The following is a 118,497-nucleotide window of genomic DNA, read 5'->3' on the forward strand; positions in this document are numbered from 1 at the left end:
GAGCAGGATCTGCTTATCCTTCCGGAGCACCTGAAATCACCCCAAGATTTTGGTGGGGTTCGTGTTACTTCTTAGGTTTTCTATGTTGTGTCTTCTATACTATTATTTGTCTGTTGGTCTTTTTATTTTTAGCCAAGGCGTTGTCAGTTCATTTTCTATCTATGAGATTGACTCTCCCTCTGGTATCTTCCGTCTCTCTTTCACGGCAGACATCTTATGGCCGATGGATACCCCAGCATAACCTGAAATGTCTGTCCACCTTAACGGGACTGTATATTTGAAGTCGTATTTTTCAATAATCATGACAAAATCAAAGTCAAATCTAGCAAGCTCTATGATGTAATATCTTCTAATTGGTGTTTTCTCGTGAGATAAGTTTTTGTCTTATGAATTTTCTGAACAATTATCAGACACATAAATCATATATCATTATGAAAAGGAAGTGTGACTGGTTGGGCTTCGGATGAAGTAAAAAGAAATGTATGAACTTTACTAGTAATTCTAAATTAATAAAAAAAAATAAATCCTTTATTAAGTTGGTATCACTAACGCGCGCTTTTTAATGAGATATTTATATTTCCCTACATATAGAACTTATGGGACAAAAAAAAACGTTATTCGTAATTCCCGGCTTGCTACTAGTTTCAAAAAAGTTTTCTCTTTATGTATTCTGATTGAGTGACATTTTTCTCGGAAAACACAATAAACAAAGTGTTGCATTTTCATAAAGCGTGCATTTGATGTCGACCCAAAGTAAACTTGACCTTAGCTAGATTTTTCTATCCTTTATGAGGTTCCCTTTGAACATAAGCTCGCAAGTATGCAAAGTAGTAATACACCATTCAGTTGCCTTTATTTGATAAGGTACGGGTTACTCGGAAATGCAGAAAATGCTTGTGTTATTTTCATTTTCAAGCGCTTTAAGTCTAAGAGGGTATCATCAGCACCGTACTCAATGCTTCGGTATTGACATGATTTATATATTCAAACAGATTTTTCTTTAAAAACGAAGGTTCCAACTCCCTCATGCAAAGTTGATTTTAGATGAATTTGGCTATATTCCTAATTCTCTTTCCTCACTTATTCAATTTGTTATACATCATCTTCTCTCATTGTTTTAAAATTGAACTATTTATAATTTGGGTTTTAGTTCAAAATGCAATTTAACTAGTTGTCACTGGACGTTGACAGGTTAACAGTTCTCCCCTGACTGACTTCAATTTCGGACCATAAAGCGATAAAAAAAACACTATCGGTTTTAAGTAAAGAGTTTTTAATATACCATCGTCCCAAATATGAGTAGACTCGTCAGACTGGTTAGCAGTAAATACTTAATCAGTCAACTGTAGAAGGTCATATACTATTTTTTGTAGATGCAACCTTGACATACAAGACCGGGCATTCACAGGTACAAAACAAGTAATAGCTTTTAAAGGCCAATTCAATGTGTATCCATTTGTTCCTACAGACGTAAATTATAATCTTTTTAAAAATAACCTGTACTTGAACTTGTTCACTTTATTATTAACTGAATGTTTGTTGGTTTAATTCGTATACACGTTTCATTTCGATGGTTGTCACAAAAGAAGTTTAATCTTCATCGACAGTTGATTACAATAGATTACCGGATGAAATTGTTATGTCATTATATAATATTTTTGCGTTGTTATCTCTTTTGAACATCATTTGTTTTCATTTGTAAAAAAACGAACTATTCGACTATGGTAGTGAACTTCACATAATATGAAACAGAACGATATGGTAAAAAGTAGGTCTTATATTTCTTAAACTGTGCTGCTAAATCAACTTAAAATACTGCACTTTACATGTATATCAAATCCATCTTTTAAAACATGTGTAGTGTAAAGTAAAACAGTAAGGTTAAAAAAGTATGTATCTTAAAGAATGGAGGTTATCCCAATTAAGTCTGTGCGAGAAATATCAAAATATGGACAAAACTGACTGTGTTTCGATTTATACTTATAAATATCAACTAGAACACACCCGCGAAATCGCGGGCATTTAGAGCGTGGTTGAAATGGTCAATCCTGAAATTTCGATCTTAAAACACCCGTTCCCGACGTCCCGAAAAGGTCCTGCTTCATTTATTACTGTAAAAAAAGTGTATTTTCTTTTTACATTCAATTCTCAGTTAAATAATCATTCCACAGCGGTTATTGATATATTATACAGACACTCTCTATTTAATAAACTCTGTGACCGCCGATGATAGTAAACTGGAAAATGATATCAGGCAGAAAATACACTTTATTCCTAGTATATGTATTTGTTTCAAAGTATACAGTAAACGCAAGCCGGAGGTCTAATCTGAATTAAAATTTCGTCCAATGACGTATATCAGACAGAAAATACACTTTATTCGTAGTATATGTATGATAAAAGTATACAGAAAACGCAAACCGAAGTCCATTCTGGCTAAAAATTTCGTCCAATGACGGAAACATATCCGGACGCCTTTTTTCTCGTTTTTCTCCCAAAATAACTCAATCTGGATAATCATATGAATGGATGACAAATGCGATTATGCACTGTACATATAGGACACAGAGTCATGAAGATTAATTTATTGTGGAAAGAAGAGAAGCGACACCCAAAATGAGGTCTTCTCGTTTAATAGTATAGATGTTTAAATGTTTGATGTGTTAAAATTAAAATAGTGAAAAGATAACGAAAATATATTCTTTTAGACATATTTAGTTGGTGGAAAAACATAGGTTCCGCATGTTTACAAAATCCAATGTAGAAATACTTTAAAGAAAAGAATTTCCCTTTTCTGTTTCTTTCTGTGCATCTGTGATTTGTGTTTTTCTTTAATTTCTTTAATAAATTTACTTATGTTCCCTTATTTTAATTGATTATTGTTTCAGATAAGGTTGGTACATATTAAAACGTTTAAACCCGCTGCATATGTCTTCACCTGTCCTATTTCAGGAATCTGATGTTTAGTAGTTGTCATTTTTTGATGTGGTTCATATAAGTATTTCTCGTTCCTCGTTTTTTATATAGATAAGACCGTTGGTTTTCCCGTTTCTATGGTTTTACAATTGTAATTTTTTGGGCTTGCTGCATGTTCGGTGTGAATCAATGCTTCGTACTAAATACCGCAGTTTGACCTAAAATGGTTTACTTTTACAGATTGTGACTTGGATGAAGAGTTGTCTCATTGGCACTCATACCACATGTTTTTTTTATATCGATGTTCATTTTTATACAATCTTATAACTGTGATTACGTACTAAAAATGTAAATTAGCAAAATTATCCTTTACTCTGGAAAATAAGGATAGAGGGGCATAACATATAAACTAAAGTTCTTTCATGCTCAATGATGACTTCTAATTTATATATGTTTGTTCTGATTGGTTGCTGACTGATATACTTACATCTTCTTTCATTCAACTGTCAACGTTGTCAAATGATGTTTTATCAATAGAATATGTAAGTCGTCCAATTCAATATTCGTAGTAGAGGAGCAAGCTACTTGCACAACTATGTGACAGGGTCGAGTAAAACATTTCCCATTGTAAACTTTCCATTTCTTTGTAGCAACAGTGTCACCCAGCTTTGGGTGGGGTTAGTGTTGCTTAGTCTTTAGTTTTATATGTTGAGTCGTCTGCACTTTTATATGTCTGCTTGTCTTTTTATTTTTTGAGCATGGCGTTGTCGGTTTGTTTTTTATCTGTGAGTTTGTTTGTCCCTCTGGTATCTTTCGCCACTCTTTTCTCTCTCTGTCACAAATAGCTACATCAGTAACTTCAAAAGATAACTATATAAATATTTGATATAGATATTTTATTATTATATACCCTGTTTTATACGTTTAATAGGCTTACATTGGTTACACAGTTGCTATATTAATACCTTGACTAACAAATTCCTTAGATATAAACTTTGTTTAAAGTATATTTTCAAAAGCATAAAATTAACCAAATACTAAAGCATTGGTACAATTTGTTTGTCAACATAATGTTAAACAGTCCAAATGGTATCCGCTATGCCATCTATAAATAGTGCATGTTGAAGTCCATCTGTTCCCGGTAACCATAGTGACGAGTAAGTATGTTTCCCGCTATTTACTTATCTTTGGTATGACGACATACTAAAACAGGTACATGGGAATGATGAACAACAAAGTCACTAACACTTCCGAGTAGTGTTCTTCGGAGTTTACCCATTCCACGAGTTCCAGTAACAATAAATGTTGCGTCATGCTTCTGGGCAAACTCGCAAATGGCATGACCGGGTTTTTCTGCCGATTCTACAACAAATTCAGCTTCAACCTAAAACAAAATTGATTATTATTCATAATTCATATGGTGTATATTGTCAATGTGCAACAAGTACTTGTTGGAATTATTTGTCAAACAGTAGTCCATGAACTCGCAATGTCTTCTTATAAACATCAGAGTGAAGTTAACATATTTTTGTTAAAAGTCGGCTACCTCTATTCAATACTGATATGTTTTCACCCTTACGGAGAAATCATAACGCAACAAATTGTGGTCACGCACCGAACTCGTGTGATACTTTGGTGAATTGAAAATGGAAATGGTAAGCATGGAATATGCTGATTGTTAAAATCGTTTATGCTGAGACCATTCTTGTCTGATGGGTTATTTCAATTATGTTCAACTGCATTTCCCTAGTCGGATAATGCTTTCACGTTTTGGATTTTTATGTTGATGTGACTAAAACGTTTGTAAAGGGTGTCGAATATCCAATATATTGGCCTGAAACATCACATAAAACGTAATTTTTGGAAATATGTTACTGAGTAAATGACATTGCTTTGAATTAACACAACTTCATAATTTAAGGCATACGTTAAGCATACGATGCTTGCAACTTATTAAATCTGTATTGATTGCTCCTTATTGATAAAAACTATTTTCGTTCGATAGTACTGTAATTAGTTTTTGAATAATTTAGTACCAAGACTTTTCTGGATTAAAGCAGATTTACTTTGTTTTGCATATTTTGCATCGTATATTATACATTTCAGTGACATGTTGATAATAGTAAACTACTTGTAATATGTAGGATCCTGTAAACGTTTACATAACATACTATGTGTACATACATTATCTGCATTGGCTTTGGATATAAATTTGGCCTTTAACTCAGAAGTTTTTGCATCAGCCTCTCTTTGACATTCTAGAACTCTTCCGGGACCTATTGAAGATAATTAAAGTGTAGGTAAAAATAAACATTCGATGAATCAATTTATACCAGTGTTACTTACAGCTATATATATTTTCGTCACTTTCAAATACATGTTTAAGAAGAACAAGACAATAATAGATAGTCAAGCATAAACCCGGTTCTTGACAAATGTAATTTATGAAGCTTATCTTTGTTTTCGGATGGGTATATTTTTAATTAAATTCTCTATATATTTATCACACTTTCATGCTATATATAAAGTTCCTCTGTTTGAATTACATATTTCTCTTGCTTATACATTTAACAGTTCATTGTACCTCTTCTTCTATATTTTGGAACTGTACAGTACTTAAATCTTTTTAGAGGAACCTGTATAAATTCAACAAACAATTATAACTGATCTCTGGAAATGTTTTATCATAACTACCCCTGCTAGTAAAATGTTTTATGATCTTTTATCATGTTTATTAAGATCCACATGACATTCAAATGCAGCCAACTCTTAAAACCCTTTATAATAACCCCAGATAGTCGTATTGTCGGTTATAAACGTCACTACCAATTAAAATGGATGTCTCATATGTTTTGTTTTGAATATGCCTTTACTTACTCATTGTAGTTGCGTTAATGTAACTTTCAGGGCTGTGCAGAAAAAGAACTTTGTTTCCGGCTTGGTGGAAGTTCTGGACATACCCTGAAAATGGTAGGAAAAAAATATATACAGATAACTATCCTCTAATATACAGTGAATTAATGAATTATTATAAATTTCCCTTCTTCCTCTCTCAACAAGAATCCCCCCGTTTGAAACAGTCCAAAACTAAAATAAACCGTTTCTTCTTATATTTTCAACGCGTTCAACTTCTTAACTTTATTTTTCATGGACTAAATTGTGTTTGGTAGACAAACATACAAGTAAAAAGTATAATTCGTGAAAAAAAAACCTAGCAGTAATATTAGATCTTTTTCTGCATGTTCAAACTGTGGTCAATGTTGCATCAGTGCACGTGATTTCATCTTCTCTACAGATCATCACGAGGAGATACAATCGTATAAGTATCCTCAATATCACTCTAGAGGTTACCTTATCCTCTTCATAAATAACACAATAAGAATATCATTCTTACAAAGTATTCAATTTATAAAAACCCAGGTAAGAGAATCATATATACTGCCCTGTTTTGTTATAATAATACAAAAGTGCGACCCTTGATAAACAGTACCATATCAAGGTAAGCATAATACAAGTACCACAATGACAATTAAAATTTAAGATCCTTCACCATGGTAAACGCAAATTGAAAGAGCGAAGACCGTCTTCTTTTCATTATCTCTGCTTTAATAAAGTTTACAAGGAAGGTTTACGAATGATTGTAAAGTAATTTTCCCCCACCCTGAACGAAATTAGACCGTCTCCTCCATTTCCTCGGTGGTACCTTTACCACATAGAAGTACTTAAGGTAGTTTCATAAAAAAAAAACATTACCACCACCACCATAAAAAGTAAACTATAAAATTTTCTTTTAAACAATATAAATCCTATACATATTCGCTCATTTTATTTATTTGTATTTTTGATTCCAAGTTTTGAGACCGCAATATTTCATGCGTGTGCGGCATTGAAAATATTTAAATCACAATCAACATATTATAGAGATACTATACATGTACCAATTACAATCCTACAGGCTCATACAGAATTCTGCGAAGACATTCTTATCGACCTGTCTTTATTTGACAAGCTAATAATTGAAATCATCTGGATTATTCTAAGTGGTCTATGTTTACAACGAACGACTAAACGACTGGGATTATATCTGACAATGAATACGAGAATGACATCAAGTGACAGCTTAATCACGTGTTCATCACGTTCTGAATACTGTCTGGAATGCCAGACTAGCTCCAGTTTGATGCGGGATAGACTGCTTCATAATCATTTTGTGGTAACGAGAAATTATGTACTCTTATGTATAAAAAAGTAAAAAAATATGAATAGCAAATTGCTAGTATTTAGTGCTTATTGTAACCTTTTTAAAAGCTAGAACCTAATCATTCGAAATCTAGATTTGTATAAGTACGCAGATACATTTAGGAATATATGATCCCTAAATAATTTCTCAAAATATAAACAATATACAACTAGTGCTAACTTAAACAACACCTCCAAGGGATCTAACAGTAAAGTGTAGCTTATAAAACGATTTTTATATTTTAATTCAAATCAATTAAATTGAAAAAGTAGGCGTATAATTTATAAGATTTGTAATGTGGCAATACTCAATCTCTGTCAAGTAGTACTATATATTTTAACTTTATACAATCGTATTTATTATGACAAGCTGGTATTCAATTTATTTAATGCTTGTGACAATATATCAACAACTCTCTTGGTTTTCTAGTTTGTAGCTTCTCTTGATCTGTTGAACAATACTATTATCGGACATTACGACGGTATTTTTAAATTTCTTTTCCCCATATTTAGTAGTCTCGTACATTTGTTGTATTCGATATATAAATAGTTTGCTGTATAAGAATCTAGATAGATCTCTAATGACATACAAGGTGGAAAGTTGGGGTGAGGTCTTGAACTTTTGTCGATTGCCGAATAATGAGTTATTGTACTGTGTTGGGATTGGATCTTTCGTTAAATAATAGCAATTAAAAAGCTGTTTCTTAGCTTATGTTTACCAATTTCATTTCAAGAATTTTGTGTCTTGAATAAATGTACTTTGTCATTCCTTCATAGGACAGGTTTGAAACGCAAACCCATTGTTAGAAAATTTTGAACCGGTCTTTGAAAAACACAACAAACTAGAGTTTAACTTTAATGTCGTGAACATAACATATTTGCCATTAGTCGGGTTAACGTGCTTGACTGCTCAAATATTTCAAGTTTTTAAGATATATACTAAGTATAAATAAAATGCACTGTTGATCTTCAATTCGTATGCACAACGATGTTTTTCAAAATCTAAAGACCGACCTAGGATATATTTTAAATACGCTTTTATATTGAAATTATTTTATGTAAGATTTCAGTTTGGGTTAAGGAACAATGCGCGTCTAATTCAACCAAGTGAAATAAATACCAGAATATTCTAAATGATTTCTGAACCACAAAACTTCAAAACGCATTTTATCCAGAAGTATATACCATTATGATTTTTTTTGCACGAACTATTTTAAAAGTAAACGTGCAGTTAATATGTTTCTAGAGGTATAGTTTAAGCAGCTTCAACTTCACATTTAAAATATAAAATCAGAACCATCTATATATATATATGTTCGATATAAACTACAGCCTGAGTGTATTTATCTTCTAACTAAGTGCTCAATATAGGCAATATGTTGATAAATCAAAACTTTCACTTTGAAACGATCCAATTTATATTTATAAATCTCAACAAAAGTTTGGTTATTTTTTTCAGAAAGTCTCATTCAACCTTACACAAGTTTTTTTTTACAGAATTAAGACCAACATACATGTCATGTAAAGATTGGACAGTGATAAGGAGACCTTGAAATAATGGGTAGAAAAGTGGGAATAAGTAATAAAAGACTGATGCCCCCTCCTCCCTCCCAATCAACACCACTACCCAGAGAGGGAAGTTTAACTTCTTGAACTGAGTAAGGAACGGAAGAATAAAACCAGATGCTCCGCAGGGCGTAGCTTTATACGACCGCAGAGGTTGAACCCTGAACGGTTGGGGCAAGTATGGACACAACATTCAAACTGGATTCAGCTCTAAATTTGGATTGTGATTAAATAGTTGACACAGCATAGGTTTCTGACACAGAATGAATGTGTTCAAATGAACTTAAAATTTTTGTTTTCTCTTAGAGCAATTCACTATGCTGTTGAATATTAATCCTCTCAAAAAAATGTTTGAAGAAATTTTCTTTTTATTTATGAAATTTCAAATGAGAAAAATTGAACCCAATTTTTTTAATCACATCCCCCTTTCCCTTATTCCAAAACTAATCTCAATTAAAATTTCTAATGGAGTTTGCAACAATAACTTCTCATTTAAATACATCATAAAATATTAAAATGTAAAACAACTGCTTGTTATCACTGAATGGTAAAGATTATTTTAATTTATCAGTTGGTAGTAAAAGTGAACATACATTGTATATTGTATATAACAAAGATTTAAGTTGATTCTGGACAAAGAAAGATAACTCCAATAAAAAAAATTCTTGCTATTGCACAATATTGTGCAATTAGATATTTCTTGCTTACTATTCTGGACAAAGAAAGATAACTCTAATTAAAAACAAAATTTACTATTTCACAATATTGTGCAATTAGATATATTTCTTGCCATTGTGCAATACTTTGCAATTGAAAAGACTTGCTATTGCACAATACTTAATATAATAATTTTAGATCCTGATTTGGACCAACTTGAAAACTGGGCCCATTATCAAAAATCTAAGTACATGTTTGGTTTCAGCATATCAAAGAACCCCAAGATTTCAATTTTTGTTTAAAATCAAACTAAGTTTAATTTTGGACCCTTTGGACTTTAATGTAGACCAATTTGAAAACAGGACCAAAAATGAAGAATCTACATACACGGTTAGATTTGGCATATCAAAGAACCCCATTTATTCAATTTTTGATGAAATCAAACAAAGTTTAATTTTGGACCCCGATTTGGACCAACTTGAAAACTGGGCCAATAATCAAGAATCTAAGTACATTTTTAGATTCAGAATATCAAAGAACCCAACCAATTCATTTTTTTGTCAAAATCAAACTAAGTTTAATTTTGGACCCTTTGGACCTTAATGTAGACCAATATGAAAACGAGACCAAAAATGAAGAATCTACATATACAGTTAGATTCGGCATATCAAAGAACCCAAATTATTCAATTTTGATGAAATCAAACAAAGTTTAATTTTGGACCCTTTGGGCCCCTTATTCCTAAACTGTTGGGACCAAAACTCCCAAAATCAATACCAACCTTCCTTTTGTGGTCATAAACATTGTGTTTAAATTTCATTGATTTCTATTTACTTAAACTAAAGTTATTGTGCGAAAACCAAGAATAATGCTTATTTGGGCCCTTTTTTGGCCCCTAATTCCTAAACTGTTGAAACCAAAACTCCCCAAAACAATCACAACCTTTCTTATGTGGTCATAAACCTTGTGTCAAAATTTCATAGATTTTTATTAACATTAACTATAGTTATAGTGCGAAAACCAAGAAAATGCTTATTTGGGCCCTTTTTGACCCCTTATTCCTAAAATGTTGGAACCAAAACTCCTAAAATCGATACCAACCTTCCTTTTGTGGACATGAACCTTGTGTTAAAATTTCATAGAATTCTATTCATTTTTACTAAAGTTAGAGTGCGAAAACTAAAAGTATTCGGACGACGACGACGACGACGACGACGACGCCAACGTGATAGCAATATATACGACGAAAATTTTTTCAAATTTTGCGGTCGTATAAAAAGAGATACCCACCACCTCTCGTACAAGAAAAAGTCCAATGTTATGGTAAAGCTTTAGAAATGATCCGACCATATTGGCAAGCAAACTTATTTTTTTTATATATTATTTCCTGTACGGTACTGGTAGAAAAATGATTTGACAATTATAATCATTACTCGATGACCGCTAAAATATTACATTAATTTTGATTCAAAACACGAAACGGGTCAGGATTATTTAAGACAAGAGGAATGAAGGTGAAACGTGATAATGCATGAAGGCTTCATACATGTGGTCATAATGATAGATATTTATATAAGCCTTGTGTACATGTGACGTGTAGAATTAATAATAAACAATGTACTACAAATATACACTTTGTACCGTCCACACATACAATTTACAAAACAAAAACGTGTATACAACACATAAACATACATATAGCATAGTTTGTTTTAAATAGAAATTCAAAATAAAGTCAATAATTCCAATAAAAAACCCAAATAATATGCTAAATTTAGTGCAGAAAAGAGGATGAGGGTCCATGATACGGAAACTGCGAGTTGATACCGGCATTGATTTTTATGTGTATCTAACCACAAATCAACATGTGTCGGGCAAAAAATGGGGGGAATCTTAGTGAAAAGTGAAGGAGAGCTCATCTCGTACCAGTATCCCTTGTCATTGTTCCTCAGAAAATAGCATAATTGTACAAATATGCGTATTAAGTATGTCAATGGCTACTCTATACCTGGTCGATATTAAACATTCCATAAATAATTCGCGTAACTTCACGATAAACGTGAACATGTTACATATGACTTTTAGCCAAACAATATTTGTCATACTCACAGTTATATGCATCCTCAGCATACTGACTTCCATCTAAACATATAACAACTTTCGCCATGTTAACTATAGTTGTTGACTGATAATATATTAATAACTGACCCAAATCTGTACTACGTTTTATTTCCACACTTCGACAATCACTAACAAAAATTTCCACTCGGTTATCGTCTTTCAAATAAGATTTAAAAATTTTGCGAAAAAAATACTAATTTTGGGTTAAAATGTTTGTATACACAAGTTTACTGTGGAGAAAAATCAATGCGTAAATTATTATCATATTATATATCGTAATCTGATATCGATCAGAAAATGTTAACCTCTAGAAAAAGCTGCATGATCTGTTGAAACATACTAAAATAATAAAAAATTCAATCAACATTAATTTAAAAAAAAAAGTCTTGTTTCCGTATGGTAGGCCAATGTTGTGTTACTTGTTTCGTTTTGCGTCCATTTACTAGCTGGGACAAAAAGTATTTTTTTACCTCGCATAATATACATGTAGTTATGCATTATTTTTTTATGTAACTTGCATAAACAGATTCAAACTGGATGTTTCACGATTTACATTTAACCATACAAATATGATATTCTTCCCCATTTAAGTATTGTAATATATACCTATTGTATACAATTGTGCTATGCAACTGCGTAGATATGTATTATATAACGAATAAAACAATAAAAAGGACATTGAAATATAGGTCACCATATGACCCTCAAACATATAAATGCCAACATCGTAAGGCAAGTTATAAAAGACAACAGTTAATGGTCAGTATATAAGACATTCAACTATAAATGATAAGTACTAGTACAAAAACTTCCATTAAGTTTGACATCCTATTTAAAATATCATTCATATTATGGATACAACGATATGTAGGAATTTACATAGATTATATAGTTACCTGACCCATGTAAGAATCTCTTTAGTTTTAATTGGCATTTCAGCTATCCAGAAAAAAGTGTCCTTTGAGCTGTCGAATTATGTGTTTTATAATTTTTCCACAGATACTTTGTTAAAATATTTCAGCATATTTAATTTAAAGAAAAAATGGATTTGGTCCATACTCTTATCTTTTGGAGAAGAAAACAGAAACTCTAGTTCCAAAAGAACCGGTTACATTAAATAATGCATGCTATTACTTAGACTTGACGCAAGTGTGTACTGAAATAACACTTCTGTAATATGTGGGTTAATGAACACAAAGCTTTCTTTTGTGCAGTTAATACGTGAATACATACAAGTTGCATAATCGATGAAGGAATCGAATGATGTATGTTTTCTTTAATTGAAAATGGATTTTTTACGATTTCGAGAGAGAATCTTGCCGCTTCAGGTCTGGAGGCGATTTACATGTTTTCCAAATGAATTCCGCTCTGTTGACGTTACATGGCCTCAACAAGTCCAAAGTAAATTGTTCGGAGACGTAATAAAATGCACCAGTCAGCAATGATAAATTATGGATAGCCTTAACTTTTTTTTTATTTGGAACGATTTGAAATTTAAACTGTTGACATGGCGCCAGTCCTTGTCAAGGCGAGAAAGCTTAATATTGTACAACATATTGTTCGAACATTAAATGTTTTAAATTTATACCTAATAGTACAGTATTAAAGCTTATACTTGAATTATTTGTATCTAAAACATGTAGAAATGGAATATCTTAAAAATGTGTAAGGTATGAATAAAGGGAAATACGAGATAAACTGAGTCTAGCAACACAACAAAGCAATGTCACCAAAGTAGATCTACGATATCAGGCCCGTAGCCAGGAATTTCCAAAAGAGGGCGGGGGAGGTATTTGGTTTCAGGAACTTGACTTAAACAGTCCTTATTTGAAAAGAACGTTGCTTATTTGGTTTCAACGGAGGGTTCGTCCGACCCTACCCCCCCCCCCCCCCCTTGGCTACGGGTATATATATATATACAATGTTGTTCATGCGTTAACATGGGACCATTCTAAACAAATTGTATCGGTTTACCAAATGCTGACATCAACTCGAAACTATAAACAATAGTGATATTCGATTAAGGGTGTCCTTAACCAATCACTTGTAAAAACATTGAGAAGGCAAAACAATAGTTAATAAGTAAATGTCAGGGGTGTTGTTAATATTCATGAAACATTTTTTTATAGACATATACCTCATTCTATTGCAAATCCATTGAGCTTTTCTAAAGAGAAAAATAATAGAGCACTTAGCTACATTTTGATTATTGGCTATCACATTCCCAAATTGGTTGTTTATTTTGATATACTATAGGCGATGTTATTCTTAGGCTGGGTTAATCAATTGTTCGAACGTTTAAACTAATTATTTGTAACGCCCTTTGTATTGAACAGTATTGCTCATTTTTTTACCTTTTTAATTATGCATAGTGTTACAGATAAGGGTGAAGGTTGGTACCTATTATAACGTTTAAACCCACTGCAATTGTGTGCAGCTATTCTAAGTCAGGAATCTGATCTTAAGCAGTTTTCGTTTGTTGATGTGGTTCATTAGTGTTTCTCGTTCCTCGTTTTTTATATAGATTAGATCGTTGGTTTTCCCCGTTTGAATGGTTTTACATTAGCTATTTTGGGGGCCCTGTATAGATTGCTGTTCGATGTGATCCACGGTTCCGTGTTGAAGACCGTACTTTTACCTTCAATGGATATAGGAAGTTGTGGTGTGAGTGACAATGAGACTACTCTCCATTCAAATAACAATTTAAAAAGTAAACCATTATAGGTTAAAGTACGGCCTTCAACACGGAACCTTGGCTCACACCGAACAACAAGCTATAAAGGGCCCCAAAATTACTAGTGTAAAACCATTCAAACGGGAAAACCAACGGTCTAATCTATTATTTTACCTTCAATGGTTTACTTTTATAAATTGTGACTTGGATGGAGAGTTGTCTCATTGGCACTCTTACCACATCTTCTTTTATCTATATATACAAAAATGAAGTAAATGTTTAAATGAGCTGATACTTGAATTACAAAAGCATTGTCTTATCATACGTCTTGTCTTTTCTTGTTAAACAATAATGACAAGGCTAAATGTATATCTTCTCGTTTACAAGTGTTTATAATCCCTTTATAATAAATGAGTATTACGACTCAACATAAAACTTTGAATTTGAACTTGCAATTGTATAAGTATGACAATGCCTAGGATGTCTTAAAGATGACTATCTCAGAATCATGAAACTGGTAAAATTTAAAATAAAAAAAAAATAAAAAAAATTGTAATTAAATGTTATATAAAAAAGAAGATGTGGTATGATTGCGAATTTGAACTTGCAATTGTATAAGTATGACAATGCCTAGGATGTCTTAAAGATGACTATCTCAGAATCATGAAACTGGTAAAATTTAAAATAAAAAAAAAATAAAAAAATTGTAATTAAATGTTATATAAAAAAGAAGATGTGGTATGATTGCCAAAGAGACAACTATCCACAAAAGACCAAAATGACACAAACATTAACAAATATAGGTTACCGTATTTTTGCATTTATACATGCTGATCATTATGAAATGCAACCAAGCTCACGACATGTGTATTTTTTACGACTTGTGCCAAGGACAGAGCATAATGTTACAAAAGTATAATCTGCTCTTGTCCTATATGTAATATTTAGGATAGTGAATATTAATGGAAAGTTCGCATGATACAGTCATTTTGACATCCGACATTAATTCAGTATATCCTATAGGAAATGAGCATATCAATCAATTTTAAGACTATTTATGATTCAGGAAAGTGAACTGTTATCATTTGATTTATAAGCAATAAGCCAATAACTGGTATGATCTTTATTTCGTTTGTGTGTGAACGCCATCAATTACTTTTCTTTCTCTTTTTAATTATAAAGCAATAATAATTGTAGATGTCACAAAAATAAGGAGTCAAATGATTAAATTTGAATTTGCATTTGTAATTTTGTTTGAAAGAGTAACTGATCTGTTTTAATGCCTTATATTTGTAAACAGTGAAACAAATACCATATTTCAAATCCATTGGTTTACCGCCGAATGTAATAAATATGATAAAAGCCATATCAATTTTCCAAGACATTCCGACAAAGTTATCGTCAAGAGATTTATCATGCTTTATTTTCATGTATTCAATGAAATCGTTGACTCATATACACTCAACCATTATTTATTTCCTAGATTACCAAACGAAGAGCACATGTCATCAGCAAAAAAATGTAAATGTTATAAAGTTTATTACATCATTGAAGAGTAAATTTGTAGTAGGCGACCCAAGACAATTAGCTTTTGCTCGGCGTAATGTAAAGATTACATCATGTAGTGATAAAATAACGTAAAAAAATAGACCTTGAATAATACTTCGTTTTGGTATCTATATGTCCCATCTCCGTCGCTATTCCCGTGTCTGTAGTGACGTTTTTAGATTTCAATGAACGCAATCATATACTACTGCATGGTGTATTATCTACATAACCACAAATTACGTAAATCTTAAATAAGTTCTTATATAGATCAAAGGTTTGGCTGTACCTGTAGAAAACGTATTATGTTTTTTTTGGTGTCCTTTGTAACTGGTAGTTCGTTATGTTACACTACTATTACCGGCTCGGATGGTATACCAGCAAATGTGTTTAACTCCACCACATACTGTTTGTGCCTGTCCCTAATAAATTCCTGTAATTCAGCTCTTGTCTTAAGTCAGGACGTTATAACTGTTTTACATTTGTCCTTTTGGGGCCTTTACAGCTGATTATGCGATATGGATTTTGTTCATTGTTGTAGGGCATACGATGACCTAAATTTTGAACGTCTACATCATTTTATCTCTGTTGGAGAGTTGCTTCATTGTCGATCACAATTATTCTTACAGCGGATGACCATGAGGGCATTCTGGTGTTTTGCTATCATCTAGAGTTCTATTACGTTATATTTTTTTGGCGGGTTTTTAACCGATCTATAAACATGGTGAATACGTAGACATCATCAAGTGCAAATTAAAATTCCTTATCTCTTGTTATAAATTCATTTCTTCAATGAATACTTATCAAATACTTTAAAAAAAAAAAAGATGAATTAACAATAATAAAAAGTGTTGTTATATGTATATTTAATAAGTAAAAATCATTAACATCTATGCACATGCATGCGGAAGAATACCTCAAGAACGTTTGCAATCGCAAGGAACGATAGCTCTGCATGGATGATTAACTTTTTTTTGCGGGAAATGCGAATGCCTACTCAAATCTATTCTATTAGAAAAATCCCATAATTACAGAAGAGTGACGTATCCACCATGCACTTGCACTGCACTTTTATTAATTTAGTAATAGAATTCAAATGATATACAAATACATGAAAATTATATATACTATATACATGTAAATGTTACAAATAGATATTTTAAAATATAATGTTTAACAATAAACCAGAGTATACTGATTTGTATCACTACAATATAATATTCATTACGGTGAGAATGAATTCCCTGTCATGTTAATTTATCATCCACGCACGAATTAGTCACAGAAAAAAATATATCTGTTCATTAATCTCACTTTCAGGTATAGAGATGTCATTTTTTTTTCTCTGAGACAAGGTGCTTGTCGGACCATCCACAAAAACTTGCGGTCATCAGATGTTCAGTACTTCAGCATTTTAATTATATTTTATATGGATATAGTGTTCAACGATTGTTACAAAATTATAAAAGGGATCTCTAGTATGGTGACCATGATGTTAAAATTATAAACTTTTCTTTATCTGACTCTGATAGCTTAATATTTTAAATTAAAGAATTGATAGGTCAACGTCAACGAGACAACAACCCTACATCACAAGTTCACAACAACAGAAACAATTATAAAGTATGGAAATGAATAGACAGCTAATAAAATAGAGTCAATGTCATATAGATGAAATTGTCTGAATTTTAGTAATTTGTCTAGAATAGAAAAGCAAGAAGATATTAGATCTAACTATATAAATCCTTGGAATAATGTTTACATCACGAAATTAATTTCCAAATACTTATTTTGTCGATTTCGAGCTCACCCAAAGTTCACTTAAATTATTGACAAACTAATTTATATGGAACCCAGACAAAGTTTAGTCGTCAAATATACCGAGGATTTATTCAATATTGAGTTGCATTGATTTGTTTAACGTTGTTTATTTTATCAAATATTCATAATTAAGATGTGGCAGACAGTTTTAAGTAATACAAAGTCTATTTTTTTCACTACACTTTCAAAATGATTTCCAGGTGAAATCTTTAAATTGCGTTTTAAGGTTCCACTAAAGTCAAAATATAGGACACTTCATAAACATCTAAACTTTGCCTGTATTTTTCAACCTATAATGAATAAAGTCATAAACTTTGAGAACATATGTTCATTTAAACATACTTTACATATACACACTGTGTAAATTGTAAATAAACTTGAAATTGTTATGTTGTGGCCAAACCGGTTCTTGGTGTCAACACTAAATTTTCAAAAAAATCTGCAGGCCTGCAAGACGACTAAATTTGCTTAAAATTGGTATGGAGGAATACTGTTACATGTAATGCAGGGCAACCTCATGCTGATTTGTCACATACATATGTTTTAATGGCATATTTTTCCAATTTCTGTATTGTACCTTCGATATTCGTTCACTTAGATACATGAAATTAACTGAAACTCGAAAATCAATACATTTTATGACTTTAGTGGAACCTTAAGCCCGTTAGTTAACTCCTTAGCCACTTTATACCATATGAAATAGTAATATCGTTGTTCATTAATATCTATAGTTTAATTCAATACCAGCTATTAGATAACATATTTTTTTCTATTTTTCTAACAGTACATACTGTTCGAGGAGTATCTGTGCCCGCTGTTCACACCATGTTGGTAAAAAGAAAACCAACTAGTTATTTCTAAAATCGTACTTATATATTGAACATCCATTATTAAAAAATTATTCTATGATGAAATAAATGATAACCATCATAGAATCAAATAAATACTGAGGATTCAGATTTTCTGTTGATCCAAACATGAAAAAAATAACAGCAACGGAAAAAAAAGCTGGTCCTTTATGATTGATAATAATGGATTTCATGTTTGTTGTCTATCAATTCCAGATAAACTAACCCCATCAGACATTATTCGTGATGATATATAATATAGGTCTTGATTGAATCTTTGAATTTTGACAAAATTGTCTCTGAGGACAAAATGTTACAATGACAAAAACACGTGTTAAGTCGTACGTGTTATTAAAACTGTTTATAGAAACAATTGTATCAAAATATTATGAAATTGTGCTAGACTTGTTGATATTTGTCTACTAGATAAGATATAATACGAAAATAAATAACGGAAGGAGTAAAAGCACACGTTTTCCTTCCCTCCTTAAATTCCTATAAATATAGATTGAAAAATCCTATCTTAATTAAGCAACAAGTTCTCAGTTTAGCCCTCACCAAATAACCTATCACACTTCAGAGTACGACAGATGAGGAAAGCTTATATCAGCTATTGCTTTAATAATAATTGCGACGGTGGCTTAGTGTATTTGTTTAACATTGATTTAAAAAGATGTGGTACGAGTGCCAATGAGACAACTCTCCAACCAAGTAACAATTTGTAAAAGTGGTTCATTATAGGTTAAAGTACGGTTCTCTGTTCAACACGGAGCATTGGCTTACACAGAAACAGCAAACTTAAAAAGGCTAAACAAATTACAAGTTTAAAACTTGTCAAACAGGAAAACCAGAGGTCTAATCCATATATAAAAACGAGAAAGAGAAATACGTATGGACCAAATCAACAAACGACAATCAATGAACATCAGGTTATTGACTTGGGAAAGGTACAAACAAATGCAGCAGGTTTGAACGTTTTTTACAGGTGTCAACCTTCACCCTAACCTGATATAGTGATGCAATGTAACACTACAACATAGAAAGACACATTATTTAATATAAATTGAAATGGCTTAACTCAATACTAATTGATAAAATATTGAATCTGAATCTGTAATGTGATACTACAACACAGAAAGACACGTTATAAATATCAATTAAAATGGCTTAACTCAATTCTCAATTTGAGTTAATTTTATTTACCATTCAGTGTCACAAACAGGGCCAAAGAAATCGAATTAGTAAACCTCTCCACCGAATTCTTCGTTTTATCAATGATTTTACTTGTTTTAAGTTGAACGTAGAAGATATATGCATTGTATATTGTTGTACTCGAACATGATGATAGATGAGAAGCTTTGTATAAGTAAACACAACTTAACACAAGTTTAATGGCTTATTTTTATTTCAAAGGTTCCATAATTCTATTATTTTGTTTCAATGTGTATATGTACTACATTATAAACATGCTGTAACAATTAGTGAAAATGGTTTCTGGTTCTTTTGAAAGTTTCTAATCTGTAAACTTCAAAAATAGTATGTATAATTCAACAACTTGTAGTAAGTCAAACACTTAAAAATATCTTCTTCATATAAGTTTGCAAATCAGTTTGCTTTTTACTCTATATTGTTTCGTTTATCGGATTCTTATCTTTGTAATTCTTGAAATGAAAATTTCTCCTGTAATTGCGGCGAAAGATATGTCCATCAAATTGTTTGAAAAAGGTTTGATTACTTTCTTTTATATTATTTTTTTCCATCTTTTATTAACAGGGCTACACAAACGCCGTTTCGATACTAAAAAGTAAAATAACAAACACAAATCAATCAATTAATCAAGTTCTGTAAATTATTGGTTGAAATAAGTTTTTGGTAAATAAGAAACATGAAAATTTGCATAATAATCCATCTTGCATGTCCAAAGCCTTTATATACTGAAATATGGAAATGACAAAGGTAAACTGGTTATTAAAACCCATAACCTAAATGTTATACTGTTCAACATTGATTGATTTATTGCATTGCTGGGACTGTTAAAGCATAAAACATTTTACATGCATGTTTATAACCAACAACCAAATAAATACTACCTTGGTGTGCACGACATATCTTAATGGTAAATTAAGCTCGAAGTTTGAGAAGCAAAACCTTCAAAGATATAAAACAACAAAGGCATGAAAGTAAGAAGTTTCTAGCCAGAACAATCAACGGCCGTTAAATTAACCTGTTAAAACTGAACAAAAATTAGATGAAAGATATTGAGCCGAATTGTATAAATTTAAACATGAAATGACATTATTAGGTTTTTTGTCAATTTCCTTATAACTACTGGAATGTATTTGTAGTGGTATAAATTGTACGGTATCTGATCAGTATTTTCCAGAAAATTACATAACATTGGGACACATCAGTGGTTAAAGCAGTTGTAACAATCAGATTTATAACAGACTTCATCGCAGGAAATCCATTTTATTTGATTAACTTCACGTAACATAGACATATCAATACATAATCTGTCATGAATTCATAATGCGATAGATGACTTATTTCCTAAAATAGCATGGAAATATAAGGAAGTAAGAATCTGAAATATCTATGTAAAACGTGGCACTGGATAGTCTAACTGTGGACTGTATTATGTGCCTGTAATTTCCATGGCATTTGTCATTTGCTTTTTAGAATTTACATTGTTTTCTTCCATAAGTAGTTATACGAGAATAAAAATAATACTACTTAGCCGTCCTAAAACGAACTGTTAATCTACAAACTACAATAATGTTAATTTCAATATTGACTGTCTCTCCGACTTTTTTTTCAAAACCGTGAACAAAGAACGAAAAACATATGACCTACTGTTAAATTGGTTTACCCAAATGAAAAAATTGTACCTATGATTACGAAACATCTATTATAGCTTATTGGGATCCTTAGTATACTACGAAGATAGCTTTTTATATTCATATGTTCACACTGCTGCCTAGATAAAACATGTATATGAAGTGACTGTAATGTCAAAGATACACTTTTAAAATAACATAAAAGTACATTATAGCAAGTAATCAATATTTGATTATACAAAATAATTTGTAATTGACTTTCATTATGATTGAATTGTTGTTTGTTTTATTTGATTGTGACCATCAAAATTATGTAATGTTGTCATTTCTATTCCTTCGAGACTATTTGTAATCATATAATCGTGCAAATAAGAAAAGGGTATGCGATATGGAAATATTTTTGCTGAATAATTACATGGAGTAACCATTAATTAGATTAATAGCAGATGATGTAAAGTAAATGAATAATCCCATGAAAATTATCATCTAGCTGTATGTGACGTTTGTCTCTAAACGATGCCATGTGATTGTATGGAGGACATGTACATCGTTTGAACCTGTCAAGTCGTACGTAAATTTACGAATAGCGAATGGAAGTTTCGAAAAAAACACATGAGACTGACTAGCCAATCAAATTGACGATTTTTGCATCATACTCCGCAGTGTGCACGTGGTAAATGTACGAGGAATATATCTTTTTTTCTCTATGTATATACTAGTAGCCATATTTCCTAGCCAAGGGTTCCGATCCAATCCCCTCTCTTTATACAAAAAACATAATCTAAAATGTCACTTTTACTCTCATCTGAAAATGCAATTTTCATATTTTCAAAATACACAAGGTTTATATAATGGAGCTTTATTTGTTTTTAAGTATCCATATGATTTATGGTTTTGACGCCATTATTTTGAGTAAGACAATTATTGTTAACGCTTTCCTGTTAGTGATAATTGGTCTTTAAACGTTTCCACAATGTTATAATACAACAATTCAGATCGTTATTTTTTTTAAAAGTTCGATGTAAATCAGTAAATATGTAGTGTAACAACTGTTTATTACTTTATATAATATTATTATCTCATTTCGGTGTTGCGTTTTGTTATTCATCCTTGTTCTGAACAAAAACCATTCTTTCGCAATTTCAGAGACAGACTATACTTATATGAGTGCAACTATCATGATTCAAAGGTACCGGTAAAAGCTGTAGACATATAAGTACAGATTGCATGAATTTTATAGCGGGATCTCATGATATCATAAAGTCAAATATGTAGACAGTTAGTTTTATACTCCCAATGCCGTAAGATGATAAGTCGTAAACAACATTATATCCCGTCGGTCGACTATTCGATACGGACAGTATGAAACCATGTAACAATATATTAAGCGTTACACCTTTTCCTCCAATATCCATAACTTGCATAATCAAAGTTGCCATTTTGATTGTTAATATGTTTATGAAACACGTTTCTGGGGTGGAATTGCCTGATGAGAAGCTATATAAGGTAACTTTGTCTAACATATCAGACAGTTGTAGCGGGAATATCTGCTTTCCAAATACTGAAACATCAGTTACTATTCCTTATGGTCGTCTGATCTGTAAATTGATTGATTGTACTTTATTTCCGGTAGTGAAATTTTGACTCTGTGAATATATTTACTTGGTGGATGATGCGTGAATAGCAGTTGCTGTTTATCCGGTTACGCTGCTTTTTGGGTTCATACACTTCCCATACTTTATTTTTTACCTTGATAAATGTACTTGATCGTAATTATATTGATGGGTATCTAGCAATGTTGTTCAAAAAATCTTTCAAATGACACTGAAAGTAACTTTTATCAACAGGAAACTATTGGTTTTTTTTTCTTTCGTACTTAAGAATCAAACGACCAATCATATTTTAACTGATGGAATAAAAGCTTTCGTGTGTTATCGGGAATGGTTGATGTTGATCTAAAGTAGCCATTTTTCTTCACTGTTTTGACGATTTGTTAGATTCAATGTGGTGAAAGCGTTCATGTGGTACTAACATCTTAGAATTTTAGGATTTCGTGTAATGATGGCTTTAAATGGCACACGAACTAACTTTTTATTATAACTTGATGTAGTATTTTTTCTTCTTTTATTTCGACTTTTTAATTTAAATATCATTAATGTAATTCGGATTTTTAATTAAAATAATTTGAATGACAAATTCAAATCGATTTGATATTAATTTGAAGTCCCCTGCACTATTTTTCAGATAATTCTTGAAAGGTCATAGTCGGTATTGTAAAGATATATACGTTTCCTGTCTGAATAAACGGACAGTTTCATTTATTCATGATTGAAATTTAAAAGAAAAATTTAAATCGTTTATTCAAAACGACAGATTCATACAAAACTTCATGGAAAAAAGAAAGAATTACGGAAATAAATTTGGCCTTACAAACAAAACCAATCTTATGTATGTTGTAATATGCCGCATGAGGTAATAATAGATCTTTGTTATTTTTATATACGATTTGATCCATTCTTATATATCATTATATTTGCAAATTTGTAATCAAACAAATCTCATAGAAACTATACAACAAGAACATGTCTTCAGACGGTGTCTTACTTTAGAGAATACTCCTTAGTGTTGATATTTTCATCGAGACTCTTCACATGGTGTCTTACCCTAGAGACTACTCCAAAGTGATGATACTTTCATCAAGACTCCCATGATAAATATATATAGAAACTTTGTAAGCATCTACATTGATTTTCTTTAGTGTGTCTACGTGAAGCTAATTTCTAGTAGACATTTCACAATATAATTACACATATTTTATATAAAAACCCAGAGATATGTGTTGCTTGTCAATGAGACAACTATCAACTAAAACAAACGACTTGAATAGCTAGTTATTAAATATTTAATAGTAGGCATAAATTTAAACATGCTAACATTAGACCTTTATCAATATGCAAAAACGTCATAAAAGTAAGCTATGTATTGACATTATTACAACTTTAACAATGAGCAAAGATCTGTTCCGGAAAGTAAACTTATCTAAAGTGGAGATTAAGACAAGCTTGAAGGCGTCAGATTAAATATTTTGTTTCCTCTTCTAGGTTGGTCCGTTTGTTAATGACCTACAGAAATGAATTTTGGTCGGTAGTTTTTTTTAAACAGATTTATAACCATTCTTCCCATAAGCATGTAAATGCATTATGGAAACCAAATACCGTTGTTTCTTTTCTAACAACTGTATAACATAATTTTCCAATGTCCGTTAATGTGCCTTCCTTGCGAGTCATTATTATCAGGGAATACAACAGTTTGTCAAGACAATACAAACTTCCTATAAATTGTTAAAGATAAGGCGCCAATCTAAAATCCTTCTGCATGGTATTAAGACAGAATGACATTATCAAACGTTGTTTATTCAGTTCTGTAAATCTGAGAATAAAGTAAGATAATAAATTCCAATTCAGTTTGGTTGCATAACATTTATCTCTTTGTTGTATATGACTGTATATTCTCAAAATCATGAGTGTGCAAACAATGATTCCGAAGTCTGTATGTTCACGACTTATTTGCGACACTTATATTTACTACCTTTAAGGTATAGAACCACTAATTCGGCCCCGGTCGGAAAGAACAGTTCCTACGTAAAACTGTATATAGTTATCAAAAGTACCAGGACTATAATTTATACGCTTGTATCTTTGTCAATATGGGAAATATTTGAGTAGTTTTGCTATCAAATGAAAGCTTGGGAACTTAAGTCACTGTAGAATCCTGGTTGAAAGTTTCTTTTGAATAATAAAAAAATTTAAAATTATAATAGGAAGTACCTGTTTTTGTATTATCAAACTTCCGGGAACATGTATGCTCTAACATGAAATTAAAGGTATGTTAATAAAGTTATAACACGATATGACTGTCTCTTTATTTGAAATTGAGACAACGTAGCCATTCAGCTTAAAATTGCAGAATTTAGCAAAGAAAGCAATGGGGCTATGAATTAGTGGTTTTATACCTCTTGTTTACATTTTTTACATTGAGTAAATGTAAGTAGACAAGGGACGTCATCATTACTATAAAAACTAATGACGTCAATAAGATCTATCGACTGTTCTAGCAGGATAATATGATTAACAGCATGTTTTGTCAAGAAAGGTTCCTCAGTGACTTGACAATTTAGTTCTACTCGAGTTTAAATACATTAAAGACGCCAACTTAATCATAGAATGTACAAGAACATATTTAATTTTTATTTCTAGATGACAGATTAGATCCCAATATCAAATATATCTTGCAAATGCTTTCACTGGTAATAACAAATTTTCCAATAACAATATACCACATTAATATAGCTGAGAATGTTATCGAATGACTGTTTGGTGTCTATGACACTTCCAAGAAAAGAACTGCAACTTAGTAAAGACCGTATTACATTAAGATATTAAAACTATATAAATTGGTTTTGGTACTTTACTTTTATGGAACTAATACAAAATAAGACGATAAAGCTTTTCTATTTTAAACGCTTATAGATTACGCTTTGATTTAGTAGTTAAACGTGCTATGAAAAGTTCGTAGTTCGGTCCAGAGATTACATTACAAGTTTTATATGGTACTTTCCACATTGTGCAATTATTCGGGAACAAAACAATTACAGAAAGAACTTATGAGTTGAAGGGAAAGAAAAAGAAAGATTTTTCCAGTTATGTGTGTACACTAGACGCACACTTTGTCCGGAAAAGACTCATCAGTGGAACTCGAATCAACAAAGTTAAAAAGCTAAAATGAGTACGAATTTGAGGAACAGAGAGAATATAAAATTCCGAAACATTTTGCCAAGGATGAATAACTAATATATAATTTACGTCATTGGTTTTGAGAACGCAGCTAAGCTATTCTTGGGATAAAAATCATGTGATTTTCTTGTTTTCATGTACACCTCATTTCCATATTTTCAAAGAAAAAATAAACACACAAACTAAAATCAGAAGATAAACCTGACCTCGTGATATTTATTGTCGCATGTTTCACCCCTCGAGAGTGATACATATTGTTTACTCATTTCTATGATAAAGTTATATAATTTGAGCTTCATAATAATAGTGCTCTTATATAGAATGTATAATGAACAAAACAACATCTTTGTTTGTAACAGTTTTTCATTAAGTTATGAATGTCCCTTTGTCGATGTATTCGACTGGCATAAAATGTTAATATCAATAAAGTAACTGGGATCTCTTTGATCAAGCAAATCTAAAAGATTAAAACACACCATGCTTCAACAATAATGTTAAGTGCTTGTGGTCAAACACAGTTACGTCAAGATCAGAATAATAATGATTTACACATTCTAATAATCGTTTGAGAAATGAACTGACTGTAATTACGTCATCCACATTGCGTTTTACTTATAAAATTCTTTCAGCAGACAGTTTAGTTTGAAACATGTCAATTTTCAATTTTTTTGTGTAATTTGACTCAACAAAACGCAATAGTAAGTAAGCAAAATTGGAAAGAACTGATACAAAATACAACATGCACTTTTATTACTCAAATTGTACATTTACAAAATTTATAGTCACGAATCACACTAAACCACAAAGTTCAACTCACATAACTCTTTAACAGGAAAAAAACATCACATCGAGTTCAAAAAAGAAAAAAAACCGTGTTTAATTTTAAACAAACCTCAGTTGTTATTGGTGATATATATTCCCTTCAAAAATAAATTTGATTAAATCTTTGATGAACTGTTTTCTAAAATAAAAAAGATAAAACTCAACAATTGTCGTCGGCCTTAATCATTGGTATCAATATTGTATTAAACTTCAAACGAACTCTTACGGTAAAATCTAAGGATAAATATTCTTCCGAAAATTACAGAAAATATTAAATGTAAATTATTTCCACAAACGCTTATTACACAAAAAGTTATATTTAAAGCAAACATTGTTAGAAAACTAAATGCATAAACAGGAGATAACCTTATATTTAGGCAAAATATAATTCCCCTATATCACAATCAAGCTTTTGGAAACTGCTGTAAACTTTGCACATGCTCTTAGAAATGGCGCAACAATGGCAAAACATAACCAATAAACGCAGAGGATAAGCAAACGAATATAATACTGCTGTCCATAATAGGTTATTACATTCTTATTTATTCTAGTTGAGAAACTTTATTTAATTTTATAAAGTCTAATGCTTTCGTATATTTTTTACCAATAAATTATTGACATACCAAAAATATACACGGAAACTCAAAAATTGGTAATATGGGGTGATACCGTGAGAGTTGTTTTGGTGAGTAGGCAATTTGATAGCAGGGTGCATAAGTACGCAGCCACGTCTGGTTAGTACGAACACATTATAATCAATGCCTTCGTGCGGAAAGAAAACTACGCTCTGTACATATTAAAAAATCAATTGCAACAACTCCTTTATTTCTCCTTGTTGCCTGTAGCTTGGCAAAATGTCACGGTCGAATTCCTACCTCCTAGGACCTAAATTGTTGTTTGTTTATATGTTCTCACCATGGACACACATGCAATATTGGCACTTGACGTAGAGTAACACAAATCAATCAATTTATCAAGTTCTGTAAACATACATTTGAATAAGTTTTCGGCATATAATTAGAAATTAGAAAGTTTCCAAACCATAACCTTAATGTGATGCTGTTTCACAAAACTGATCGATTTATTGCATTTTTGGACTGTTTCAGTATAACATATTACATGTATATAACCAACAAAAAACCTCAAAATTTAGAAGCAAAACATTTCAAAAACATAAATCAATGTAGACATGCAACGAAGAAATTTCTAGCCAGAACAATCGACGTAGTTTAACTGGTCGTTGAATTAACCTTTAAAACAAAACAAAATGAGATGAACGATATTGAGTCAATTAGTATGATGCTATACATAGCATGACGAAATGACATTATTAGTTTTTTTCCCATTTCCTTACTGATATGTATTTGTAGTTGTTTGAAATTGTGCGGTATCTGATCAGTATTTTCCTAAAAATTACATAACATTTGGACACAGCATTGATTAAAGCAGTTGTAACAATCAGATTTATAACAGACTTCATCGCAGGAAATCAATATTATTTGATTAACTACACGTAACATAGACATATCTATACATAATCTGTCATGATTTCATAATACGACAGATGAATTATTTCCAAAAATAACACGGAAATGTAAGTACTGGTCGACTAAGTAAGTATATAAGTTCTTATAGGCAACGTGGGACCTGATAATCTAACTGTGAACTATATTTATTATTACTTTGAAAGTCCTTGGTTTTTGTCATTTATTTTTAGAATTATTTTCTCCAAATAAATATTTATACGAGTATAAAAATAAAATTTATTTGATATTATAACTTAGTCCTACTACTTCGAACTGTTCACCTACAAAACTACAATCACGTTAATTTCAAAATTGAGAAGATTTTGTCTGTCTTTCCGTTGAAAACCATGAACAGTGAACGAAAAACGAAAAAATTAAAATGACATACATCAACAAACGACAACCAATTGAATTAATATATCATTGGCTTTCTTGTCCTTGGGGGGAGGGGGTGTTGAGCTTTCTAGATAAGAGTAGACACATAAATGCGCTGGATGCTGGAACAGGAAAACGAAACATCTATAATAGCTTATTGTGATCCTTTGTAGACCATGAAGATGGCATTTTATATTAATATATGTTATCACTGCTGTCTAAAGAAAATGGCATTTTATATTGACATGTTCTCACTGTTATCTGAAGAAAATGGCATTTTTATATTGACATGTTCTCACTGTTGTGTAAAGAAAACATGTATATGAAGTGACTTTAATGTCAAAGATGCGTTCTATAGATACACATTTAAAATAACATGAACGTACTTTATATCAACATGATCAAGTAATCAATATTTGATTATACAAGATAATTTTTAACTGACTTTTATTATGATTGATTTGTCGTTTGTTTTATTTAATTGTAAACATCAAAATTATGTAATGTTGTCATTTCTATTCCTTCGAGACTATTTGTAACTATATAATTACGCATATTTCAGTTCATTGATGTACTTATCTATAAAATTTCCGTTCTAAATCGTGCAAGTAAGAAAAAAAGGTATGCGGTATGGATGGCCAATTTTTTCCTGAATAGTTACACGGAGTTACCATTATTTAGATTTATATCAGCTGATGTAAACTAAATTAATCCCATGAAATTTATCATCTTTTCGTGACGTTTGTCTTCAAACGATGCCTTGTGATTTGTATGGAGGACATGTACATCGTTGGAACCTACTAAGTCATACGTGAATTAAAGAGTAACGAATGGATGTTTTGTAAAACCGTTTCATGATGCTGATCAAATTGACGATTTTTTTGTATCACACTCCGCATTGTGCACGTGATACGAGGAATACATCTTTATTCTATATGTAGATACCCATATTCGCTAGCTAAGGGTTACGATCCAATCCCCTAGCTGCTTCGTACAAAAATCAAAATATAAAATATTACTTTTACTCTCATAAGAAAAAGCAATTTACATATTATCGAAATACACAAAGTTTATATGATGGAGCTTTATTTGTTTTTTAAGTATCCATGTGATTTTTTGTTTTGACGCCGTTACTTTGAGTTAGACAATCATTGTTAACGCTTTCCTGTTTGTGATTATTAGCCATTAAACGTTTCAACAATGTTAAATTTCTAAGTCTGAGTCGACATTTCTGATGCAGATATTTTTATCCTCTGCTATATGAAACAACAATTCAGATATCGGTTTTTTTTTTTATTTCGATGTAAATCAGTAAATATGTAACGTATAAACTGTCTATATAATATTAATATCTCATTGATATGTTGCGTTTTGTTATTCATCCTTTCACACATTAGGAGACAGACTACTTATGTTAGTATAACTATTATAATTAAAAGTTACCCGTAAAAGCTGTATTACAGATTGTATGATATTTTATAACGGGATCTCATGATATCATGAAATCTAACATTTAGACAATTAGGTTGATACTCCCACTGTCGTAAGATGGTATCAGTCTTAAACACATTATATTTCATTGGTCGACTGTTTAAGACATTATGGAACCATTTAACCCTATATTTAGCGTTACTCCTTTTCCTTTAATATCCATAATCCAAGTTGCCATTTTGATTGTTAAGATGTCTATGAAACCCGTTTCATGGGTGATTGCCTGCCAAGCAGCTATATAAAGTAACTTTGTCTAACGTATTAGACAGAAGCAGCGGGAATATCTGTTTTCAAAGTCATGTAATATCTGTTACTATCTCTAGTAGTCATCTTAGCTGTAAATTGACTGATTGTACTCTATTCCTGATTGTGAAATATTGCATGGAAATGCGTGGGGTGGTAAAACGTCTTTTTTTACTCACTTCTTCCTTTCAATATTGGTCAATTGCAAAGCAAAAAGAGTACACTAAAAAAAAGGGGGAATATCAATTTTACATTTAAAAAAACAACCTCAAAAGAACCATTAACATTAAGTTGTACGCTTACGTGCTATGTTAAAGTTTTTAAAATTTCAAATACTAATAAACTGTCCCAATATTGATTTTAAAGATACATGAAACGCGTCTGCTGTAATTAGAAAGAAATATAATATTTTAAAGCAAATAAAAAATATCATATGTTTTACTGTATTTTCCACGGTCACTACAACCTTATGTACCATAATCGAATAATGTGTCACTCGTATCATACTATTGGTATTAATGAGCAGCAAGTACTCTATTTCATTCTTACTTAACCTAAATATTTGAAATCAATGCGTTTATCTTCATCAAATTAGTTGTTAACGGCAGATTGCAGGAATCATGCAACTGTGATTACATAACAGTAGTCGAGTTAAATGTGATATCTAGTTTCCATAATCTAATCACCATTCCTTAATGAAAACTAATACTAAATTACGTTTAAAAATTACTTTATTCACCGAGCATGCTTTGATAATTGAACGCAACAGAGCACATATTGAACAAATCACTTCAACAGTTAAATGAGTAAAGAAATTACCAAACATCTACCGCTGATGGTCGAATATAATGTGTCCCGAGGGTGTCATAGCCAATGACTAAATACTGTGGACTGGCATGCTTGAAATCACACAGTTTGTATATAAGTTTTCTAGTTGATGAAATCTTAATCTTCGGTCTCAACTCCTTTGTGAAAAGTATATCTACAAAGCTTTGATAATGCTGGTTACACCCTTTTGAATATTTTATTTTAATTAATACGGACTCGTCTGACTGTTCTGATTATTCCGTTGATTATTCTATTTTCATCACTATGGATGTTCTGTTTACACTCTTATGACCGTTCTATTTATTATTTTGATTGTTATTTTTACAACATTTTTGACTGTTCTGTTTATTGTTTTGATTGTTCTGTTTACATCATTTTTGATGTGCTGTTTAGACTCTTTTGAATGTTCTGTTTCCACTCATGTTCTGTTTACAATATTTTCAGTTTTCTGTTATTCCTCTATGATGTTCTGTTTAGACTCTTCTGACTGTTATGTTTAGACCCTTTTGAATCTTGTGAACTTTAACGTTTTATGTCTTGCTTTTCAAGCTTTAGTGTCGAGTGTATGCTACGAAGGTGATTCCAGTAAAACGTATCATATCTCTGTGTTTTCTATACAGTTGTGCTGCACGACTAGAACTTAACTTTATATTTGATTGATAGTCCGCATTCGTGACAATTTTAGATTCCATATGTTGTTTATTTAATCAAGGCTACAAATGAAAGTAACGTTTTGAATAAACCGGAAATAGATGTACTTGATCGTAATTATATTGATGGGTATCTAGCAATGTTGTTAAAAAAATCTTTCAAATGACACTGAAAGTAACTTATATCAACAGGAAGTAATTGTTAAAAAAAAATCAAACGACCAATAAGATTTAACTGATGGAATAAAAGCTATCGTGTGGTACCGGGAAGGATTTGATGTTGATCTGAAATAGCCATTTTGCTTTATTGTGTGGACGATTTTTTAGATTCAATGTTGCAAATGCTTTTATGACTGTGATACTAAACTCTTAAACTTTTTAGATCTAATGTTCTGGTAGCTTTAAATGGCGCACGAATAAACTATTTTTTGATAACTGGAAGTACCCACTTTACCTTTGATAAGTTAATTATTCTGACTATGTTGAACATCAATAATGAAATTCGACTTTTTGTTTAAAGTAATTTGGTTTTTTTTGTATTGAAAATCATCTTAACAATACAAACTTTAGTCATGTCTTCTATTTCATTTTATTTGCATATGTGTAATCAAACATATCTTCCAGAAACGATACAACAAAATAAATGTCTTCAGACAGTGTCTCACCCTAGAGACTACTCAAAAGTGATGGTACTCTCATCGAGACTACCATGATAGATTTGTATCGAAACTGTGTTGTCTACGTAAGCTAATTTCTAGTAGACATTTGTCAAAAGAAAAACAAAAAATCTATATCAAAATCAAGAAATGTGTATTTGCTTGTCAATTAGACAACTATCCACTAAAACAAACGAGTTGAAAAGCTAGTCATTTTATATTTAACAATGGGCCCAAATTTAAACGTTTTAACGTTACACCTTTAACAATGAGCTAAAACGTCAAGAAAGTAAGCTATGTATTGACACCATTAGACTATTAACAATTAGCAAAGATCCGTTTCAGAAAATAAACTATATTTTTACATCAAAATGGTAAACAATGACTTTCGGTCTTATTTCAATCAATATCTAATATAAGAACAAGAACTGATGCAACTGATATCCAAAACAGAGACCAATACAAAAAATGTTGCTCTTGCCAGGACAAATTAACTTTTCAATGGGAGTATGAAACGGTATGGCAGCTCAGGCCCGTAGCCAGGAATTTCCCAGGGGGGATCGTTGGACTCACAAACTCGACTTAAACAATCACAATTCGAACAGAACATTGACTTTAACAGTGCTTATTTGTTTTCAAGGGGGGGTCGTCCGAACCCCCCGAACCCCCCTGGCTACGGGTATGCTGGCTTTATGAGAGATAACCCCTTTGTATAGTATATGAGAAATCATACATGTAGGTTACATGTTGTCATTTATAAAGATACTTGATACATGTATGTAAAACTGAGAACGGAAATGGGGAATATATAAAAGACACAACAACCAGACCAATTATACCAGCCGAAGGCCTCCAATGTATCTTCGACACAGAGAGAAATCCCGCAACGGAGGCGGGTTTCAGATCAACCCTAAATAAAATGTGTACTAGGTCTGTGAGTGTAGACCTCATACTAATCTCCAAAATATAAAAAAAGAACTAAAATTTAAAAAAAACCAGAGACTCCCTTCTTATGACAGGCTCAAACATGGGTTTGTATAACATGTTTTGTGAGATGTGTAAATGAAGAAAAGAAACGCAACCTAAGGTCGAGATTCAGACAAGCTTGAAGACGTCAGATTTATTTTTTGTTTTCTAAGTGGGTCCGTTTGTCAATGACTTACAGTTATGAATTTCGGTCGGTATTTATTTTTATAGAAAAGTCTGTGTTAACATTCTTCCCTCATCAATGTCAATGCATTATGGAAACCTTGTAAAATAGTTCTTTGTTTGTTTAAAACAATTGTAAAGCTTGCTTTCACAATAATTGTTCGTTGCCTTCAATACGAGTCATTTCATTCGATTCGATAGTTATTATCAGGGAATCGCACTTTGGCAAGACCATACCAACTTCCTATAAATTGTGTAAGATAAGGCGCCAATCTAAAATCCTTGTTCATGGTATTAAGTCAGAATGACATTATCAAACGTTATTTATTCAGTTCTGTAAATCTGAGAATAAAGTAAGATAATAAATTCCAATTCAGTCTGGTTGCATAACATTTATTCCTTTGTTAAATGACAGTATATTGTTTTAAAAAAAAATGTACAAGTCCTGATTCTGCAGATGTGGGTATTTGCCCGACTTATCTGTGACCCTAAAGTGTACTACCATTAAAACGAAAACGGAATTAAGAGAGTGAGAGATTAAGTTTAAAAAAAATTTAGAATGACAACTGTTTTCTTTTTTACACTTTTGTTTTAATTGTGAACGCATGTGCGTTCGATTCAGAGAAGTCATAAACAACCCAAAACACGGTTGTTTTAAGTGTGAACGCATGTGCGTTCGATTCAGAGAAGTCACCAACAACCAAAAACACGTTTGTTTTAAGTGTGAACGCGTGTGCGTTCGATTCATAAAAGTCATCGACAACTAAAAACACGTTTGTTTTAAGTGTGAACGCATGTGCGTTCGATTCAGAGAATTCATCGACAACTAGAAATACTTCTTAAGTCAATAAGATCTATCAGCATCATGTCTTGTCAAGAATGTTTCCTCAGTGACTTAACAATTTAGTTCTACTCGAGTTTAAATACATTTAAGACGCCAACTTAATCACAGAGTATACATAGTTATTTAGTTTTTATTTCTAGATGACAGACTAGTTCTTCAATTTTGCATTATCAAATATACGTGTATCTAGACAAATGTTTTTACTGGTAATATCAAATCCTCCAATAATAATATACCACTTGTACATGTTGTAATAGCCGAGAATATTATCGAATAACTGTTTTGTGTCTATAACGCCTCGAAGAAAAGAACTGCAATTTAATAAAGACAGTATTACATTAAGATTTTAAAACGATAGATAAATTGGTTTTGGTACTTTATTCTTATGGAACTAATATAAAATAACACGATACAGCTTTTCTATTTGAAACCTTTATAGATGACGCTTTGATTAAGTAGTAAATGTGCTATGGCTATGAGTGAAATGTTCGTAGTTCAGTTTTAGGATTGCATTATAAGTTTTACATGGTACTTATAACATAAAGCAATAATATCCTTACGTTAAGAACTTATGAGTGTTGAGTTTGAAATTATAGAGGAAAGCATAAGAAAGATTTGTCCCCGTTATGTGTGTGCAGCCGACGCACATTTTGTCTAGAGAAAAGACTCATCAGTGGCACTGGAATCAAAAAAGTTAAAAAGCCCAAAAGAGGACGAATTTGAGAAGCAGAGACGATATGAAATTACAAAACGTTTTGTCTTGGACGTTTGACTTACATATAATGTACGTCCTTGGTTTTGCATAATGCAGATAAGCTATTTCTGGGTTAAAAATCTTGTGTTTTTTTCTTTTTTTTTACATTCACCTCATTTCCTTCTTCCCAAAGAAAAAAAATACACTCAAACTTATATCAGAAAAAAGACCAGATATCGTGATAATCATAGTCGCATTTTTCACCACACAAGAGTCATGGATATTGTTTACTTATTTCTATGATAAAGTTAATTGATATGAGCTTTGAAATAATTTTCTCTTACATAGAATGTACGATGAACAAAATAACATCTTTGTAAGTAACAGTTTTTCATTAAGTAATGAATGTCCGTTGGTCCATATATACGACTGGGAACATAATATTAATAAAGTAACTTGAACTCACTTTGATCAATCAAATATAAAAGATTGAAACAAACCAGGCTTCAACTATAATGCTGAGTGATTGTGGTTATATGTGTAGTCAAACAAGTATAGTTACGTCAAGAACAAAATTATAATGATTCCATATACTAAAAGTCTCGTGAGAAATGAACTGACTGTTATTACGTCATTCACATTGCGTTTTACTTATCAAGTTCTTTCAGTTATCAGTTTATAGTTTGAAACATGTCAATTTTTAATTAATTTGTGTTATTTGACTCAAAAAAATACAAAAGTAAGAACGCACTTTTGAAAGTACTGATACCGTATACCGCATGCACTTTTATTACTAAAATTGTTTGGTAGTGTAAAACATAATAGTTAGAGATTTTGACAGGTTTCATTGCGTGAAATACTTAGGTTTTTTTTTGTCACCTATACCCAAGAGGTTTCACTACAGAAACAATTGGAAAGTATTAAAAGCTGTTTTTAGTTTATAGAACCTGTCTCTACAAAAACAACTCTGCCTCCCAGTCAAGCTTATTACGGTATTTGGTGAAATTGCGCGTCTGGTATGATCAATGTTATCAGGCTTGAAATTTTTATGAGTTTTTTAGAGTAAATTCTACAAAAAGTACATTCACGAATCACGCTAAACCACAAAGTTCAACTCACCTAACTAATTTATAGGAAATGGAACCTCATATCGAATCGAAAAAAGAAAAAAAAATGTTTAATTTTACAATAAACCTCAATTATTATTGGTGATAAATTTTCCCTTCAACACTAAATTGGATTAAATCTTGATGAAATGTTTTCTAAATACAAAATACAACTCAACAACTATCATCGAACTTGATTATTGGTAGCATTTGTGCTTTACACTTCAAACAAACTCTTACGGTAAACTTTAAGAATACATTTTCTTCCAAAGATTACTAAAAATATTAAATGTAAATTATTTCCACAAACGCTTATTTAGCAATAAATTGTATTGAAAGCAAATATTGTTAGAAACCTAACTTATTTGAAATAACGATATCAAAGTTTGGTAAAAGATAGAAATCACTGGAAAAAGTCTAAAACATTACATGGTGACACGTTGGATGCTGGAACAGGATAACGAAGCTTCTTTAGCTTATTGTGATCCTTAGTAGATTAGGAAATTTGCATTTTCTATATGGATTTGCACACTGCTGTCTAAGAAGTCTAAGAAAACATGTATTTGAAGTGACATTTATGTCAAAGATATGTTCCACAGATACACTTTTGAAATAACATGAAAGTACATCATATCAAGTCATCAATATTTGATTAAACAAGATAGTTTTTAATTGACTTTTATTGTGAGTGATTTGTCGTATGTTTCATTTAATGCAACCATCAAAATTATGTAATGTTTTCATTCCTATTCCTTCGAGACTATCTGTAAATATATAATTACGCATAATTCAGTTCATTTATGTACTTTTAAATCAAATTTCCGATCCAAATCGTGCAATTTGGAGGAAAAGGTATGCGGTTTGGAAATATTGTTTGCCGAGTAGCCATTACTTAGATTAATATCAGCTGATGTAAAGTAAAAGAATAATTACAAGAAAATTGTCTTCTTTACGTGATGTTTGTCTCTTAACGATGCCTTGTGATTTGTATGGAGGAAATTATATAGTAGCAGTTTGGTCGACAAAATTCATACAGCCGATCACAAGTGTAGCAATGCCCTATGTTGCAGTCGTCAGTATTTATTAAAACTTATAAACGCTATATTTCAGTTACAGAAGCAGCCATTGTTGACAGCATTTCAACCTTTAATACTAGTACGTCTTTAAATCATCAACTTATAATTTACCTTAAATAAGTTTGGTTTCAGTTGGAGCAGGATCTCGCTCAAATACATAAGAACTGATTTTGGGGGATAATATCCCGTCTTTCGTAAAGCTTGAAGTCATGTAAATATTATTCGGTATCAAAAGCAGTGATATATTAGGAATCCCCTTTTTAAAATTTGATATAGTTGCTTGATGTTACCACTATATTCTATTTATACATTTTGTAGTTACAAATATCAGACAAGTTGCCCTCGATGTCATCCTCAGATAAACGTGACAAAAAGACTGCTCTGACTATGATTTGATCATTGTCTGAACAGAATTTCAGAGTAGAATATTATTCATAATGGATGTTAGATGATTGTAAAATCTCACACTATAGGCAAAGCAAGGGAAAATAGTGGAAAAAAAGTTATTCAAAAAGGATGACGTCATTTTTCAAAACATTTCGTCAAATCTAAGATGCAATGTTACTTTAATCTGTTTGACCTTTAATAGAGTCAACACAATCTAAAATATCACTCATACTCTCATCAGAAAATGTAATTTTCATATCTTTGAAATACACAAAGATTATATAATGGAGCTTTATTTGTTTTTAAGTACCCATTTATGGTATTGACGACATTACTTTAAGTATGACAATTATTGTGAATGCTTTTTTGTTTGTGATTATTAAAAATTAAGCGTTGCAAGAATGTTAAGTTTGTAACCCTGAGTCGACCAACTTCGATGCAGATATTTTATATATTCTTTGATATAACATTTCAGAAAAGAGTATTTCTTTAATTCAATGTAAATGTAAATGTGTATAGTGACAACTATCTCTATCCTATTAATATCTTATATCGGTGTTGCGTTTTGTTATTCATCATTCTTTCACACATTAGGAATCAAACTACTTATGTAAGTATATCTTTTATGATCCAAAAGTAGACATTAAAGCCGTACTACAGATTGCATGATATTTTATGTCGGGCTATCATACATTTAGACATTTGATTTTATACTCCCAATGCCGTAAGATGCTATCAGTCTTAAACACATTATATTCCGTCGGTCGACTTTACGATAAGGACATCATGTAATCATTTAACACTACACTTTTGCCTCCAATATCAATAATCAAAGTTGCCATTTTGATTGTTAAGATGTCTATGAAACACGTTTCCTGGGTGACATTGCCTGCCAAGCAGCTATATAAGGTAACTTTGTCTAATATATCAAACAGAAGTATTGGGAATATCTGCTTTCCAAGTCTTGTAATATCTGTAACTATCTCTAATACTTGTCTGATCTGTAAATTAACTGATTACATATTCTATGCCCGATTGTGAATCATTGACTCGGTGCTTGTATTCGCATAGCACAGCAGGTGCCGATTTCCGGTTAAGCTTCTTTAGGAATTCATGCACCTCCCGTAATTTGTGTTGTTGTTTGTTAACTTGACTAATATCTTCTAAATGTGAATATGAGATGTGAACATCGAAAAACTACTGATGCCTTTAATTTATTAGTGACAATACTACTTTTATAAATGTATATATGGTCTACACTCCAAAGAAAGAGCATCGCACCAAAACAAAAAACGGAATAAAGAGACATCTATATACCAACCTTATTATCATCTTCATTAGACAAGTATTAAGGTATAATAGCCGACAATATATACAAGTTGAGAAACAGATACTACAAAAGATATGCAGTCATCAGCACTATTCTAGGAATATTTTGAAAAAAAATATGTTTTACAGCTACTTTCAAAATTTCTGGCTAGACAGTCACATTGAAATGGTCAAACGAGTTTTGATTACCCACTTCTTAGGCCGTGTTCACACCGAACGCCGTGTAGAGTAAACATGTTTACAATTAGATTAGTGTAGTGTACACTGGTTTCACATTACATTTGTTCACATCTATACATCCTGTTAAGCTACCTGTACATAAGATTTGTTCCCACTTGTAAACTAAATGTCATTTGAATGTTCATTACGTAGAACTGAATTCAAAATTTTTAGACAACTTTTCTAGCGGTAAGGGAACAACCATTTGATTTCAAAAGGGGGGTGGGGTGGGAATGGAAATATTCCGATCCCCAATTTGATAAAAAAAAATGGTCATACAGATAATAAAAAAAATATTCTAAATCAAGAGTTTCCCCATACATTAAAGTGTTAAATATTGAAAAAAAAGTATTGGATCACCAGCATCGAAAAAAAGGAATAAAAGCGTACGAGCGAAAACAAATCTGACTTACATAAAAAAAAAAAAAAAAAAAATCCCCCTTTTTTTTTAAAGTTAAGTGGTTGCTACTTAATGAAATCCATTTTTATAATTTGCAGTAGTTTGAATAAATTAGAGATGTTTCGATTACGCATTAGAAAACGTTAGCTATAGCAGGGTGCTTTCAGCCGAAAAAAAAGATTGAGATATTAGGGATCACTACCTTTTTATCTTTTCTGTTAGTTTCAAATGGTATTTCTTCTCCAAGGAGTATTTGGTAAAGGAATAGGGTAACGTTTTTTTTTATTCATTTTAAGTGTAACTAAACGGATCTGAGATACTAGACAAACATATCATTTACCTCACACTTTTTAGTCATGCATTTATGCATGAATCGTTGTTTGAGTAAAGACCATTGGCGAATATTTTTGTGTATGTCAAGTCGATTCGGGAAGACCTTTTCAAAAAAATTAGGCAGCAACTATTTACTTCATTTTTTGTGGAGGGGGAGCGGAGGTAGGGGGCGTGAGCTATTAATTTTATTCGGGACAAATTTTGGTGACAAGTCGAAATCAATTTAAGCATTATATATAGTGGCAGCTGAGGGTGAAACAAACAAAAAAAATTTCAGGGCCAAAAACTTGAATTATTTTTTTGTTTCCAATACAAAATTCATAGCTCACCACCCCACCCCCTTGCCTTTATGTTTTATACTTAACTATAAATCCCCCCCCCCCCGAAAATCAATTGGTTGCTGCCTTATGGGTTCGGAAATGATGCTGCTTTGAGTCTTGATCAGAGGTTAATAAAGTATGTTATTTTTTTTTAACAAAAAAAATCTGTAAAATTTAGACAACAATTTCAAAAAGAACTATACTAATAACTATCAAAAATATCAATTTAACTCAAAAATAGTTTCCTTCTTAAATATATACACGGTAAAACTAATGTCCTAAATGCCTAGTTTTGTGTACACTTAACCTACACAAGGCCTACATTGACTATCGACTGTGTGTAAATAAAACATGATTTAAACTACATGTAAACATTGAGTTTTATCAATGGGAACGCAATTGTGTTTAGTTTACGTGTGAGTTACACTAACACAACACCGAATTTAGGTCAATGTGAACACGGCCTTACTTTCAATATATGTCAATTGAAAAGCAAACGTACATAAGAGTAGGCTAAAACAAAGTGGGGATTTAAGTTTTACATATGAAAAAACAATAGGACCATTAACATTACCCTTAGTTATGTATTTGCGTGCTTTATTTTTATAATATATCAAGATTCCAATCATTAAAAAATTGTCCCAAAACATAGTTAACGAATAAATGAATAGTGTATCCGATTGGCAGCATTTAAATGAAATGCCCAGTCTGCTATTTGAAAGAGATATTATTTTATCGCAAATAAAAAAATAACATTTTTTGTCTGTATTTCCCAGAGTCAGTGAGAAATTTGTGTACCATAATAAAAAATTGCGATAATCGTATAATAATTTTGGTATTTTATGAGCAGCATGTACTCTATTTCATTTTTTACAAAACCTCAATGTTTAAAATCAATGCTTTTATCTTCATCAAATTAGTTGTTTACCGCAGATTGCAGGATTCATGCAACTGTGATTACATAACAGTAGTCGAGTTAAATGTAATATCTAGTTTCTATTATCTAATCACCATTTTTTTTATTAAAAATTCTAAATTACGTGTAAAAATTACTTTATACACCCAGCATGCTTTGATCATTGAACGCAGCAGAGTACATATTAAACAAATCACTCCAACAGTTAAAAGAGTAAAGAAATTATCAAAACTCTACCGCTGATGGTCGACTATAATGTGTCTCGATGGTATCATAGCCAATGGTTAAGTACTGTGGCCTTACATGCTTTAATTGCAACGGTGAGTCTATAAGTTTCTAGATCGTCGGTCGCAACTCTATCTAAGAAGCTTTTAACCAATTTTGTGAGACCATTTTGACTTTTCTGTTTACATCCTTTTTGATTTTCTGTTTCAATTAGACTCGTTTGACTGTTCTGTTTACATTCTTTTCTATGTTCTGTTTAGACTCTTTTGACTGTTTTGTCTACATTCCTAATGAATGTTCTATTTAGACTTTTTGGTTTTTTTTTTCGTCCTTTCTGATATTCTGTTTATACTCTTCTGGCTAGTTTGGTAAGACAATTTTTAATCTTGTGCACTTTTACTTTTGAAATTTTGTATTTCAAACTTTTTGTGTCGAGTGTACGTAACTAAGATTTATTTTTATGTAAAACGGAATCGTATCTTTGTTTTCTAAAATTGTACTGCAAGCTGAACTTGTAAATGTACTTCTTAGTAATTATATTGATGGGTATCTAGCAATGTTGGTAAAACATCTTACAAATGACACTGAAAGTAACTTATATAAACAGGAAGAAGTTGTTTTATTTTTTTATTTTATACAAAAAAATATAAACGACCAATTAGTTTTTAACTGATGGAATAAAAGCTATCGTGTGTTACAGGAATGAGTTGATGTTAATCTGAAGTAGCCATTTCTTCATTATTTTGACGATTTTTTTCAGATTCAATGTTGTGAAAGCGTGTATTTGGTACAAAAACATAAAGGTTTAAGGATTAAGTGTAGTGACAGCTTAAAATGGCACACGAACGAACTATTTATTTTAACTAGAAGTAGCTATTAGCTCTTTTATCTTTGATAATTTTATTTCGACTATTTTGAATATCATTAATGAAATTCGGCTTTTTCTTTAGAATAATATTTTTTTGTATTGAAAATCATCTTGACGATACAAACTGTCTTCAAGTCTTATATTTCATTATATTTGCAAATTGATAATCAAACATATCTTCCAGTCACGATACAACAAATAAATATCTTCAGACGGTGTCTTACCCTAGAGAATACTCCTAAGTGATGATATTTTCATCAAGACTCCCATGATAAATATGTTTCGAAACTTTGTTGTCTACGTAAGTTAATTTCTAGTAGACGTTTGTCAATAGAAATGCAAATATTCTATAACAAAATCAGAAAATTTGTGTTTGCTTGTCAATGGGACAAATATCCACTAAAGCAAACGACTTCAACAGCCAGTCATGAGATATTTAAAAGTAGAAACAAACATGCTAACATTAGACCTTTAACACTATGCAAAAACGTCATGAAAGCAAGCTGTGTAATGACATTATTAGAACTTTAACAATAAGCAAAGACGTGTTCTAGAAAGTAAACTTTAATTTGCCTTTAGAAAACAAAATGTTAAACATTGACTTTCGGTCTTATTTTAGTCAATATATCACATAAGACCAAGAACTGATGTAACTGATATCTAAACAGAAACCAATCAAAAATAAATGTTGATCTTGCCAGGACAAATTATTTTTTTCAATGGGAATATGTAATGGTATGGCTTTATTGGAGATGGTACTTTATATAGTATATGAGGTATCATAGTCTGCATGTTGTCAAGTATAAAGATCGTTGATATTGGCCTAGCCTATGTAAAATTAAGAATGAAAATGGGAAATGTGTCAAAGAGACAACAACCCGATATAAGATAACAATTGGAAGGCCACCAACGGGTCTTTGACACAGCGAGAACATATCAGCCCGGAAGCGGGCTTCAGTTCACTCTAAAATAAAAATGTGTACTAGATCCTTGAATATGGACGTCGTAATAATCTCCAAAACATTATATAAAAAGATGCTCCTGACTTGTGACAGGCGCAAAAATACGGCGGGGTTAAAAATGTTTTGCGAGATGTGTATATGAAGAAAAGAAACGCGAACTAAAGTGGAAATTCAGACAAGCTTGGAGGCGTCAGATTTTTTTGTTTTTTGTTTGCTGTACTGAGTTGGTCCGTTTCGTGTGTTAATGACCTATAGAAATGAATTTCGGTCGGTATTTTTTTCCAATAGGGATGTTTAACCATTTTACCAAATGAATGTCAATGCATTATGGAAACCAAAATATCTTTTATCTAACAACTGTATAGCATTATTTTCTAATGTTTTTTTATTTGTTGCCTTCATTGCGAGTCATTATTAACAGTTTGTCAAGACAATACCAACTTCCTATAAATTGTTAAAGATAAGGCGCCAATCTAAAATCCTTTTTCGTGGTATGAAGGAAGTATGACATTATCAAATGTTATTTATTTAGTTCTGCAAATCTGAGAATAAAGTCCGATAATAAATTCCATAAAGTTTGGTTGCATAACATTTATCTCTTTGTTGAATGACAGTAGATTCTTTCAAAAGAAGTATGCAAGCTTAAATTCCTAAGATGTCTGTATTTGCGCGACTTATCTGTGACACAAAAATATACTACCTTTAGGAGAGTGAGATCAATTATATTTTTCTCTCCTTTTTCACTATTTATTAGAGTTAACGTAAGTTGATTCAGAGAAGTCATCAACTACTAGAAATAATAATGACTTCAATAACATCTAGTAACTGGTCTAGCAGGATAATGATTAACAACATGTCTTGTCAAAAATGTTCTTCCTTTTTATATTTTCTCCCTGACTTGAAAATTTACTTCATCTTTAGTTTATATACATTAAAGACATTAACTTTATCATATAATGAACATGTTAAATTTTTATTTCTAGGTGACTGATTAGTTCTACAATTTTGCACTATCAAATATATCTTGAAAATTCTTTTACTGGTAATAACAAATTCTCCGATAACAATATGCCACTTTTAAATAGCAGAGAATGTTATCGAATAATTGTTTTGTGTCTTTAACTCTTCGAAGAAAAGACTGCAACTTAATAAAGACATTAAGATATCAAAAAGATATAGATTGGTTTTGATACTTTACTTTTATGGAACTAATAAAAAATAAGACGATAAAGCTTTTCTATTTGAAACGTTTATAGATGGCGCTTTGATTTAGTACAGTCCTTGGATGGTGTAAACTTCCCACTAACACCATACACCATAACACCATACACCATACACCATACACCATTATACCATACACCTTGTACCATTACACCATACACGTTACACCTTTGCACCATACACCTTACACCATACACCATACACCATTACCCATTATATCTACACGATCCGAATTACCCATAATTCAATTAAATTTCCAATATTGTGATTATTATTATTGTTTATGTATACAATTTGAAAAAACTAAATAAAAAGAACTTCGTTTTCAAGTAATGAAATGTCGTACACCATCATTTACACCATTCCCGATCACACGTTACACAATCACACCATTCCTCTTACACCATTACACCATTCCCCTTACACCATAAACCATAGCACCATACACCTTACACCATTGCACCATACACCTTACACCATTACACCATACACGTTTTTTTGGGAAGTTTACACCATCCGAGGGCTGTAGTTAACGTGCTATGGCTGAGTAGAAATACGTAGTTCGGTCCAGAGATTGCATTTAACGTTTTATATGGTACTTTCCACATGGAGCAATTATTCGGAAACAAAAACATACGGTAAGAACTTATGAGTTTAGAGTTTGAAATTGTACAGGAAAGCATGAACAAGTTTTTTTCCCGTTATGTGTGTACAGCAGACGAACATTTTTTTTCTAGAAAAGACTCATCAGTGGCACTTGACTCAAAAAAGTTAAAAGCCAAAAAGAGTAAGAATTTGAGGAACAGAGAAGATCCAAAATTCCGAAGCGTTTTGCCAAGTACGTATAACTAACATAAAATATACGTCCTGGTTTTTGCAAAATGCAGCTAAGATTCCTAGGATAAAAAATCATGTGATTTTCTTGTTTTTACATTTATCTCATTTCCATCTTCCCACAAGAAAAAAATAACACACAAACAAAAATCAGAGACAAAAAACACCTGACCTCGTGATATTTATAGTCGTATGTTTCACCACACAAGAGTCATTAATTTTGTTTACTCATTTCTATGATAAAAACGTTATAATAAAAGTGATCTTACATAGAATTTACGATAAACAAAACATTCTCTCTTTATTAGTATCCGTTTTTCATTAAGTAATGAACGTCCATTGCCCAAATCATATGTACAAGTGACTGGGAACAATGTTGATATTAATAAAGTAACATGGACTCGCTTTGATCAATCAAAAAAAGATTGAAGCAACATGCTTCAACTATAATGTTGAGTGATTGTGGTTATGCATAGGCAAACAAGCATAGTGGCATCAAGATCAGAATCATACTGATGTGTATAATCTTTTGAGAAATGAACTGACTGTAATTACGTCATCCATATTGCTTTTTACTTATAAGTTCTTTCAGCAGTCAATGTAGTTTGACAGGTGTCATTTTTCAATTAACTTGTCTTTTTTGACTCAACAAAACACAATAGTTAGTAAGCACTATGAAAAGTACTTATACTAAATACAGCATTTACTTGTATTATCTAAAGTGTTTGGTAGTTTGAAATGTTGCAGTTACAGGTTTTGACAGGTCTTATTACGTGAAATATATTTTTTTTTGTAACAAATACCATTGACAGGTTTCATTAAAGAAACAATTGGAAAGTCTTAAAAGCTATTTCTGGTTTACGGGATTTTTACGGAATCGGCTTCTACAAAAACTCTGCTTCTCATATAAGCCATAAACGGTATTAGCATGAAAACGCGCGTCTGATGTGACAATTTATAAGGCTTGAACCTTATGAGTTTTAACGTATGAATCATGAATCACACTTAACCACAAAGTTCAACTCAAATAACTCATTTATAGGAAATGAAATGTCGCATCGAGTACAAAAGAGAATAAAACAGTGTTTAATTTTACAATAAACCTCAATTGTTATTGGTGATAAATTTTCCCTTCAACAATAAATTAAAATAAATCTTTGATGACAAGTTTTCTCAAATAAAAATACTCTCCAAACGTGATCTGACTTAATTATTGGATCATTATTACATTAAAATTAGAATGAACTCTCACAGTAATCTCTCAGGATGATTCTTTTTGACAAAGATTACTGAAAATTAAAAAAAAATGTAAATTATTTGCACAAACGCTTTTAAAGCAAAAGGTGGTATTGAAAGCAAATATTGTGAGAAAACTAAATGCCTAAACAAAAGATACCATTATATATCAAGGCAAAAAATAATTCCTCCTTAGAATAATCAAGTTTTTGTAAAGTGCTGTCATCTTTGTGCATATTCTCAGAAATGGCAACACAAACCCAAGAGACCCAAAAGATAAGAAGATGAATATTTTACAACCACATAAGTCACATAACGAGATGTCATACACGAAGAAAAAGAAGGGAATTGGTGCTACAAAAAGTAGAGAAATCCGTGGTCTGTGTGACAATACATCCAATAACGACCGACCATAAGATATAATCGAACATTGTCCTTTCTAGAGTCCCGGCAAGGAAAACAAACTTTAAAACATCTTTCGCTGATAGCATAATTATTGGATAGCTTTTAAAACAGAATTACAGATTCGTGAAAATTTTAAAATAAGACAGATGTTCCGACATTTGAAGAAAGGGAAAACTGCAAGTTTATTGCAACAGAACAAACGATATCCATAAAAATGCAAATAAAACACGAATTTCAAATGCTATCCAAAATTATCACAAACTATAGAGTGAACATTCAATCATCATAGTACAGAAAACGTGGTCTAGAACACCAATAAAACCAATTGAACTATTTTACAATCGTCGTACAACAGAGAATAATTGGGAGAATACCTGTAAATCAATCAGGAAAATGTCTGAGTCATACGGAAATATATTCAAATAGACTTCTCGGCGAACTGTAAGGAGACCCATACTAAGGTAGGAAGGAGGCCCATACTAAGATGGGAGGAAACGATGTTTATTTGGAAAATTACCTGAGATCACCTCTAGTTTTTGATGGGGTTCGTGTTGTTTATTTGTTAGTTTTTTATGTTGTGTCATATGTACTATTGTTTGTTTGTCTTTTTCAATTTAAGCCATGGCGTTGTCAGTTTGTTTTAGATTCATGAGTTTGACTGTCCCTTTGGTATCTTTCGTCCCTCTTTTAAATACGCAGCCCCGAAATTGGAACGTTGAATTATACGCATCGAGAACGTATGTCTAGTGTTATGATATCATGCAGTTATAAAAACAGCGTAGCAACTCTTTGAGGGGACCAGTATGTGGCAAGTTTCCGGTTTCAATCTAACATACTCTGTTTTTTACGAGGCAGTTTAGACATTATAGCCCGTCATCATGGTCAACCAAATTTGACTTTATATGTTTTAGTTCTCCATGAAAAATTAGTTGACACTATTTTTAAGAAAAAAATAGTTTAATTACACAATATTGTGATTTCATGTAATATATCCTTATCAAAATGATGATTTTTGTTTTATACATATAAAAACCTGATGAATTTAAGATGATGTATAAAGCTAAAAATCCCAATGGTTAAGGTAATGTGAATGTGATGTAAATGAATTGTTTTTATATTGTAATAATGATTAGTAAGAAATGATCTTCTGAACCCTGACAAATCACGATAAATATTATCTTCCTTACTATAGCGATGGAGCTGTATCATACAATAATAAATGCGTCAGTGAACAAAACAATGGCATTAATCACAGTAAAACATACATTTACCACGTAAAATCAATTTCATTTCCGCTGATTACCCACACGCAATCCTATAACGAAAGCTGTATCAATGCGCAATCGGTTATAAATTATAATTTGATACTATAACAACCAAAAAGCAGTTTAGATTTGTTGAAATTTCATGTATATGGAATGATAACTGCAATTGCTATGGTTTGATTGATTTTAAGGCCATAAACTCTTCAATGCCGTCTAGTCAAAAAGGCAAATATAAATTGATTGCATATACTAGTACATCAATTGCACATGTACTTTTGTATTATTACGTTTTTGCTACTCAAATGTATAATTGAAGTAACAATAGTTAAAATACTTTTATGCTTCAACAAAGACTGCATTAAAAACTGCTGCTAAGCACGTCAAGATTCCCACTTTGTATTAGCCACAAGTAGTATAATATAAAATTTAACCATGCCAATTTCGTTATATATATGCCTGAAGTAAATGCTGTACAAATGGTTCTTCTGACCTATGTTCTTACAACTGGTAAAAACTCGTTATCAATACTGCAACAAAAGTCTTAGATCGGCTACGTTCCTTTTAAAGTAAGTATCCCACTATTGACAGTTATAGTTGTCTAATACAAATTATTTAACCAAATCTGAGTTTTGCCATTCTTTATTGAAATAAGGTGTGACAATATCTACTTCGGTCTTTACAATTCCTTTAAGTCATAACACTTACATCGGATTCACAAATTTGTGATGAAACGAAATGTTTAAAGCCATTAAATGATTGTTTGATAATATACAATGCACAAAACAAACTATCCAGGCTACCAACACAACATATACAGCATAACATAGAAAGGAACAAAGCACAAAACAAACTATCCAGGCTACCAACACAACCTATACAGCATAACATAGAAAGGAACAAGGAACAAAACAAACTATTCATGACAACATGATATTGTTCAATGCACATGCATACTTTTAAATTAATAATTTCTGTTAAATTTGTTCTCGAGTCAGGACGATTTTCAGATGTACAAATTGTAATCAACTCTCTTTTGCTGAAGAACTTTTATTGGTAGAGGATTTTTCAAGGAAACACTCATGCCAAAAGTAACATTATATTAGTTTTTTTATAGTTACATCCAGGAGTAAGTGTCCACTCATGATCATTACTTAACCGGTCATAATCAGTACGATGTGTCTTTTGTCTTTTCGCTGCATTAAAATATGTCGATTGGGTATTTGATGCCATAATCATCTTATTTTGACAGTTAGTTACTATGTTGTGCTCTACACTGATACAGGTTAAGCAAGTTCTGGGATATTGTATTAAGCTAATACATGTAAATGAAGGAAATATTTGTTTTGAGGCAACACATATTAAAAGCTTCAGCTTAATATTGACATATCGTTATGATATGATTTATTACTCAAGAGAGATCATAGTGATTCTACAATTATCAGAGTCAACCGCCCGAGTAAAATATTATATAAATTAATGATTGGTTATATCAAATACAATCAAATCTGACAGCATAGCTTAAAATCACATTCATAGTTGATTTATGTAGTTGACGGATTAGAACTCATTGTATACACTTAAAAGTAGTCAATGGAAATACGACATTTCGTAGTGGTCTTTTCTTATAACCTTTTTTTTACATTTAGTCTATGGAAGGAACATCCTGACTTTAACAGTACTTATAGAAACATAACAAAAAGAAACTTTAGGGCTGGCTATTTTTAGTTTATAAAATATGAAGGGTATAGTAATAGTAAGAGGGACATTCTGACTGTAACAGTGCTTATTGAAAAATGACAAAAAAAACTTTAGGACAGGCTATTTTTAGCTTATAAAATAGGGAGGGTATGGTAGGAGAAAACACACATCTTCTTTTATTTGGCCTGAGTGTCCCTTCCTTAATTTTTAGTTTTCTACTCCTTATTCGTATTCCTTGTCTTGGTTAAAGAGATGACGATTATAAAACCTTGAATTACTTAAGGTAGTACCAAACATTTTCGCTCGTTCAATGATTGTAAAATTTTTGACAAAATATTTTCTTTGCCCCTTTGACAAAAATATAAGAATTTACCTAAAAAACTTGAATCACACACTTTAGCGGAACAAATTATTGAACATGTAGCAGTTTGATGCAAAAACACTTAAATTTTATTCATTGCGTGACTCAATAGTTTCTAACAATAGAACGCGATGAAAACGTTCAGCTGACTTTCACAGAGTTATCTCCCTGCAGTGTAATATACCAACTAAAACCTTCCATTTATTTGAACAGAGACTACTATATAGTAATATATAGTAGTCTCAAATTTGAGATAAAGTGTAAAATGATTATGAGGTTATTTCATATCTGTAATAGATATCATATATAATCTGTTAAATATTAGAAATGATGTGCAAGGCTATATAAACAAACGAGTCAGGTAACGTCCTGTTAGTATTCATGTATTTTTTTAAAGGACATTTCTATCTATTATTTGGTAAAATAATTCAATTCCTGTCACGTGACATACGTACTTGAACGTGTTCATATTTTCATATTAGCAGGAATATCATGAAAAACATGCACGTAAGTATATGTATGTAAGTATTAGATTTGACAAAAAAAAATGAAAAGTTCCCTAGGAAATTCAATGAGTTAAGTCATTTACAGGTCTCTATATACGGGCACAAACATGCAGGAAGTAATTTAGTGTTATATATATACATTACATTTATTTGTAGGATCCTTTACTATAAATAATTTAGCTGATCTGTAAGAATAACATCTGCATGCCTTATATATCATGTACTATAGTACGGCGCTATATTAAAACTGACGTGGAAATGTAACACCCGACCACCGAAAACTTATTTTTTATGAAGCCCAGTTGGTCGTGTGGTCTAGCGCTACGGTTACAGTGCAGGCGATTTGATGTCACGGTATCTCAGTAGCATGGGTTCGAATCCCGGCGAGGGAAGAACCAGATCTAACATTGTTGGGTTGATGTTTAGACGAGTTGTATATATATATATATATATATATATAAGTACGTCTGAGTCAATGACAACTCTACAACAGATGTATCCATCGGATCACCAGCAATGATGATGATACATGACTGTGTACATTATGTATATACAACTCGTCTAAACATCAACCCAACAATGTTAGATCTGTAAATTTGCTTTCACAAATTTTTGGCTCTTCCCTCGCCAGGATTTGAACCCATGTTACTGTGATATCGTGACACCAAATCGCCTACACTGTATCCGATGCGCTAGACCACTCGACCACCTTGGCTTCCCAATAATAAAGCTTTCGGTGGCTGAGTGTTACCTATATATATATATATATATAAGGTAACATATGGCCACCGAAAGCTCTTTTTTGAGAGCCCAGGTGGTCGTGTGGTCTAGCGGGACGGCTGCAGTGCAGGCGATTTGGTGTCACGATATCACAGTAGCATGGGTTCGAATCCCGGCGAGGGAAGAACCAAAAATTTGCGAAAGCAAATTTACAGATCTAACATTGTTGGGTTGATGTTTAGACGAGTTGTATATACATTATGTACACAGCCATGTATCAATATCATTGGTGGCGATCCGATGGATACATCTGTTGTAGGGTTGTCACTGACTCAGACGTACTTATGAATATAATTATTTTCTGTGACTGTATCTTACATTAATTTGTAGGATCCTTTACTATAGATAATTTAGCTGATCTGTAACAATAACATCTTCATGCCTTATATATCATGTACTGTAGTACGCCGCTAGATTAAAACTGACGTGGAAAGGTAACATATGGCCACCGAAAGCTCTTTTTTGAGAGCCCAGGTGGTCGTGTGGTCTAGCGGGACGGCTGCAGTGCAGGCGATTTGGTGTCACGATATCACAGTAGCATGGGTTCGAATCCCGGCGAGGGAAGAACCAAAAATTTGCGAAAGCAAATTTACAGATCTAACATTGTTGATGTTTAGACGAGTTGTATATAATATATATATATAGTGAGAGAGGGATAGTTAATATAGTATAAAATATTTAATTTTGCGCAACATGCGTGCAAAATAAAATTGTTATATATCAATTATGAAACATGACACAACGCACTATATTGTCATGATTGTATTATCTCCATTATTTTCATATTAGAAAAGGAAACAAGCCAAAAACTTACTGCATCGATCGTCAGAAAAAATAATAAAATGTGGCCTGGTGTCATGGAATCTTACAAAAAAACTTTTTATAACGTTTCTTTAATTTAGACAGCTGACGATAACAACTTAAAAAAACGGAATCTAACGATGTTTATAAAGTTCAATACTTGGCAGTTAGCTATATCATCAAAAGGAATTTCAAAAAGACCAATCCTATCCACCTATGTTCAATTGTGCATGAATGAATTTGAACCTTAGTTCCGATTTAATCATATATATGACCAGGTATGTCAAAAATTATGTCAATGCTGAAGAACTGACTCCTGAGCCTATTTATTCTCATTTCAAGAGAATTGCTTTAATTACAAGTACTTGTACTATTTTCATTCTTTTTCATTCAGAGATGGAATTAAGCAGAAAAGAAAATGTCAGGAAGTACAATGAAGTTTTTGCTGCTGTCTTGGAATCTGACATTGAAATTCTTAAGTCAATTGTTGAAGAAGAGGGTGTGTCTGTATTAGAGAAGAAGACAAAAGAAGGTTGGACAACGTTGCATGTTGCAGTCATATTTTCAAAAGATTGTGTTGTTAATTTTCTCCTTGACCATGGTTGTAATGTTCATGTACAAGACACAGATTTAAAAACACCACTTCACTGGGCAGCTTTTAATAATGTGCCGTACAAAATTTTCGAAAAAATAGTGCATGTGGCTTCAAAAACGAAAGGTGCGTTAGACACAAACGACGCTCTTAGAAGAACACCTCTACATTATGTATGCATGAATAATGCAGCTTGCAACGAAGAAGAAATTATCTCTAATTTTTCTATTGAAATAGTAAAAAAAGTGCACTTATTGCTAAGTTTCGTCGGTGATATCGATTCAATGGACAATGAAGGTAATACTTCTTTGCATCTATTTTGTTCTAACATCCACAATTGTGTACAATCGCAGATTGTAGATCATAATTTGATTCCAGAGGAACTGAAAGAATATAAATCAAAATCTTTATGTGGTTTTATCACAGAAATATTCATAAACAAAAAGGCAAATATTTTCTTGCCAAACGAATATAAAATTACTCCTTTTCATCTGGCTTGTAAATTTCTCTGCGTTGAAACGATAAATGTAATGTTATATCAACATTCTCTTCCGACTTCATTGATGGACATATGTGATACACCTCCGATGTCAATGGTGTTCAGTCATGCACCATGTACATGTAAATCTCTTCCAAACAAAAGGCAGCAGTCAGACTGGTCCTACCTCTCTGATCACAAGTCACGATTTGAAGACAGTCTGCGCCCTGTCTTAAAACATATGAAAATTTATATAAATAATGCCAAACGTGTGACTGGTTCAACAGCCCTGCATCTCGCAGTTTCGGATTTAAAGTGTTCATCTAACGTTGTAAAGGGTTTATTGGAATATGCTAACGCAAATGTCAATGCAAGAAATTTTTTTGGTAAAACTCCAGTACATTGTTTGATAAAAGGAGACATTAGTGCATCTGGTCAGATAAAGAATGTAATGCAAACAAACTGGCAAAATAAAATAGCTTTGTTGTTCAAGCATGGTGCTCACATCGACTGTCAAGATATTTTCGGATTTTCTCCTTTACACTATGCTGCATTGTATTGTGACGTAGATTTTCTAACGTGTCTTATCGAAAACAATGCTAATGTGTCTATGCGTAACAAACACGGAGCTACACCGTTCCATCTTCTTGCTATTAATACGAGAAAAGAATTAGACCCAGATCTAAACGATTTCTGTACTGCACTTGACATACTATTGAAAGCTGGTTCTAACATCAATGGTCAAGATTCGTACGGCTCGTCGGCACTACATTACGCAGTATATGGCGGCAACACAACAATTGCGTTAATTTTTTTGGAAAAAGGAATAGATGATGGTTTAAAAGATGTCGAAGGAATGACTGCTTCAGATCTCTGTTTTATTGTTAATCGTGTTGAATTCAAAAACTTCTTAGTTGAGGGAGTTAAACTTTTTGACGATAAACTAGACATGTTTTTAGAAACCGTTCATATCAATGATGTGTCAAAGTGGTTATCTTGTAACATTTCAAAAATTACACTTAGTGATGAAGAAATCCTTCATTTACTGCATCCTTCTCAAAATAGCTCTTTATCAAACAAGGTCTCAGACAACATTGTTTTAAGACAACTTCTTGATCTCATGAAGTCAGTGTTTACTGAGGTGGAACGTCGTGACAACAGATTTAAAGTTTCGATAGAGCTTTCAGGGAGCACTAGAGAGGGTACGAAAGTTGACGCACCCGACGAGTTCGATATTCTGTGTTTCTTTGATAATTTCGAAAATCTTTGCGATGTTGAAGAAATCCAGGAATTATACTGTGTACAATGTAGACGAAAAGAAGATGAACAAAATCAATCATATAATGAGTTCTTTAACGAAAACGGTCTCTTGATGGGTAATCGAATTGCCAAAAAATTCTACCTTCATTTAAAAGAATGTCTTGGAATACCATCTGTTTGGAAATGTGCTCCTGGATTATCAGAAGATACTGTTGGCTTTGAATTCCCCTCCGCAGAAGACTTTCCGAGTATTCTTTGTCTACATTTCTTATATACTGATGCAAAGCGTAAAGAGATGCCATTAAGCTGCGATATCGTACCCGTAATACGTCAGAGACATTGGTGGCCATCTTTTGCAAAACAAGACGGAAGATTAAACACAGTGAATATAATGGAAAATGGTTGTATGATTATGTGTAGACCTAACAAACAGACTATGCTTTCTGGTGAAGTTGTCACATTCCTTACTCGTTTTACAGTGTCAGTTTACTTGGCGGAACTCTGCATAATTCAATCTCTTCCCAAAGCCGTGGTAGATGCCTACAAATTGGCAAAGATTCTCCTAAAACAGAAACACTTATATCCTCCATTAACGGAAATTACTCAGCAAGGTATGTGAACTAATTTGTTGAAAGATTATGTCATTATTGTCTAAATAAGATACTATTTTTAGTTATCGTCTAAGTGCATGACACTTTGTATGAGTTATGAAAATTATATTTCAAAGTTCAAAATCTGCTAAGAATAATTCACATTGATAAGGTGTTTTTTTTATTATTGTATGTATTTTGACATTTCGATTATTGGTCATTACAAAACATAAAAAATTTAACATATATAACATTGTTGCTGACGTTAAATCGTGTTACATTGTATATTATTTTCAAAACGGACTGCTTGTTTACATATTATTCGAATAAACTAAAACGCTAATACATTTTTTTATATATATAAATAGAAATAATCAGTAACGAGGAGCAGGGAATGGACATTTTCTTGTCAGCCTTTCATCCAATGATGGGAGTGTTCAGCAAAAGAAATATGATAACCAGCTATGAATTAAAAAATGCTTTGTTTTATGAGCTCGATTTGGAACCTAATATAAAGATTACGGATTGTCTGGATATCAAGACGACCAAAGAATGGGCTGTGAGAATTTTCAAGCGTGTTCATAGTTTCATATCGAATGGTTGTTTCACACCCTACTTCATGCGAACATTATCCATCAGTTCATCAACATGTGAAAATTCTTTGAAAAATATTGAGTGTATGTTTTGTAAAATGATTATAACCATATTGGAAGGTAGTTTGAAAGAAATTGAATGATACTGTGAATGTTAAAAGTAATCACGTGAGAGGTACGTTAATGGCCAAAAGAAAATAATTCGGATAAGGAAGAGGGTTACTATGTTCAAAAGCACCTATGTGGCTCGTTAAATTCGAAAGGAAAAAAAACGGAAAACATTACTGCCAAATAGATATTAGACATTATTCTGTCAGATTTCAGTTTTGATATATTCTATTTGAATTATGCGCTAATATAGTTTCTTCAGATTATTACAAAATTATCAAAAACTTCTTAAATAATCCTCAGTTTAAGATGTTGAAATGTTCCCCCTATTTTGGTTCTTAAGGTGGTATGGGAGTCTAAAATAAAAATGATAGAATTTGTTCATACTTTGCCAAAATGTAGTATGTATTGATACATTTTCAAAAATATTATAAAAATGATAGGTCACCGCGCATTTTCTCAAGCAACAGGTTGTGACAAAATGACAGATTTTGTATGGATTATACAGGAAAAAACACAATTTTGTGAATAGAAACTAAACAAAATGATAGAATTGTAAAATAAATTGGGAAAAGATAGCTTTCAGACAATGCTTTGAGAATATCAAAAGAAAAGATAGGGTCACCGTACGTTTTTTCCAACTAAAAGACAAAAAAGGAAAATTCCATGAATAGTCCTTCAGAAAATGCACTGTATTAGAGTTATCTCCCCTAAAAATGCCAATTTGAAAATATTTAAAAACAACCAAAAATAATCAACGCTTGTAACAATATTAATATTTATAAGTTATGTACTTTTAAACTTGGTTCTTTTAAATGAGAATTCACATTAAATATCGACATTCCGCATCAAATTTTGCTAACTTGATAGAAAATACGGACCTAAGATTCTCTGTTTTTTACAATCCAAGATGGCGAAGACACCCATACCACCTTAAAGGTTCTACGCCTAATTCATGTACGTCCGTCACAAAACATGTTTCGTATTTGATAATATCGCAAACCCGTATTGGTAGTTTATGCAGTATTTGTCTATTTATCGTTCTCCTAACATCAAATGATGAATTGTATTCATTTAACTGTTTTATTACTTCAATATCGTACTTCTGGACTATATGTCATTTCCTTCACAGTAAAGTTAATTTTAATTGACTTTATATTGCACACCAGACATTGGTCTGCATATATGCTGATGATGAAACATTTGATTCATGTAATGTCTTTAAAGTCTTACGATATATAATAAACACGATTGCTATCAATAACTAGTGCATGTGTCATTGATTAGTATTTTTTTCTTGGTGTTGCTACATTTTATTCGTTTGGTTTCTTTAAAAGAGGGACGAAAGATACCAAAGGGACAGTCAAACTCATAAATCTAAAACAAACTGACAACGCCATGGCTAAAAATGAAAAGGACAAACAGAAAAACAATAGTACACATGACACAACATAGAAAACTAAAGAATGAACAACACGAACCCCACCAAAAACTAGAGGTGATCTCATATGCTCCGGAAGGGTAAGCAGATCCTGCTCCACATGTGGCACCCGTCGTGTTGCTTATGTAATTACAAATCTGGTAAATAGTCTAATTCGGTAGGTCACATTCATGAAAGGGAAGGAGATTGTAGTTACGACGTAAATTTACGAAGGGATGATTTCAACTTCACCATTTGAAACTCTTGGTTTAATAGCTTCCTTGTGAGCAGTAACCCTCTATCAAGAAAATTATGATAGGAAATGCAAGCACGGGAATATCGTATCAATTGGGAGATATATACCCCGTTTGCAGGTGCTACTGGAATGTTGCTACTTAGAAATGGAAAGTTTACAATTGGAAAGCTGAAATCATCTCTTTTGTCGTAAAGTTTTGTTTTCAACCGACCCTCATTGTCAATTTCTAGTTGTAAGTAAAGATATGAAGCCGACATAACTGTATCTGTAGTATCCTTTATCTCCAGTTCGATGGGATAGCTGCGTTCCACACAGTCACCAAATTTTGAATTGTTTAGTGAAAGAACATCATCTATATAGCGGAAAGTAGAGTTAAAGGATATTGCTAACTTTTTATCTTTCTTCCTAAGAAGTTCCTGCATGAAGTCAGCCTCATAATAATAAAGAAACAAGTCGGCAAGTAGAGGGGAAAATTTTGTACCCATTGGAATGCCGACAGTCTGTTGAAAAACACGTCCTCCGAACGTAACAAATATGTTGTCAATCAAGAAATCAAGCATCTTTATAATATCAGTTGCAGAGAATTTTTTGTTTGGATCAGAGTGATTCTTTACAAAGAAGCATTTATCCCTCCCTAAGACAAGATACTTGTATCTACGTTGACCATTCTTTTTTATAAAGCAAAGTAATACCAACTCTTTCAATTTGTCTTTTAGTTTGGAATGCGGAATACTTGTGTAAAGAGTAGAAAAGTCAAATGTTTTGATACTGTTACAAGATGAAAGAGAGTTAGATTGTATGTACTTATAACCTGCTCTTGATTGTAGCCTTATTCAAGAAACACGTAACTTGAACACTTAAATCAATATCATGCGATATAATTTTATTCATGGTTACCATTTATTGCGTTTCATTCATTTTATGCATGCAAAATTAAATTGAAAGATTGGAAAGAATTCTTGTCGGTTAAACATTCTACTTTTCTCGATACTGAGGATCGCTAGAATTGCAAACACAACTTTAAATGATTATTTTTTGTGTTGTGAAAGCTTCAACTGTATTTGAACTTAATTCTCTCTGATAGCTATACGCATGCAAATGAAGGCGTTATTCGAAATAAACTCATTATAGAAACCAGGATTTGAGTTTTATATTAACGCCAGACTCGCGTTTCGTCTCAATGAAACTCGAATCAAAAAATGTTAAAAAGGCAAAATTAAGTACGAGTTTGAAGAGCATTGAGGACCAAATATTCCTAGTTTTGCCAAATACAGCTAAGGTAATCTTTTCCTGAGGTAATAAAGCCTTTGTATTTAAAAATATTAAATGTTTTGTTAACAGTTAATTCATAATTATGAACATATGAATGCTAACTCAAGTCAACACAGTAGTGCTACTGGGCTGATGATACCTTCGGGGAATTAAAACTCTACCAGCAGTGGCATCGACCCAGTAGTTGTAAAGCAACACATCATAAAGCCCAGGATTTAAATTTTAATGCGAAACACTGTTATGTGATGTTTCTCTTGTCTCCGTATTCATGTATTCGATATCAGATTAGGAATAACAGTCATATTGATGATACATCCATCTAGTTTACTATCTAATTATTAGATGACTTTTTTGTTGGTATTATTGCATGTTAAATACACTTGTTACTATGGATGTAAAGCTTTGCTACGCTATATCCTGGTAATATTACCATCATCACTTACATGAATACTAATTGTCTATTGCGTTATTTCGATTCGTCACTTTTATTCCAGATATCCTGGTCAATAACACTTTCTGTCATGTTTTATTGAATAGAGACATGTGATAGTGTGAACGGAACATGCTTTCTTATGGAAACATATTCTTGTTTATTTGTGAAAACCTCATTATTTAAAAAAAAAATGTTTTATTAATAATGGAAAGGAATATATATTGTGTATTCATTCATATCACAAAATCCCTTCGCACACATGACAAAGTAAAAAAATAGCAGATTTTTTTTCTGCTTAGAATTAATGTGTTCATTATTCTAGTTGTACAAACAATCCAGTGTAAATACAATACAATTATTTTGATGCATTCAATCGACTGATTAAATATTAAACTCAGAAAGACAAATTATATAACAATATAAAAATAAGAAGATATAACAAAGATTCTTTTATCTTAAATTACGTTTTTGAAATATGAAATAAAGATATCTAGAGGGTAAATATATTAAAGATCTCTTTGAAGTGTTGCATGAAATGCTGTTTATGGTCTGTTTTCTGTGCTATGTAATTATTATGTTCTGTTCTACAGTCACTCGTTTCATTAGTCAAATGTCAAAGATAAAATTTCACATTAAAGTCAAATTGCAGAATCCTTTTGTGCTTTTCGTGATTTGAATTCCACCAAGAACTGCATATCTTCTTTCGTGTATTCATCAAATGCAGCACAAAAGTTAAATTTTCTATGACGATATCTTATTGCTAGATCCAGATAGGTTTCAATATATCACATGTTTTAAACGACTGTGCTTTATTTTGTAGTGAACGGATTTGGGGTTTTCTTCCTACTCACGTCTGTAGAAATAAACAAGCAGATTGTGAACAGTTTCGTTTATATATATGCAAAGCTCTGATTCCTTTCACGAATTTGACTATACTTTTTGGACCTTTTGGATTCTAGCTCTTCATCTTTTATATAAGCTTTGGATTTCAAATATTTTGGCCACGAGCATCACTGAAGAGACATGTTTTGTCGAAATGCGCATCTGATGCAACAAAATTGGTACCGTTGATTTTTTTAATACAGATGATTTTTTTTTTTCATAACGGAAATTGCTTAATCGGAATAAATAATCTTAGTACTACCTTGTACAGCTTTAACAGGGATTATGGTAGCGTATTTGTCTCGGGTGTAAGAGATCGTAGGTTTGAACCCGGACGGGACAAACTAATGACTTAAACAGATATTTGCTGATTCTCTGCTAAACAAGTGTGATTAAAGACTGGTCGGGTCAAAGTCAGAATAATATGTCCGGGAAGGGTTGCATATCGTGCTGCAGAATGCTGTATTGTGAACTAGCGAGTTAAATATTCGGCTCGCCGTGTTAGTCTTGAACGAAGCAGTGGTAATATTCATATTACCTTTATGTGTGTTTCGTCCTGAATAGGCAATTGATTTGCCAGTGGATGTTAAACATTCATCTTATCACACCATTATCCACAATATATCAGCCCTCAACCCATCTTAACTATTGTGATATTTATGGGAGTCCCAATGTTATACCAGTACAAGTACTCATATCGGAAATGTCTTTTTATTTATTATATGGTACTTAGCCCTGAATGACTTCGAGCAATTATTATTAACTACTAAAAGACATGCATAACTTGAACCTAAAGCGCTTTACTCCCACTTCTGTTCTGCTACTGAACATTATCTTTTCTTATTAACTATAGTACCCTAACAATGTATTGATTCTTCCATTAGTTTTATGGTTTCGTTATTTAATATTGTAACAAGCCGCTGTTCTATAACATATAATCGATGTAATAAAGTGGAGGGAGAATTTGTTTTGTTACAAATGGACATTTACCCAAACAATGTCTTTGGGCTTTTTTTTCAAACTTAAAGCATACTTCATTATCTTGGAAGTAATATTGCTAAATTCAAATCCCTAATGAACAACAAAGGAAGAGCTAACATGAGAATATGAATAACTACTCCAATCAACTCGTAATCAACGTTTAAAAAACGATTTTCTTAAGTGACTGACACTGTTTTCTCTAAGACTTTTTAAAAGTATTAAAGATGATAAATAGGTTTCATGAACAAAAATTTTCATCCATCAAATAATCATGAAGTCATGGTACTGTAGCATCAATTCAAACCAGTTTTACATATTTCAAAGCATTGGTTATATAATATTCAATGCAAATCGAGTGCAGTATATTAAAATACGAGGTTCAAACGCAACAAATCTCTTATGTAATTTCACCAATTGAAACATATAGTTTAAGTAGTTGTTCTGTTAAGACAAAAAGTAATGAAAGTAAAAATATTAAAAAAATTTAAAAAAAAATCATTCAATAGTATCGGTCTTACAGAACACAAAACTACAGCTACAGCTACAGCTCACTGACACATTTTCTCAGTTGATGAAGGCAATGTTGGTGTTCTTTATCTGTCTATAACGAAATAACGCCTTCCTTTTCTCCATTAACTCTAAGGCGATTTCAAACAGCAAACCTCACAAATAGTAAAACACGATATAGTTTGTTATCATAAGCTTAATGTATTCTTGTAAACCATTGTAGTTACAACTGTATACAGAAGAATATTGTACAATGTGCATTGTACTTTAGTTTAATTCCTGATATAGTAATTATATCTAAGTGTTTTTTTCAACCAATGTAAACATTTCTATGTTTGATTTCTTCTTTTTAACTGGCAATTGAATTGGAAAATTAATAAAATAAAATTCATATATAGTATTCTATTCAAGAATGTTCATACATTTCTAGTTTTCTTAATCGATACGATGTGCATGCGACTTTTAATGCTATTATTTCAAAGTTTAAAGCAGATACAGATAAACGCTGAGAGTACAAATAGATGAAGTCGCATGAGTTCTAATTAAACCAAGATCAAGTGTGTTGACAGAGTTGTAAGGCATGTTAACTAATACTTCATGTTCTTAATGTCTCATTAATCCGTGCCATTCTGATTGAAACACTAACAAATTATGTGTCCATGATCCAGGGAAAACGAAGCATGAACACAGGATTTTCACTTTAATCAGATTGTATTCTCTTGACAAATATTGTAAAATAAACATTTTGGAAGATATCATAACATCATAATGCACATTGGAGTCATCGGGCTCATGTCATAAGGCACACGAGTCAACATAATTTTAGCGTGAATTCCTTCCTCATTTTATAGTCCTATTGTAGTTTTGGGCCATATTGAAGGAATCCGGAGCTCCGAAACATTTCTTAAAGGGGCTAATAGGTGGGCCGCCCTAGAGGCTAACGATAAAATTTAAATGGAGCACAGACCACTGTTATCCCAATCTAATTAGGATTAAATCTTTTAATTGCTCCCGTTCTAATATGTCGAGCATCAAGGACGGGAGTACTAATGATTTAAGGATTCAATTTTAATTAGATTGATGTTATCCCCAAGTAGCTCATATCACTTAAACCTTCAGTTTTGATTCGATATCTATTTTTAGCAGATTTTTCGTAGTTATCTATTTTAAAGAACATTTCTTTTTCCATCGAAATTCGTTTTAGAAATAACAATATTGTATTAACTTATATGTTTTATTTGCGTCAAAAACATTAAAATATTACTCTTTTGAATGTGTTGTCTTTACAGAGATCATTTATTATTTGCATGCCTCCCAAAGGAAATAGTTTCTAACGATTTTTGTCTTATTACTTATATTTTAGATGTTACGTAACCGTATAGATCGAATATATTGCAGGATGGAGAGTGAAATCGAAAACAATATGATAAAAGAATACGAAAAAATAACAAAACAAAACATACATACATACCTAATCCATGCTTTTATTGACCTCTTAACAGCAAAATGCAAATGAAATTATCGTAAATAATACTGAAATGTTTATAAATGACGAGTAGCTTTTTCTCCTAAGATTATTTTGTAAAATGAGTCGATCAATAATTTACAGAAAAAACATATCATATAGGCTTTTTTTAATTTTTCAACCTGGATGGGTTTATCCACATGCATCTCAGCATCAAACATAAATGTTAATACTAAGATTAATGCATCCTGAAACTCCTGCAACTCCATTATAAGAAAGCCATTGCAGCAAATTCATATTCTCAGCCTTAAGATAAGAACCAATGAACGTGCGATCATGTTCTAATTTTCCAACAAGTAAACTTGATTGTAACCTGTTACTTTCTGTCTATGTTTATATATGTTGCTTGTGATTTAAAGTATATAACAAACCGCGATAGGATTGAAAGGAGCAATATTCAAGGTTTTGTTATCATTCAAATATGCTCCTTCCAATATGAGTGAAAATATAAGAAATAAGAGAGTTTAGAATAAATCAAACAATCTAAATGATGTATATGTTACAGTAAATAGGTGAAATTAGGAATTACATGTAATTACTAAAATTTAGGAATTACAGGTAATCCCCGATGCACTTAGTTAATACAAGTAATTCCTGAAACGGCCCAGTTATTACCAGTAATAACTAATTTTAAAAATAATTTTTACACCTATTTACTGACTGCTAAAACAATGTTGTATTATGGTCAGTTGATCAAAAGTTATGGTAATACTAACTAAAAGATCAGTTAGTACAGTACAGTAAAATTTTGAATGGTTGATTTCTTTAAAAAGATATCTTGAATAAATATAGACTTTCAAATGTTTGGTTAAATCAGAGTAACTTTAGTTTTAATCCAAAATGGTTCAAGTTGAGCATTATACAGATAATTTTTTACCAATTTCAGCAGACATGGAAATCAGAAATGGAAAATTCTCCTAAAGCATTATGTTTTGATTTTTCAAAGAAAACTTTGAATTTTAAGAATATTTAGACTAACTACCTTATACAGATAAGATAAATAAAGGCAACAGTAGTATACCGCTGTTCAAAACTCATAAATCCATGGACAAAAAACAAAATCGGGGTAACAAACTAAAACCGAGGGAAACGCATTAAATATAAAAGGAGAACAACGACACAACACCGAAACGCAACACACACAGAAACTGACCAAGCATCAGACAAAACACCACGACAATAACAAATATAACATGAAAAACAAATACATGAATTTGGGAAAGACAAGTACCGTGCCACGTCTTATCTTAATATCTCTAAAATAAGAGAAAACACAAACGACTCAACGTTTAAATGCAACACACACAGAAACGAACAATAATATAACAATGGCCATCTTCCTGACTTGGTACAGGACACTTTTGGAGGGGAATAAAAGTGGTGGGTTGAACCTGGTTTTGTGGCATGCCAAACCTCGCACTTTAATGGCAAAGTTAAATATAACATTGAAATGACAACACAATTTTACAGGACTACAATACAAATAAATAGGAGAACATATTAGACAGAGAAAAACATGATTCATAGATAACAAAAAGCATCAGGTTTAGATAACGTTATATAGGTTAAGAACTGGAATGAACTGTTATGTGCATTAGCTTCGAGATATGAAAAAAAAATAAAGATATTTTTTGTTGTTGTTAAATCATTGATAAAAATGATATAGTGAAATTAGAATTCACTGTTAGCAGCCAATCTGGTTATATTTTGTTAAAATAGCAGAGAAACAAGATTGATGAGTTGTGCACTTGCGACCTAATGGAATACGTATTCATGTGACCTTTAATTCAAGGGAGACTCGTCCCTAATCCTTCCTGTTCGAACAAGAACAGCCCTGTATTCAAATTATTTTTTTACCAGCAACTGTACGTTCATGGAATCTCCTCCCTGAGAATACTAAGACCAGTATTTCGGTGGGGGCATTCAGGAATTGTGTCCAGTCTCGGGCGATTAAACCTCCAAATTATTTTTACATTGGTAAGCGATTAGGTCAAATTTATCACTCAAGACTTCGTATGCAATGCAGTTCTCTAAATCATCATCTTTTTGTTTATGTGGTGCTATAGAAACGACAGCGCACTACTTGTTGCACTGCCCCCGTTTTCACATTATGCGTGAACAGCATTTTTATAACATCAATATAATACATTTTTTGTCGGAAGAAATCTTGCTACAGGGTTCAACAGACTTCAGCTACGAGCAAAACATTGAAATATTCTTGGCAGTTCAAACATTTATACTCAGTAGCAAAAGATTTGTCATATAATAGCACACATCTTGTTCAACAAGTAATACTTATATCTAAAATAATTGTGTCCGTTCAGAAACATACACTTTATTATTGAATTTTTTATGTATATATTTTTTTTTCCTTTTTGTGTGTGTCACAAACCTTATTATATGTTTTTTTCTTCTTTCCATCGTGTGTAACATTGTTATTTTTTATAACATTTTACTCCTTGAGTATTAAAATATGAAATGTTCTTATTAGTAAACGGATTAATATAAGGTAAGAGCTTGTTTTTGGATCCTATTAATTATTTCAATTGTATCATTATGTAAATGCCTATGTAAGTACCTGAATATAATTAATAAAATATGTTAACACTAAGGGAGAGATCCGTTTGCGCCAAAAATGCGTCCTTTTGCGCCACAACTTTTTTTCTCAAATGCTACGTTTGCGCCATATGTTTTAAAATTAGAGGGTATCATTTGCGCCAAAAATCAAACATACGATTGCGCCAGTTAAAAAAAATACTTCCTTACTCCTTTCAACCTCTAGCTGGAGATGGGTTATCGATGTTTTAAGCTATTAAAGTTGTAAGGGTTTTGCAGAACAAATAGTCTCGCCTACTTTTGCTGTTAATCGCAGGTTCAACAAAATGAGGAAAAATATTAAAATTTTCCTCTAGATACTATCTTTTGACTAGTACTGTAAGAAGCTTCTGTCAAAATTGGGGGAAAATCCAAATTATGAAAATCAATTTTAGATAGATATCATTGTCTTGCATGCATATATTTACAGAGTTTCAAAACCTATATAAAACAACCATTTACCAGTTTCAATTCACAAACACTCAAGAGTATTCACTTTTGATGTGCCTTATATTCCCACATCCTTAAGTAAGCTCCCTTAAAATCCCTATCCCTTTACTTACTTATTTGGTATCTTGAATTGTGTTTTAAATTTTAAAACAAAAACATCAAGTTAGTAAATAGCTGTAAAAATGACAAAAAAACTCAGTGATTACCAGTAATCATTGAAACAACTAGTAAATACATGTAATTACTAAATTGGCTAGTAATTACAAGAACTTACTGAAACGTTTAGTAATTACGTGTAATTTCTAATTTCACCTATTTACTGTAACATATATACTGAATGTTTCCCTGGTTTTTATAATACCGTTGTTACGTGTTTCACATCCATCTCGTATTTTTTTCTTCTTCAATCAACTAATTGTATACAACGTTCCGTTACATTCTATGCTTATGTTACTTATTACATTTAACTAATTGCAGCATGGAATGAAAGCCTGTCAGTAAATTATGTAAAAGAACTGGCAGAACAAGTACGACATAAATGGTTTATTGATAATTATGTAATTTTGGCGGTTTTTATGCACATATCAAATTGACCTTATAAATAATTGACGCCTTACTGATATTAAGAAAACAAAATGTTTTCATTCTAAAAAAAATAACTATTATTTTAGTGAAGAAAATACAAATTAAAACTCTGCGATGTTAAAAAAACATGAAGTTTTGTCAGATAAGGATTTTTCCTCGTAGGAAATATTGATATCTTAACAGAACTGATAGTTTCTATTTCCTAATCAATTCTTGTTTTGTCCAAGAATATTTTAGATGCATAACACTACAAGAACTGATATTTATTTCACAATTGTAGAAAATCTTGATATTTCTTATCGATTTAAAACTTGATATTCTTATGCAAGTCATTGTCCTAACATGTTTCTTTTGTATCATAACAATCAAAGGCGGTCAATGTTTGGACAAGTGGAATAAAATAATTATACTTACAGGTAAAAGCCCACATAGAATTCTCACTATTGTCAACAGCCATGACAACAATTCGTTGACCTGATTCCTCTTCCATCTCTGCCATCGTTCAGATTTGTTTGTCTCTCTTTCTTAAATCCTTAAAATAAATATGATATTGTATCTGCACCTCCGACTCGAGAATGAATACGTTAATAGATCATCAAAGATACTAAATATTTTCACGACAATTGTGTCCTTAAAATTGCTAATTTCACAAATCGATGGCTATTAATTTCATAACCTGGCAGCGAAGGTGTATAATTGAAACAACTTTTCTGACAGACGATTCCAATCTCTCCGGAGGCATCTACAGAGATCAATACGACACGAGAGGTTCCAATAGTAAGACTCGATGAAATTCTTTTAGAATTAACTTCAGTTTCCATCCATAACGTAATAATGAAGTATTGACTTTACGGATCACCAATGCTTGCAAGCTATTGGTCAGGAGAATGGTTCGTCTAAGCTTTGACAAAAAGGTGTACTTAGTACCATAATTGCAGAATAAGTCGTCGCGAAATTCTATAATGAGTTTCAATCTATATTATATAATGGTAAAACAGTGCAGCATATTACATTGATAAACTGCTTTCAATCAGTGTACAAATTGCAGTAATAAAAAAGATTAAAAAAAATACAGTTTGATTTAAATAGTAAACGACTTTTTATGGTACAGGACATGTTTATAAAAATTGTAGGTTGAACCTGGTTTTGTGGCTAGCCAAACCTCGTGCTTTTATTGCAATGTTAGATATGGCTAATGTTATATTAAAAATAATCTTTTCATTGATATGTTCAAAGTGTACTATTGGTATTGTGATTTTTAAATAGTTTGTTGGGTACAATGTTTTGCTTACAATTATGATATAGTGATGCAAATTGACTTTGATATGCATATATATCTGATCAAACAAGAAACTGAAAATGCACGTGCAAGGTGTTTTCACTTTAGATATTTTTCAACAGTATTTTTTTCATCATTTTACAAATATTATACAGATGTATCTGTAAAAGTAGCTTGGCATTGTAAAATATCTGATTTTCGTTATGATTTAAAAGGAGTTCCTGATCAATTTGACAGATTCTCTTGTAAAAAGATATTTCTCAGAATGTTACAGCAGTGAAATAAAGGCAACATCGGTAAACTGGTGTTCGAAATACATAAATCGAGAGAATGAGAGAAACAAATCTGGGTTACAATCTTAAACCGAGAGGAAAACATCAATTATAAGAGGAAATAAAGGCAACAGTAGTATACCGCTGTTCGGAAACAACGAAAAAACAGAAACACTAAAGTGTAACAAAAAACCTAACGACAATGTAACACACACAGAAACGAACTGTAAGATAACAATTGCCCTTTCTTGACTTGGTACAGGACATGTTTATAAAAATTGTAGGTTGAACCTGGTTTTGTGGCTAGCCAAACCTCGTGCTTTTATTGCAATGTTAGATATGGCTAATGTTATATTATAGTTCTTTTCTGTGTATGTTACATTTTAATATTGTGTTTCTGTTGTGTCGTATTTCTCCTCTTATATTTGATACGTTTCCCTCAGTTTTAGTTTGTAACCCGGATTTAATTTTTTTTATCAATCGATTTGTGAATTCGAACAGTGGTTTAATACTGTTGGCTTTATATAACACTAAAAGGACAACATTGCATGATAGGACTACAGAACAAATAAATGCAAGAACATTCAGGACAGACAAATACACAAATAAACAATACAACGTTAACAATACGACAATAAATTTCGACATACTTTTAGTTATCAAAGGTACCATGATGAACCTTAATACACCAGACGCCCGTTTTATCGACATAAGACTCATCAGTGACGCTCATATCAAATTAGTCAGAAAGCCAAACAAGTATAAATAAACTCATAATCACTGAACTAGTATATATTTGTTTAGGGGCCAGCTGAAGGACGCCTCCGGGTGCGGGAATTTCTCGCTACATTGAAGACCTGTTGGTGACCTTCTGCTGTTGTTTTTTTATTTGGTCGGGTTGTTGTCTCTTTGACACATTCCCCATTTCCATTCTCAATTTTATCATCATAGATACCAGGACTAAATTTAGTATATAAGTTAAATAGCATTTATGACCAAAAATTCCAGTAAAACAAAAGTGGAACAGGCCAAATTAAGAACATAGTTGAAGAGTATTAAGGACTCAAAATTCAGAACGGTTAGCCACATATAGCTTTTATAATGTATTCCTGTTTAGAACATTCTAAGTATTTCGAAAAATTTAAAGTATTGTACCATCTATACATTTATATATACGAATAAGAAATAACGGTTGCACTTTAATTGAAAAATTCAAACCACTGCAGAACTTATAAACACTATTAAAACATACAAACACAAAATAACTGTCAATTCCAAAATTGTTACAGACACATCCCACTTGAAGTGATAATAAACCTCATCAAAGATTCGAAGTTTATAGGTTGCTACAAATTGGTTTACAATTTGATGTACGCCAGGTGTTAAGTTTAAAAAACTAGTGAATCCAAATAACTGGTTCATTAATCAAACAAGAAATAAGGTATCAAAATAATTATATTTATAAACATCTTTATGTTAAATCAATGTAAAAACCACGAATAGGCAAAAAACAATTACAAACAGGAAGCTAACGACACGACCCTCACAAAGTAACGGATGGACTTACGTATTTCGGCAGCGTTTAATGGTCTAAGCAGGTCCTTGCTCGTGCAAGTACATATTCGATAATAAAGCTCATTAGGTAATCGAAGGGAACAGAATTGTGGTCACAAAAAGTGGAACAAATCCGATGTGATTATGATGTCTGAAAAAAACCGTACACCTTAACTAAGTCAGGAATATGACAGTTCTATCCATTATTCGTTTGATGTGTTTGAGCTTTTGTTTTTTTGCCATTTTATTAGGGAATTTCCATTTTAAATATTCCTCTGAGTTCAGTATTTTTGTTATTTTACTTTTTTCGTAAGTATATTCTTTGTTAATTAAAGGGAATAAAAGTTTATTGTTCGCTTTACCCTTTATGTCCTTTTTATCAAAGAGCTTCTAACTTTTCTATGTTTTTATACATTTTTAGCTTTCAAGTATAAAGGTTTGAGTGTCCTGATGAAGGTTAATTCAGAAAAGCGTTTCAGACTTATGAAATTATTAATGTTTTGTCTTTATTGTTTTATTTATCAAGAAAAGGGCTTCAGACACGGAAATTACAAATCCTTTCCATAGATACAAAAAAGGTGAAGAAACACTCTAGAGAGACATTTGGAGATACCAGAGGGACATTTTGATAAGGTCTAGCACTGAAGGGCTCGTTGGCAATTTTTAAAGAGCGGCCCTAGGTACGTCGAAAGAGCATCCTGTTCTATTAAGGCATGCTTCACGAGGCCTTCTTGTAAAAAAAAAAATAACATATTTACAGATCTGACAACAACTCTGTTAACCAAAGATGTAAATTATGTCGCTAGTGGATTCAGACATAGATACATCGTATCGGTTAAACAATTTGTGATGGTGAGAGTCAAACTTATGAAGTGTCAATTAAGGTAGTCTCTGTTTAAGCAGTCTTTTTGTGATGAGCATACTTAAATATACACCAGCAAAATTACTGTGCCATATCTTTTGATTAAATCATAGTTTATAAGTTATTTTTGAAATTAAAAAAATATAACATATCTTGTAAGATATCAGTCGAAACAAACTAGATAAGTTTGGAAATAAAAGGTGGCTTATAACTTTTTACTTATTTTGTATATTATTCATTATTTGACTCTGTAAACAATATCTTGATAAAATTCTCTATATATCTATACTTAGCGCAGAATCAGAGATATACAGAATAATGGCTCATACAATATACATTTTTTTCTGGTATTTCGAATAGACAGAAAAATATTACTGTAATTTCTTATAATTAAACCATGAATTCCCTTTTAAATCGGAGTACACCATGAAAAAACGTTATGTTATTATGTACATGAGCTGATAAACAAAAAAGGTCAGCAAATCAGAAGACACGATACATCCAAAATTATAACTTTACGTTCCACTACATGTTTGCTCTAACCGAAATTGAGTTACTTTTATATATATATAGAAGATTTCATAGTTCTTAAAAGTCTGCATGAGATCATAATGGAACCTTGGAGAACGCATCTTTTAAATCGAAATTGAGATAAAGGATACAATTATTACAGTATTGTTAATGGTAATCCTCTTTAAATAAATGAAGAATTAAATTAATTCTGTCTCATGTATTGACTTATATCTAGAAATAAAGAATGGAGGTCGGTTGGATACAACGCTTTACGATAGTAGAGATGATTTGCAGCTTCCTAATTGTGAACATTCCTTTTCTACGTAGCAACATTTCCACAGCGCGTGTATATGGAGTATACATCCTCTAGTTAATACGATATACTAGGGCTTATTTTTACGGTTATGATTTCTTGATAGAGGATTGCTGCTTACAGAGTATCAATTTGTGAAGTTGAAATCATCCCTTCGTAAATTTTACGGACTTTATCCCGACTATGTTGACTGATATGGAATACCGTTTTTCACAGACAACGACTGATACGTCCCTATTATCGTATTAAAATGCCGATCCTTATTTACCTGAATGTGACTTACTGAATAAGACGTATCACAAAAGAAAGAGGAAATGTGTACCATTATGGGGCAGATGAGATAACCCCCGATTTCGGAAGGTTCCCGTTCTTTAGTTTCTATGTTGTGTTTTGTGTACTGTAGTTTGTTTTCTACTTTTTGGTTTGCCGTCTTATAGGTTAGAATGTCACTTTATTATCTGCTGCATCTCTTCTACGTAACAAAATTGACGTCAAGCGTCGTTTGAGAAATAATATATACCGAAAAAAGAGACAATTGCGATTCTCAGTTTGTTAACTTCCCATTTCTATGTAACATCATTCTAGTTGATATGTTCCCACTATTTGTGTTTCTTTTTTTATCTCGATAAAAGTTAGATGCTTGAAAGTTAGTTATCGAGTTGATTGCATCTCTTTAAAAGTTTCAAGTATCCTCTACTTGTAGTGACATTTACGTCCAATTTTCATCAGGCGTAATATCATTGAATGCAACTTTTTAATTTAAGATATCAGTGTTTTGAGAGGAAAAAACATATCGAAGCAGGGGGAAAAGTTCCATTTACGAAGTACCAAGCTCCTGTCTGTTTACTGTTTTGAGATATCTATGTTCTCATAAAGTGGCAGACATAACATTTTATTAAGTTAACTTAGTTTTAATCCTGATAGCGAGTACTTCGGCACTGACATGAAAATAAAGATAATGTTTAATTGAAATTTGATGTTAAAAATTGGAAATCATTTAAAATTGCGTACAACATATACTTCCTTGCTTGGATATAGAAATGTTGTTGGTCTTTTCGAGTTTATTAATTTCTTCAATTACTAAATTAGATTTTAGATCTTCAAATATGCTGTCCTCGAGCATCACTGAAGAGATTATGATTGTTAAAATGTGCGTCTTTTGCAATAAAGTGGTAACGTTTATTTTATTATTGTCATAATTAAGCCTTGTATCTTTGGTGATTATGATTGTCGAAATACGCGCCTGTTGCAGTAAAATTGGAACTGTTTATTTATTATTGTTATAATTAAGCCTCATAATTAAACTCATCATAGATACCAGGATCAAATCAAGTTCATGTTGAAAAGTACATTTCCTATGTGTTCGACAAAATAGAAAAAAAATGTGATTATTTGTAATCAAACAAGTAAAGCTATTTTGAAAGTGGGAATATTTTTTTCCAGCTGCATGTCTGCTGTTGAACTGTCCTTCAAACAAAAACAAATTTTAATATAAAATATAAAATTCCAATTGGAAAATATAACAGTTTGAATTTCATTGGAGTTAAGTATTTTTGTGATTGTACTTTTTAAATTCTTCTATTGGTTTATATGCAAACATAACTAACATATTTTGTATTTGTGGGTGCATCTTAAATGATCAGGACACAGTTTCTTAAATATTCTACAAGAAAGACTGTTTATTAAGAAATTGAAAAAATCGAACTTAATCTAAAAACAATAAATATTAATTAAATGAAGCAACAAGTATATAATTCCTACCATCGGTTAAGGTGATTTATCAACAACCGCTTTATATGGTGTGAACACTTCAATAAATGACTTCAAATAGAACAATTATAAAAAGAAAATTAATGAGTGTTATTCAGACGACAGCCGATGAAAATCATAGACAGTATTACATGGATGATATAACGGATCATCAATCTTTTGTTTTATATCATTTATAAGTAAATTCACTGAAGAAATAACAACGAATTGTCCTTGCAAAAATTTTGTTTGATTTGATTGACCTCGATATGTATATCGAAATTGTTTCAAAATATACGAATAATGCACCGAGAATCTGCATTTCGACTAGACATTGCCGGTGGAGATTTAATAATCAGGGATATATACATTCCAGTAGTCAGCATTTCAATTTGTCGAGTTGATCCGCCTTGATACATTACTCGAACGATAAAGACCTAATCCTGAGGCTTCTTAAGGAGAATGAATATAAACCTGAAGTATCATTCAGCTTCGTGACATTTCCCTTTATAGATGATAACCTATTATGTAATACGTAAAGTTGAACAGTAAAAGTCGATTGAGACTTTTATTTCAAAAATGAGACGAACAGAATACAAAACGCAACATAGAAAACAATCGACCGAACGTCTTCATCCCTACCACAATCCAGCGATAATCCCAGGTTCTTCTGAAGAAAATGCAGCTCCACACGATCCGCTCATCTTGATTCACCTACAGCAATAAATAAATGTATCCTTAATCTTATCTATAGATATTGCATCTAATATTTGTTGTGATTGCAATGGAAGATATTATGACTTTGAAAACATTTCAATCGGATGATTTAATGAACAACAATATTTTTTTGGATAAGAGCATGAATCGACTAGAAATTTCAGCAGTTGGAATTCGAATTCTACGTTGTTACCATGACTAATAATTTAATAAAGAATGCATCAATCAACTTTAATATTGCACATAAAAATGTGTATAAAAAGCCTATGGTATTTACTGATATTCTGAATATAAATAGTATAGCGATATTAAACTAATAGGATAGAAAATTTATAAAAAAAAGATGTAAATTACATCTCAATGCCAAGCATCTGAACATGATGGAATCAAACTATTTTCGATATATAAAGGCAACAGTAGTATACCGCTGTTCAAAACTCATAAATCCATGGACAAAAAACAGAATCGGGGTAACAAACTAAAACCGAGGGAAACACATTAAATATAATAGGAGAACAACGACACAACACCGAAACGCAACACACACATAAACGGACCAAGCATCAGACAAATTCCCACGAGAATAACAACTATAACATCTAAACCAAATACATGAATTTGGGATAAACAAGTACCGTGCCACGTCTTATCTCAATATCTCAAAAACAAGAGAAAACAAACGACACAACATTCAAATGCAACACACACAGAAACGAATCTGTCCTATTGTATTCTTGTGACAATTTTCAAAACAGTAAAACACTGAAAACGTCCAACAACAATATGATAACTGAAACATACAAATGTAAGAGAACAATATGTTTGAAATAAACACCAAATAGTTAGAAGTGCTTGTGGAATCAATATAAATGAATTATCGTAACTTTAACTTGTGTTCGAAGATGTAAAGCGACTGTATGAATTAATCAAAATAAGAAAAAGATATTACTATGCTTGTCATATTTTGTAATTTCGTCGTGAAACCTAACGATAAAAGGACACCAATCATTTTCACGAGGAATGACATTTATAGCCATGGCGTTGTCAGTTTATTTTTTTTCTTCTTAGAGTTGGAATGTCCGTCTGGTATTTTCGCTTGTTTCAACTTTTTAATTATAAGTGTTAAATGTTGTGTATAAAATGTCCTATCGAGAAGTAGTGTGTTGTCGAATTTTAATAAATTAAAGGTTGAAAATTACAAACGCTACCGAATTTTCATAGTATATATCTTTATCTCCAGACAAAAAAAACCTTCTCCAACAGGGTTATGAGGAAGAAAGTCCGAAATCAACATAACATCAGTATTAAGGACAGCATGAGGGTTTTATTGACCAACACAAACTCATAAGTTGTTGTGGTCTTAGATCTTTAGATACCATTTAAATCGTCTGATCTTAAATCGACCGATCATGACTTATTCTATATTATGTGACATTTTGACTGAATGTGAGTTTATTCATAGGGGCGTCTGGAGCATTTATATAATCTGATTTGAATTCAGATATTTAGTAATAAGATTGCTCTATATTTTAGTTATATTGCCATTTATTGCGTAAAAAGTAAAATCACAAAAATGGCAAAATCAAAAGCTTAAACACATCAAACGATTTGATAACAACTGTCATAATCCTGACTTGGTAAAGGCATTTTCTTAGATTTGATTTTCTCGCTCTTGTTATTTTTATCTTGATTTGTATCTATAGAAAGGATTTGCGAGATTTAAGCATCGGTAAACTACTTTTGTCTCGAATCTATAGGAGGATATCAACAGCTAAAAGTTTTTCTAATGACTACCACAAGAAGAAAGATTTGTTATAACTTTCAGGTACGTGATATTCATAGTGAAAAGGAAACTGATTATAAAGATTGGTGAATGATGCATTCTATTTCATCTCATTTTCACATTTTCAGTTTTGAACCTGAATCGTACTAAACTCCTTATGTTGGTTGACAAATTGTTTAAACATGTAAACGGAACATGACATTTGACATGAACAAAGTTACATGACATTTGAACATGAACATAACATCTCGTTTATAAATTTTGAAATTAAATAGAAACTAAGGTTTCAACTCCATCAGGCAAAGTTGGCTTTAGATGAATTTGGCTATTAGTTTTAGGTATTTTTGCATACAGCGCCTCAATGGTTTCGATACTTCTACATCTTTGGATTTCCGATGTTTGGCTTTGAGCGTTCCTGATGAAGGTAAATCCAGAAAAGCAATTCGGACGCAAGTTATTATAAAACGTGTTGTTTTCCATTTTTTAATCATTAAGCCTATTTTTCGAGGTGGCGAAATTTAGAGAAAGGGATCATTATTCGAAAGAAATATCTGAAATCACTTATTTCAAACTTAACCATACTCTTCTATATCACTAACAATATGTACTTTATATATCATCAGCTTCTTTTAATCAATGCATCCTTCTGAGAGAAAAAAAAGCTTCTAAGTTGCATTTATTAACTGCATTGACGGATTAGTTGATGAATTAACAAAAAAGAGGGTTCATATCATTATTACAAAGAACATATAAATTTCTTAAATTTATTGTTGTTGACAGATGATATGTGTTTCCTTAGATAAGTAATATAGCTAAAGTTGATCTGTTTCATTCTTTGCGAATAAAAAAAATGTGCTTTTGGCGAATTTTGTGTTTGATGGTTGCATTGATTGCGGGGTTTTACATCCATTTACTTCTATTATCGGGACTAAATGGATTTTTTTAGTATAGGGAGCAATGTTCACTGGTTAAAAGGGCTCTTATCAGATCAGTGATGTTCATTCGCCAATTATTAAATTTTTCAAGGTTAATGAATGCTGAAGTGTGCATTTGTTGCACTCCACACAATCGAAAAGTGATTGTTGTATGCGTCAAAAGTTCAGGCGGCCGGGTCAGCCGGGATAAGCGATAAAGTGTGTTAGAGTCATAAGAAAACAATCAATAATAAACAAACTAATTACTTAATACCAGATTGTCTTGAAATAACGGTGCTACTGGTAAAAGGAAATTATATAAAACTCAAAGAGTTTTGCAACTTTACTGACACAAATATTCACTGGTAAAATAAAATAATCAAATTCATTCTACCCAAAATAAAAACCTTTTTCTCGTATATATTTCATCACTATCGGCTAATACTAGTAGTTTTTTCTTGTAAAAGTAGCATCGTTCTTTTCCAAGCTTATAATATGACATTTTACCTTTATAAATAATGATAATATGTGTTTGATTCAAAAATGCTATGCTAGAAATGTTTATTTGTAATGTATTCATTTTAAACTGTGAGTTTTTCTCATCATTTGGTGTCCGTCGTCCGGCGTCGTCCGTCGTTGTCCGTCGTCGGCGTAAACATTTTGAACTTCTTCTAGAGAACCACTGAATGGAATGGAACCAAAGATGGCATAGTTGTTCTTTATGAGTTGCTGACCACGTGTTGTTAGTTTGTAGCCAATCTATCATCCAAGAAGGCCACAAGCGGGGGACTTAGTTTAACATAGGACCCGATTGAAAGTGCATGGAAATGACTTCTTTTTGAAAACCACTGAATGGAATGAAACCAAACACGGCATTAATGTTCCTTATGAAGTCTTGACTAAGTGCTGTTACTTTGTATCCAATACATCATCCAAGATGGCCGCCAGCTGGGGACTTAGTTTAACATAGGACCCTATAGGAAATGCATACAAATGACTTCTTTTAGAGAACCACTAAATGGAATAAAACCTAACATAGCATGAATGTTCCTTATGCAGTGCTGACCAAGTGTTGTTACTTTGTAGCCGATTCATTATCCAAGATGGCCACCAGCGGGGAACTTAGTTTGACATAGGACCCTTTGGGAAATACATTTAAATGTCTTCTTTTAGAGAACCACTGAATGAAATAAATTCAACATCGCATGAATGTTCCTAATGAGATGCTTACCAAGTGTTGTTACTTTGTCGACAATCCAACGTCCAAGATGGTCGCCAGTGGGGAGACTTAAATTAACATAGGACCATATGGGGAATACATACAAATTTCTTCTTTTAGAGAACCACTGAATGGAATGAAACCAAACATAGCATGAACGTTCCTGATGAGATGCTGATCAAGTGTTGTTACTTTGTAGCCGATCATCATCCAAGATGGCTGCCAGCGAGGGGATTAGTTTAACATAAGACCCTATGGGAAATGAATGATACTCATATATAGTCATTTTTTTTTAATTTACTGTTTGCAAAACTATGCATTATTCTTGATAATAATGACGTTTTTGTCCCATGCGGATAACCCTGGCCGTATTGGTCACGACTTTTTGGAACTTTTGGTCCTCGACTATCTTCAACTTTGTACTTGTTTTAGCGTATACCTTTTTTTAACATTTTGGTGGCTATTATTCGTTTGTTTCTCTATCCTATATTTTCTCCCAATTATTTATTGTAGCCCTGTCGTGTTATGTTGTCATTTTGATGTTATAATTCACATTTTCATTAAACCGGGAGGTTTGGCATGCAACAAAACCAGGTTCAACCAACCATTTTTTTATAAAATACCCTGTACCAGGAAATGGCCATTGTAACATTATAGTTCATTTCTGTGTGTGTTACATTTTGGTGTTGTGTGTCAGTTGTGTCGTTTTTCTCTCATATTTGATACGTTTCCCTCAGTTTTAGTTTGTAACCCGGATTTGTATTTTCTCTGTCGATTTATGAATTTCGAACAGCGGTATACTACTGTTGCCTTTATTTACGGAATTTTACAGAATGAATCTTCCATGAAAGGGAAGCCTCTATGGAATTTTGTTAGCCAGCTTGAAGCAGTTATGACCGATAAAACTTGATTACAGATGCTTGTATATACTTTACTACTACTTAGCGCACTGGCATAATGACAAAACTACCTAATTCTACATATTATAAAACTAAAAAGAAATAAAGATCATAATTGCATTAACAAAAAAGATAAACAAACTGAATAGTGGTTATCACACATGCATATTATACTTTTAAACAAAGCAAGTGGGGGAAAAAGAGTGAAATTAGCAATCTTTAACTACATGTACTTAAATTCAATAAGTTCACTTTCTTTTAATATATGAATGAAGCTTTTAATCTCATTGTATTTGAATTGTGTTTTGAGTTGTTTTGACTCTCTGTTTTGTGGAAAATATTGGCAATGTTAAGTTACTGTATTCCAAGTATTAAGCGCTTAAAAGAAAGTGATATATTTCATGTATGTTATTTAGATTTGGTTTCTTTCCCGAGAACTTCTGTGCAACCAATTGACAATTTCAGCTTTTCTTCGTCGTTCGGCTTTCTTGTCAACTTTTGTCAATTGATTCATTTTACCTTTCTAAACACTTCGGCAGTGAGAAACAGTGCTTGAAAGCAACAGTTTAGTAAATACATTCACAACTTGTCATTGCTAATGCATCAATATAAACACAGTGTCAAAACAACGCCTAATACAAATAAGAAGCAGAATAATTGACTTATTAAATGAATTATATAGAAAAATATCTTATATGTGGATAGAGTCAGTGTGATATAAATCACCTGAAGTGTATCACGGTTAAAAATCAATAATACTGCTTAACCAGTAGTACGTTTTAACATAGACAAAAAAATTGCTTTAAGTTATGAAAAATAGTCGATGTCTGCATATTCAGAGTGTTTTTTAATATTTTAAAATAGCATTAAGGTTCATAAATTAAAAACAAAAGACATTCTTATGAGAAAAAAAATGTGGGCCAGCAACCAAACGACAAAATAACGATATAGATACTACTTGGGTCAGTATCCCTAAGGCGCCTCAAAATGCGAAACTCAAAAGTTGTGTGTAAAGACAAAAATGCGTCAAGATGAAATGCATTTCATAACTTACGCAGTTTTGTTAAGAATGCATAATCTATGCAATATTTGCACATATAACTAACATTGTCAAAATGCAACAAAATTATCCTCAATATGGTATATATTCATTCTTTCTTAATGGCCATTAAACTATATTTAGCAGTATTTTTTTTAATTCAAGCATCACTGATATGAGTCTTTTGCGAACGAAACATGCGTATGGCATAAAAGCTTTAAGTCTGGTATCATTAATGGGTTATTTCAAAATTGGTAGTGCAAATATGAAAGAAGCCTTTCAATGATTAACTTTCCTAGAGGATTTACTCATCTGTTATGTCCAGATTAACAGTATTGATACTAACTAAAATGCACTCAAAGTTGCAGATTTACATCCTTTGAAAACGGATATTGCCCTGTGGTTTATGTTGTTAAAGTTAATGAAAATTCCCATTCACAATGAGATGTTTTGTCTAAATATATACTTAACGATATTGAATAGACATAAGTCGAGCCACCAAAATCTGCAAATGGGTGTTCATTAAACTGGTGATTTCAAAATGAAATGATATTTTGTGAAGTGGTGCAGTAATTCATTTTAAAATTGATCTCTATATCTGACAAATACAGTTAATCTAAGCCGCTGCGATAAGATGTGTTTAGACATATATCGTTGCTTGTATTGTATCATGTAGGCACCTTCATTCATCATTTTTTGAAGGGAGCATTTTCATTCAACTAACTATGTTTTGATTACATTAAAAGAAAAGTCGTTTATTCTTTATGTCGTATATATGTTGGTGCCTACATCTTATTGGAAACAAATCCTTCTTTTTTCACTTTCATTCGGAAAAAAAATATATTTTGTTTATAGAAATTTAGATTCAAACGATGGGACCCTTCTAAATGATTAAGGATAGCTTCGGAAAAAATAGAACGAAACATGCAAGACCTGTAATTAATCTGCTAACATGTAAATCGCTTTTAAGATAATCTGCATTTGAATTTAAAGATATTAATTCCAAAGTAAACAAAAGAAAGAAAACATAATTGTATAAAGCCCTTATACATTATTTATGCGAGCAATAAATTAACACAAATTGCTTATACTGTTTTTTTACTGAATGTTCTGTTAACTTACACAATACGTGTGGCAATACTGAGGCACCTGCTACCAGGCGAATGTTACCTACGGCGACTGCTAGTCAACTTAACTGTCAGACCGACACATTGATATTATATTGCTACTCGACATATGTTTCTGGAACCCCCTTCATATTAAAAGTACATAACAGAAACCAACACTGTTAATCGCATGCGAGCATTATAACTTAAGGCGTTAATATTCAGTCATTTTAAATGACATCCATGTATTCAGTAGGAAAAAAAGAAGACTTCTCTCACTGTATTACACATAATTTCTTATTTCTTCAAGGTTATATGTATGATATTGGAAGCCTTTAAACATTATTTATATACCATTAAATGTTTTAGATTAGAAACACAAATATGTGTTATAAAATGTCCATGAAGAATTCACAAAAGGTTGAAAGACACGTTTCTATCGTTTATTTGATAAAAAAAATATTACACATTCTAGCTTTCCCCTCATGTTAATCTTTTTGGAAGAAAATTTGATTATCACGAATGTAATACACACTAAATAAAGATTTATTGTTTATAGCGTTTCACGAATGATGATGAACTAACACAAAAAGAGTAACCAACACATTTGTTATTGTTTTTTTCATACCAGATCAATGCGTTAAAGTTATGGTGTTGGTAGAATTATTAGGAATATTACATCATACTGCATATGGTAATTACTTGAAGCTCGGATTTCACTACCAGACAGAGAATAATAAGCATGAAGTAGGTAGCAGTAAACAAGAATTTTCAAAAAATATCAAATTACATGTGACTAGTATCTTGATGTAACGGGGTTCTACAAAGTTCTCCCCAACTCGAAAAATTGCACTAGTGAGTCATTTGTCGGAACAAGATTTCAAAACCGTAACTGCTGACAACCATTAGAAATTCGTTCAATCCCACTGTGTTTTCATGTAATTATGTGTTCACATAAATAGACTATAGAACAATGATACAGGTTGTTTATGTGACATTGAAAACATTTTACGATGTTGTCAAGGATTTCTTTTGAACGTAAATTCTATAAATTTGGACAGATAAGATGGAATTAAGATTACTCATTATATTCTAATCAGTATGCAAGTCACACAAAATTGCAACAAAACACGAAAATGATATCCTCAACAAATAAATATCTTTTATTTATATAGTTTAATGGACGATGACGAATGATCACATAAAAGTAACTCATGCGTTAACATTATGGAGTTATGGGGTTAGTATTGGGGCGTCTCATCATACTGCTTTTTGTTATTAGTTGTAAAGCAGATTTCAGGACCAAACAGATAATAACTAGCATGAAGAAACCGTTAAAAAGATTTTTCAGAAAATATCAAATTACATGTTTTTCCCCATTTTTTTTTTATCAAAATGTACTTGTGAGTCAATTGTCAGCACAAGATTTCCAAGTCATAGACTACTGACAACCAGGGTGAATTCGATCAATCGCACTTTGTTTTCACATCATTTTATTTCAATGAAAATAGGCTATATAACAAATTGAATGTGGTTTATGTTACTCTGAAAACATGTTCCGATGCTGTAAAGGATTTCTTTTGAGATTAAATTCAATAACATTAGACAAATAAGCTGTAGATAAGATTTCCAGAGTTTCTAACAATTTTCCAATTAGTATGCATATCAAACACAATTGTAACAAAACATGGAACTGAATTAACAATGCTGAATACGTTTGACGCTGTATATATCACTACATGTATATCAATTACAGATTCAGTTTCTTCATAGTTTTTAATCTTTCAAATCTTTGTTTCAGGCTGAAATAAAGTAAATGGTTGCATTTTCATTTGGTCGGATAACATTTCTGAATGTGGTTTTGTTTTACAGATTGTTCCTACTTTTGTTCTTACTTCCTAAGATTTAAAGCAAGTTTTTATTTATGCTTTCCAACAATTTAACAAAAATTTAAAAAAATGAAATTTCAATTTTATTTTTTTTTATTTTCTTTATCTTCTAGGTTTTCGAGAACGAGAAACAAATCTTAAGTATCAACTTTTAAAAGAGTTTTGTGTTGTCTTGTCTGCATTATTAATCAAGGAAGATGAAACAAAGATATTCCTTTTCCGGCGACGTAGTAGTCGTCGCCGTCGTGGGCGTTAACAATTGTTAAGTTTTCAGCTCAAGTTAGTTTGAAAAGAACCATTGTGATAGATCAATGGTATTTTCTATAAATTATTTAATATCAGTTCATACCAGTTTAACGAATTTTTCGAGGTCCTGTCAAATAGCTCAATGATCATAGACCTTCAATTAAGAAGCAATGTTCTAAGTTAAGTTTTCTGCTTGATTTGGTTTCATACGAACTAAAAATACTATGTTTTCAGATAAGTTCATTTCCATAAAAATACCCTAGTTTGAAATTTATTAAGTTAACACAGAATAATACGAGTGTACTAAGTTACAAGTTGATGCCACCACAATGGCATGGTTAACTGCTTTCAACCGAAACTTAACACTCTTAAACCAGAACTAAGACCTGCCTTCAAAACCGTGAACATACTTAAAACTAAAACTCTAAACTAATACGTGACGAATGCATGGTCGAACAGGGAAAAGGACACACAGGTCGAAAACAATTATGCCTACCTACAACAGTTTTAAAACATTCGATAATTATTTACAAAAAAAAGCTTAATTTGGTATTGACATGAATAAAGGCAACAGTTGTATGCCGCTGTTCGAAAGTCATAAATCGATTGAGAACTTACAAATCTGGTTTACAAACTAAATCTGAGGGAAACACATAAAATATAAGAGGAAAACAGTAAAACAACAGAAACACTAAAGTGCAACAAAAAACCAAACGACCATTTTCCTGACTTGGCAATGTTTAATACAACTCTTCAATGACGACATTGCATGACGGGACTACGATACAAATAAATGGAAAAACATTCAGGACAGAAAATAAACAAATAACAATACAATAGAACATTACGACATGATGATAGTTATCAAAGGTACCAGACTTATAATTTAATATGCAAAACACGCGTTTTATCTACATCAAACTCGTCAGTGAAACTCAGTTCAAAGTAGTCAGAAAGCCAAACAATTATTAAGTTAAAAAGCATTGATGACCCAAAATTCTAAAAAGTTGTGCCAATTACGGCTCAGGTTATCTATGCCTGGGATAAGAAAACTAGTATTTAGAATAATTTTTTAAACTCAACAATTAACTTATTTAGGATATCAGTCTTAAAGATACCCCAGACGCACGTTTCGTTTTCTAAGGACTCCCTAGTCACGCTTGAGTAAAACAAAAGTTCAAAGGGCTAAATCAAGAACGAAGATTAAGAGTATTAAGGACCTAAAATTCAGAACGGTTAGCCACATACAGCTAAAATAATGTATTCTAGATTAAAAATTCTAAGTATTTCGAAAAATTTAGTGTATTGTATTATCTATACATTAATATTTAAGAATAAGAAATAACGGTTGCACTTAAATTGAAAGATCATTGGAGAACTTCAAAACACAATAAAAACATACGAACACAAAATGACTGTCAATTTAAAAATAGTTAAAGACACATTCAACTTGAAGTGATAATAAAACTCATCAAAGATACGAAGTTTATAGGTTGCTACAAATTGGTTTACAATTTGATGTACGCCAGGTGTTAAGTTAACAAAACTAGAAAATCGACTGATTCATTAATCATAGGAAAAAAAAGAAATTTATCAAAATAATAATATTTATCAACATCTTAATGCTTAGGAAAAGTGTAAATCGATGAATAAACAAACAACAACCACAAACAAGTCACGGGATAACTTACGTATTCCGGCAGGGTCAGCAGTACCTATTTCATATGTGACAAGGGTATGCCATTGCTGGTGGAGATTTATTTCCCCGAGGGTAGCACAAGCCCAGTAATCAGCACTTATTGTGCTGACATGGATTGTCATTGATATGGTTATATTCATAAATTTACTGTTTACAAATTTTTGATTTTTTTGAAAAAACTAATGTTTTTCTACCTCAGGCATAGATTACCTTAGTTGTATTTGGCTAAACTTTTAAGAATGTTGGTCCTCAATGCTCTCCAACTTCGTACTTTATTTGGCCTTTTACACTTTTTTGGATTCGAGCGTCACTGATGAGTCTTTTGTAGACGAAACGCGCGTCTGGCGTATATACTAAATTTGGTCCTGGTATCTATGATGAGTTTATTTACTGCTCATGCAAGTATATATAGTGGAACATATCCGTTGATAATGGTGATCGAAAAACACGTCTTAAAGAATGACGTCAATTTTAACCCATTGGAACATTAGTGTAATACCATTTAATTTCCCGAGGGTATCACCAGCTAAGAAGTCGGCATGTCTGTGCTGACATTTAGTATCATTGATATGGTCATAATAAAAGATTAACTGTTTACAAAACTTTTAAATTTTGAAAAACTAAGGCTTTTCTACCTCAGGTATAGTTACCTGAGTTGTATTTGGCTGTTTTAAAGTTGGATATCAATCAGCAATGCCTTCGATATCTGGATTTAAGTGACCAATATGAAATATTATTGTCAAATATGTCATATATGACCACACATATAATCCACTCAACCTCAATCACGTCCAACTGTCATCGATCGAAATTTCATTGAATGTGACTTTTATTAAGATGACATGTACTTAAACACCAGTACTACGAAAAATCACATACCAAGGAAGGAAAACAAACTTCGATTTACAAAGTATCAGGTTTTGTATGACTACTGATTGAACTATCTATGTTCTTGTATAGACATAAGTTCACTTAAATGTTATTCCAGGAAGCAAGAACTTCGGTATTGACATAAAAATAAAAAATAATATTTGACGTTAAAAACTAGGAAATCATATAAAATTATGAACAACATATCCTTCCTTGTCTGGATATAGAAATGGTGTTGGTCTTTTTAGGTTTAATAATTTCTTCAATTGTTTAATAAGAAATTCGGATTTTCATATATGCTGGCCACGAGCATCACTGACGAGATTATGGTTGTCGAAATACACATCATTTGCAATAAAATTGGTACCGTTTATTTCATTATTGTTATAATTAAGCCTTGTACCTTTGAGGAGTTCAAGTTTTCCAGAATTTTATTACAGAAAATAAATCCTTCGTCAGATTATACAACTAGTTCTATTTATTTAGGCAGCTATAACAACGAACGTAAGTTCATGTTAATAGTTATCAAAGGTATGAGGATTATAATTTAATACGATAGACGCGCGTTTTGTCTACATAAGACTCGTCAGTGACACTCAGATCAAAATAGTTTTAAATCCAAACAATTACAAAGTTGAAGTGCATTGAAGACCAAAAATTCTAAAAACGATTGTGCAAATACGGATAAGGTAATACATGCCTGGGATAAGAAAATCCTTAGTTTGTTTTTTTTAATTCAAAAACCCAAAATTTCTTTGTGTAATAGAGTATTATAGAATAACATGCGGTTAATTGTAAATAAAACGTTTTTAATTTTCCTTCAAGTTCATGCAGTATTTATGGGGATAAAACTTTTTTCAATATTTCTGTTGTGGTATATACAAACATAAATAACATATTCGGTATGTGTAGATGTATCTTTTATGTTTTAATTTGTAAAATCAACCGAACATAAAACATTCATCAATATAATACAAAGGCAATGGCTATTCGTCCGGACAAATAGTCAAACATGTCTATTCATCCGGCAAGCCGGACAAATAGCAATTTTAACGTTTTTTTGCTATTTTTTTGCTGTGAAGTTTGATTAAAGTAACTTAAAGCTCCTCATATGATTATGCACGATTCTTCAATTAAAATGTTTCGGCGATTTGTAATTCATAGTAAATTAGAAAAAAAGGTAGGCACGTGTAACCTGTCCCAAAAAGTAGGATTGTGTGTTCGAAAAGATTTTGTTAGAAAAAAATGTACATTAGATACAACAGAAAAAAGGGGGGATACCCCAACCCTGTATAGTGTCTTTTTCCCAGTTCAGTCCTATCAGTATGTTCATAGGTCTCCGTTATAGTATGATTTGAAAATAATGCATCAAGCAAGTTTGATATAGTATTTTTTTCCGAATGCATTTTGCCTCCATAAAGTAAATAGGGGGAATCACTCCTATAGACATTTGTTTAAATCAATCACATTATCTCTGGTTTTCTCAATGACATCTTTAAATATAAATCACGATCTCCAATTCTCACAACGTCCATTGCATACGCGCGTGTGTTATCCGACACCGCGTGTGTTATCCGACACCTCATCCGGGACACTTTCCGCGTCACATGACACTTTTATTGATATTGAAGATTTGCGCATCCGCAGACGGATGGCCGGACGAATAGAGATTTTTATCTCTAACAAGCACAACAATATTTGCGACCCATTTTGAAGTATCAACCTGTAAATTGATAATTTTTATAATTATTTATTCGAGGAAAAGCCTCTGGACCACTGGACTGCATTTCATTCTGAAAATATGCGTACGGTCAACGCTTTTACAACCCTATGCAGTTACAAAGAGAAGTATTCAATACTTATAATTACATTTTAGCTAGGATCGTGAAAACACTATTTCTATCAAGTTTTAATTTAATTCACCTGTGCACTATTGTGGGACCTCGTGTCATCACAAATGATAAATTTCACTGTGTAATGAATGTCAATTTCAGAAGGACGCGAGATTGATCTTAGCCAATCAAAACAACGTAATATAATGAAACATACATGCAATGTAATTATATATCCAGTCAACCAGAGTTGTCTAATTGGCACTCATACCAGATCTTCCTTTATCTATCTATAAATAGCATAAAAATGCGTACCTTACCAAACACAGCAAACTTGCATCGATATATGTACAACTTCGATAAATTTAAAAATTATCAGGACACAATTTCTGAAATGTTCTTTTAGAAAGAAATTGAGGAAATCGAACGTAATCTTAAAACAATAAATATTAATTAAATGAGACAACAAGTATAATATTCCTACAATCGGTTAAGGTGATTTATCGACATCCGCTTTATATGTTGTGAACACTTCAATAAATGACTTCAAATAGAACAATTTTAGAAAGAAAATTAATGTGTTATTCAGACAACAGCTGATGTTAAACATAGACAGTTTAACATGGAAGTTTTCATGGAACATCAATCTTTCAATTCATATCATCAGTAAGGTAATTCACCAAAGAAATAAGAACGAACTGTCTCGAGTAAATTTACTTCTTTGGCTTGATTGGCCACAGTTACGAGTAATGCACTTAGAATTTGTGAAAAAGATACTTGATCTAATTTGCCACTGCTGGTTGAGGTTTACTCTCAAATTATCACAAGCCAAGTAGTCAGTGCCTAAGTTTGTAGATTTCAGCCGACTTGCTCCATTATTCGGACGAGACATACCTTATTCCGAGGCTTCTATAGAAGAATTAATAGAAACCTGTAGTATCCTTCAGCTTCGTGACATTGTGCTTGATAGATAATACCCTCTTACCAAATAGTAGGTTTGCTTCAAATCTAGACTTAAATAAACAAATTGACAGTGAGAGTCGATGGAGAAAATAATTTTACGACAAGAGATGATTTCAATCTTATCATTGTTAAACACAATTATATGTGTAACAGCAACTTCACATATGGTTTATGAAGGTTTTAAACGTTTTTAAATGTTTGAAACGATTAAAAAGAGTCAAATTAGGGTAACAAACAAAAGTTGAAAAAGGTGAATGAGTGTTGACGTTTGTATTTGTTGCACTTCAGTGTTAATTTTGTTCCTTTGTTTCCTCTTATGACTGATGTGTTTCCTTTGGTTTTACTTTTTTATTTAGTAACCAGGAATTGCTATCTCTCAAATGATTTATGACTTTTGAACACTGATATACAACTGTTGCCTATATTTAATGTTATAATTGAATACGAGGGGAATAACTGATATATTAGAGTCATTAAGAAACAATCAAATAACAAACAAACTAGATCTTGAAATGACGGTGCTACAAGTAAAAGTCAAAGAGTTTTACAACTTTAATGACAAAAATATACACTGGTAAAATAAAATTATTTATATTGCACTCATTATTTTTGAGTAGTCAAAATGCGTTGACTGTATATTTCTATGTCGTATACAGCCATTGACCCGATATCTCTTTTTCTCATGAATAGTTAAATAGAAGTTGCCGAAATTATATTTAATTATTCGTACGCCCTATTCAACCCGTTCTTGTTTCCAATGTATACAATGATGAGTGGAACGACTCAAACTTGTTTCTTTTACAATTTTTGGAAAAACATATTACACTTGTTAATATTTGTTTGTTTGCAACCTATAAATCAGCTTATTGTTGATATTTTAGTCCATACTTAAACGAATTTGTTCACAACCGATTGCGGATTTTAAACAGGTAATGTATATATCATTGTGTTGTATATTTCTCCGCTGCATGTTATGGGGCGTTTTAAAAGGGCGACTGTTCCCAATATCTAAATCAAATAAATAACATTAACACATTGAAATACAATTAAAAAAGGTTTTTTTTCATTGCAGCATAAAGACAATAATAGTGCATTGACTTGGCATATCAACGATATAAGGACTCGGCCTGAAACGGGAAAATAGCTCGACAGAGACTTGCATTTCCCCGTTTCTAAGCCCCATCCTTATATCGTTGATATGTTAAGTCAATGCACTATTATTTGCTATTAATTAGTTCTACCCAAAAAAAAGACAGTCGGTCTTTTTCTCTTATATATCTCATCACTATCGGTTAATATTAGTAGTTTTTTTTCTTGTTTCTGTAGTATCGTTCTTTTGCAAGCCAAAAATATGACATTATACCTATATATTATAAGACTCTATATAAGTTTGATTCAAAAACTGCTATGCTAGAAATGTTTATTCTTTTGATATTCGTCAGCAAGTAGAAAAACTCATCTGTGAACAACTTATTTAAAGGAGAATTTTTTATTTTGAATTTTCGTTTTGTTTGACGGAGATGTTCCTTTGTTATCATTTTACGGTGGTTATCTATCACAACTCGTTTGCTATGCCCGTGTCTGTTGTGACGTTTTGGAATTTAATGAACGTGATAGTTGTTTTACTGGTTAATTATCAAGTCAGGGATAACGAAACCACAAATAACTAAAAGCTTTTACTAAAATCTTCCACAGTTGAAAGATTTGATTTTGGAGTTTTGTTAAACTTATTTCAGACGGGAAAGCACATTTTCAGTTTATGTTGTCTACCAAGCCCGGAAATTTAGACACGATCTGGGTAAACGTATCGATTCTTTGAATAACATTATTTCAAAAGGTTCCCAATTCAAACCGGGGACGTCTGTACACTAAATTCATTAGCCGTGTGATGTGAACTGATTTATATTTAAGTTTTATATGCATGATTGTTTTATCAGTTGTTATCGGCTCGAAATAGCTGTCAGTAATTCCGAGTATTCTCAGAATTTCACTCAGTGTCTTTTGTGGATGTATAAGTATCATCAATGTCTACTCTGGGTTTTTTTGTTTTTTTTTATGTTTTTTTATTTCTGTTAATGAAATGAGAAATCCTAATTTGTAAAAAATCACTCTGAATCTGTTACAAAAAATCTGAAACTGACATTTAAAAGTTTCTTGAAATCTTGATTGACATATATTGTCATGTTTGGATGACGTGTTTTTCAATAATCTGCATTCCCATAGGCACTGTGTCCCTCTTATTGTCAACTTTGTTGCTTTATTCGTGTGAGACTGACTGCATACAGCAACTTATTAGAAGGAAAAGAAGAAGTTAGCAGTATCCTCAACTTTACTTTACGCTACATACATACATAAACGATGTCATTTCAATAAATAATTCAAAATTTGGTGACTATGTTGAACGCATCTATCCCACCCATCTTGAGACAAAGGAAACATCTGATACAGCTTTCGTCTCTCTTTTAAACCTTTTTTTCCAAATCAAAATGAACGTTACAAACGATGTTGCATTAGAATGTTTCCCATTCGTCATATCTGAGACTTTTCATAGTTGACTATGCGGGCTCTGTTCATTATCGAAGACCGTAGGGTGACCTGTATTTGTTGACATCTGTGATATTTGGTCTCTTGTGGAGAGTTGTCTCATTGACATTCTTACCACATGTTCTTATTTTTATATGACCCATAGTTTTGAATAGGATATCTTTAAGGAATTTTACAGGATGAATCTTAAATGAAAGGGAAGCCTTTATGGATTTCTGTTAGCCAACTTGAAGCAGTTGTAACCGATAAAACTTAAAGAATACAGATGCGTGTATACACTTTACTACTACTTAGCGCGCTGGCATAATGACAAATCTTCCAACTTCTACATATTATAAAACTAATAAAAAAAAATCATAATTGCATTAACAAAAAATATAAACAAACTTAACAGTGGTTATCACACATGTATACTATAGTTTTAAACTAATCAAGTGGGAGAAAAACCGGAGCGATTAGCAATCTTTAACCACTTGAATTCACTACGTTTACTTAAATTTGGTATTTGAATGAAGCTACCATAACATTACATGTCAATGGTGTTTTGAGTAGATTTAACTCTCTTTTTGTGCTAAAGTATTGGGAATGTTAAGTTAATATGAATGTACTATAATTATTATAACCGTTAAAAAAGAAAGTAATATATTTCATTAATGTTGTTAAGACTTGTTTTCTGTCCGGAGAACCTGTGAGCAACCAAGTGACAATTTCAGCTTTTCTTCGTCGTTTGGTTTTCTTGTCAACTTTTTGTTGATTGATTCATTTTACTTTTATCAACACTTCGACAGTGAGAAAAACAATGTGAAAGCAATATTTTCGTAAATACATTCACAACTTGTCATTACAAATACATCAATATAAACACAGTGTCAAAACAACACTTATATAAATAAGAAGCAGAATAATTGACTTATTAAATGAATTATAATAGAAAAAATCGTATGTGTGGATAACGGCAGTGTGATATGAATCACCCGAAGTCTATCATTGTGAAAAATCAATAATATTGCCTAACAGTAGTACTTAACATAGAAAAAATGAGAATCAAGTAATAAAAATTATAGTCGATGTTTAAAAATTAAAAATGATTTTATTTCAAAATAGTATTTAGGCTCAAAAATGAAAAAAAACCATTCATATGGAAATGGAAGGTGTGAACATAAATCCATGAGACATCAACCTAGTGACAAATGAACGGTATAAATACCACCTACAGGTCAAAATACAGTCTTCAATAACAGATATAGCTCAATACTATATAAAGACCAAAATGAATCAAGAAGAAATGCATTTCATAACTGAAGCAGTTAAGTTGAGAATGCACAATCTATGCAATATTTGCATATATATAATTAACATTTTAAATAAAGGCAACAGTAGTATACTGCTATTCGAAATTCATAAATCGATTGAGAAAAAAACAAATCATGGTTACAAATTTAAACCAAAGGAAGTGCATAAAAAAATAAGAGGAAAAATACGACACAAAAGAATAACAACATTAAAATGTAACACACACAGACACGAACTATAATGTAAAAATGCAACAGAATTATCCTAAATATTGTTTATATTTATCCTTTCTCATTGGCAACCATACTATATTTACCAGTGTTTTATTTTAATTCTATCGTCACTGATGAGTCTTTTGTAGACGAAACATGCGACTGACGTAAAAGTTTGGTATCATTAATGGGTTATTTCAAAACTGGAAGTGCAAGAATAAACCTGCAAATATGAAAGAAGCCTTTTAATGAATAACCTTTCTAGCGGATTTAGTTATCTGTTATGTCCAGATTAACAGTATTGATAGAAACTAAAATGCAATCAAAGTTGAAGATTTACATCCATAGAAAGCGGATATTGCCCGGTGGTTTATACTGTAAAAGTTAATGAAATTCCTCATTCGCATTGAAATGTTTTGTCTAAATGTGTACTTTACGATATTCAATGGACATAAGTCGAGCCATCAAAATCTTCAAATGGGTGTTCATTAATCTGGTGGTTTCAAAATGAAATGAAATATTGTGAAGTGGTGCAGTAATTCATTAGAAAATTGATCTTCATATCTGACAAATACAGTTATTTAAAGCGGCTGCAATAAGACGTGTTTGGACATATAGCTTTGATTGTATTGGATATTTGGTAGGTACTATATGTATGATAATATATTGTAATTGATTGTGTGAGCAGTATGCACTACACCTCCACATAACTCGTTTAATATTATGGTTCATATTAAGACCTACCCTCTTTAAAAACACAACACAAAAAACACCAAGCAATTACTAGAAACTATTGTTTGACATTTTCCCTGAGTGTATATATCGATTCGGGTTATGCATTCATAGTTGAAAAAATATTTTCAAGGTCATTCGATTCCCTAGTTTGTTCTCTTTTTACCTTGATTTGTATTTTTTGACAAACTGGTGTAGCTCTAATGTAAAATATAAAATGATAACATTTCCATACTTCTACATTATATTTGCTTTGAATGTTTTAATGTATCATAAATGAGACTCATTCAAACTTTCTAGGATCTTTAATTGGTTCAATGATCCATCCCACAAGTGACAAAACGAATGATACCGATTTATTCACGAACACTTTGTTGAGAGAAATCTTATGAAACCGATTTCCATGATATAGCTGTTTAGTTGGAATCAATTTAATCAAAATAATCAAGAACTTATGTTTGGGATACGAATAATATGGAGCGTTTGAGAACAATGAAACTAAAAATTATGATTAAAACTATAGCAAGTGTCAGCTTTGTTTGAGCGAGTTTGAACCTTAAATTTAGGACATTTGCACATTTTTTCGCCTAAACATAAACATACAAATCATATTACAATACTGAAGCACCTGCTACCAGGCGAATGGTATCCACTGTGACTGATAGTCAACTAAACTGACATACCGACAAAACGATATCGTATTTTGATACTCGACAAATATTGCTGTAAATAAAGGCAACAGTAGTATACCGCTGTTCAAAACTCATAAATCCATGGACAAAAAACAAAATCGGGGTAACAAACTAAAACCGAGGGAAACGCATTAAATATAAGAGGAGAACAACGACACAACACCGAAACGCAACACACATGGAAACGGACCAAGCAACAGACAAAACACCACGAGAATAACAAATATAACATCAAAACCAAATACGTGAATTTGGGATAGACAAGTACCGTGCCACGTCTCATCTCAATATCTCAAAAATAAGAGAAAACACAAACGACTCACATTAAAATGCAACACACACAGAAACGAACAATATTATAACAATGGCCATCTTTCTGACTTGGTACAGGACACTTTTAAAGGGGAATAAAAGTAGTGGGTAGATAACAAAAGGCATCAGGTTTAAAATTCAATACGCCAAAAACGCGTCTTGTCCACACAAGACTCACCAGTGACGCCCAGATATAAAAGTTTGAAAGTGAAAAAATTACAAATTTGTAACTACTTTCATTTAAAAAGTAAAACCAGATTGGAAGTTAATCATTGGCATGCAAACATTAAAACTAAAGGGTCAAGATTTAGTCATTTTAAATGACATCCTAGTATTGAATTAATAATAAAATAGACTGACTCTTTGTAGTATACATATTTGTACAAGGCTATTTGATAATTTGGATATACTTGAAACAGTATTTCAGTAGCGCTTAAGATTCATGAACATGTTTCATAAGATGGAAAAATATAAACACACTTATGTTTTTTCTATGTTGTGATGTTATGCTATTGGTTCAGAAAAAGGGAAAAGGTTTGGATCCATTAAAACGGTTAATCCCGCTGCAAATGTTTGCACCTGTCCTAAGTCAGGAATCTGATGTACAGTAGTTGTCGTTTGTTTATGTAATATATACGTGTTTCTCGTTTCTCGTTTTGTTTATATAGATTAGACCGTTGGTTTTCCCGTTTGAATGGTTTTACACTAGTAATTTTGGGGCCCTTTATAGCTTGTTGTTCGGTGTGAGCCAAGGCTCTGTGTTGAAGGCCGTACTTTAACCTATAATGGTTTACTTTTTAAATTGTTATTTGGATGGAGAGTTGTCTCATTGGCACTCACACCACATCTTCCTATATCTATTTACATAAATAGTTTCATATAATAATGAAAATACATTGTGGGTCAAATGAGAATCATGATATACCATTAATAGCTATAAAAACGAAACACAGAGTTTTGCTATAAAGTGGTCATAAAACATTAAATGTCACGTGAATCTCGTTTATTTGATACAAAAGAATCGCTACAAATTTCTTGCCTTCCCCTCATGTCAATCTTTTGAAGGCTTTATGGAAGAATGTTTGATTATTAGGAATGTGATACTCACTGAATAAAGATTTATTGGTATTACAGTTTCACGAACGATGATGAATGAACACAAAAAGAGTAACCAACGCATTTGTTCTTGGTCTTTCCATACCAAATATATGAGTTAAAGTTATGGTGTTGTTAGAAGTACTAGGAACATTCATCATTCTGCTTATTTTAATTTTTTGAAGATCACATTTCAGTACCAGACAGAAAATAATTAGCATGAAGAAGCTGGTAAAAATAATTATTAAATTACATGTGACAAATATCTTAATGTAACGGAGTTATACAAGGTTTTCTCCACCTCGCCAGATTGCATCAGTGAGTCAGTTGTCACAACAAGATTTCAAAGCCATAGACTGTTAACAACTCTGGCAAATTCGTTCAATCCCACTGTGTTTTCATGTAATTATGTGTTCATATAACTAGGATATACAACAATGATACAGGTTGTTTATGTGACATTGAAAACATTATACGATGTCGTCAAGGATTTTCTTTGAAAGTAAATTCAATAAATAAACAGATAAGACGGAGATTAGATTTCTTATTATATTGCAAATAGTATGCAAGTCAAACAAAATTGCAACAAAACATGGAAATAACATCCTCACTAAATAAACATTATTATTATATAGTTTAATGAATGATAGTGAATGAACATACAAAAAGTAACTAATGCTTTAATTTTGTTCTCTATCCTATGATACAAAACCAATATGTTAAAATTATGAGGTTATGGGGTTGGTACTAGGAACATCTCATTGTACTGCTTCTTGTTGTTAATTGTAGATCACATTTAAGTACCAATCAAATGATAATTAGCATGAACAAGCCGTTAAAAAGATTTTTTTTCCCACTTTGATAAAAATTGCACTAGGGAGTCAGAACAAGATTTCCAAGCCATAGACTACTGACAACCAGTGTGAATTCGATCAATTGCACTGTGTTTTCATCTCATTATATTCTCATGTAAATAGGCTATAGAACAATGATACATGATGACACTGTAAACATTATACGATGTTGTTAAGGATTTCTTTTGAGATTAAACTCAATAACTCAGGACAAATAAGATGGAGATAAGATTTCCACAGTTTCTAATTATTTTCCAATTAGTATGCAAGTCACACATAATTGCAACAAAACATGGAATTGAATGAACAACAATGATGTTATATAACAATATAAATTACGGTATCTGTTTCTTCATAGTTTTTAATCTTTCAAATCTTTTTTCAGTTTGAGATTAGTTAAATGACTCCGTTTTTTTTTTATCTAGTTGGATAATATTTCTGAACGTGTTTTATTACAGATTAATTTTGTTCTTACTTCCAAAGATGTAATTAATAAGAAGGTTTTTTGTATGCTTTTTAAACAGTTAAACAAAAATCGTCTTAATAAGTATAAAAATAAATGTACTAATAAAAAATTAATTGATATTTCTATTATTTTTACTTTTATTTTTTTATATCCTTCTAGTGTTTCGAGATGTTTTTGTATGCGACAAAAATCTAGGATAGCGAAACATATGTATTACTTTTCCGGCGACGTCGTTGTGGGCGTAAACAATGAAGTTTTTCTTGTATTTTTTGGTAAATAAAACTCGTTATTCATTCATTATATGTAATACGATACGATTCTGGTCATTTCTCCGTCTTCTGCGAAAGCAAACAATACAATACGCTGTTAACTGGGTTTCGGTAGAAAATTGGATTACAAATGACTTATATTTGGAAAAAAATCCAAAAACGAAGAAAAACAAAATGGCATATAGGTGTAGACACTTTATAGAAAAAGAACATAAGCCAAAATGAAAGACAAACACTTACAAGTGACTAATTTCTGGATTTAACGGGGTTATTCTTCCGCCTTGATTGAATTGTGTATGTGTTTTCATGTAATTATATTTTTCATGTTACTAATCTATTCAACAATGATACACGATGTTTGTGTTACATTGAAAACATTATACGATGTTGTTAAGGATTTCTTTTGAAATATAATTAAATGACATAATACAGAAAAAATTGGAGATACGATATCTAATTACATTTCAATTAGGATGTAGCTAGGTCACACAAAATTACAACAAAGCATTAAACAATACTGACTACTTTCGACTATGTAAATAAGGGCTTCAGTTTCTTTTTAATGTAGAATTCTATAAAATACCAGATGTTCTCTCTACTTGAACCTAGGAATCTGTCTACTTAAAATGAATAACCATTCTAAACAATATTTGGGCTACACAACACTTCCTGTAGACATTTCCAATAACGGGGAGTCAGTGAAAACTGCTTACTTTCTTATTGGTAATCTTCTGTAGGCATACCCCCATGAGAAGTTTTCGGAACCCTTATGTCCAACGTAATATTCATTGTTACCGCAATTATTTCGATAAATCTGACTGACAGACGTACAACACAATTGCTTGTGGCTGTAAAATATTGCAACGACAATGTAATCAGTTATAAACACAGATAAAGAGTTAGACGTAGAACATGTATGTCAGTTAATTTACTTCGAATTCAGAATCCGTTTTTTTACAAGACTATTTTTTGTCCAAGTCTCATAGTTGGAAGATGCATGTAATTGGAGAGCTACATTGAAAGGACATACAATAGGCATTAACGCCTTTTGGAAACAATTCTAAGAATATTTATTTGTTCAACGATACATAAGTTATATTGATATATGGACCCACCAAGTCAATCTTTTTATCCGCATTTTGACAGTCATTGTTTTGTGTGAATTTGACCATGATGCACAACTCTTGATGATCATTAGTGTATTATTTAAAAGAGGGACGAAAGATACTAGAGGGACAGTTAAACTCATAAATAGAAAAATTAAGTTATGTGTGTCAGTCGTCTTTAGTTTTTCGGTTGATTTTCTTCAGTTCGAACAGCGGTACACTACTGTTGCCTTTATTTAAATTAATTCCTTTAATTTCTCGTCAATCTGTACATGATATGTTATAACTAAACTTTTCATAGATACCTGGATTGAAATTGTGTTCGCCAGACGTGCGTTGACAAAAGACTCATCAGTGACGTTCGAATAAAAAAAAATTATATATACGATGTTAAAAATGACCTAAAATTCCTACAATTTATAAAAACAGGTAAGGTAATATATAATTGGTGAAAGTTTTTGCTCGCATCTCTGTCTTGTATGAATTAAAGCCCATGATATTAACAAGCTTTTAGTTATAAAACGGTATCGGTATAAAATTGCATTACTAATTACTTCTATCTTTTGACAAGTTAGAAGATAGAGCATAATTCAGATTTTGTTTAAAAAGCGATTTAATTGAAGATATTTGTCGTATTTCAATACCCTGCCATTGTAAACAGCATCAATATTCATCGAAGTAATTAGATTATAGTAACCATTAGATGATCTTTATGTAATATTTACCGATGCTGTTATTCTAAAATTTAATTTGATAAAATTAGATTAGACCTAGAAATTACATGACACAACAAATGGGAGGATAAGAAATAGAAATGCTGTGAATATAACAAGAACAAAACACAATCAACAAAACAGATGCAAAGACCGATAAATACAGACGCATACTATATTACGTACATAAAAACACATTTAATTTTTGACAAAAAGAATTCACATCCTTAGGCCGAGGTTATATCATGTGCCGCTCTGTTAGTGTGATCCTGATTTGTATGCGTCAAATGCATTGGCTTGCAATCAATGTTTATTGCTAAAATGTTGCCATTTAATGGAATTATTTTTTCTGATTTGTCATTTCAAATGGTCAATTTTACATTATGAATCATAAATCAAATGGGATTGATCCTACCTCCAAACGATTCAAGATTTTGTACTGAGGAGTTCTTACATTGCATCCATGATAAACCTCACACCCTAATGTTTTGTTTTATTTAGACCAATTTTATAAAAGCTCATGCTTACCATTCATTTTGTAAGAAATTGATGCATGTGACACATATTAATGTATACCCTTTTTTAAAGTTTATTTTTTATGGACGTACGATGTTTCCGTAGATTTACTTTTTTCATTGGGTATCCGTTGTTATATAATGTGTCTGATTTGTTCTTATTTCACAACATTAATCTATGTTGAAAGACGTGTCAAAAATAATAATGTCTCCAAACAAAACTTGTAAGATTTCCGGTGTTGTTTTTTTTGTTTTGTAAAAAAGATTTATGTTTGGTACTCGGTGTAATTTTGGTAAAATATGAAGTTTGAACCAGTACGTCTATACAGCTTAAAATGCATAAGGTTTCAGATTAAGAAGAAAATTGTCATTTTCGTGCTTCTGAATACCGAGCATTTCTTCTATTTTTAGATATACAGTACAAGTTTAAGTTCAATGCAAAAAAAAAGAATTGGTGATTAGAACAGTATACACACTTTGATTTACGCTTTTAAGCTTGAAAGTAGAGGGTGAACTACTTTGATTTGCATTAAGCTTTCCGCAAAAACAATCGATAAACATCGGATGCATGATACATAATGGGACCAACCGTCAACCAACTTCTTAAACGATTCATTAGTATTAACAAAAAATGTATACACGATACGTGTATCTAAAAAAAAAAGCTACGTATCTACGGTAAAAACAGATTTGTAGGCGAAAACTTAAATACAAGCATTAAATCCAAAGGGTCAAGACTGAGTCCTTTTTACTGTCATCTATGTAATGCATTAAGAATAAAGGAACATGAATAATTTCTGATTAGGACAAGGTTAGTAGATATGGAAATAGCCTACCATGATTTCATTACGACTAAGGATAGAGATTGAAAAATCAACATAAGACAAACAACAGTATACAAAACACAACATGGAAAACTGGAAACTGAAATTACCACGAAATTAACCAAATCAATGGTGATCTTACATGCATAAACCTTTAAATGCAAGGTTAACCTCGTGTGTTGCTATAAAAGATTTTTTTAAATTTCAAGATGCTGTTATAGGAATGTTTGATACAGTGCAACAGGTTCTACTGACGAAGAGGCCGAAACGAAAGACAGCAACCGAAAACTTGTTCGATGACTGTATTACACATTTTCACTAATTCACAAACTGGTGGAGCTGATACAAACGATAGCTTTCGGTATGGATTTTTAATTTTCACTTTCAATGAACAAGAGATGTCAATTCAAAAAGGGTGACCAATAATGTGGTCATTTAAATAAATTTCCTGTAACAAAACTTTGAATTTTTCCAAAAAAAACTAAGGATTTTCTTATTCCAGGCATAGATTACCTTAGCCGTATTTGGCACAACTTTTTGGAATTTTGGATCCTCAAGGCTCTTCAACTTTGTACTTATTTGGCTTTATAAATATTTGATATGAGCGTCACTGATGAGTCTTATGTAGACGAAACGCACGTCTGGCGTACTAAATTATAATCCTGGTATCTTTGATAACTTTTTAACTTTTAACACCTGGAAGAACTTGAACATCCATTGTCACCAATTGTGCAAAGATTTGTCATTAAAATCAATTACGTGGCATTCTGCTATCATGTCAGATAATTCAGAGTGAATTGTCGCCACTATTTTCCACATAAACTATTTGCATTTTATGCGTTGCCTTCAACTTTATTCTTTAATCAAACAAAATTTAAGAATACAAATAATTGGGTTATTGTGCTTTGGAAAGTTTGTGTATTTTGTCTCTCGTTTTTGTTTGTGTGTCTTTTCTATGTGCCTTTTTATTCTATTTGTAGACATATTTGTTTCTTTTCATTGTGATTAACATTATATCACGCTGTTGACTGCTTATCCCTATGTTGACATCTACCTATTATGTCTGTTTGTTTTGTTCACATAGATTTCAATATAATTTAATTTTATGCGACTGCCACACAAGTGAGGGGTTTATCTAGCTTTAAACCCAAGTTTAATCCAACATTTTCTACATACAAAAATACCTGTGCCAAGTCAGTAATATGACAGTTGTTATCCATTTGTTTGATGTGTTTGAGCTTTTGATTTTGTCATTTGCATAGGGACTTTCCGTTTAGAATTTTCCTCGGAGTTCGGTATTGTGTTGAATTTTTTTTTCCCCCAAAACATATTGTCTGTTGTATTGAGAATGAAATGTACACAGAAATTGTCAATAATATGTGAAACAAGTCCGAATATTTGAAACAAGAAACCAACAATTTGGTTCGACTTGTTATACCATCTTACTTTCATCTCATTTAAATCTATCAAAGGCCTGGCGGAAGATATTTTATCTTCGAAAATAAAAAAGGATTAATTATTTATAGAGTTCCGTTTGAACAATAATGAACGAAAATCCCCCAAAAAGTAGCCAACCCATTTGTTCTTTACACGTTGATACATTGATACAAGATAAATGCCTTAAATCTCAGGGGTTTTTAGAAGTGCTTATAACATTTCATCATACTATATTCTGCAATTCGTTTCAGATTGCATCCCAGTACCAGACATATAATAATCAGCATGGCGGCGGAGTAGCCGTTAAAATGAGTTTCAAGAAACTTTCAATTACAAGTGACTAATGTCAGGATATAACGGGGTTACTTAAAGTTTTCTTTCACCTTGATAAAATTGCAGTCAATTATCTCAAAATGATATCCAAGCCATTGAGATGAATTCGATCAATTACATTGTGTTTTCAATATAATTATGTTTTCGTGTAGAAAGACTATAGAACAATGGTACATGTGGTTTATGTGACATTGAAACCATTGAACAACGCTGTTAAGTATTTCTTTTAAGAATAAATTCAATAATATTAGACAGAAAGATGGAGATAAGATTTCTAATTACATTCCAATCAGTATGCAAGACACACAAAGGAGCAACAAAACCTGAAACTGGAAGAACAATGAGGATCACGCTCGATGCATATAAAGATATCAACCACCCTATCCGTTTCTTCTTATAACAAACTTTTGAATCTTTCGAGTAAAAGAACAGTTATTGTTGCTTAGTCTTTGTTTTTCTATGTTGTGACTTGTGTACTATTATGACGTATCTGATTTATATTCCAACTGATCAATACTACTTGTGGTCTATTCCCCCTTGAAAAGTTGTAACGACGGTTTATCTTTGTGCTTTAATAATATAAAACTAAACAAATCAAATAATTAATGCACAAATTGAAAAAAAAAATAATAATCTTTTATTATCTCCTTCGAGTGTTTCGAGAACGATAAATCTCAAATGCCAGCTCTGTAAAAAGCTAGGTTCTTTTTGTTTTTGTCTTGCATTTAAAACTATAAACATTTGTCTCTTTGGTTAAAATAATAAGTCTGCTTGTTATGCCATTTTAATAACAGTCAATGAGTGGAAACCGATTACTTACACCCTGTAACAGCTTATGTAAGCATATTCTCACGAGAAGTTGTCAGAACTCGTATGAACATCGTTACCGCAAATCTCTCTATAAAACTGAATGACAGATGTGGAAACACATGTTATTCTGCATGGTGTCAATAACAGATATTGCAACGTCAAAAAGTAGCAGTTATAAACAGATTGGACGGCGTATTTCGACACTTTATTTAATTCTGATCCCTGCTCTTTTCTTTTCAAGTTTGAATAGAATTAACTATTACCAGCAAGTGCACTATTGTGGAGAACAACAACAACACGAGTTTTAACGACTACTGAATACAATACTTAAAATGTTCTTTTATAGGGCTTTTTCTTGTTTTTTTAAATATCGAGTTTGTTTATAAATGTTTAAGCAGCCATGTTTGAATGCGTATTTGGTAATCGGAACTCCCAATTTTATAAGTGTATGATTTAACTACTAGCTTTTATCTTTTAGTTCTCCAGCTGATTTTCCTAAAGCTTTAATAGAATTTCTTGGTAAAGTACTCTTCATATTAATGGATGTTTTCAAATCGATTATATCGGTGATAACTGTTGCAGACAACCAGGGTATACTCAATCAATCGGTGTAATTAATTTATATATAGATAACTGTTCCATGTGTTATTCTTTTAAAATCAAATTCAGATTAGACTAACTTCAAAAACATTGTGATGAGATATACTCCACCAGTGGTGTCAATCAGATGTAATTCTAAAGATCTACTGCTAACTTATAGATCACAATTTCTGCAATTATTTGTTTTTCACTGTTTGAATTACAAGAAAATCGCCATGGTTATAAAATGCAACTAAGTACACCATTACTAAGACAATTCTATACTAGTGTTCTTGTAATTGCTAGAAAATACATCAAATAACACCATTATAAACTTAAATTCTTTTTTTTTTAAATGTACCTGTGACGCCACTGTTCTCGTGACGCACAGTTCATTATTCTTTTGTACTGTATTTGTGTTCTGTCGTAAATTAATTTTAGATGTTCGTTGTCATTCTATGATTTACATGTTGAAATGTACTATTATATTATCTCTGTCCTGAATATTCTTGCAATTATTTGTACTTAATTCCTGTCACGTAATGTTGCCATTTTAGCGGCCATATAAGCGGGAGGTTTGGTTAGCTGTTTCGCATGTGTCAACTGCATTCGTATGCATTTATTAAAAAAAATTGATATGGTAAAACATGTTGCCACTTTGTGTGATTTTTCCCACTGATATTTTATTTCAAATTATTTTATGATGATCAGTGTGTTACCGGTAGCTTTCACATCAACAACAATAAAAACTATGAACAGTCGTTTGTGTGTTTAAATTTACGTGAAACTACTGTAACACAGTAATCTCAAACTTTACCTCTTTGTCTTTTGAAATTTCTTATGTTGTCTTCACTTTTAAACAATGGTCTGCAAACCATCAATGTTATTATTATTGAACTTATATATAAGAACCTAACAAACATTAGTTTGTTTTGCCACATCTTAACCAGTTTGTAGTTAAGAGTGTCTCTCGAAACATTAATGAGGGGGGATCGGACCTATATCGGGACTCCGGGATCGGGTGTTTTTAAGCTCGGGATTTCGAGATTGACCCTTTCGGGATCCGGGAATTCTTGATTTCAAATTTCGGGACTTCGGGATTTCGTGTTTTTAAACCCGGGATTTCGGGATTTCGTGTTTTTAAGCTTAGGATTTCGGGATCAGGACCCCTCCTACCCCCCTCATTAATTCCCTTTTTTACGATTTAAGGGACAATATAAACGCTAAAGGAAGATATTTGAAAATAAAACAGAATTTTCGTAAACTCGAAATAAATCAGTCTAGGGTTTATGTGACGTTACTTTTTACAATAGTTGTCATACAGACAAGACTTCCCTTTTAAAACAAAATACGACCACGATTATTGTTTAATTCTGAAATATTGCATTTTTATGATTTAACAGGGATATATGACTGAAACAAAATAATCTTTTAATGTTCGCAGCTACCAGGAATTTGTTTTATTAATGGTTGAAAAAATCGTCAATGCTGTAATAAATTTATTCAATAACGTATTAATTCTCTCATATTATGCAATCTAAGATTATTTAGAAAATTTATTTCATCATTTGTATTCATTTCGGAAACTTTTATGCTGCCATGTTTTGATTAATGTATTTTAGTTCCATTTGGATTGATATTTTATTTTTCAATTAATTTCAGTTAAATTATATCAATGTTAATTCAATTTAGTTGAATGATTTTTGTATTACTCTATACAAAAAAATAAGGAGATGTGGTATCTTTGATATATATGACAATGACAACTATCAACTATAGATGAAAGGACAATGCTGCCTCTGTATGTATTTCTAGAACAAATGCTACATGGTTATGCGTCTGAAATAATGCTCAGTTATCTTTACTTTTTAGTTATATGTAGTACCTAATTTCCATTGACAATCAAATTTTGATGGAGGGAAAGAAGGAAGAGCAACAAGATGGTATGTTTAATAAATCAACGCCATGTCAGCCAAAAGAATTAAGGAAGCTGGCTTGTCATGTTTGGATTTTTTATCAAATTTTCAGAATCCTCTGGTTTTATCCATTTGAATGCCTTTAAAAAAATTGCCCGGTGACCCCCATTTTTCTTTTTAAAATCTTTAACATGTATAATGATAGGCCATCTGTGAAAGTCTTATAAAATTAAAATTTTAATTATTTTTTAATAGTTTTTGAAAACTTAAACTTGTCAATGAGAAAAGTCAAGAGAGAATATTTTCCCACCAAATTTCAATGGCTAATATCTTAAAAACAAGCACGGTGACCTATATATTTTATTTGCTCTTTTGATTCCTTTATTAATCCCCTATTTATATAAACTATTGTTTTGAAAAGTTAATTACTTTGAAGCTGGGAAGCGAACTCCCTCAATAACGTTGTTAAGGTTCCCCATACTGAAAATATTACAAGGTGCTCCGCAGAACCCTGAATAGTTTGGGCAAGGATGGACACAACATTCAAGATTGATACAGCTCTGATTTTTGATTGTGATCAAATTTTTTGGACATAATATGGGTTTCTGACACAAAACAAATGTCAAGATCTTACAAATCTATTGCGCAATATTGTACAATTTAAAATTTCTTCTTCAAACTTTTCAAAAATTGGGAATTTGAGAAATTTGTAAAAAAATAAATTGAAAACGACTACCACCCCCCTTTTTTTGCAATAAGTCCAAAACCTGACATTTATTTATACATAATTTACAAGAAGTGTTAGGGAGTTTAATCCGAACATACCTTACATTGTATGTTAAATGTTTCTGAATTACCTCCCTTACACTGCTTTTAAATTGTCTTAATTATCCATTGACCAGAAAAGCTAGTTTTCCCTTTTTTTTTTACTCTAATTCCAAAACATGTTGAGCCATAACCCCCAAAATTCAAAACTAACATAATTCATGATATGGAAACTTGCGTTACATTTTCAGAGAGATTCACACATTTGAACACAAGTTATTGTTTGAAAACTACAAAAATGCTTATTTTGGGACCCTTTTTAGCCCCTAATTCCTAAACTTTAGGGACCATAACCCCCAAAGTCAATCCCAACCTTCCTAAAGTTGTATTGAACTGTCTGGTTATTGTCCGGAAACTAAATGCGTCTTGGGACAACGATGACATCATGATAGCATTATACAACAAAAAATTTTACAATCTTATAAAAATAATAAGATACTAAGGATTTCAGTGCAAAAAATAGGCTCGTAATTTAGCACTATATAACAGATTATCTTAGCAATAAGGCATTAAACTCCTATCAGATCATGAGACTAATTTTAACTTTTTTTTGACAGATCAAAGTAATGTTTACTGTTTAAATTTCACTCTACCTGTTATATGTTATGAAAAAATATCAAAAAATGGCTGATAACGTGAACCAATTTCATTTAAGGGCAAAAACTTAATATGGTCTGAAAATTGTTCAGGAGACAAATCTTGATCTGCTGACTAATTTTATCCAATGTCAGATTTGCTGAAGCTGCTTTATTTGTATATATGAGCAATGGAGAATGCTCTATACGGAAATTTGAATATTTGAAAAATGAGCTTACTTGAGTCTGGCAAATAAATTCATGAAAGATACCAGGACTAAATTCAGTATATACGCCAGATGTGCGTTTCGTATACAAAAGACTCATCAGTGACGCCCGAATCCAATAAAGTTAAAAAGGCAAAATAAAGTACGAAGTTGAAGAGCATTGAGGACAAAAATTCCAAAAAGTTTGGCCAAATACAGCTAAGGTAATCTATGCCTGAGGTAAAAAATCCTTATAGTTTTTCATGTCAGCACAAAAAGTGCTGACTACTGGGATTGTGATACCCTCTGGGAAATAAATCTCCATCAGCAGTGGCATCGACCCAGTGTTTGTAAATATGTTGCAAAATGAGACGTTTAACAATTTGATAACAGGTTCAAAACTTCAGCGTATGTGCAATCTTTCTAGGAAGTTTCATGGATCTTCACAAATTAGATTCCCATTATACTCGCCCACCCAAGTTCCATAACCCCATAGCTGGTTAAGGACTTTGTCAACTTGGCCAAAATCTTACATGGGCCAATAATTCAAAATGGGTTTTGAGAACTTTTGGGAAATACCTTGACCTGCTGATTACTTTTATATGGCCATATTTACTTTTACGTGCTTTGAATTTTGAAATATAAGATGAGAACAGACTTGTCCTTATATGTTTTACTTTTAGCAACAGCAAACAATTTGGTTGATGGATAAATTGATTGATTGATTGTGGGTTTCTAAAGGAACGAGATAAAAAAACCAATGAAGCAAAAAAAAAAAAAAAAATCAAATTGTTTCAGGGTTATAGATCACTGTATAACCTTCAACAATGAGAAAGCCATACTGCAAAGTCATCTATAACACATAAACAATGACAACAAATGAATTGCAGGCTCCTGACTAAGTAAAGAGAGAACATGAAGATCTCAAAAACTATTTCAACTTTGTCATATGTAATTTTTGGTGGCAATTGCTTTATTTGAACCTTGTGGCAGCTCTTTGATAATCTCTGTTAAAAATATTTCACTTCTGTACTTTTAACCAAGACCTTTTAGGATCTAGAAATGTATAGACAACTATCTATTGTTGTAGACTGTATAATTGACCTCTAATTGTATTTTTGTTCTCTAATTGTATTTTTTTTTCCATGTTGTTGGAATGCTGTCTCATTAAAATATTAGTATTACCCTTGTTTTTTTTAACTAACTGTCACAATATAGCCAATCGTGACGGCAGTTGTGTTAAGCACCAACAAACAAAAATATTTGTAACATGAATGATTTCTTTCTGGTCTATTAATATTGGTCAAATGTTATCACATTATGGCACATAATTCCAGTCTGTCAAGTGAAGTTACATTCAGCCAAATAAGACTTTTCTGATAGAGTGTCTGTTTTTCATATTTGTCTAATTAATAATAAAAAAAAAAAATTCAAATACTGATATCATCACGGAGAGGTAAAAAGATGAGACTTACATGTATAGTGTTTAATGGCAGTGTACTACACCAGACAAATTATCAATTAACAAAATTCAAAATCTCATAAAAAATACAAATACTCCATATAAATTTCAATAAAATGTACATAAACAAATGTAAATACATCCAATTATACAGATATAATCATCAATATAGGCATAGCTAACAATTATACAATGACATTAATGAAGAAAGAGCACTGATTTACATAAACTCCAATCAATTAACATGATTGAAGCAAATCATACATTTAGTTTTGTTTACTAAATATTCCATTTGTAAAAATATCAGCCAAAAAAATCTCCAGACTTATATAATTACCAGTAAATAACATTTTGATTTAGAATAAAATTATTGTAGTTCTGTTATAATTAGTTATATATGAAAGTTATATATGAAAATGTTTACCAAATACTTTGTCATCTGATTGAAAATGCATATTTACAGTATAATCATCCATAAGATGGAAGACATTTTATAGAGACAACAATTACAACTTTGATTTGGATAACTTGTTTTGGCCAAAAATATTACTTTGCTTTCAATCCAAAAAGAAACCAAGGTACAATCTTATATCATACTAGAACACACCCATGATATCGGGGGTCCGTGACTAAATTAAAGTATATAACTATAGTATTGTCATTTGATAAAGTCATGCCGATTATAAGATACACAGTTTTCTCTGCTTTCAAATCTTTCTGTTTGCACCCGTCGAAATGGAACTTATCAATTATTGGTAATATCAATTATTTGGAAAACAAAAGGTCCTGGAATGGAGTATTTTATAATCAACAGCATTGTCCTATATTAGTTATAAACAAAGTTGAATTCTTTGATTCGCTGTTTTACGTCATGTCCGTTAACAAATTGAAAACTATACCTATACGCCTTATTTTTAGTCCAGATTTTTAGTATTCGTATTGTTATCTTAGAAAGTCTAACTGATCAAAATACTACAATAGGTAACAATTTAACAATTAAGTAGTGTCAACCCTGTGATTATCACCCGTGTAATACTATATAGCATATTAATCCTGAATACACCGTTTGGTTGTGCGCCTGTCAGATGCGGAACTTACAGATAAGGTAATCGGTAACAGGTGAATATACTATTGGTATTGGTATCGGCATCGGACTCGACCCAGAACTTCTTAATTATTGGCAATTTTAATTACATGGAAAACAAAAGGGCCTGGAGTGGTGTAATTTTCAATCTACACCTTTGTACTATATTAGTTATATATAAAAATGAATTCTTTGATTCGTCGTTTTTACGTGATGACAGCTGACAAATTGGACCTCGTAATTTTAGTATTATAGATGTTTATAAAAAAAAAAACCAGACAACACAAGAATTTAATTTAACACCATCATTTTCATTATTATTTTACTAAAAAATTACCAGTGTTATATTTATATTTTTAAACATAGGTATGCAATTTTTCTACCTCAACATTTATTTTTTATAAAAATTATGACACTGAAGGTTGGAAATGAACTTTAATTTGTCATCAACAAAAAAAAATGTTATCTAAATTGGTGTTCATTCTAGATCTTTGTTGGGAAAATAGTTTCAAAAATAAATTACAAATGCCTTACACGTGAAATATGCAATAACATGCATGAAATAAAAAAACCTGTAAAAAAACGTTAGATTCGATTTTGACTACAATGTCTACAGTTTCTTCCTTTCTATCATGTCTATCAAAGTATCTGAGTTAACAGGCAAAGTTCAAAGAATATTAAGGAATAAGAAATAAAGTTTTTTCCCATATTTACAACAAAATATTTGAAGGAAAACTCCTTTAAAACACCATTTATGTATATGCACATATGGATGATGAAATTGACATTAATCCCAAATGATAATTCAAATAAAATAGTCATCAAGAAAATTATGAACATGATTGATATTAAATGCAATGCCACAAAATGATAATAAATTAAATAAATGAATTATAATCCAACATTCAATGACCAGTCAGATCTGATAAAAAAAAATATTATCTAATAGTTATACACGAATGACACAATGAACTTGCATGAAGTACAAAAATGTAATAATGCTACCATTAAATGTATATTATTATATAAAAAATGCTCATCAATGTGTTAAATCTATAATAAAATTGGTTCCTAATGTACTTGTACCATATTGAAATCATGAAAAAATGTTTGATTTTTTGTTATTTAGAGAATTTAGTGTTTCTGTTTTATTGATTCACAAATATTATATTAGAAACAGGAGAAGAGTATGACATTTCATATAGATACTGTCTATTGTTGAATACTGTATCTTTTGGTCTAACCCTACATGTTTTATCAAACTACAATGTATATTGACAATAAACATGATAAAATAAAAAGAAGAAAAAAATATACATATCATATGGGAGATAACTCTAGACAACTGTACGAGATAAAAACATAAGAATTTATACAATGTTTCAAAGTTACAAGTAAACAAGATTGTAATAGTTAATCTTCAAATATAGTAAAATTTGTTGTTGAATCATTTTCTGCATTTATTCATACACAGAACATTTATTATTCAACAGAGTCCAGTTGTTCCAAATATTTTGGCATGTGCATTAGTACCAAAATGTTGGTTTCATATCTGAGTTTCATAGCACATGTTTCAGATCTATATATATTTAGCTGCATAAATGTGCGACCCTGGCTTAAAAGATACAAATTAGATTAGAAGCGGATTGAGAACGGGATTATAGGGATACATTCGCTTGAAAATGGTTGAATATCGAAGCTTCCTGAACAATATCTGACTGTTGTCGTGATTAAATTATTTGTTTTACAAATTTTAATTAAGGTTTGAATTTCCATGCACGATTCACAGGATCTTGATCAGACTTTTGACAAATTTTTATCGGGAATGGTCCTGTCAAACTGCGACGGCAGTAAAAAACGTGAATATGTGACCCCAGCTTAAAGCCCCAGTCCCACTAGACCACGATTGCACCACGATCACCTCTTTCTAAAAAAAATCAGAACGTGGTGAGGTCGCGGTATGATCATGATTAATATCGCACTAAGATCTGTGAAAAAAATGCAAATTTTGATGATCGTAGAACGATCGTGTAGATCGCAGTAAGGTCGTATCACGGTCGTGGTGTGGTCTTCAAGATCGTTTCAGCTGGGGTCACACATTTACGATTTTTACTGCCGTCCTTGACAGGACCATTCCCGATTAAAATTTGTCAAAAGTCTGATCAAGATCCTGTGTATCGTGGATGGAAATTAAAACTTTAATTAAAATTTGTAAAACAAATAATTTAATCACGACAACAATCAGATATTGTTCAGGAAGCGTCGATATTCAACCGTTTCCAAGCGAATTTATCCCGATAATCCCGTTCTCAATCCGCTTCTAATCCAATTTGTATCTTTCGCAAGGTAAAATTCGACCGAGTCTGTTACGACTGCGTCCCGATTCTACCGAATGTAATCCGACAGATATCAGACAGTGACCAGACAGTGAACCGACGCTGACGGAAGTTATCCGTTCGAAAACTGTCGGCATAATCGGGATGAGCAGGTACTGTCGGAACGTAATCCTATCACGGTCCGCTCTATCGCATTGCAAACGGTTTTGTCTGGTCTCATTCGTATTGTGTTCTGTAATTGTCGGGACTCTGACGTGGGTATCATTGCCGAATTTCGTATTAATAACGGGACTGTTCCGGAACGGTTTCGGCAAAAACGGTTCGCAATCGACAAGATCGGGATGCAATCTGGACTCTATCGGCAGAAAAACAGCAATGAAAAATTTCTCCAGATCATTCCCGTTCCACAGGACACCGTCCAGAATACACAGAAGATTGTTAGGATTTTGACCTGATACAGCAGAATCTGTCACGACATAGGCACGATTGTAATCCGACTAGACTAAATAGGCTGAGTTTCCCCAAATGTTACGGGACGCAGCTAACCGTCGGGGTGCTTCGCCGAACTATTCGGACCCTTCCCGACCGGTAGGAATCTGTTACGAACTTAAACGACTGCGTTCAGACAATGATAGGACATTCCAGATAATTGAGGATAGTAATCCGACTTTTTCACTGTTCGTGTCGTATCGCTGTCTGATCTCAAACGGGAGCAATAATCGGCAATGTGTGAACCCCGCATTATATTGAAATTATTTTTAAAACAAAAACAAACGATATATGAAAAATCTTGCATGTCTGCTTTTTTTTTCTAATCAAAATCACATACGTGTACGTTATAATGTCATTTTTTTAGTTTGAAGTAAAGTAGAAATTTTGAGTTTGAGAAAAGGCGAAATTTTGAGTTTTAAAAAAAAATCAAAATTTTGAATTTTTACTTAGTCGTAATACAAAAATTTGAGAAGGTCAAGTTCGAGATGAAGTCAAAATTTCGACTTTGAAAAATATTTCATTACAAATTTTATGTTTACTATGTCCCTAATACGCTTTCGTAAGAAATACTTTGAAAAAACAAGGGTTCATGCTTTTTATTAGATATATATACTATTGGGAGTATAAAACCAGCGAATTGATCTTTTGATAATAAAAAAAAATGTTTGGACTTTAACGGTGCTTTTTTTGTGGACTGTAGCGGAACTTGTTATTGTGGACTTTAACGGCGTTTTCTTGTGGACTTTAGCGGAGGTCATTTTGTGGACTTTAGCGGAAAGTTTGTGGACTTTAGCGGCGTTGTGGACTTTAGCGGAAAATTGTTGTGGATTTTAGCGGTGTTGTGGACTTTAGAGGAATTGTGGACTTAAACGGTTCCACAGGTGACCAGTAATATGGTCATTTTAATAAATTTCCTGTTACAAAACTTTGAATTTTTCGAAAAAAAAGAATTTTCTTATTCCAGGCATAGATTACCTTAGGCGTATTTGGCACAACTTTTTGGAATTTTGGATCCTCAAGGCTCTTCAACTTTGTACTTATTTGGCTTTATAAATATTTGATATGAGCGTCACTGATGAGTCTTATGTAGACGAAACGCGCGTCTGGCGTACTAAATTATAATCCTGGTACCTTTGATAACTTTTTAACTTTTAACACCTGGAAGAACTTGAACATCCATTGTCACCAATGATGCAACGATTTGTCATTTAAATCAATTACGTCGCATTCTGCTATCATGTCAGATAATTCAGAGTGAATTGTCGCCACTATTTTCCACATAAATTATTTGCATTTTATGTGATGCCTTCAACTTTATTCTTTAATCAAACAAAATTTAAGAATACAAATAATTGGGTTATTGTGCTTTGGAAAGTTTGTGTATTTTGTCTCTCGTTTTTGTTTGTGTGCCTTGTCTATGTGCCTTTTTCTTCTATTTGTTGACATATTTGTTTCTTTTCATTGTGATTAACATTATATCACGCTGTTGACTGCTTATCCCTATGTTGACATCTACCTATTATGTCTTTTTGTTTTGTTCACATAGATTTCAATATAATCTAATTTTATGCGACTGCCACACAAGTGAGGGGTTTATCTAGCTTTAAACCCAAGTTTAATCCAACATTTTCTACATACAAAAATACCTGTGCCAAGTCAGTAATATGACAGTTGTAACCCATTTGTTCTTTACACGTTGATACATTGATACAAGATAAATGCCTTAAAGCTCAGGGGTTTTTAGAAGCGCTTAGAACATTTCATCATACTATATTCTGCAATTCGTTTCAGATTGCATCCCAGTAACAGACACATAATAATCAGCATGGCGGCGGAGTAGCCGTTAAAATGAGTTTCAAGAAACTTTCAATTACAAGTGACTAATGTCAGGATATAACGGGGTTACATAAAGTTTTCTTTCACCTTGATAAAATTGCAGTCAATTTTCTCAAAATTATTTCCAAGCCATTGAGATGAATTCGATCGATTACATTGTGTTTTCAATATAATTATGTTTTCGTGTAGATAGACTATAGAACAATGGTACATATAGTTTATGTGACATTGAAACCATTGAACAACGCTGTTAAGGATTTCTTTTGAGAATAAATTCAATAATTTTAGACAGAAAGATGGAGATAAGATTTCTAATTACATTCCAATCAGTATGCAAGACACACAAAGGAGCAACAAAACCTGAAACTGGAAGAACAATGAGGATCACGCTCGATCATATGCATATAAAGATATCAACCACGCTATCTGTTTCTTCTTATAACAAACTTTCGAATCTTTCGAGTAAAAGAACAGTTATTATTGCTTAGTCTTTATTTTTCTATGGTGTGACTTGTGTACTATTATTTGTCTGTTTATTTGATTTATGTGGGTTTCACTGTACCTCTGGTATCTTTCGCCCCTCTTTCAGTATAGGTAAATGAGTTCTATTTTGTATATATTCGGATGACGTATCTGATTTATATTCCAACTGATCAATACTACTTGTGGTCTATTCCCCAAAAGTTGTAACGACGGTTTATCTTTGTGCTTTAATAATATAAAACGAAACAAATCAAATTATTAATGCACAAATTAAAAAAAACAACATAATAATCTTTTATTATCTCCTTCGTGTGTTTCGAGAACGATAAATCTCAAATGCCAGCTCTGTAAAAAGCTAGGTTCTTTTTGTTTTTGTCTTACATTTAAAACTATAAACATTTGTCTCTTTGGTTAAAGTAATAAGTCTGCTTGTTATAAAATTTTAATAACAGTCAATGAGTGGAAACCGATTACTTACACCCAATTGTGGTAACAGCTTATGTAAGCAGATTCGACGTTGTCAGAACTCGTATGAACATCGTTTCCGCAAATCTTTCTATAAAACTGAATGACAGATGTGGAAACACATGTTATTCTGCATGGTGTCAATAACAGATATTGCAACGTCAAAAAGTATCTGTTATAAACAGATTGGACGGCGTATTTCGACACTTTATTTAATTCTGATCCCTGCTCTTTTCTTTTCAAGTTTGAATAGAATTAACTATTACCAGCAAGTGCACTATTGTGGAGAACAACACGAGTTTTAACGACTACTGAATACAATACTTATAATGTTCTTTTATAGGGTTTTTTTCCTGGGTGTTTTTTTTAGATATCGAGTTTGTTTATAAATGTTTCAGCAGCCATGTTTGAATGCGTATTTGGTAATCGGAACCCCAAATTTTATAAGTGTATGCTTTAACTAATAGCTTGTATCTTTTAGTTCTTCAGCTGATTTTCCTTAAGCTTTTATAGAATTTCTTGGTAAAATACTCTTCATATTAATGGATGTTTTAAAATCGATTGTATCAGTGATAATTGTTGCAGACAACCAGGGTGTACTCCATCAATCGGTGTAATTAATTTATAAATAGATAACTGTTCCATGTGTTATTCTTTTAAAATCAAATTCAGATTAGGCTAACTTCAAAAACATTGTGATGAGATATACTCCACCAGTGGTGTCAATCAGATGTAATTCTAAAGATCTACTGCTAACTTATAGATCACAATTTCTGCAATTATTTGTTTCACACTGTTTGAATTACAAGAAAATCGCCATGGTTATAAAATGCAACTAATTACACCATTACTAAGACAATTCTATACTAGTGTTCTTGTAAATGCTAGAAAATACATCAAATAACACCATTATAAACTTTTTTTTTTAAATGTACCTGTGACGCCACTGTTCTCGTGACGCACAGTTCATTATTCTTTTGTGCTGAATTTGTGTTCTGTCGTAAATTAATTTTAGGTGTTCGTTGTCATTCTATGGTTTATATGTTGAAATGTACTATTATATTATCTATTTATGTATTTCTCTTTCCTGAATATTCTTGCAATTATTTGTACTTTATTCCTGTCACGTCATGTTGCCATTTTAGAGGACATATAAGCGGGAGGTTTGGTTATCTGATTCGCATGTGTCAACTGCATTCGTGTGCATTTAGTAAAAAAATTGATATGATAAAATATATTGCCACTTTGTGTGATTTTTTCTACTGATATTTTATTTCAAATTATTTTATGATGATCAGTGTGTTACCAGTAGCTTTCAAATCAAAAACAAAAGCTGTTTTGCCTTTATTTCCCATCGCTTGAACAGTCGTTTGTTTGTTTAAATTTACATGAAGCTACTATAAAATTGTTATTTCAAACTTTACCTCTTTGTCTATTGAAGTTTCTTATGTTGGCTTCACTTTTAAACTATGGTCTGCATATCATCAATGTTATTATTATTGAACTTATATATAAAAACCTTATATATGACACATCTTAACCAGTTTGTAGTTAAGAGTGTCTCTCGAAACATTAATAAGGGGGATAGGACCTATATCGGGACTCCGGGATCGGGTGTTTTTAAGCTCGGGATTTCGGGATTGACCCTTTCGGGATCCGGGAATTCTTGATATCGAATTTTGGGACTTCGGGATTTCGTGGTTTTAAACCCGGGATTTCAGGATTTCGCGTTTTTAAGCTTGGGATTTCGGTATCAGGACCCCTCCTATCCCCTCATTAATTCCTTTTTTTTTTTACGATTTAAGGATCAATATAAACGCTAAAGGAAGATATTTGAAAATAAAACAGAATTTTCGTAAACTCGAAATAAATCAGTAGGGTTTATGTGACGTTACTTTTGACAAAAATTGTCATCCAGACAAGATTTCCATTTTCAAACAGAATACGACCAATGTTATTTTTTTAATTCTGAAATATTGCATTTTAATGATTTAACAGGCCGATATATGACTGAAATAAAATAATCTTTTAATGTTCGCAGCTACCAGGAATTTGTTTCATTAATGGTTGAAAAAATCGTCAATGCTGTAATAAATTTATTCAATAACGTATTAATTCTCTCATATTATGCAATCTTAGAGTATTTAGAAAATTAACTTCATCGTTTGTATTCATTTAGGAAACTTTTATGCTGCCATGTTTTGATTAATGTATTTTAGTTCCATTTGGATTGATATTTCATTTTTCAATTAACTTCAGAGTCAATTTAGTTGAATGGTTTTTGTATTACTCTATAACAAAATAAGGAGATGTGGACAATGACAACTATCAACTATAGACGAAAGGAAAATACTGCCTCTGTATGTATTTCTACAACAAATGCTACATGGTTATGCGTCTGAATAATGCTGAGCAATCTTTCCTTTTAGTTATATGTAGTACCTAATTTCCATTGACAATCAAATTTTGATGGAGTGAAAGAAGGAAGAGCAATAAGATGGTATGTTTTATAAATCAACGCCATCTCAGAAAAAAGAATTAATAACTGTGTCAAGGTTCCCCATACTGAAAATAACGAGGTGCTCCGCAGAACCCTGAATACTAGTAGTTGAGGCAAGTATGGACACAACATTCAAGATAATACAGCTCTGAATTTGGATTGTGATCATTTTTTTTATTATATTTTTTTTTTACATAATATAGGTTTTTGACACAAAACGAATTTCAAGACCTTACAAATCTATTGTGCAATATTGTACAATTAAAGATTTTTTCTTCAAATTTAAAAAAAAATGGAATTTGAGAAATTTAGAGAAAAAAGAAATAAAACTACAGTGACATAATAACTACCACCCTCTTTTTTTTTTGCAATAAGTCCAAAACCTGACATTTTATTATACATAATTTACAAGTAGTGTAAGGTAGGTTAATCCGAACATACCTAAGATTATATGATAAATGTTTCTGAATTACCTCCCTTACACTGCTTTTAAATTGTCTTAATTATCCATTGACCAGATAAACCTAGTTTTCTAATTTTTTGCCTCTAATTCAAAACCTTTTTGAGCCACAACCCCTAATGTCAATACCTTTATGGTATGGAAACTTGTGGAACAATTTTAGAGATATTCATACATTTGTACACAAGTTATTGTTTGAAAACTACAAAAATGCATATTTTGGGCCCCTAATTCCAAAACTATTGGGACCATAACCCCAAAAATCAATCCCAACCTTCCTTAA

At 31.8% G+C, this 118,497-nt stretch overlaps 2 protein-coding genes across 3 annotated transcripts; one reads left to right on the top strand and one right to left on the bottom strand.

Moving 5' to 3' along the window:
• Positions 1 to 3,795: 3,795 nt before the first annotated feature.
• LOC134690359 (universal stress protein YxiE-like) lies at positions 3,796 to 67,844 on the bottom strand. Of its 2 annotated transcripts, none has more exons than XM_063550331.1 (4): positions 67,485 to 67,844; positions 5,794 to 5,877; positions 5,101 to 5,192; positions 3,796 to 4,300 (listed from the first exon to the last, which is right to left on the bottom strand). In XM_063550331.1, exons 1-4 carry the CDS (start codon positions 67,567 to 67,569, stop codon positions 4,094 to 4,096), a joined length of 468 nt encoding a protein of 155 aa, XP_063406401.1. In that variant the 5' UTR covers positions 67,570 to 67,844; the 3' UTR covers positions 3,796 to 4,093. The 2 variants fall into 2 exon arrangements, with proteins under 2 accessions (XP_063406401.1, XP_063406409.1); XM_063550339.1 differs by lacking the exon at positions 67,485 to 67,844 and adding an exon at positions 11,488 to 11,686.
• Positions 50,833 to 57,432, top strand: LOC134690351 (uncharacterized). The gene is made up of 3 exons (XM_063550319.1): positions 50,833 to 50,963; positions 52,938 to 55,484; positions 55,832 to 57,432. The coding sequence occupies exons 2-3, from the start codon at positions 52,940 to 52,942 to the stop codon at positions 56,197 to 56,199; spliced, it is 2,913 nt and encodes a 970-aa protein (XP_063406389.1). The 5' UTR covers positions 50,833 to 50,963; positions 52,938 to 52,939; the 3' UTR covers positions 56,200 to 57,432.
• Positions 67,845 to 118,497: the final 50,653 nt, after the last annotated feature.

The sequence above is a fragment of the Mytilus trossulus genome, chromosome 1 (genome assembly GCF_036588685.1).
Source record: "Mytilus trossulus isolate FHL-02 chromosome 1, PNRI_Mtr1.1.1.hap1, whole genome shotgun sequence".
Taxonomy (NCBI): domain Eukaryota; kingdom Metazoa; phylum Mollusca; class Bivalvia; order Mytilida; family Mytilidae; genus Mytilus; species Mytilus trossulus.

Coding starts and splice junctions, on each gene's coding strand:
- LOC134690351 (XM_063550319.1), top strand. CDS start 52,940: ATGGAATTAAGCAGAAAAGAAAATGTCAGGAAGTACAATGAAGTTTTT. Junction 55,485..55,831: donor AACGGAAATTACTCAGCAAG/GTATGTGAACTA, acceptor ATATATAAATAG/AAATAATCAGTAACGAGGAG.
- LOC134690359 (XM_063550331.1), bottom strand. CDS start 67,569: ATGGCAGAGATGGAAGAGGAATCAGGTCAACGAATTGTTGTCATGGCT. Junction 5,878..67,484: donor TTCTATGTGGGCTTTTACCT/GTAAGTATAATT, acceptor TACCATTTTCAG/GGTATGTCCAGAACTTCCAC. Junction 5,193..5,793: donor CATTAACGCAACTACAATGA/GTAAGTAAAGGC, acceptor TATCTTCAATAG/GTCCCGGAAGAGTTCTAGAA.